Below are 144,179 nucleotides of genomic sequence, written 5' to 3' on the forward strand. Positions count from 1 at the left end.
AGAGAGTGGCTCAGAGCTCTCAGTGCTGCTGCCCGGTGCCTGGGACTGGAGGCCTGATTCTAAGCCCCCCTCCAAGAGGCTCGGCTTCTCCTCGGTGATGCCGACCTGCTCCTGCACAGAGGTGCTGCTGTCGGGGCACTCGGACTGTGCTTGGGCTGGGCTGCACTGCAAAGGCGCTGGGTCACACTCCTGGCTGGTGACTGTGGTGCCTGGCGGGCTCAGGTCAGCATCTTCAGCACAGGCGGGAGAAATGAGGGCTTCAACTTGGATGAGCTCCCTCTCTCCATCACTGTTGTTACGTGGAAGGCTGTCACGTGATCCGCAGTCATTTGTGCTTCCCAGGAGCTCTCCTTTGGTGGAAGCACACAGCCCAGCTTCGCTACTTCCTCCGGCTCTTCTGGGTGGACAAGAGCTCAGTTCATCTAGGAAGGATACACAGGGGTTAGTGCCAAACTTTCACAAGCTGAATTACAAAAGTGGTTCTTGATCAGGGGAGAACTGAAGGTGTTAGGAATGGGTTGGAACGCTGGAAGTAGATACAAGCCCACTGACAGCAAGAATTCTATGTTGCTGAAAAGCAAGGCGTTGAAAGCTGGATTTGCACCCTTACCTGCCAGCACTACGATTTCTATTTCTGAGGGCTCCCTGGGACGGCGCTGTGGCTGGCGTTTGGCCCCAGACGATGGTTTTCCCAGGCTGAAGCAGGAACACCAACAGCCAGCTGGTGATTCCTTCACCCTGCTGGGGGGACTTGGTCTGGAGAGAGGAAACGGGGAATGGTGTGAGCCGTGCGTGGCGCATGGTGAGGGAAGAGCTGCTCTGAGCTCGTGCCAACAGTTGCTTGTTCCTAGCACTGCCTGGTTCCTGCTGAAACACAGCTTAGAAACTCGCTCCGTTTCAAGCAGTTGAGGATGGTTCCATTCCTATAGCTCAGCCCTGAAGTCTTGCTGGTTAAATTCCCCTCCACTGTGTCAAGCAAGATGCAGAGCATGTGAGGTCCACAGGCTCCACAGCTGTACAGGACAGCATCAAAGGATGGCTTTGATTGAGTAGGCAGGCATAACTGCTGGCTGAGGAATTGCACAGCCATAAAGGAACTTCAAAAGCATCTCTGACTCTGACACTGACAGCTCATCGGCCCATCTCACTGCCATGTCTAGTTTCCAGTGCCAGCAGGTCTGACCAACAGCTCTGCGTAGAGGAGAACCAGAACTGGATTCAGGCACGAGGCTCTGAAATCTGGAAAACCCCAACGTTTCCAGGTACAGCCAGCACAGGCCAGGGTAGACGTCAGCGTGGCTTTGTGCATCTCATGACTGCCTGCCCAGCAAGGAAGGAACGGCACCGTTGTGAGGCTAAACTGAGCCCGGTGGGCAACTCAATGTTACTTGAATCTCACAGTGCAAAGGGAGTGGAGATTCACTGCAACACTTCAGGCACCGTCAGTTTAATTTGCTCTCAGCAAGCTTTGGCACTAGAAATAATGGGAAGAAAAAGAAACAAACACAAAAACCCACCCGAATGATGATAGGTGCCAGAAAACTAAGTCCTCTTTACCTTTCAGGTGGAAAGTCGATGACTGTGTGGAATTTCCCCCGTACAGCTGTGGGGCCTTCTTCCACCTCTATGTCCCTGCTCTGTGTCACAACCACAGGAGAGCTGCTGTGGCCTCGCCTCCGCGCCTGCGCCTCCTCCAGGCTGAGCAGCTCTGTGGCAGGAGAAGACGCCTGCACAGACTGGGGCCCTGAGAGAGAACTGTGCCCTGTAAGGGAAAACCACAGGTGAGAGCCAGGATCAGAAAGCGGCAGCACTACGGCCATCACAGGTCCGGGGGAGCTGCTGTGTTTTCCTCAGAATTGCTTAACCGAGCCACTGGAAGAAGAGCAGCTCAAAATAACCATGTGCTCAGAGGTGTGTCTATGGCAAAGGACGCAGTCATAATTAAGAGCAGCTCCCTGTATCAAAACAGGCAAACAAAAACCCTAGAAAGCAGGTATGGTAAACTCAGAAAGCTTCGCTGCCACACGTTAATCAAGCTTCACCTGCTTGCAAAACATCATAATGATGGTGACGGTTTTCTTCTTGTCAAGTTTGGGCTTGGACATTCTCAGCATCCAGCAACTGGACGCCATATTCCAATCTAAGCCCAGAAGTCTGCTGTCCCCTCGACAGGAAAAGTGTATTTCAAAGGACTTGGAGAAGGCCTGCATTTGATCCAGGTGTCTGATCAAGATAAAGCTAATGGAGGAAGACACTCACCTGCTCCATCTGCGATGTCAGGTCCAGATGTGGAGCAGAAGAGGACGTCTGTGTGGTCAATGATGAATTCCACCACAGCCGACTGCGTCTGCAGTTCCACGCAGGCAGCTCTCCCGCTGGCACAGGCAGACTCGCTCTTCTGTGATCTGTAGAAAAGGCAGGTTTTAGAAGTCATTCAGCCAACATCACTTCCCCAGGTCTGAACTGTAGCAGCCCTAAGCTGTCTAACTGAGCTCCGGAGACTTCCGCAGTGGGCAGTCAGTGATGCCACTGAAGAAGTTCTCCTGGCTGATCAAGGACACACCAGCCCCATCTAAACAAGAGAGCAGCAATGCTCATCTAGCAATTGTGCCCACGTGGGGTTGGAGAACAGCCCAGGCTCCTGCTCCGCTGTCAGCCACTCACTGCAGATTTTACAGGAGAAGAGCACATGTGGTGCAGAAGAAGGGAGGACTGCTTTATTCTACTGGAGAACAGATGTAAGCGTTCTGTTGAAACGGAAAAAGAAGTTTACCTTAAGAGGTTTGGAGCCCACACAATCGCTAAGTTCTTAGCGTGCATGTTGGTGACAGAGCTGTTGGCAGACAAACAGGCCAAGTGTCTCATCAGATACGCCAGGGTCCTGGGAAACAAGAGCGGCAAATGTTCAGCACCAGCCAGCATCCCGTGCTGCGACTCACAAAGCAAACCTCAATTCACACTAGTTGTTATTACTGCTACTGTCACTGAAGATGAAGTCGACCCAACTTGACCAAGTGCCACGCTGCAGCACCCAGCACCAGCACAGCACAGCCACAGCCATCAGCTGCACCAAGCGTGCCCCCGTACCCAGGAACTGACCCCATCAATTAACCCCATGCAGGGTTTCAGTACACCCAGGCATCCCGTTGCTCGCGTGAGACAAAGCCTGGAATTGCACTTTGCCCTCTGAAGTGCAGCAGGGCTGAGCTCAGTGGGCTGAGGGCAGCACTGACCTGTAGTGAGGAGCGGGCAGCTGCTGGATGGCGTCCCGCATTCTGACCAGCCGCTCCTCCTCCGTAGTGGCACCAACAGCATCCTGGAAAAGGGCAGAAAGGGATTGAGACACAAATCAGGCGAGATACCTGCCGCAGGGTCGGGAACCATGGGGACAGCACGCTGCTGGTCAGCACAGGGACAGATTTTAGGCCTCCCCAGAGGCATCTGGGGAACATAGTGGCACGCAGCTGGTGCCACCACGGCCAAGGAGTCCAAGCATCGGGCTGGTTTACAGCCTGGTTGGGCAGTTCAGCTCCTCGCAGGGGGCATTCATCTCCAAGTACACTTGGCTATTAATCCCCTTCCCGTTCCAGAAATAGCTGGGGAATAGCACAAGAAAAAAAAAAAAAAAAAAAACCCCGAAGAATTAAAAAAAAAAAAAACAAAACACATGAATTCTCGCAAGCATTGTGAATATGGAAATAACCACCTCCTGGGGCCACCAGAAGTGGCATCAGCACCATGCAGGATGTGGCAAAGACATGCGAGTAAACCCCATGGGGATAACAGAAGAAGGGCCTCGGAGCTGGGGCACTGCTGCAGCCATCTCCCAAGAGGCCCAGGGAAGAGGTAAAGGAACGGCGTTGCCTTGTGCTTACCGAGAACTTGTCGTACAGCTGGTCGGTCAGCAGGGGGTTCGGGAGCTCCCTGAAGTACATTTTGCAGAGGGAGCTCGCGCTGTGAACGTCGCGGACGGTCAGCTCAGGAACCTGCTCAGACTCAAATTCCTGGCTGCAGAGAAGGACACGAAAATGGTTGAGAAAGAGGAAAGCAAGTCAAAAGCCACACCCAATGCAATCAAGAGTTGGAAGGGCTTCCTGATGTACAGCAGAACACAAACACTCGGCCACCAGCACCACGTCAGCCGTGCTGGATGGGATGTTCCCAAAGGAGACCTTTTCTTTGTGCTAAGGCATTGCCCGCAGGCCTCTGAACGCCCGCAACAGGGCACATGCCCCTGCTGGCAGCTGTGTCTGTCAGTCGCAGCACTCTTACCGCAGTCTCTGGACTCTGGACGCGACGCCGGACAGGCGGTATATCCCCTGCACCACGCCGTGCTGCTCGATGAACTCGGCGCAGCTCTGGAGGACCTGGGGGACTAAAGAACACGTGCCGGCGGTTACTGGAGCTCCTTCTTCAAGTCCTGGCTCAGGCTGCGCTCCCGTCACATCCCATCCACTAAGCCCAGCCAGGCTACTGCTTAGTTCTTCCTTGAAGGGGACAGCTGTCAGAGACACCTCTGCAGGAGCTGCTGAGGAAACTGGACAGAGATGCGTTCTTTGCATTCCAGAAATGCCAGGACCTAGGAATCAGCCTGGAGAAAGTAATTCCGGGGAAGCCGCAGACATTGCAAGTCCCATCACTGCTCCCATGGGAATGGAGGTGGAAAATCTCACGCCCGGAAGGAGCTGGGAAACTGATGCAGGACACTCTCTTTGGCCAAAAGGCTTCCTTTTTTTTCAGGCTACCATGGGATTGGCTTACAGGCTTTGCTTTAAGCAAATACAAATGTGCTTGTCCCTTGGGAGCATTTACCTTGCAGCCATCACCTACTCAGTTGAACTTTCAGTCGTCAACTCCCATTCCCCGTTTCTCCACTGGTATCAACCTGCTCCTTGCTAGATACCATCTCCCTTTCATCTTTAGGTTCCCAAACAGGGAAGCTCTCAGGAATGGGCCGTCCCTTACCATCACGACCAGAGTGGAGAAGATGCTCTCCCAGGTCACGGCCAAACACCCTTTCCTTCTCCACCTCCCGCTCTTTCCGTTGCTTTGGGCGGGCCTTCACCACGGAACGAAGGAAGGTGAGCAGCTTGCCGCGCTTCTTTGGCACTGCACAACAAAAGGAAGAAAACAGTTCATTTTAGGCTTGGCTCCGTTGGACGAGGCCGAGCACAACACATTCTACAGAGCACCTCAAAACGGGAAGAACATGATGAGCAAGTGCATACAAAAATGGATTTTCCCCAACCCTGGAGGAGTCCAAGGCCAGACTGGATGGGGCCTTGGGCAGCCTGGTCCAGTCCCACATTAAATGTGGATGCTGGCAGCCCATCCTGAGGCAGGGGGTTGGAGCTTGATGATCCTTGAGCTCCCTTCCATCCCAAGACAAGATTCTACGAGGATACTAGGATTTTCCCAAGTCCAGTCATAAAGGACACAGGAGGATTGGGCCAAATCTCTGCGCGTTCCGATGGAGCATAATGCACTCCTCTTGCTTAGCTTGCCCAACTTGGGGATTAAGGACCCTCTCAAAAAGCCACGTTCTGATCAAGCGTGTCACTAGCACAACCAGACCTCTATCTGTCCACCAGGGACGCTGGCTGTTCTCAGCCTCGTACTGACTTGCAGGAGAACTGCCTTTGCCTTCCCTCATTCTCGCTGCCTACAAAACACCAGCCATACGCCCCGTGCTATGCATGAAGGATCATCAGCACAGAGGATAAGGTGGGATGGATAAGGGAGGTATTAAACACGGAACACACCCAAAAAAGACTCCATTTTGCTTCCCTGCACCATCAAATGTATCATCGTACCTGGCTTTGGCACTGAATTGACAAGAGACTCCGGGATTTTTCCGTTAATGAGCTCCACACACTCACTGGGGAAAAATCCAACCTGTAACAAGAAGAAGAAGAAGAGAGGTGCGATACTGAAGGCAGCGTTTCTCAGGCCTGAACTGTTCAAACATCACATTTTCCTCATAACGTGCCTGCCAGATGCTCCGTAAGACAATCCAACAAAAAAATGGCCTGCTTAAAGTTAATAATTATTCAAAATTTGCAGGCAAATATCCATAAAACTGTGTACGGAGCGGGGAAAGGACAAGTACGCTATGCACCCCTAAATCTCAAGCGTGCCTGGAGGGAAAGACTTCATACAGAAGCTATAGATTATGATAGATTGATGCAGCTAGATCTGAGTTAGCACAGCCTATGAACTTTCTGCTTGCTGACTGAGATGCAGCTGCCATCCCCAGCTCTGAGCTACCCAGCGTTCGGCAGCCAGCAGCAGCAGCAAGCACGCAGAGGCTCTGTTACCCTGCCTCATCTCAGCTGACAGGCAGCGACTTCCTGAAAGACACTGACTTCACCTTCTGCATGGGTGCAAGCACAAGTGCTCAGAGACACTGAAACACGTGTCCTAGCTGCTGCATTTCCAAAGGTGCGGTTCAGTGGCCGTGACCTGATGCATGCTGTGAAGGCTCTTCTTTCTAAGTTAATTGAGGAGACAGTTTGCTACAAAGACCAACTTTCAGCTCTGGCCCAAGCCCATAGCAAAAGGCAAAGTCCTCTGACACCAGCACAAGGAAACCATTTTCCATGTGGAGCCATGCTGTGCAGGCAGGGCAGCTCTAAGCTGAGATTCCTGCCTCGACCGAAGTTGCGCTCTCACGTCTGAAGCTTGTGCCTACCTGAAAGCCGTGCTTGCCTCTCCAGCGGGGGCTCAGCTCCTGAGGTGGCATATCGATGACGCACACGAGGTCTCCCACCTGCAAGAGATTGCAACGTCAATCCCAGCTTCAGCACGGCTGGGAGGAAAGCGCAGCTCAAATGACTGCATTCTTCTGCACTGCCCAATATCGTCAAGCTTGAGAGCAATTGCACCAGTGCAGCTCTTCAGGCATTTGCCGCCATACAACTGAACGTGGAGGTAGAAGAGTCACTACAATACACAACATACAGAATTCAGCTGTTCAGTAGGAAATGGTTCTCAGAAGCAGCAGGCTCTTGGCCAAAGGGAGAGCTCCAATTAAACCGCAGGCATAAGTCAGCGGAACAGATCCTGAACAGATCTGCACGCTCCATACACTGGTCTGCCATTGCTCAGAGACCAGGCTACCACACCGGGCAGTAGCTCTTTGATCAGAAGATTCCAATGACAAATACAGCCATAGCTTAGAGATGGCTGAACTCCTCCCTGCATCCAACCCACTGCAAGTCTAATCTGGAACTGAATCTTCTGGGCTTCACCTCACCAAACACTCTGAAGGTCTCAGAGAATATTCCTGATAGCTTCACATGTTATACTCTTCTGTACATGACAACAAGGAACGCCCTTAACTGCTTACCTCCAAGGAGAGTTCACCCGGTGCCTGGGCAACGTATCTCTTAATAACGTGGGCAGCAGCAATAGCTGGGATATTAAGAGATGACGCCTCACGGACCAGCAGGGGCTTCCCGTTGTTCTCAGCCTGAAACAGAGAGCACAGGCCACGGTGAGGAGCTGAGGGCTGCAAGGAGGATTTCAGGCTGAGGACCATGTCAGCAGAGAAAGCTGCAGGAAATGCACTCGGTCCTTATCATGGGCACACAAGAAGGAACAGCAAGGCTAAGAACATGCCCGCAGCAAGGAAAGAAAGCATTAAGGCAGCTTTTCAGTGACACTGATAGAGCCGCAAGGATTCGCTCTCTCTTGAAAAGCAGGAGAGCACATCTGCAGCTCACTCTGCTGGCTCAAGTCAGGGAACAAAGACCAATCAGAGCTCCATACTCTACCTCCATCCGTGTCATGTCAGGCCCACAGCTGATCTCGCTGCACGCAACGCCCATCACAGCAGGCATGACAAGCTGGAACTGAAGAGAAACACGCTCATATTTTCTCTCTTCACACACCACAGTATCGAGAGACTACTGGAGAACTACCCTTGGCTATCCTCTGGCACAGGCAGGTGCTCTAGAAGCAACCACTCTGTTCACTCCATTCAAATGGGACAGCCCATTAGGCAGCATTTGACCAAGCAGCTGTCCCTCTGCTAGCAGATGGGGACTGGCACAAAGCAGCAGATGCATTCGCCCAGGGCGCTCTGACAGCGCAGCAGCAGGGCAGTGAGAGGAATCATTGCTGCAGGTGCATCTGCTCCCCGGCCACGGCTCCCAGCAGCCTCACCACCGGCACCTGCTGCAGCCCCGCACATCAAGGATTTCCTCTGCTTGCATCTCTGCTGTGCTCCCTACAGCTGCCGGGCACACTCACACAGCCCAAGCGTGCGGGCTTGTGACCTTGGGTCACGCTGTGCAGCTCGGCACAAACTGGGCCTAGGACTCTTTGCCTAAGGGTTAGGTTTCCTTCAGACCAGCTGGCCACAGCACCACACACAGCATCCTTCTGAGGGCGGAGCTGGAGGGGAAGGGAAAAAACCCACACGGGACCAGTGTCCCATCAAAGCTGGGTGAGGCTGTGTTACCAAACTCGATGCGACACAGTGCTGGTCAACCACGTGGGGGGACAAAGTGTGGCACGTACCTGGCAGGAGATCAGAACAAGGTAGACAAGTGTCTTGAACTCGCAGCTGATTCTTGTCACTTTGCTCTGTTCTTCCACGAGCGAAAGCTGCACCAAGGGAGCGGGTAGAGGAGAGAGAAGGAACAGGTCTGTGAGCTTGCACAATGTAGCAAAGATGACAAGGGAAAAACCATGGAAAAAATGCCATCTTTGTAGATCGCTTGGGAATGCAGGAACTGGGTGAAAGTTACGTCTGATGGACAAGAGTAAGCAATACGACACTATGAGCTCCACCAGCCAGCAGTTCTCAACACCTCACTGCCCACCCGTCCATCCCACACCCTGTCTCAGCTTACCTACAAGATGCTGCACAAGACGGGGTGAAAACGAAGGCACTCAGTCGCTGCACAAGGGCAACAAGCGAGCTACTCACGCAGAGCTCAAGCGCTCCAATGAAGGGACGCAGCACGCACTGCTCCTCCCCTCATTCCAGCCGCTTGTGACATCACTAAGGGCCACCAGCCTGCTCCGCCATGACGACAGGGTGGGGAGGCAAGACCATGTCACAGGACCAGAAGATTCCACCCTCACACACCCCAACATTCTAGAATCAGCGGGCAGTTGGAATTCTACCTCAGCCCAATCCTGCAGAAGCTGCCATGCGGTTGCCATGACCACAGCGCAGGACCCAGCGCTTGCTCCTGGGCAGCCTCGGACGACTGGCCTCAGGCCGTCCCTCTGCAGGGCCTTCCTGCCCTCGGGCAGATGGACATTGCTTCCCAACAGCGTACCTTGCAGCGCAGGGCCTATGTAAAATCCACACTGGAGTCCTATATATCTCTATCAAGCTATCTATACCTAGACACACAGTCACCACTACCATCTTTTTTCTTAGTCTTGAGGTACACCATTCAGCTGTTTCATTGCCATCAAACAACCCCACTGACGTCACACTGCTGACACAACGTCCTTGCAAACACAGCAGCAACTCCTGGCACCGATAGCTCCGGCTACAACAAGCACAGGGCTCTGGCTTGCTTTGGATGCAGTTGCAGCACGGATCTGAGGGTTTTGTGGAAGGGGATATATTTCAAATTGCACCGACGTTTTCAGACCATTTCTCTTTCGGCATGGTCCCAGCACCTGCCATGCTGATCATCATCCTGAATATACATTTTTTCAAAGTTCCAGAACTAATGAAATAGTTCCTTACGAGACACAATCTGATCACTCTTCTGGCCATATTTTGTTCCAGCTACCGCTTCCTGCGGGTGGCACGAATAGCGCTGCATCACCTATAGCTCTCTGCTCTTACCGTTCTCATGCTGTCTGGGCAGTCCTCATGGCCTCAAAACTCTCTCATGCCACACGTGCCACACTCTGAGGCACAGAATATATATCACACTACTTCAAAACGCTTTTTTTTTTTTGTTTTGTTTTAATATAATGATACTAGGGATAATCATCTGGAGCTAGAGCAGTATGAAAAAAATTCCCCTTAGTTCAACCATAAGTCTGCCCCACGGACTCCAGAAGAGCTCTAAGAATACGCAGGGTGGACATGGATGGCAGCTACCATAACAGTAAGCAATGAAAAATGAGGTTGTGAGCCATGCTGTGTCATTGCACCTGCAGGCAGGGATTTCTCCTTGGACTGAGCAGAGTGCAGATGTAGCCTGAGAAAAGAACTTAGGATCATTCAGGAAAAGCAAATGAGTTGAGTAATTAATTGAAGAAACTCGCGTTCTAAAGGTACTTAGAAGGAGAGAGTATTTCCCAACAGAATGGGTTGAACTGTCTATTACCTGTTTGGTTAGACAGGTCTACTCTATGTATGCTTAGACTGACCTGAGAGGGCATGCTTCAGCACACCCCAGAATTTCCAGTTTCCAAATCGTCCAGGCAGCGCAAGTGCGGTGTACGTCTCCCTTGGCACAGACATCAAGCTTTTCTTCCTGTGCAATAAACTAATTATGACGGGGGAAGGGGACAGTACAGGCCGCACAAGAGAAGAGCCTAGGGGAACGATTTTAGAGCTGGGAGTGAGGCAAATGACTCGGCTCAAGTGCATCTATACCAATGCACGCAGCATGAGCAACAAGCAGGAGGAACTGGAAGCCATTGTGCACCAGGCTAACTATGATCTAGCTGCTGTTACTGAAACATGGTGGGACTACTCCCATGACTGGAGCGTTCAGGTTGATGGCTATAAGCTCTGCAGAAGGGATAGACAAGGAAGGAAGCCAGAATATTCATCAATATTGAATTGATCCTGCAATTCAGGAACCTCACAAGCAACCTGAAAAAAGCGTCTTAAAAAAAAAAAATAATAAAAAAAAAAAGAAAAAGGAGAAAAAGGTAATCAGCATCCCAGCAGCTGTTCTTCTTTAAACCATGGTTCCCAAGCATACTGCAGCTGGACAAGCTATAGCTTATCACATCAAAAGCCATCTAGAAGATTCAGTTATTGGTACTGGCCATGTCGGCATTAGCTCACTGTAAGCATCTGCAGGACAAGTCTACGGACCAAATGACCTTGTGCACCCATCCTTCTCTCTTAGCTGCAAGAATAATCCTCACTCCCAGCCATTTCCAGTTTTCTTTCTTACAAAAGATGACAGACATCAAGAAGCTCTTCATTCAAGAGTTATCTTCTTATACAAACAACTGAATTCCAGCCTGGTTTAATCCAAAGTGCCATCTAGTTTGCATACAGAGAACTAGGGTGCACATAGGAAAGAACGCATGCACACTCTAGTTTTCAATGGCCAGAATATCATAATAAACACACAGAAAAACAGCCTTTACTCTGGAGGCTTGTATGGCAAAGCCAATTGTTTAGACCAGCTCATTAATATGCTGTATCTAGTTGGTAAATTCCAGCTACGTATTTTATATGTCATTATTATCAATGACTGTGGAAGCCCAAAGGGCAATCTCTCATTTTCAACAGACTTCCTTTTTGACAGAGATGGAATTTATTACATTTCAAATTCATCACTCCTTTTGGTTTGCAACATTGTCCTCTGCCAAACTCCTCAACACAATCAGCTGAAGTCTTCTACCTGAATTTCTGGTATGACTCTGACAAGTATTCCTTCACGATGCTCAGATGTGCACCGTCTCCCATGAGCATCTTACTGGACGCAGCGTGCTGCAGCATCTTTGCAACAGAACCAAGGTTTCTTCGTTGATCTGTAGTCAGCTGCCAGTCCAGCTGAAAGATCCATTATGTCAAATGCATCCGGTGCAACCATGGCTGGATTCACGTAGCGGTGATAGAGTAAGTTGCCAACAATCTAGGACAAGTTGAGGAGAGAAAAAAACACGTGGAAAACCAGTGGCACAGACCTCCACTGAGTCTTACTGAAACTACTCTGAGTGAGTTCTGACAAATTCCTTTCCTATGAACTGTGGGCCCCGTTCAAGATGCACACATGCACCCACATTGGATATTTGCCTGCAGTAATTCCCACAACAAAAAGGCATTGGCCCCGCACGCTGACATGCAGCAAAAGTTCCCACGCCACATACTTCAGTATTTCCTGGTGTTTCACATCAATCTGCGCAGAGCCAAGTCACAGAATCTGGGCTTCTCCTGCTTCACGTGTGATTTGAATGCACAGAAGAGATCAGAGGCGGGAAGAAATGGCAAAAAAAGAAAGAAAAAGCTTCGCCATTGCTAAGCTGCCCCAGAAATTAACTGCTTTCAGAGAGGTCATGGTTTTGACAGCTGTTTCAGCTCTTGCTGTCCTATCCCAGATGACGGCACACGGTCACAACAAACAAAACCGTTCACTACCTGTCACAAGAAACACATTTGTGAGAGAAATCATGTTGATAATAGTAAAACTGGTAGTAGGAAGACAAGAACAGTACACTGTAGGAGTAGTTTCAGGCCCTAATGCATCTACAGGCAATCACCACACACAGCTGCAGTTGTGAGCGCGGCATGGACCGTGACATTGTTTCCACAAGGATTAACAAAAACTGCAGCTTTCCACCTAAATTTACAGATGGAAAAAATGAATTCACCTGCACAGAAAGAATCGATGCCTCAGAACGGGAAAGCACGGAACCAGAAGAGAGAAGAAAACGGCATTCAGATTGGTAATTACTTCGTAATGAAGCAGGGACAGAAAAGCTTAAAGAGACTGTGGCAAGTAATGTAAAATCCACTCTTGGTTTTATTAAGAAGAAGAGCGCTCACAGACACAAAGACCTTTAAAATCACAAAAGCCAGGACAATTCCAATGAAAGCCACAATGCTGTGCTCATTTGGAAGCATTTACTACCAACATCCTTTTCGTACTCCAAAAGTACGGAGATGTACAATACAAAACTGCCCACACATCATGAAAAATGACACCATATACTTTGGTGCAGCTACTGTAATGCCCTAGAATATTGTAAGGGAAGTGAGAATAGTAGAATTTTGCACACGGACCTTTCTAACTTGGCACTGTCTCTTTAAAAAAAGAGCAACTGACTCAGATAACACCAGCAAAACCAAGGTGCACAATTCAAGAGCATCCCAAAGCAGCAACAGCATCCCAAAGTCAAGAAACCTTGGGGGCACAATGCCCAAGATGTTAAAAGCAAAAGGAAAAGCAGCAGGGTGACTTCTTCTGAATGCTGTATTATGTCTCCTTTGACAAACATGTACCCAGCAATCCAAAGCACAGTGCAAAGTACTTTATACCCATCACAACAAATAGCCTGTCTACTTAAACTGCAGCTTTTAAACTTCTCTGCACACGTACACCCAACAAAGAACACTGAGATGCATCTGCTGCAGTCAGCGTGGCAGACAATTATTCACAGAGCTGCTCAGCTCCTTACCTTCAGAAGCTCCTCCTCGCCAGCATCAGGAAACTTGTCATGCCGGGAGTCTTTCAGTACCTTGGCGATGAAACGCATTCCGTAACTTCGAAGGAAATAAAAGGCAAGCGAGAATTCCTCACGGATGAACCCACTATTAACTGCTGCAGGATAATGCGGTGACACACCAGGCTTACGGCACTTTGTCAGCTCAACAACAATGGCAGACAGGAACTTGTCTGTCACTGCCTTCACATTTCGGATTGAGGCATCCAGGTGCGTCCTCACCTCACCATGATGAAGAGCTTGTTCAGGTGTAACATCGTACGGCAACTTGCTATTTGGAAAAGTCAGATGTGAAGGTGAGCACTCCTCAGCCTAATAGACTTTCGTCAGTGCCAGGCAGAATTTTTGGCTTGACACAGAAACAGATCCACGCTCACCTGGCTGCAAAGAGCTGCACGTTCACTTTAATTAGAATGCTAGCACTGAAAGAGTAAAGGACTTCTCACGTCCTCTGCTGTCCCTGCAGCAGTCACTGTGAGAAAAGGCCCAGCTAACTCTAAACTGTATCTTTCTGTACCACATGCAGACACGCTCTCTAGAGTCAAGAAGCTCACCTGCCATATGCAGTAGTACCTCAGGTCGCAAATAAATCAGTGAAAACACAAGCTGCACATTGCAGTGTTAACATAGTAACTCACGCAGCATGCTGCGTTGGGAGAGTTGTCTTTGACTTCATAGCATTGCTTTTCCACCACTTCCCTTGAAGTGTGTTAAAAACAAAACAAAAACAACCAACAACAGAAGCCTCAAAATCTGGTGAACATCAAGCACTGGAAGAAACACAGAACTCTGACTGGGGACGGATGGGAGCCGATCCAGAGTTTATAGACACACATTAAAGGGAGGACAGGGACAGATGACGTAGCGGGGGATCTACAGGCCAGCCAACCAGGATGACCAAGTGGATGAAACCTTCTCATGGGCAGACAGGAACAGCTGCCTGCTACGATTCTATGAACACGGCCTGTGTTGAGAAGAACCACAATGCTCATCTCGTTCCAACCCCCCGCTGCGTGCAGGTTCACCAACCGCCAGCCCAGGCTGCCCAGAGCCACATCCAGCCAGGCCTTGAATGCCTCCAGGGATGGGGCATCCACAGCCTCCTTGGGCAGCCTGCCCGAGTTGTGGGCAGAGATTGGCTTGGAACAGTAATATCTACGGTATCTGTATCTATGAGTTAACACAGAAGAAATGCTTTGGGGTCTTTTTTTTGGCCTATCTCTTAATGAGATTCACTTCCAATAGTCTCAACACCCCTGTCACAAGATGATCTTTATACCTTTCAGAAGAAAGCCATCTTGAGCTGATGGAAAAAAGCTGGTATCAATTGGACAGAGGCATACAATGAATCCAGGGATGGTTTGGAACAATTAACAGAGCAATGCAAAGCAGCTGAGCAGCTTTCAGAAAAAAACAGTAGCAACAGCTTCCATACCTGGCCTCACCATTCTGAGATCCCATCTGGTTAACCCAGGACTTGTAAATATCCACTGGATCCGTTTTGACGTTGAGCGATTCGTCCTCAATTATTTCCTCCACAACTGGGGCCAAGATCTGCCTCAGTGCCTTCTGACCACGGGCACCACGGTTGAAAGAGCGCATCTCAAAAATACACAGGAAACAAAGGGAGTTCTACACAGGCAGAACTATTTTCTTTCAGTTTTTAAGCAAGTAAGCAATCAGCAACAAAAGCCATTCACAGCATGCCGCTATGGCAAATCCAGCAGCAGAGAATAAAGCATATGCATGCACTTTCCTGAACTACTACTCCAAGAAAAGATAATAATAATTAAACAAACCTTTTAGACGTTACCTGTTGGAGGGCACATACCATCCTCATACTTAAAAGCATCAAAAAAGGCATGATTGCCTCCAACATCGTATGTATTTGGTCTTCCTAGCAAGCTGTGAAGCTCCCTATCAGCCAGAAGTCATAAACACCAAACTCCTAAGGGACAATCCACTCAGTTATGCCGACAGACAGCCAGAATCCTTAAGCCTGACAGCCAGTAAAAAACCCAAACCAGACAGCAGCTGATTTTCAGCCTCCTCATCACTTTTGGAAAACAGTGTCCTTCGCGTCAGCTTCACTCTGGCCTGTAAAGCCCAAGCTCGCAGTCTGTTCCAAGTCCTTCTTACTGGACAGCAGAGAACTTAGATTGGACTGAATCTTAGGAAAGCACTGCATTAGATCAAATATAGTGCCTCCCAGACTGTTCCAATACACATGAGAATCTATGACAAGAGGAGTGAATGAAAAGCTGCATACCTCAAGTAGAAAAGATGCTGATAGGCTTCCAGCTTTCCCCTCTCCTCTTTGCTCAAAGCTTTCAAACCTCCCTTTTGCTCATTCAGTGTCATCACATCAGAGAGCTGTTCCTTGTTCTTCTTGCTAAGATTTCTGCTATGAGAAACAACATCCTGCAAAGAACACAGAGGGACAGATTCCACATTTAAATAACACGCAATATGGGAAAAAGCTGCACGATAGCACTTCCTTTTGTGTGGATAAGGCAGTCAAGGTACATCAGGAGATCATGACGTGAAACATTATCTGTTATAGCAGCGATTTCTGTCTTGTCCCCACGTTCCAGAATTGGTTGAGAACCTACAAGGACTAATTGCTTTGAGCAGGGACTACTGTCAGAGCTGGTAGCGTTCTGAAGATGCTTGAAAATGCCTTTCTTTCTCAACTGTGCTTGAAGCCCCAAGCCCTGTTTCCATTTTGCTGACTCACTGCCTCCACATGCTCTGATAACGGTGATACTTTTTGCTGCCAGCATCAGCCCAAGAGCTGGAGCCTCCTTTGGAGCTGAACTTGACTGCTGCCACGGTTCAGATTTTACACAAGGTCAAGCCTAGCACTACGCTATTCAGGACCAAAAGAAAAGGTGACTGTAACTTCAGCTTGAATTAAAAAAAGGCACCGCTGTATCAGCAATGTTGTTCTTGGGTGCAATCAATCGTCAGCAAAGTGACAGAGGGGGCTTCCATCAGCCAACCAACACCAAGCAGCCTGAGCACATTTCCTGTTCCGAAATCACCTCCCCCTTCTGATACAGCACACAAAACGTGAGAAGAAATTAAGGTGTGCAAGTCCATGACTAATGGAACCACAAGTGAACAGACAAACAGTTCTCAGAGCCTTCAAGCATACCATCTATTGCTTTCCCTTGGTCCCGAGTGGGTTCTTTTCTGGTGCTTTGTTTTTACAACACTTCAAGTCTTGATGTTTCTTCTGCAGTTATCTTTCTAGGGATACATAGTAATAAGTGGAACAGTTAGGAACTTACTGGGAGGAAAACCTGTAACTCTGGGGGAAATAGTTCCCACTGAATCTGAGTAAGTGAGATCCAGGCTCAGAAGGTCCTCATGCTAACTGCCATTGGCCTCAATTCACTCTGCTAGTCTCCCAGCACTGCATTTCCTACCTGCAGTGTCATTCTGTTCTTCACTACCAGTCCAATCTTGATGTCCATGAGATTGAGGTCATTTTCAAGCTGTTGATTAGATCGGATCAAGCTCACAACTTCCTCACACAGTTTCATTAGCTCCAGCTCCTCCTGAAAATCTGGGTCCGATCGAGCAAGTGAACAAATTCCCGAACCACAGCCATAGGTGGGTTTTCAGCAGTAACTAAAAACAAGTGACAAAACATCAGAGGACAGGAAACAAATTAATGCATGTGTTACCTCTGTGCAGACAGCATGTCAAGCAGCAGCCAGTCCAGGATCAAATTAACACCAATGGGCTTGAATAACTCCAGACAGCATCCAGAACTTCTTGCATGGAATAAATCACGACAGAAGTCAACGCTGTAGGATGAAGTCAGTATCAGCTTAGGGGAGTCCACCTTGCTGAACTTACCCCAAAGATCAGCGCTCCTATTTCCCAGCAGCAAAAGTACTACCGTGAACCAAGTTTGCACAGAATCACAGAATGTCAGGGATTGGAAGGGACCTCCAAAAATCATCTCGTCCAATCCCCCTGCTGGAGCAGGATCACCTGCATTAGGGCACACAGGAACATGTCCAGGTAGCTGCTGAATGTCTCCAAAGGAGATCCCACAACCTCTTTGGGCAGCCCATCCCAGTGTTCTGTTACCCTTGCCGTGAAGAAGCTTTTCCTCTTATGTATGCGGGACCTCCTACGCTCCAGCTTGCACACATTGCCCCTTGTCCTATCACTGGATGTCACTGAGAAGAGCTTGCCTTCGTCCTCCTCACGCTCACTATTCACACATTTATAAACATCAACGAGGTCACCCCTCAGTCTCCTCCAAGCTAAAGAGACCCAGCTTTCTCAGCCTTTCCCCATAGGGAGATGCCGACCTCCTATCCATACTCTTTCTCATACACCCCAGGATGCCCTCTTGGCCACGAGCGCACAGTGCTGGCTCATGCTCCTCCTACCGCCCACCAGGATCCCCCGATCTCTTTCTCCTATGCTGCTGTCCAACAGCTCAGCCCGCAACCTATACTGGTACTCAGGTTGCTCTTGCCCAGATGCAAGACTCTACACCTGCCCTTGTTCTTTCTCATTCCGTTTCTCCCCACCCAACTCTCCAGGTCTCGCTGGAAGGCAGCACAGCCTTTTGCTGTGTCAGCCACTCTTCCCAGTTTTGTCTCATCAGCAAACTTGCTGACAGCGCATTCCACTCCCTCAGCCAGAGGGAATTTTTCCTTCAGCCACCTTCCTACCTACCTATCTACTCTTTGCACCACTTCATCCCAACTGATTTTCATAGCTGTCTTCGTGTTGCAGATCTCACTAACAGCATTTTTCTGCAAATAGAGATTCAAAGCATATTAGCTTTATTCTTTTGGCCACGCTTCCTGAGGGTTTTGTAGTCTTCTCCTGCTTTGTTTCCTCGGATAAAAGCTTGAGTTTTTATAACGTCATTTATCTAGAATGGAAAAAAAAACCCAGCCACTTAAACTTGTTAAGGGCAGAGTAAAAAAAAAGTGTCAGATACTGAATTCATTTCACAATCTCTTACGTGGTCTCGGAAATATTGCAGATGATCTCTGTAACGCCTTCTGGCTTGATACATCCTGGTCAGTGACTGAATCTATAGGAAAGAATCCCAAAGCAGGTCAGATAAAAGTCTTTTCCACAAATATTGCTACCAAAAATGTTAACAAAAAAAAAAAAAAAAAAAAAAAAAAAAAAAAAAAAAAACATAGCATTTGCTACCTTCACTACTTGGTCCTTGTGTGCTCGTCAGTAATCCAAACGGATTTGATATGCCTTCCTCTCTTTATAGCCACGCCACTGGGACTGAAAACACACACAAGAAAAAAGGCGACTTCTCAAATTGAAGAGCAGTAATTTACTGTTCTATGCTTCTTTCTGCTGCTCAGTTTCCACTTCCCTTTGGCTGAATAAAATGTAACAGAGACATGCTCATCTTACAAGACATGCCGTAAGAGATATGCAGTGAAGCCTTAACTATTTCTTCCACCACCAGCTGTCATGGTGAGGGACTTAGCAGCACCCCCCACCAAGGGCAAAACACAGCTAGAGAACAAATGGTTAGCTAAACAACCAAATGCACCATCCATTGCACAATTCTCAATGCCATCTTCAATTCTCCAAACCCACGCACTAATGGGAAGAGGGAGAGAAGTAATTCATACATAGTGATTCTCAGGGAGAAGGAAACGCCGTCCAGTACTTTGCAAAATGAAGATAATTGTGCGCGGCAACTGCTTGAGTTGAACAAAACCAGTCAGTAAGCGTGCATGTGGAGAGCAACTGACAAGCACAAGTTTCAAACAGAATTAGGGGATTTCATACCTGCATGCAAGTGATGGCTGGAACTTGCTTCTTCAAAAACCTCATTCTGGAGTTGAATTCCTGACAAACAAGACAGCCTCGACAACAAGCCTGAAGCTTCACCATCAGGTTCTCTTGGGCCAGCCACAACTGCTCTCGGTCGTACGCTGCCGTGACTCCAGATACAGTGCTCTAGATTAGTGTTATGGTGGGAAGAAGAGCCAGGAAGAGAAAAGGGAGATGCAAAAATGACATGTTACACAGCAGCTTCTGTATTATGCTCAAGATAAACTTACAAGTTGCTTTTCGGTGAGCGGCAACACCACCGTCTTGTTCTGGGGATAAAGGTGTGCACATTCTCCACAATAGCACAAAGAGGTGCTGACGTGCAAAGTAGACAATGAACAGGGAATCATAGAATCATAGAATCACCAAGGTTGGAAAAGACCTAAGAGATCATCAAAACCTCAATGGCCAGGGCTAGTAAGTCACAAGTTTTCAAGAATCCTTCAGAATAAAGCTCTTCACACCAAGCTATAGCTTTGCACAGAACGCCATTCAAAAATACAGTGCCTTCACTTCTGAAATACCAGGATTGACTGGATGCATGTACTATGAGCTGTATTACAACAGACGAGGGTGCTGCCAGGGACAGCGAGGACTACAGTTCAACTAACTGAAAACAGACATAAATAGACAGCTTACACTTAGCTAAATGTGAACAAAGCCTGAGTCACACATGCCAAACCTACAGCAAATCACAAAGTAATTTGGGTTGGAATGGACACCCGGAGATCGTGTGATGCAACGTATATTGAATATTCAATTCTTGCTTGCTGAAAGAAGCAACAGTTCAAATCGCAATTGGAGAGTTTACAACAAAGATCTTGTGGAAGAAAGCGAGGAGCTCAGAGTGGATACAACTTGGGTTAAAATACCCAAAGACTGCAGCTTTTTCTTCTGCACGCAGTAGGAGAATCACAAAGTGGAACGTTTTATAGCAGGCACTGCATTTGGACAGAGCAAAGATTAAGGAACAGTACACGCCAGGGACACCACAAGAACCAGGATTGCTAAGAAGACGGTACGACTGCTGTAAAAAAGCACCATTTCAAGGACCATTTAACTAACTATGCTTTCTTTAATGACAAGGTCACCTCTGTAGTTCACCTAGAAAAGCCCATTGAGGGCTTTCTGGATTTCTGTAAAGTTTTCAGCACCGTTTCTCACAGAATCCTGGACAAAACATCCAACATACGACTAGACAGCAATACAATGCAGTAGCTGAATGAGTGGCTGATGGCTCAGGCCCAAAAAGCCACAGTAAACGAGGTCACATCGGTCTGGCAGTCAGTCACTCCAGGCGTTCCCCAGGGCTCTATTTTAGGGCCAGCTTTCTTTAATGCTTTCATAAAGACTTGGATGTAGGACTAGAAGGTGTTACGAGCAAGCTGACTGACAACACTAAACTGGGAGGAACTGCTGAATCTGTTGAGGGTGAAGAGGCCTTGCATAGAGATCCTGAGAAATTAGAGAGCTGAGCAATCGCCAACTGCAAGAAATGGAGTACGAGCAAGTGACAGATTCTGCACCTGGGAAAGGGCAACCCTGGCTATACACACAGACTAAGGGGGGAGATGCTGGAGAGCAGCCATGATGAAAGAGATTGGAGGGTCTTGGTTGACAGTAAGTTGAATACGAGTCAACAGCGCTCCCAGGTAGCCAGGAGGGCCAACAGTATTCTGGAGTGCATCAAGCACAGGACTACTAGCAGGTCAAGAGAAGGGGACTGTCCCACCCTACTCTGCATTGTTGTGGCCTCATCCTGAGTACGGTATACAGTTTGGGTCACCCCAGTATGAAAAGGACATAAAACTATGAGAAAGTGTCCAAAGGATGGTGACAGAAACATACAGTAAGATAGCAAACAACAACTAAGCATTGTCCAATTTATGCTTTTTCTCTATTTCTTTCTTGACAGAAAACTTGAAATTCAAAATTTGAAACGTGTCCAAGTAGTAGCAATGAGCTGCAGAGAACACTTAACAAAACCCACTCAAAATGTCAGTCCATTCTTCCTCTTCCTCTTCCCTCATTCGGTAGTGCTAGATTTTTTTGTTCTTACTGTTCTCTATTCTACTTTACTAGTGATTTCACAGCCTAACACACAGAAATACCTAATTGTAGGCCTTCTATTAAAAGATCTAACATTAACTATTACTTGCTTCCATGACTGCTAGCGCGCCAGATCTTTCACCTTAAGTTTCCACATCACCAATAACTAGATGAAATTTGTTTAAGTTGAACTGTTGGGCAGTTCATTTAGAGCATCACAGATCCACAAAAATCATCACAGGGCTTGGAAGGGACCTCTGGAGATCATGTAGACCAAACCCCTCACTAGAAGCAGGCTCACTAACGTAGGTTGCACAGGAAAGCACCCAGGTGTGTTCAGAGTATCTTTTCACAGTGATGTCTAGGCCGTAACAGCATGTTTTGTTTTGGGGGTGTTCAAGGAAAGGCTGGATGTTGTGTTGAGGGACATGGTTTAGTGGGAGCTATTGGGAATAGGTGAGCGGTTGGACTGGATGATCTTTTACGCCTTTTCCAGCCTTGGTGATTCTAGGATTCTATGTATTGTCTCAGCATCACTTGCATTTCCCTCTCAGTATTATCTTAGCCCATAGAATGCCTGCATTTGTTCTGTCCTTCATCTGACAACTCCCCGTCACCTAGGCAGACTATGGTACAGACTGCTTGCTTCCTCCTACAGTGTGTACACACACAGTATGCACACCTTTAGGCATGCTGCTCTCCCCATGAGAGAAAGCGGGGGGAAAGTAGGAAAAGAAAGACCTTTCTTACAAAAACACACACACTACGGTTGACACTACTCCATCTCATGAAGAACGAAGGAAAACAGACACGGCAACTTTTGACTTAGGAAAGGGCACAGAGGACAAGCAGTAATTATCCTTGATTAATTAGCCAACAGCGGCAGAAAAAGACTACCCTGAGAAACAACAATATGTTACAGCTCCTCATTAGAAAGCATTCTTGAATTTGAAACCAAGTTTCAGGACAGCAGAAGGGTACATGTCACTGTGGCTTCAGGACTTCCTCTGACACTAGATAAGAAGTATCCATGCACAGGGGCACACAAGAAACTGAACATATTTGCACTGGAACAGGTTGCCCAAGGAGGCTGGGGATGCCCCATCCCTGGAGGCACTCGAGGCCAGGCTGGATGTGGCTCTGGGCAGCTTGGGCCGGTGGTTGGCGACCTGCACATAGCAGGGGGGTTGAAACTAGACGATCACTATGGTCCTGTTCAACCCAGGCCATTCTATGATTCTATGAAACACTAACAGGTGAAAGAATTAAAAAGTTTCCTACCAAAACTATGCCATAAGATGTCAACTGATGTCATTATAAAATTCTCTGCGTTTTACAGTTGATGGTTTGGGTTCTCTGTTGTCTCTATTGTTCTAGGGGTTATAGGAGTGTTACAAGAAACAAGGAGCTGGACTACATGAACTTCCAGGCTTCTGCTGTGATGCCTCACAAATACAAGGCTGCAAAACTAGTGCTTTGGTGCACGCATGCACGTGGCGTGCACTTGTTCGGGTCACGTGATCAGATGAACTGAAGCCACACAGGAAGCCCGTGTCTATTTGCAGATCCAGGAAGCAAGTTAGTCAAGATTCCAGGCTCTGACATAACATTTAAGCCTCTCTAGATTACAGCCTTATCAGGGCAACTCAGCTACACAAGAAGCAGTGGCAAAAGGCAACTATCTCAGTCTATATGAATCAAGCAACAACATTGTTCACTGGCAGGCACCTAGTTTTAGCACACCTTACGATCTAGGATCAGTCTAGCACTAATCAAGCAAAACTTACTTTCATGTTCTTCATGCACAGCTAAGTGCACACGATCCACACGTGACTGGATATCATTCCACGTGATAAACTCATTTTCTTCTGCACGCATCTGAGCTTTCAGCTTCATCACATCATCCACACATCTGTCAAAGAACAAAAATCAAAAGCAGCAAGTACCATGTCATGAAAAACTGGCCAGGGAACACACAAGACAGCAATGGGAACTAAACACAAAATGGAAGAAGTAACACAAGGGTTAAAACTGACATATACGAAAGAAAGAAGGAATAGGAAAAAGACAAAAGACCGTGAGCAAGGCGGTCAGCTCCAGTGCAAAACCATCCAGAAAAGCACTAAAACACCGCATGACAGTTTCAGACAAAAAACACAGGGCAGGAACAGGCCTAGTGCAATTGAGAACCTTGTAGGGCCAGAACACAGCTTTGTCGTGAAACCTTGATAAAGGTCTGAGAGACGGTACTCAGAGCAGATTAGTAAGAAACGGGGAATGCAAAGACAAGATGCAAGAACCGAGAGAGAATAAATTAATATTGGAGTCAGCAGTGAAAGAACCTGAAGTATAAGGGGAAGAAAAGAAAACCGAACCTCTCGGGAATGTAAGCAATATCAAAGACGGACACGAACCTTCCAAACACTCACCTCTGACAGTTCTCATCCTCAGTGCTTGTCAGCCCTGGGACAGGATTGCTCAATTGTCTCCATACTGCACTCACATCCCCTGAACCCAAAGCCCTGATCATCACAGCCACAGAAGAGAGCATCTCTACAGCAACAGATAATTCTGCATGGGTGAGGTTACCCTGCATACAAAGGGGAATACAGATCAATTACACTTGCTCTTCAAAACTATGGCTAGAGCACCAAGAGATTAAAACAGAATCTCACAGTGCCAAGTAGCTCGAGACTTCAAGATGAAGCATCACGTCAGAACAGACTAAGCATCAAGGCAGTTCTACAAACACTCAAGACAGGCCCATTGAGTGAAACAGACAAGGCAGATTTGGTGATCCATATCAATTCACAGACATCAGAATGCATTACTTACATCATGGCTTTGTTGCTGCAAGGCGGCCAGCTCCTTGGGATAAAGATCGGCAGCAAATGCATAAACCTCTGCTAGCTGGGCCTCTGGCTTCATCATTTCTGCCACAGTCTTCTCTGCATCACCCATTCTAACTGCAGCATTAGTGCTGGTCGCTGCTGCCAGCCCTAGCAGTTTGAAGAGGCAGCACATCAGAGAGGCAGCATGAGAACAACCGCGGCAGACAGTTGGGCTCCCAGTCATGCAACCACTTGTACCGTATTCAATAGTAAGAACCCTAACCTAAAACCTAATTCCCTTAGAGGTTTTCCAATCAGTTGTTTACCCAACTAGTCCTGCATTACTGTAAACAACCAGACCACACAAGGCCCTCTTGAAAGTAAGACTCATTTTTAAACCAGTTTACCTTTTGTCTGATTATCAGAGGACTGTCTCACCAACTTCTGCCAAGATGAAGCCTCAAAACTGTCCATGTTTCCCATCGGTAGTTCATAACAACTTTTCCTTCCAGTATCTATGACTGGTCGTGGCAGCACCAGGCATTCTACAGTGTTCTCTGCACCCTACAGTGCTTGCACTTGAACACAGCACAAATGGGTAAATAAACATCAAGCAGCACGGAGAACCAGGAAGGCACTTTGAAGGTAACCTCCTACTTACTACACCTGCACCATCTCCCTCTTGTAATTTAAACCACCTGGAACCAGATCCCTACCAGCTTGCTTTTCATGTGTTCTAAATTGAACTAATTGCTATTGTGCAGCCAGAATTAAACACTGAAAGCTTCTGGAACTTTCTCCAGAAGAGAGTTTTGCATGGTGTCAGAAGCACCTGATTAAAACAAATCCAGCCACTGTGATCTATGTTTTATTTGCTATCTGATACCTAGAAACAGCCATTAAAAAAAAAAAGCTGAAAGTTCCATAGCTCAAATCAACTAAGCCTTATGTCAGTAGTCAACAGGTAAGCTAGTTTTAACACCTCACGGAGCAATCCAGATTTCTGACACAGTCCATGGAACAAAATTTAACACAAACTGCCTAGGAAAAGAATTATTGAAGGCAGACACAAGCCCCATGCTGCTCAGCATTTCATCTCACCTGCTGTTATCTCAAGCAGTATTTTTAAGAGCTTGACAGAAGACAGAGCCAGCTGTCATGATTATTTTCCATGTTCCAGGAGCCTCAAACTACTTAAAGAACATCCACGATAGTCTGACATAGCCCTGCTATAACCTCATGGGAACACAAACACTGCGCTTTCCCATCCTTCTGATGACACCCCACAGCAACAACAACATCAGCTCATTCAGTGCAAATAGCTCAGCAAAGGAATAAACAAACAGAAGAAAACAGCCTTTCCTTAAGCCACTTCAATTAGTCACAGTAATGCAACCAAGTCACAGCATGTTACACCCATTACGGACATATGCATCCACCACAGTGCCCAAGACCTACTTTGCTGAAACTGGACACATTTTTCTAGGGTCTGAAGGCACACGATCCCTTACATCTCTGCTTGGGTGCACCCTTTCAGAAAATAATGCACTGAAGACACACAGTACAAGTAACGACTTCACAATTTCACTTGCAGTCTCCTTTACTTTAGACTCCTCTTTTCCACAAACCAGCAAATCATCTACATACTGTCACAGCTTTACCAACTCTTCAACCTGAAACTTTCCCAAAACTTTCTCCAGCACTTCATTAGTTAAAACAAAAATAAAATATAAAATATATAACGTATATAAAATAACACATAATAACACAATATATAATATCTATAATAATATAACACATAGAATATAATAAAATAAATTAGGTGACTCTATGAACCCTTGGGGTAAAGCAATCCACCTATCTTGCTATTTTTGTCACATTTTTGGATCCTCTCGTACAACGGCAAAAAGATCTCGGCTCTCTGAGTCTAAAATGCAGGTCCCGAAAGCATCTTTGAGGTCTGTTACACTGAACCATTTGTGTCCGTGTGGGATTGGACTCATTAAATTACAGGGCTTAGGAAGCAGGGGGTGTCACTTGAGAACCATTTCATTCATTTCTCTTGGATCTTGTACCAGTCGATAGGTGCCACCTGCTTTCTGTAAAGGCTGTTTTCAATTATTTTGAAATCATTCTCCCTGTTTCCCTTTTCCAGAAGCACGGATCCGCGGATCCCTCCACCCCGTCAGTCACAGAACAGGGCCGAACCAGCCTGTAAATCACTGATGCCTGGGCAACCTGTTCTTGTGTGGCACCACCCATTGTGCAAAAAACTTCCTCCTAATATCAACCTAAACGTCCCCTGTCTCACTTTAAGACCATTCCCCCTTGTCCTATCACCATCCACCCTCGTGAACAGCCGTTCCCCTTCCTGCTTATACACTCCCCTCAAGTACTGCAAGGCTGCAATGAAGTCTCCCGCAGCCTACTCTTCTCCAGGCTGAACAAGCCCACTGCCCTCAACCTCTCCTCACAGCAGAGCTGCTCCAGCCCTCTGACATCTCAGTGCCTCCTCTGCACCCGCTCCCACAGCTCCACGCCCTTCCTGTGCTGCGGGCCCCAGGCCTGGATGCAGCGCTGCAGATGAGGCCTCAAAGGAGCTCAGTCGATGAGGACAATCACCTCTCTCTCCCTGCTGGTCACCCCTTTTGCAATGCAGCCCAAAACAGGGGCTTCATTTTTTATAGAAATCTACATATCCACACCTACAGTCCCCCCACAATGCACTACAGCTTCATATTCCTTCCTCCCTACAGCTCCCAACAGCCCCCAATAGTCCCATATGACCCTATGGCCCACCACAGCCCCCTACCTCCCTATACACCACCCTCAGAGCCCCGTATCTGCCTCTCCCCCCAGCAGCTCCCCATAACCCCTACATCACCTCACAGCCGCCTACAGCCTCACATCTCGCTATATATCTCCCCCCCCACCCCTTACCTCTCCCCACCCGTCGCCTCCCCGCAGCTTCCTAGAGACCCCACAGCCCCTCTCCCCGTCCCGGCACCGCTCTCCAACACACCTCCCTCCGGCACAGCTGTCCTCAGCACTCGCACCCGACCTGCCGCGGCTTCCCTCTCGGTGCCGCCCGGACAGCTCCGGCTGCCGCCGCGGTCTCCTACGAGGTAGCACAAGCGGCTGCAGCGGCGCTCTGCGAGGAGAGCCGCGCCTCCAACTGCCAGCTCCCAACGTTCGCTCCCGCGCACGGCGCCTCAGCCAATGGCAGCCGGCGGCGCTGCCGCGGACCAACGAACGCCCGGGGGGGAAGCGGCGCTGCAGCGAACCAACGAGAGGCAGGCAGGGGCGGGACAGCGCTGCCGCGGACCAACGAGAGGCAGGCAGGGGCGGGACAGAGCTGCCCCTGACCAATGAGAGGCAGGCAGGGGCGGGACAGCGCTGCCGCGGACCAATGAGAGGCAGGCAGGGGCGGGACAGCGCTGCCCCGGACCAATGAGAGGCCGGGCCAGGATGAGCTCGTCCTTCTGCAGTGTGATGAGGACAAGGCTGCAGGTGATCTGCGCAGGCAGCTCGGAGGTTGGGAGCCAGGAACGGACGCGGCCGGAGGAGAGAGGTGTTAGGGAGCAGCCAAGGCATCACAGTGCATCCAAAAGCCCTGAAAGGCATCACAAAGCCACCGCCAGGAAGCTTGGGGTTATCACGAGCAGCATCCAGGATGCTAGAGATGGTTTGCTACTGTACCAAATGGGAGCTGCAGACATCCCGAAGCCAGACACAACGGGAACAAACCTGGAGCTCTGCTTCATGCACCCCACAGCCTCAGCGTTGCAAGCTGAGGTGCTTTGCTGTGTGTTGCATTCATCCCAGTCCCCGGGAATGAAAACTCCTCAGGCAGTCAAGGCGTTGAGTGAGCACAAGTGTGCTTTTATTATTAAAGGAAAAGACAGGAGGGCGTGAGAGGTCCAGGTAAAGATGGCAATCGTCCTCTCTTGGGTGGAAAGCTCACGGAGAGAGGGGCTCAGAGCTCTCAGTGCTGCTGCCCGGTGCCTGGGACTGGAGGCCCGATTCTAAGCCCCCCTCCAAGAGGCTCTGCTTCTCCTCGCTGGTGCTGACCTGCTCCTGTATGGAGGTGCTGCTGTCGGGGCACTCGGGCTCTGCTTGGGCTGGGCTGCACTGCACAGGCACCGGGTCACAGTCCAGGCTGGTGCCTGTGGTGTCTGGCAGGCTCAGGTCAGCATCTTCAGCAGAGCTGGGAGAAATGAGGGCTTGAACTTGGATGAGCTCCTTGTGTGCGCCACTGTTGTTATGCGGCACGCTGTCAGCTGAACCGCAGCCATTTGTGCTTCCTGCGAGCTCTCCATTCATGGAAGCACACAGCCCAGCATCGCTACTTGCTCCAGCTCTGCTCGGTTGACAAGAGCTCGAATCACCTATAAAAGAATGAACAGGGCTTGGTGTCAAACTCTCACAAGCTGAATTACAAAAGTGGTTCTTGATTGGGGGAGAACTGAAGGTGTCAGGTATGGGCTGGAACGCTAGAAGGAGATACAAGCCCACTGACAGCAAGAATTCTATGCTGCTGAGAAGCAGGGTGTTGAAAGCTGGATTTGCACCCTTACCTGCCAGCACTACAACGTCTGTCTCTGAGGGCTCCCTGGGACGGCGCTGCGGTTGGCATTTGGCCACAGAGGATGGTTTTCCCAGGCTGAAGCAGGAACACCAACAGCCAGCTGGTGATTCCTTCATCCTGCTGGGTGGACTTGGTCTGGAGAGAGAAAACAGGGAATGGTGTGAGTCGTGCGTGGAACTTCAGAAGCATCTCTGACTCTGACACTGACAGCTCATCGGCCCCATCTCACTGCCATGTCTAGTTTCTCGTGCCAGCAGGTCTGACCAACAGCTCTGCTTCGAGGACAACTGGAATTGGATTCAGGCACGTGGCCCTGAAGTCCGGAAAACCCCAGTGTTTCCAGGTACAGCCAGCACAGGCTGGGATAGACGTCAGCATGGCTTTATGCAGCTCGTGACTGCCTGCCCAGCAAGGAGGGAATGCCAGCCTTGTGTGGCTAAACTCAGCCCGGCGGGCAACTGAATGTGAGTTCAGTCTCACAGTGCAAAGGGAGTGCAGATTCACTGCAACACTTCAGGCACCATCAGTTTAACTGACTTTCAGCAAGCTTTGGCACTAGAAACAATGGGGGCAAAAAAAAAAAAAAAACCACCACAAAAAGAAACCACAAAAACCCACCCAAACAATGATGATAAGGTACTGGAAAAGGAAGTCCTCTTTACCTTTCAGGTGGAAAGTCGATGACTGTGTGGAATTTCCCCCGTACAGCTGTGGGGCCTTCTTCCACCTCTATGTCCCTGCTCTGTGTCACAACCACAGGAGAGCTGCTGTGGCCTCGCCTCCGCGCCTGCGCCTCCTCCAGGCTGAGCAGCTCTGTGGCAGGAGAAGACGCCTGCACAGACTGGGGCCCTGAGAGAGAACTGTGCCCTGTAAGGGAAAACCACAGGTGAGAGCCAGGATCAGAAAGCGGCAGCACTACGGCCATCACAGGTCCGGGGGAGCTGCTGTGTTTCTCTCAGATTTGCTTCTCCGAGCCGCTGCAAGAAGAGCAGCTCAAAACAACCATGTGCTCAGAGGTGTGTCTGTGGCAAAGGACGCAGTCATAATTAAGAGCAGCTCCCTGTATCGAAACAGGCAAACAAAAACCCTAGAAAGCAGGTACGGTGAACTCAGAAAGCTTTGCTGCCACACGTTAATCAAGCTTCACCTGCTTGCAAAACATCATAATGACAGTGACGGTTTTCTTCTTGTCACGTTTGGGCTTGCACATTCTCAGCATCCAGCAACAGGGTGCCAGATTCTAACCTAAGCGCAGAAGTCTGCTGTCCCCTCGACAGGAAAAGTGTATTTCAAAGGACTTGGAGAAGGCCTGCATTTGATCCAGGTGTCTGATCAAGATAAAGCTAATGGAGGAAGACACTCACCTGCTCCATCTGCGATGTCAGGTCCAGATGTGGAGCAGAAGAGGACGTCTGTGTGGTCGATGATGAATTCCACCACGGCTGACTGCGTCTGCAGTTCCGTGCAGGCAGCTCTCCCGCTGGCACAGGCAGACTTGCTCTGCTGTGATCTGTAGAAAAGGCAGGTTTTAGAAGTCAGTCAGCCAACATCGCTTCCCCGGGTCTGAACTGTTGCAGCCCTAAGCTGTCTAACTGAGCTCCGGAGACTTCCGCAGTGGGCAGTCAGTGATGCCACTGAAGAAGTTCTCCTGGCTGATCAAGGACACACCAGCCCCATCTAAACAAGAGAGCAGCAATGCTCATCTAGAAATTGTGCCCACGTGGGGTTGGAGAACAGTCCAGGCTCCTGCTCTGCTGTCAGCCACTCACTGCACATTTTACAGGAGAAGAGCACATGTGGTGCAGAAGAAGGGAGGACTGCTTTATCTTACTGGAGAACAGATGTAAGCGTTCTGTTGAAACGGAAAAAGAAGTTTACCTTAGGAGGTTTGGAGCCCACACAATGGCTAAGTTCTTAGCGTGCATGTTGGTGACAGAGCTGTTCGCAGACAAACAGGCCAAGTGTCTCATCAGATACGCCAGGGTCCTGGGAAACAAGAGCGGCAAATGTTCAGCACCAGCCAGCATCCCGTGCTGCGACTCACAAAGCAAACCTCAATTCACACTAGTTGTTATTACTGCTACTGTCACTGAAGATGAAGTAGATCCAACTTGATCAAGTGCCACGCTGCAGCACCCAGCACCAGCACAGCACAGCCACAGCCATCAGCTGCACCAAGCGTGCCCCCGTACCCAGGAACTGACCCCATCAATTAACCCCATGCAGTGTTTCAGCACACCCAGGCATCCCGTTGCTCGTGTGAGACAAAGCCTGGAATTGCACTTTGCCCTCTGAAGTGCAGCAGGGCTGAGCTCAGCGGGCTGAGGGCAGCACTGACCTGTAGTGAGGAGCGGGCAGCTGCTGGATGGCGTCCCGCATTCTGACCAGCCGCTCCTCCTCCGTAGTGGCACCAACAGCATCCTGGAAAAGGGCAGAAAGGGATTGAGACACAAATCAGGCGAGATACCTGCCGCAGGGTTGGGAACCAAGGGGACAGCACGCTGCTGGTCAGCACTGAGAAAGACTTTAGGCCTCCCCAGAGGCATCTGGGGAACATAGCGGCACGCAGCTGGTGCCACCACGGCCAAGGAGTCCAAGCACAGGGCTGGTTTACAGCCTGGTTGGGCAGCTCAGCTCCTCGCAGGGGGCATTCATCTCCAAGTACACTTGGCTATTAATCCCCTTCCCGTTCCAGAAATAGCTGGGGAATAGCAACAAACAAACAAACAAACAAACAAACAACACAGGAATTCTCGCAAGCATTGTGAATATGGAAAGAACCACCTCCTGGGGCCACCAGAAGTGGCATCAGCACCATGCAGGATGTGGCAAAGACATGCGAGTAAACCCCATGGGGATAACAGAAGAAGGGCCTCGGAGCTGGGGCACTGCTGCAGCCATCTCCCAAGAGGCCCAGGGAAGAGGTAAAGGAACGGCGTTGCCTTGTGCTTACCGAGAACTTGTCGTACAGCTGGTCGGTCAGCAGGGGGTTCGGGAGCTCCCTGAAGTACATTTTGCAGAGGGAGCTCGCGCTGTGAACGTCGCGGACGGTCAGCTCAGGAACCTGCTCAGACTCAAATTCCTGGCTGCAGAGAAGGACACGAAAATGGTTGAGAAAGAGGAAAGCAAGTCAAAAGCCACACCCAATGCAATCAAGAGTTGGAAGGGCTTCCTGATGTACAGCAGAACACAAACACTCGGCCACCAGCACCACGTCAGCCGTGCTGGATGGGATGTTCCCAAAGGAGACCTTTTCTTTGTGCTAAGGCATTGCCCGCAGGCCTCTGAACGCCCACAACAGGGCATGTGCCCCTGCTGGCAGCTGTGTCTGTCAGTCGCAGCACTCTTACCGCAGTCTCTGGACTCTGGACGCGACGCCGGACAGGCGGTATATCCCCTGCACCACGCCGTGCTGCTCGATGAACTCGGCGCAGCTCTGGAGGACCTGGGGGACTAAAGAACACGTGCCGGCGGTTACTGGAGCTCCTTCTTCAAGTCCTGGCTCAGGCTGCGCTCCCGTCACATCCCATCCACTAAGCCCAGCCAGGCTACTGCTTAGCTCTTCCTTGAAGGGGACAGCTGTCAGAGACACCTCTGCAGGAGCTGCTGAGGAAACTGGACAGAGATGCGTTCTTTGCATTCCAGAAATGCCAGGACCTAGGAATCAGCCTGGAGAAAGTAATTCCGGGGAAGCCGCAGACATTGCAAGTCCCATCACAGCTCCCATGGGAATGGAGGGGGAAAATCTCACGCCCGGAAGGAGCGGGAAACTGATACAGGACACTCTCTTTGGCCAAAAGGCTTCCTTTCTTTTCAGGCTACCATGGGATTGGCTTACAGGCTTTGCTTTAAGCAAATACAAATGTGCTTGTCCCTTGGGAGCATTTACCTTGCAGCCATCACCTACTCAGTTGATCTTTCAGTTGTCAACTCCCATTCCCCGTTTCTCCACTGGTATCAACCTGCCCCTTGCTACATACCATCTCCCTTTCATCTTTAGGTTCCCAAACAGGGAAGCTCTCAGGAATGGGCTGTCCCTTACCATCACGACCAGAGTGGAGAAGATGCTCTCCCAGGTCACGGCCAAACACCCTTTCCTTCTCCACCTCCCGCTCTTTCGGTTGCTTTGGGCGGGCCTTCACCACGGAACGAAGGAAGGTGAGGAGCTTGCCGCGCTTCTTTGGCACTGCACAACAAAAGGAAGAAACCAGTTCATTTTAGGCTTGGCTCCGTTGGACGAGGCCGAGCACAACACATTCTACAGAGCACCTCAAAACGGGAAGAACATGATGAGCAAGTGCGTACAAAAATGGATTTTCCCCAACCCTGGAGGAGTCCAAGGCCAGACTGGATGGGGCCCTGGGCAGCCTGGTCCAGTCCCACATTAAATGTGGAGCTTGGTTGGCAGCCCAGCTTGAGGCAGGGGGCTTGGAGCTTGATGATCCTTGAGCTCCCTTCCATTCCCAAGCTATTCTACAAGGATTTTAGGATTTCCCCAGGGAACCAGGGACGCTGGCTGTTCTCAGCCTCGTACTGACTTGCAGGAGAACTGCCTTTGCCTTCCCTCATTCTAGCTGCCTACAAAACACCAGCCATACGCCCCGTGCTATGCATGAAGGATCATCAGCACAGAGGATAAGGTGGGAAGGATAAGGGAGGTATTAACCACGGAACACACCCAAAAAAGACTCCATTTTGCTTCCCTGCACCATCAAATGGATCATCGTACCTGGCTTTGGCACTGAATTGATGAGACTCTCCGGGACTTTTCCGTTAATGAGCTCCACACACTCACTGGGGAAAAATCCAACCTGTAACAAGAAGAAGAAGAGAGGTGCGATACTGAAGGCAGCGTTTCTCAGGCCTGAACTGTTCAAACATCACATTTTCCTCATAACGTGCCTGCCGGGTGCTCCGTAAGACAATCAAACAAAAAATGGCCTGCTTAAAATTAATAATTATTCAAAACCGGCAGCCAATTATCCATGTAACTGCATATGGAGCAGGGAAAGGACAAGTATGCTATGCGCCCCTAAATCTCAAGCGTGCCCGAAGGGAAAGACTTCATACAGAAGCTATAGATTATGATAGATTGATGCAGCTAGATCTGAGTTAGCACAGCCTATGAACTTTCTGCTTGCTGACTGAGATGCAGCTGCCATCCCCAGCTCTGAGCTACCCAGCGTTCGGCAGCCAGCAGCAGCAGCAAGCACGCAGAGGCTCTGTTACCCTGCCTCATCTCAGCTGACAGGCAGCGACTTCCTGAAAGACACTGACTTCACCTTCTGCATGGGTGCAAGCACAAGTGCTCAGAGACACTGAAACACGTGTCCTAGCTGCTGCATTTCCAAAGGTGCGGTTCAGTGGCCGTGACCTGATGCATGTTGTGAGGGCTCTTCTTTCTAAGTTAATGGAGGAGACAGTTTGCTACAAAGACCAACTTTCAGCTCTGGCCTAAGCCCACAGCAAAAGGCAAAGTCCCCTGACACCAACACAGGGAAACCATTTTCCATGTGGAGCCATGCTGTGCAGGCAGGGCAGCTCTAAGCTGAGATTCCTGCCTCGACCGAAGTTGCGCTCTCACGTCTGAAGCTTGTGCCTACCTGAAAGCCGTGCTTGCCTCTCCAGCGGGGGCTCAGCTCCTGAGGTGGCATATCGATGACGCACACGAGGTCTCCCACCTGCAAGAGATTGCAACGTCAATCCCAGCTTCAGCACGGCTGGGAGGAAAGCGCAGCTCAAATGACTGCATTCTTCTGCACTGCCCAATATCGTCAAGCTTGAGAGCCATTGCACCAGTGCAGCTCTTCAGGCATTTGCGGTTGTACAACTGAACGTGGAGGTAGAAGAGTCACTACAATACACAACATACAGAATTCAGCTGTTCGGTATGAAATGGTTCTCAAAAGCAGCAGGCTCTTGGCCAAAGGGAGAGCTCCAATTAAACCGCAGGCATAAGTCAGCGGAACAGATCCTGAACAGATCTGCACACTCCATACACTGGTCTGCCATTGCTCAGAGACCAGGCTACAACACTGGGCAGTAGCTCTTTGATCAGAAGATTCCAATGCCAAATAGAGCCATAGTTTGGAGATGGCTGAACTCCTCCCTGCGTCCAACCCACTGCAAGTCTAATCTGGAACTGAATCTTCTGGGCTTCACCTCACCAAACACTCTGAAGGTGTCTGAGAATATTCCTGATGCGTTCACACCTTATACTCTTCTGTACACGACAACTAGGAACGCCCTTAACTGCTTACCTCCAAGGAGAGTTCATCCGGTGCCTGGGCAACGTATCTCTTGAGAACATGGGCAGCACCAATAGCTGGAATATTAAGAGATGACTCCTCACAGACCAGCAGGGGCTTCCCGTTGTTCTCAGTCTGAAACAGAGAGCACAGGCCACGGTGAGGAGCTGAGGGCTGCAAGGAGGATTTCAGGCTGAGGAGCACATCGGCAGAGAAAGCTGCAGGAAATGCACTCGGTCCTTATCACGAGCGCTTAACAAAAAACTGCAAGTCTAATAACAGCTGTTTCTCTTCCCGGCGCGCAGCACTATCGCCAGGCAGTGCAAAGATGCATCTCTCTACCCAGACTAAGAGGACAAACTCCACAACCAAGACGGCTCCGGCAGTTTCATAAACTTGCCACGCTTGCACTACTGCCTTCCCAAAGAGGAGCGTAAGAGTCTGCTCACTTCCTGTCACCTATTGCCTGGAGACCTCAGCCGTGGACTGGACACAGCAGCTGGGCCACTGACCCAATCCTTGGCTCACTACAAGTGCCAGCTTCCTTTCACTTGCTGAATATGAGAACAACACTTTGTCTGTGGGTGACAACATCCAGGCAGGACGGGGAAAATGCTTCCGCACGTTTATAACGCCGCATCTGATTCTGTCGGTACTACGACTTCCACGGCCATCTAGATGCCCGCAGCAAGGACATGAAGCTTTTAAGGCAGCTTTTCAGGACACAGATAGAGCTGGAAGGACTCTGCCTCTCTTGAAAAGCAGGAGAGCACACCTGCGGCTCACTCTGTTGGCTCAAGTCAGGGAACGCTTTGGATGCAGTTGCAGCATGCATCTGAGGGCTTTGTGGAAGGGGATATATTTCAAATTGCACCGACGTTTTCAGACCATTTCTCTTTCGGCATGGTCCCACCACCTGGCATGCTGATCATCATCCTGAATATACATTTTGCCAAAGTTCTAGAACTAATGAAATAGTTCCTTACCAAACGCAATCTGATCACTCTTCTGGCCATATTTTGTTCCAGCTCCCGCTTCCTGCGGGTGGCACGAATAGCGCTGCATCACCTATAGCTCTCTGCTCTTACACTTCTCATGCTGTCTGGGCAGTCTTCGTGGCCTCAAAACTCTCTCATGCCACACGTGCCACATTCTGAGGCACAGAATATATATCACACTACTTCAAAACGCCTTTTTTTTTTTTTTTTTAAATATAATGATACTAGGGATAATCATCTGGAGCTAGAGCAATATGAAAAAATTCCCTTTAGTTCAACCGTAAGTCTGCCCCATGGACTCCAGAAGAGCTCTAAGAATACGCAGGGCGGACATGGATGGCAGCTACCGTAAGAGTAAGCAATGAAAAACGAGGTTGTGAGCCATGCTGTGTCATTGCATCTGCAGGCAGGGATTCTCCTTGGACTGAGCAGAGTGCAGATGTAGCCCGAGAAAAGAACTTAGGATCATTTGCCTGTAACTAGCGGTGTTCCTCAGGGGTCTGTGCTGGGTCCGGTCTTGTTCAACATCTTCATCAGTGACCTTGATGAGGGGATAATGGCCACCCTCAGCAAGTTTGCTGATGATACGAAGTTGGGAGGATTGGCTGACACGCCTGAAGGCTGTGTTGCCATTCAGCCAGACCTGGATAGGCTGGAGAGCTGGGCAGGAAAAAAACGGATGAGGTTTAACAAAAGCAAGTGTAGAGTCTTGCATCTGGGGAGGAATAATTCCATGCACCAGTACAGGCTGGGGGATGACCTGCTGGAGGGGAGCTCTGCGGAAAGGGACCTGGGTGTCCTGGTGGATGACAGGTTGGCCATGAGCCAGCAGTGTGCCCTTGTGGCCAAGAGGGCCAATGGCATCCTGGGGTGCATTGCAAAGAGCGTGGCCAGCAGGTCGAGGGAGGTGATCCTCCCCCTCTGCTCTGCCCTGGTGAGGCCTCATCTGGAGCACTGCGTCCAGTTCTGGGCTCCCCAGTACAAAAAAGACAAGGATCTCTTGGAAAGAGTCCAGCGGAGGGCCACGAAGATGGTGATGGGCCTGGAGCATCTCTCCTATGAGGAAAGGCTGAGTGAACTGGGTCTGTTCAGCCTTGAGAAGACTGAGAGGGGACCTGATCCAGGTCTATAAATATCTAAGGTGTGGGGGGGGCAGAATGGCGAGGCCAGACTGTTTTCAGTGGTGAGTGGAGACAGGACAAGGGGAAACGGCTGGAAACTGCAGCATAGGAAGTTCCGCACAAACATGCGCAAGAACTTCTTTACAGTGAGGGTGACGGAGCACTGGAGCAGGCTGCCCAGGGAGGTGGTGGAGTCTCCTTCTCTGGAGATGTTCAAGACCTGCCTGGATGCCTACCTGTGCGACCTGGTGTAGGGAACCTGCTTTGGCAGGGGGGTTGGACTCGATGATCTATGGAGGTCCCTTCCAACCCCTACAATTCTGTGATTCTGTGATCATTCAGGAAAAGCAAATGAGTTGAGTAATTAATTGAAGAAACTCACGTTCTAAAGGTACTTAGAAGCAGAGAGTATTTCCCAACAGAATGGGTTTAACTGTCTATTACCTGTTTGGTTAGACAGGTCTACTCTATGTATGCTTAGACTGACCTGAGAGGGCATGCTTCAGCACACCCCAGAATTTCCAGTTTCCAAATCGTCCAGGCAGCGCAAGTGCGGTGTACGTCTCCCTTGGCATAGACATCAAGCTTTTCTTCCTATGCAATCAAACACGTAGCGAGTCAGAAAGGACTCGTGAACGTGGAACTCATTTTCCACGCAGCGTTAGAATATAGCTAAGGCACCTCCACTGAGATGAGCAAGCTTCGGTTTGGGTTTAAAGGCTGCCAGCTTCGATAGAAACACTGCCATTCGGAAGGCTAAGAAACCTTGGCGCTTAAAATTCCTGGAGACTTGGAGAGTTCTCAAAGAAACCTTGAAAAGCTGCCTTGAAGTATTCCTGTTGAAAATTGCTGGGATGCCTTGCCACATCATTCACCAGGAGTATTCATATCATACACCATAGATTAAATCAGTTTCAAAACCACGGATTGTAATTATCGGCAATACTTCCTCCCTGTGGATCTCAAGCCCTCGTGAGTGACTGCAATGGGGGGCGGCAAGGGGATTCTGGTGCTAAGCTGAACATCATTCCAGAAATCTGTTCTCCTGAACTAAAAATACGGGCTAAAGGAAACAAGGTGTGTGTTCATCATTACACTGACTGCATCAGAGTGTGCTTTTGTGCACACGTGGATCTAGAGACATCGCTAAGAATTTAATTGGTCCACCCAATCCTTAAGCAACTCAGTAATTCAAGATACCTAACAAGGATGGAGGCTCAGTGGGCCGTGGGCAAAGCAGGGAGGACAGAGGCAGGAAGCAGGAAGGAGTTCAACTCCAGCTCTCCCCCACAAAAGACTGGGAGAGTTGAGTCAGCACCACGGGAGGAGTTACGACACAGCTTGGGAGCTTACAGAGAGACCTGAGATTGCCAAAGGACGGCACCAGGGTAACTCTCACCAGTCCTGTGCAGGGCTTTCATGGATGCTTGGGATGCTGACTTCCACTGCCTGTGTCATTGGTAGGAAGGCCAGGTGACAAAGGCTCCTTCTGTCTGGGTAACGCTTCTGTGGCTCCAGGGTTATGACTGGAGGGAAAAAAAAAAAAAAGAAAAAAAAAAAAAGTAAAGTAAAGCACGCAACCCTGAAAAATTTACTACTCCGTTGTTCTTGTCAGCATGACAACTCAGATGAGCGTTACGTGTCCTGCACCTGACTGAAAAAGCATCCAAGCCTATATTCCACACAGCTTCGTCTCAGGGCCAAAAAGAAACAGTGCAAAGATGTTTAGAACATTCTTGGTGCAGATGAAGGCGCAGGGTGCGCACGTATTCTCTTCAATTCTCTTCAATAATAAATATTGATTCATAGTCCAAAGATAACTTATCAAGAAGTAGCATGAAAGGTCGATGAAAAGGAAATTACACAACAAACTATTTTCATTTAAGAAATCCCTGCTAAACCTCTCCCCATCAAAAAGGGAGCATCCTGGGCACTGTTAGCAGCAGTTCGGAGAACATCCTGCACCACAAGATGCAACACAGTCTTTTTTTCTTCATTAACAAGCCCCTCATTTCTCTACTTAGCATCAGATTCCCTCAAGTTCAAACACGAGGATCAGAACAGCCGCTCAGACCTGCTGAGAGGAACCCACAGCTGGGATGTCCCCCCGTCCCGTTCCACGCTATTTCCAGCATCGCTGGGGAAAGGAGGAGCGACTGCCATCACCTACCCAGGCTTCTGCGAGGCCTTCCATACGGTCACACATCACAGGGAGAAGCATGGCGGAGAGCTCTCGTGCCACAAAGCTCGGGGCTGCAGAAATCAAGGTTGCCCCCAAGATGCTGTGTGTAACAACAGCACTTACTGCACGTGAGACATGAAAGACAAGGCTAAGGTGAAAAAGCCTCCACTCCCCATGGATGTGGCTGTCTGCACAGACAACAGCTGCCTGCTGTCCAGCAGCCTGATGCTCACCCACCAAAGCACACGCCCAGCAGATGCCTTTCACAGAATCATAGAATTAGCAAGCTTGCAAAAGATCTCCAAGATCATCCAGTCCAACCGTCCACCTACCACCAATATTCCCCACTAAGCCACATCCCTCACTGCCACATCTAACGTTTCTGAACACCTGCAGGGACAGTAACTCCATCACCTCCCTGGGCACTCCTGTGGAGAAGGGTTTCTTAACATCCAGCCTCAATCTCCCCCCGTGCAACTTCCGTTCCCCCCAGTCCTATCACTACTTACACGGGAGAAGAGGACGACCCCCACCTCGACATAATCTCTCTTCAGCTCATTGTAGAGAGGGATAAGGTCTGCCCTGAGCCTCCTCTTCTCCAGGCTAAATAACCCCAGTTCTCTCAGCCAGCTGCTCCCCATGAGACTGGTGCTCTACACCCCTCACAGCTTCACTGCTCTTCTCTGGCAATATGTCGGGGATTCAGTGTCCTTCTTGTAGTCAGGGACCCAGAACTGAACACAGCACTCAAGGTGAGGACTCACCAGAGCTGAGTACAGGGGGATGATCACATCCCTGCTCCTGCTGGCTCCAGCCCTTTGCACTGCACTTCCAATCTCAACCATCCCTTCTGCGGTAGCGCTTGCATCCTCACTTAGGGCTGGAGCTCAAGAGCTCAACGCAACAGGAGGAACACAGCGTGCAACTGGAAGACACGTCACACTTGTTCCATGCACTCAAGCTGACCCAGCAGTGCTAACTACCCCACAGTCACTGCAAACACACAGCAGCATCCAAGCCCCCAACATGCACATCCTCTCCTGTGTTACTGGAGCCCACAGCTCACCTTCACACCTCCGTGCATTGCTGGGCTTTTACACTGACGCAGCCTCGCTCCAGCTCCGTGGCTGCCACACAAGGCCTGCAGGACCTCTTTCTCCGCAAACCCCATCTGCAGGCTTTGGCTCGTGAGGTTCACCACCTGCCCTCCTGAGCAAAGACAAACACCGAGACTGAGAGCAAAGCGCCACTGGCCCGGTCCCCCACCCTCAGCCCTGACAGACATGCCCCGGTAACGAGACTCATCCCCAAAGCTTGGCTGGACAACAGCACAGGCATCACTCCTCAAACGCCCCATCCCAGCAGCCAGGGACCAAAGCCTTGGGACAGCTGAAACAAAGGGCTGTGCAAGCTTCCTGCTAGCTCTGAACATGAACAAATCCACCCCCGAGCACAACAGGATGAGAGAAAACAGCAGCAGACAACAACCTGCAGAACCAGCCCATCTGGGGCTGCTCCAGACGTTTGCACGCTCCCTTCCATGGCCCAGGCCAAGCTTGCTGAGCTGCTCCTCCTTTGTGCAGGGCAATGGTGCAGGTGCTGTGTGCTGGCTGTGCACAGTGTGCCTTTCACTTGCTTTTCCTCCCTCCATCTCCTGTTAGCAAAAAGCCTCTCCAACCTTCCCATGCTAAAAAATCACTTAGGTAAAAAAGAACTAGCAAGCTTGCTTTTTAAATTACCTTACTTATACAACTTGATGCTTTAAAGCAGAAGCTCTCCTAGCAGTGACCTACCTTAGACAAGCTCAACTTTTGAGAGAAAAGTCATTCCTCTGCCTCTGCAGACTTTGCACACATTTCCAGGGGCAGCAGTCAGCCCAGTTCTCAGGGGCACAGCTTTACCAGCCACAGAAATCCAGCTGATGCCCGCCGTGCTTTTCTCTCTTCTGAAACACCAAGCACCATACTGCTGCAAGAAGCAAAGAGAAAAATCACAGAATCACAGAACTGGGCTCGGAAGGGACCTCCAGGGATCACTGAGTCCAACCCCCTGCAAAACGGGCTCCTACAGCAGCAGGTGCTGACGTGCAAAGTAGACAATGAACGCGGAAATAAGATACAAAGCTTGCTAACATCACTACTGTGGTGAAACATTACTTCTTAAAGTTGCAATAAGGCCTGAAACAGGGGCAACTTCAACTGCAGAGAAAAAGAGCACGTACTTTACCTGCATCTCCTCCCATGACAGCTGTGTGTCATGCTGCACAAATTCAGTCGGCTCATCCCATCCTCCCTCTCTGGTCCTCAGGTTATGATAATGATGACAGCCTCCTCTCACCCAGTGTTTCACCCGTTCACTGCCACTGCCTCCTAAAAGCAGAAATGGTGCTATGTTGAAAGCAAACACGTCTCTATCTTCCTCACATACAAATACTACAAGAAGGAAACGCATGGAGAGGGTCCTTCCTCCAAGCAATAGAAGGAATGCCTCAGATTCCAATGAACCACCGCAACAACTACCTAAGCACAATATATTCTACAAGTGGGGAATATTTCACTGCTGACTTTTTCATTTCCTTCCTACCTTTTTCTTCTTTCCTTTAACAAAGACTTCAGCTTACAAGGCAGCCTCAATTCCCTGTAACATGAGATTCTAACAAGATACCCAGAACGCAAGACTTCTCCTCACATTTCTCCCCCTCTGCTTTCCATCCTACAGGCAATCATCTTGAATTTACTGCACTAGCAGTTAGCTATTTGGGGTTCACCTGTTGCCATTGTTCTCCTTTCCACTTCTGCCAACTCTCGCTGCTATGTCTCTGCACACTCTGGAGCGACTCCGCACAGCCCCACATCTGGTGAGCGCAAGGCACTCAGGGTAGGGCTGGTATCTCCGTGATCGACTGCTTCATTCACGGCCAGAATTCCTAAGGAAACTTCAACAACAGGAGGAGGCAGGTTACCTGGGCAGTCAGGAGCTCAGTGACTCACAACAAACAAGAGAGCAAGGCACTGTGCGAGCGGACACAAATACCTTCCTGTATTTATGCATAAAAATACGGGTTAAAAAAAGACAACTTGGTGTACAACAAGCTTTTCAGTACAGTGTGCATCTGTGTATGGCACAGTGTCTGACAGCGCTTTTTTGTGTGCTCTTAGTCCTACTACGGTGCTGACTTATCGACAGTATTTCTCTACAACCTTTTATCCATTCACTCAGCTGTACTCTGACAACAGCTGCAGTCAAGGCAGCTTCTTCTTGCAGAGCCCTGGTACAGCAGACAGCTGACTCAAAAAGCACCTTTCCAGTGACTGCACCGTTCCTAGCAAGAATAGCAACCTGAACACAGAACAGGTTATCAACAAGAAAAAGATGAGGAAAGAGCTAACCCAGGGCTACTCCAGAACTCTGTTGCAAACACAGTACAAAATCAACCACAGGTATCTCACCGACGCAGTAAACACGAGATACAGTCATTTTCAGCGCTGAGCAAATCTCTGTTCACACACAGAGAGGTAGAAGGGTATCTGAAGATCTTATTCTGGCTCAAAGAAGCATACTTTAATCCTGCTTTTGACCAAATGTTCTTTGGCACAGTCCACCTGCCAACTGCACTGATTTGTGTTTTTATCTGCACTTAGTGCAAAAAAAAAAAAAAAAGTACTTTGAGAAATACTTCATAGAATTAAGGCAACAGTACAACACAAATGAAAGCTAAGATGCACCAGAACTGCGCACATGAACATCCCCACGCTTGACTACCCAACCACAGACAGACACAGTTATCTGCTAATGTCAAACACTTTGACAGAGATTCAATAGGTATCTCTGCCTAGGATGTAACACAGTCACAAGCACAACTGGAACAACGACATATGCTTCCAAAAAGATGTAAAGAATTGAAATTGAAAGGCTGTGACATTCATTGTTGAAAGAAAAAACTTCTACACCTACCTGAAGCAAACACTTGTATTCTAATTTCCTTTGCATGTGTACATTTCTTGCTCGCATTCTTCCATTTGGTGACGAATATTGGGTTGACAGTGGCATTGAACCGCGGTATTTGCCACAATGCTTACATCTCTGTGACTCTTCAGTGTCCCTGTTAGCCTTCTGAATCCCGTCCTGAGTTTCATCGAGCCAAAGCACAGCTGTTTCATCCTGAGTGTCCTGAAGAGAATATGATGAGGAAAGCATTCGCAGCATGAGGAAGAGTGTCACTGGTTGTGCAAAACAAAACCACCACCTCTGAGCAATTGCAATCTCAAGGGATACAGGAAGCACGCCAGTATCTTTCTAATCAATTTCAACACAAGGCCATAATGGACATTTGTTATCAGCAGAAGCAACTACAGCATTACCAGGCCAAAACTCTTCTCAGGACAAGGAACTCCCACCAACAAGTTCCATCAGTGGTATCACTCCAACAAACATCAGGACATCCCAACGCCAAGCAATCTGCACTGGTCAGTCCTAAAGCTGTATTTGCCAACAGGACGTGCCTTTCCAAGGAGCCCCAAAAAGAAAATCACAGAACAATTTAAGATGGAAAGGGACCTCTGAGCTCATCTGGGACAATCCCCTTGCTCCAGCACGGACACCGAGAGCACGTTATCCAGGACAGACCAGATCCAGATGGCTTCTGAACAACTCCACAGAAAAGACTCCAGTCCCTCTCTGCTCGACCTCCCCTACTGCTCAGTTACCTCCACTGTAAAGTGCTGCCTGACGTTTAGATGGCATCTCTTGAACCCCAGTTTGTACTCCATGCCTCTTGTCCTCAACTGCATCCTCACTTCCAGCTTTCACATACACTGAACAGATTCCCCCCAAGCCCTCTCATCTCTAGACTCAAGAGTCTCCTCACCCTCAGCTTTCCTCTCTGGAGAGGTGTTCCAGTCCCTCAGGCACTTCAGTGGCCCTACGCTGGCCTATCTCCAGAACATTCCTGTCTCCTGTCTGGGGGGGCAGGGCAGAACTGGACACAGTACAGGAGCAGCCTCACCAATGCCAAGTGGAAGGATCACCTCTCTACTGAAGCCTTCCAGGCAGCACGAGCACACTGCCGACTCACAGCCACCTGGGTGTCTGCCTACCAGCACTCCTAGGACTTTTCCTGAAAAGCTTTGTTCCGCTGAGGTGGACACAAACATAGACTAACAAGAGTCCTTTCCCAGTACCAGGCTGCAAGGACTTGTTCAGGGAAACTTTAGGAAGTGGAAATGCACATACAGGAGCAGCAACCAAAAACTGATGGCTAACTAACACAACAGCAGGCTGCTCTTGTCCCGTCCACAAAGGGTTGCAGATTGCTGTACCAGCAAATCAAAAAGCACTGTATGTACTGGGGGTAAATACAAACGTACAACAGCAAAAGCATCTCTCAAGTCTCTCTTTTAACAGACCGTTTGCTGTGGAGTACTGATCACACCGTATCTTATGTTTTGGCTGAAGAAACTCATTAAATAACGTTACACGCAGAAATTTTCCAAGAGACAAGTGTTTAGCAAACCCCAAAATACACGTAATGAACAATAGTCCAGCAGCTGCCAAGCACAGCTCCTCCACCCCCACTGTTACTTCCTACGGGGTTACTATGGAAGGAGATCTTAAGAAGCAATTGCCATCCCTCCAACAACTCCTGATGTGCAAACAGGACACAGGAAACATTGACTTCTGACACGGATTAATAATCACCCTGCACAAAGAGCCACTGTATTCCAGCATGAAGAGTTCTGTGGCAGGACTGAAAACTGACATTTCCTTACATACCCAAAATGGGTTCCTGAGGAACATGAACCCTTTCAGGGCCACTGAGGAAGCTGCTCAGTGATCTTCATCACCAGCGCAGTTTTCGGACACTGCCATCGTGAAGGTTTACACTTAGTCAAAAAAAACAAAGCAAACAAACATACAAAAAAACACCAGTGTTGAACACAGCATCATCCCAGTCTCTATGCTAAAATCCCTGCTGGAATTAGAACAATGAGCTCCACAACTGAAAAGATATTACAAAAAGAAATTAAACACACTTAGGCAACTGAAAGGAAGCACATCTGCTACTTCTGTGTAAGCATAAGGAAATAAAATAGCATCCCACTCATCTGTTAAAAAAAAAAAAAAAAAATCAGTAGCATGTACACCACAGAATCACAGGGTTGGAAGGGACCTCAAGGATCACGAATCTCCAACCCCCTGCCCGAGGCAGGGCAACCAAACACCACCCATACAGCATTTCATCTTCCTTCCTAAAGCAGTAAGGTGAGATCATTCTTCCTCTCTCCATTTTCACCTGTACATACAGACCAGTTACACCAAGAGGCAACTCCATCTAAGTCAGGAGAAGTCCTGGGCTACCACAACAGACAACCACCATGCAAAAAATGCATAGCATCTGCAGTGTCACCTAGTGAGTGACAGGCATTCATACACATCTTGCTAGAAGCATATATTTTGTTTTCCATTTTCCCCTCCTTCTGAACAAATTCATCACCTAACAAGTTTTTTTGCCTACTTCTCAAACTTCATTTGTGCTTTATGTAACTACACCTATGGATACATTTAACAAATAGCACTGAAAAACGGAGACTGAACGAGACTTGCATTTGGAAATTCACAACTATTAGGATAAACACTGCCTTCTTATAAAAACAAATGAAACTGAACACATCTCCTTATATCTCCAAAAAGAAGGTACGTGTGCCACTCTGGACGTACGATTAGCTAGAGCAATCCATCTCAAGCAGTTCATATCTTTAAGCCCATCTCTGTAGTTCACAAAGATTCACGTGTTATGCCTGCATCTCTCTTGCCTTCATACAGACAGATCCAAACTGGCCAGGTGACATCAGCTGATAGCATGCAGCGTTCACCCTTTCATTTCCACATCTGTTTCCCAGCTTTTTTCCCAACATCAGGAATGCCCTCAGTACACAGATGCAAAGGCTTCTGGAGAGGTACTTTCAACTACACCCACCTGTGCTTTCTCTCTCTTAGCCCCAAGCAGTGTGCCCTGATAATGCTGACCTACCTTTGGGGTTACACCCTCCAGTTTTGCTGCAGGAACCTGTAAGGCTTGCAGAGTTTTTCTGGTGTCTCCTTCATCCAGCGCCTCGCTGATAAGCCCAACAGCCAAAACTCCTAGAGAGAAAGGGATAGAAGAACAAATACAAGATCCAATCCTTGTCCAATCCTTTACCATCATCAGGAAACTGTGCTTTGGAAGAAAAGTGCTATTGGTGCTAAACCAAATACCCACGGAGAATAGCAACATTTTAGTAGCAATCATTTTCTACTAGCAAAGAAAGCAAGACCACTTCTCCACCTTAAGGAAGCCACACATTTTTGGACATAGTAATAAATAAAGGAAAAAGCAGAAAAAAAAATCCCTCGGGGAGACCACATGAATGGACAGAACTGAGTTCTTCAACACGTAGCTCAAATCCACTAGAAGAGAATTATCAAAACCTCAATGGCCAGGGCTAGTAAGTCACAAGTTTTCAAGAATCCTTCAGAATAAAGCTCTTCACACCAAGCTATAGCTTTGCACAGAACGCCATTCAAAAATACAGTGCCTTCACTTCTGAAATACCAGGATTGACTGGATGCATGTACTATGAGCTGTATTACAACAGATGAGGGTGCTGCCAGGGACAGCGAGGACTACAGTTCAACTAACTGAAAACAGACATAAATAGATAGCTTACACTTAGCTAAATGTGAACAAAGCCTGAGTCACACATGCCAAACCTACAGCAAATCACAAAGTAATTTGGGTTGGAATGGACACCCGGAGATCGTGTGATGCAACGTATATTGAATATTCAATTCTTGCTTGCTGAAAGAAGCAACAGTTCAAATCGCAGTTGGAGAGTTTACAACAAAGATCTTTTGGAAGAAAGCGAGGAGCTCAGAGTGGATACAACTTGCGTTAAAATACCCAAAGACTGCAGCTTTTTCTTCTGCACGCAGTAGGAGAATCACAAAGTGGAACGTTTTATAGCAGGCATAAATCTGCATTTGGACAGAGCAAAGATTAAGGAACAGTACACGCTCGGGACACCACAAGAACCAGGATTGCTAAGAAGACGGTATGACTGCGGTAAAAAAAGCACCATTTCAAGGACCATTTAACTAACTATGCTTTCTTTAATGACAAGGTCACCTCTGTAGTTCACCTAGAAAAGCCCGTTGAGGGCTTTCTGGATTTCTGTAAAGTTTTCAGCACCGTTTCTCACAGAATCCTGGACAAAACATCCAACATACGACTAGACAGCAATACAATGCAGTAGGTGAATGAGTGGCTGATGGGTCAGGCCCAAAAAGCCACAGTAAACGAGGTCACATCGGTCTGGCAGTCAGTCACTCCAGGCGTTCCCCAGGGCTCTATTTTAGGGCCAGCTTTCTTTAATGCTTTCATAAAGACTTGGATGTAGGACTAGAAGGTGTTACGAGCAAGCTGACTGACAACACTAAACTGGGAGGAACTGCTGAATCTGTTGAGGGTGAAGAGGCCTTGCATAGAGATCCTGAGAAATTAGAGAGCTGAGCAATCGCCAACTGCAAGAAATGGAGTACGAGCAAGTGACAGATTCTGCACCTGGGAAAGGGCAACCCTGGCTATACACACAGACTAACGGGGGAGATGCTGGAGAGCAGCCATGATGAAAGAGATTGGAGGGTCTTGGTTGACAGTAAGTTGAATACGAGTCAACAGCGCTCCCAGGTAGCCAGGAGGGCCAACAGTATTCTGGAGTGCATCAAGCACAGGACTACTAGCAGGTCAAGAGAAGGGGACTGTCCCACCCTACTCTGCATTGTTGTGGCCTCATCCTGAGTACGGCGTACAGTTTGGGTCACCCCAGTATGAAAAGGACATAAAACTATGAGAAAGTGTCCAAAGGATGGCCACAAAGATGGTGTAGAGTCTAGAGGGGAACACATACGAAGAGCAGCTGAAGTCCTCAGTCCAGAGAAGAGACTGAGCGGAAACTTCGTGGTGCTCTACAGCTTCCCGACCAGGGGCAGCAGAGGGGCAGGCACTGATCGCTCCCTGGCAAACAACAACAGAGCCCAAGGGAACAGCCTGGAGATGTGACAGGGGAGATCTGAGTTGGATTTCTGTTTCCAGTGGTCCCGTACTGGAACTGCCTCCCCCAGGGCAGCGGTCACAGCAATGAGCTTGCCAGAGTTCAAGAAGCATTTGGACAATGCTCTCAGGCATACGGTCTGATTTTTAGGCGGTCCAGAGCGGAGCCAGGAGTTGGACTCCATGATCCCCGTGAGTCGCTCCCAACTTGGGATGTCCCGTGATTCCACGAAACTTGTTATCTACAGCAGTGCACAGAGGCATACTTCAAGAACAGTATGAAGATCTACAGAAAGCCTTCCTTTCACACATTATTCAAAGTCACAGCTGGTAGTGGACCAAGACTACCATTAGAATTCTTTCTGTCCTGCACTCTATTTTTTAAACGCACACCATTTCACTTGTTCTGTGAAGCGGGGCCATTGAATTGTTTTCTAACCGTGGCTTTCAAGAACGCGGTGAAACATATTCATGTCATTCTGAATTGTCCTTATTCTTCCACATCAATTGTCATCACCTCTAAATGATGTTTAGCAAAAATCAGCTCTGTGTACATTTTACATATTCACATACCTACTTCTGTTCTCAGACGTATGCCATCAAACTGGCTTCCAATATACACTTCTATTTATCTCTCACGCTAAGAGAGATTGCAGGCAGGACTCCACTGTTTTTACACAGAAACATACAGTAAGATAGCAAACAACAACTAAGCATTGTCCAATTTATGCTTTTTCTCTATTTCTTTCTTGACAGAAAACTTGAAATTCAAAATTTGAAACGTGTCCAAGTAGTAGCAATGAGCTGCAGAGAACACTTAACAAAACCCACTCAAAATGTCAGTCCATTCTTCCTCTTCCTCTTCCCTCATTCGGTAGTGCTAGATTTTTTTGTTCTTACTGTTCTCTATTCTACTTTACTAGTGATTTCACAGCCTAACACACAGAAATACCTAATTGTAGGCCTTCTATTAAAAGATCTAACATTAACTATTACTTGCTTCCATGACTGCTAGCGCGCCAGATCTTTCACCTTAAGTTTCCACATCACCAATAACTAGATGAAATTTGTTTAAGTTGAACTGTTGGGCAGTTCATTTAGAGCATCACAGATCCACAAAAATCATCACAGGGCTTGGAAGGGACCTCTGGAGATCATGTAGACCAAACCCCTCACTAGAAGCAGGCTCACTAACGTAGGTTGCACAGGAAAGCACCCAGGTGTGTTCAGAGTATCTTTTCACAGTGATGTCTAGGCCGTAACAGCATGTTTTGTTTTGGGGGTGTTCAAGGAAAGGCTGGATGTTGTGTTGAGGGACATGGTTTAGTGGGAGCTATTGGGAATAGGTGAGCGGTTGGACTGGATGATCTTTTACGCCTTTTCCAGCCTTGGTGATTCTAGGATTCTATGTTTGGTCTCAGCATCACTTGCATTTCCCTCTCAGTATTATCTTAGCCCATAGAATGCCTGCATTGTTTCTGTCCTTCATCTGACAACTCCCCGTCACCTAGGCAGACTATGGTACAGACTGCTTGCTTCCTCCTACAGTGTGTACACACACAGTATGCACACCTTTAGGCATGCTGCTCTCCCCATGAGAGAAAGCGGGGGGAAAGTAGGAAAAGAAAGACCTTTCTTACAAAAACACACACACTACGGTTGACACTACTCCATCTCAGGAACAACGAAGGAAAACAGACACGGCAACTTTTGACTTAGGAAAGGGCACAGAGGACAAGCAGTAATTATCCTTGATTAATTAGCCAACAGCGGCAGAAAAAGACTACCCTGTGAAACAACAATATGTTACAGCTCCTCATTAGAAAGCATTCTTGAATTTGAAACCAAGTTTCAGGACAGCAGAAGGGTACATGTCGCTATGGCTTCAGGACTTCCTCTGACACTAGATAAGAAGTATCCATGCACAGGGGCACACAAGAAACTGAACATATTTGCACTGGAACAGGTTGCCCAAGGAGGCTGGGGATGCCCCATCCCTGGTGGCACTCGAGGCCAGGCTGGATGTGGCTCTGGGCAGCTTGGGCCGGTGGTTGGCCACCTGCACACAGCAGGGGGGTTGAAACTAGACGATCACTATGGTCCTGTTCAACCCAGGCCATTCTATGATTCTATGAAACACTAACAGGTGAAAGAATTAAAAAGTTTCCTACCAAAACTATGCCATAAGATGTCAACTGATGTCATTATAAAATTCTCTGCGTTTTACGGTTGATGGTTTGGGTTCTCTGTTGTCTCTATTGTTTTAGGGGTTATAGGAGTGTTACAAGAAACAAGGAGCTGGACTACATGAACTTCCAGGCTTCTGCTGTGATGCCTCACAAATACAAGGCTGCAAAACTAGTGCTCTGGTGCACGCATGCACGTGGCGTGCACTTGTTCGGGTCACGTGATCAGATGAACTGAAGCCACACAGGAAGCCCGTGTCTATTTGCAGATCCAGGAAGCAAGTTAGTCAAGATTCCAGGCTCTGACATAACATTTAAGCCTCTCTAGATTACAGCCTTTTCAGGGCAACTCAGCTACACAAGAAGCAGTGGCAAAAGGCAACTATCTCAGTCTATACGAATCAAGCAACAAGATTGTTCGTTGGCATGCACCTAGTTTTAGCACACCTTATGATCTAGGATCAGTCTAGCACTAATCAAGCAAAACTTACTTTCATGTTCTTCGTGCACAGCTAAGTGCACACGATCCACGCGTGACTGGATATCATTCCACGTGATAAACTCATTTTCTTCTGCACGCATCTGAGCTTTCAGCTTCATCACATCGTCCACACATCTGTCAAAGAACAAAAATCAAAACCAGCAAGTATCACGTCATGAAAAACTGGCCAGGGAACACACAAGACAGCAACGAGAACTAAACACAAAATGGAAGAAGTAACACAAGGGTTAAAACTGACATATACGAAAGAAAGAAGGAATAGGAAAAAGACAAAAGACCGTGAGCAAGGTGGTCAGCTCCAGTGCAAAACAATCCAGAAAAGCACTAAAACACCACATGGCAGTTTCAGACAAAAAACACAGGGCAGGAACAGGCCTAGTGCAATTGAGAACCTCGTGGGGCCAGAACATAGCTTTGTCGTGAAACCTTGATAAAGGTCTGAGAGACGGTACTCAGAGCAGATCAGTAAGAAACGGGGAATGCAAAGACAAGATGCAAGAACCGAGAGAGAATAAACTAATATTGGAGTCAGCAGTGAAAGAACCTGAAGTATAAGGGGAAGAAAAGAAAACCGAACCTCTCGGGAATGTAAGCAACATCAAAGACGGACACGAACCTTCCAAACACTCACCTCTGACAGTTCTCATCCTCAGTGCTTGTCAGCCCTGGGACAGGATTGCTCAGTTGTCTCCATACTGCACTCACATCCCCTGAACCCAAAGCCCTGATCATCACAGCCACAGAAGACAGCATCTCTACAGCAACAGATAATTCTGCATGGGTGAGGTTACCCTGCATACAAAGGGGAATACAGATCAATTACACTTGCTCTTCAAAACTATGGCTAGAATCTCACAGTGCCGAGTAGCTCAAGACTTCAAGATGAAGCATCACGTCAGAACAGACTAAGCATCAAGGCAGTTCTACAAACACTCAAGACAGGCCCATTGAGTGAAACAGACAAGGCAGATTGGGTGATCCATATCAATTCACAGACATCAGAATGCATTACTTACATCATGGCTTTGTTGCTGCAAGGCGGCCAGCTCCTTGGGATAAAGATCGGCAGCAAATGCATAAACCTCTGCTAGCTGGGCCTCTGGCTTCATCATTTCTGCCACAGTCTTCTCCGCATCGCCCATTCTAATTGCAGCATTAGTGCTGGTCGCTGCTGCCAGCCCGAGCAGTTTCAAGAGGCAGCACATCAGAGAGGCAGCATGAGAACAACCGCGGCAGACAGTTGGGCTCCCAGTCATGCAAGCACTTGTACTGGATTCAATAGGAAGAACCCTAACCTAAAAAAAACAACCTAATTCCCTTACAGGTTTTCCAATCAGTTATTTACCCAACTAGTCCTGCATTACTGTAAACAACCAGACCACACAAGGCCCTCTTGAAAGTAAGACTCATTTTTAAACCAGTTTACCTTTTGTCTGATTATCAGAGGACTGTCTCACCAACTTCTGCCAAGATGAAGCCTCAAAACTGTCCATGTTTTCCATCGGTAGTTCATAACAACTTTTCCTTCCAGTATCTATGACTGGTCGTGGCAGCACCAGGCATTCTACAGTGTTCTCTACACCCTACAGTGCTTGCACTTGAACACAGCACAAATGCGTAAATAAACATCAAGCAGCACAGAGAACCAGGAAGGCACTTTGAAGGTAACCTCCTACTTACTACACCTGCACCATCTCCCTCTTGTAATTTAAACCACCTGGAACCAGATCCCTATCAGCTTGCTTTTCATGTGTTCTAAATTGAACTAATTGCTATTGTACAGCCAGAATTAAACACTGAAAGCTTCTGGAACTTTCTCCAGAAGAGAGTTTTGCATGGTGTCAGAAGCACCTGATTAAAACAAATCCAGCCACTGTGATCTACGTTTTGTTTGCTATCTGATACCTAGAAACAGCCATTAAAAAAAGAGCTGAAAGTTCCATAGCTCAAATCAACTAAGCCTTATGTCAGTAGTCAACAGGTAAGCTAGTTTTAACACCTCACGGAGCAATCCAGATTTCTGTCACAGTCCATAGCACAAAATTTAACACACACTGCCTAGGAAAAGAATTATTGAAGGCAGACACAAGCCCCATGCTGCTCAGCATTTCATCTCACCTGCTGTTATCTCAAGCAGTATTTTTAAGAGCTCGATAGAAGACAGAGCCAGCTGTCATGATTATTTTCCATGTTCCAGGAGCCTCAAACTACTTAAAGAACATCCACGATAGTCTGACATAGCCCTGCTATAACCTCATGTGAACACAAACACTGCGCTTTCCCATCCTTCTGATGACACCCCACAGCAACAACAACATCAGCTCATTCCGTGCAAATAGCTCAGCAAAGGGAATAAACAAACAGAAGAAAACAGCCTTTCTTTAAGCCACTTCAATTAGTCACAGTAATGCAACCAAGTCACAGTATGTTACACCCATTACAGACATATGCATCCACCACAGTGCCCAAGACCTACTTTGCTGAAACTGGACACATTTTTCTAGGCTCTGAAGGCACACGATCCCTTACATCTCTGCTTGGGTGCACACTTTCAGAAAATAATGCACTGAAGACATACAGTACAAGTAACGACTTCACAATTTCACTTGCAGTCTCCTTTACTTTAGACTCCTCTTTTCCACAAACCAGCAAATCATCTACATACTGTCACAGCTTTACCAACTCTTCAACCTGAAACTTTCCCAAAACTTTCTCCAGCACTTCATTAGTTAAAACAAAAATAAGGGCCGAACCAGCCTATAAATCATTGATGCCTGGGCAACCTGTTCTTGTGTGGCACCACCCATTGTGCAAAAAACTTCCTCCTAATACCAACCTAAACCTCCCCTGTCTCACTTTAAAACCATTCCCCCTTGTCCTATCACCATCCACCCTCGTAAACAGCCGCTCCCTTCCTGCTTATACACTCCCCTCAAGTACTGCAAGGCTACAATGAAGTCTCCCGCAGCCTACTCTTCTCCAGGCTGAACAAGCCCACTGCCCTCAACCTCTCCTCACAGCAGAGCTGCTCCAGCCCTCTGACATCTCAGTGCCTCCTCTGCACCCGCTCCCACAGCTCCACGTCCTTCCTGTGCTGCGGGCCCCAGGCCTGGATGCAGCGCTGCAGATGAGGCCTCAAAGGAGCTCAGTCGATGAGGACAATCACCTCTCTCTCCCTGCTGGTCACCCCTTTTGCAATGCAGCCCAAAACAGGGGCTTCATTTTTTATAGACATCTACATATCCACGCCTACAGTCCCCACACAATGCACTACAGCTTCATATTCCTTCCTCCCTACAGCTCCCAACAGCCCCCAATAGTCCCATATGACCCTATGGCCCACCACAGCCCCCTACCTCCCTATACACCACCCTCAGAGCCCCGTATCTGCCTCTCCTCCCAGCAGCTCCCCATAACCCCTACATCACCTCACAGGCGCCTACAGCCTCACATCTCGCTATTTATCTCCCCCACCCGTCGCCTCCCCGCAGCTTCCTAGAGCCCCCCACAGCCCCTCTCCCTATCCCGGCACCGCTCTCCAACACACCTCCGGCACAGCTGTCCTCAGCACTCGCTCCCGAGCTGCCGCGGCTTCCCTCCCGGTGCCGCCTGGACAGCTCCGGCTGCCGCCGCGGTCACCTACGGGGTAGCACAGGCGGCTGCAGCGGCGCTCTGGGAGGAGAGCCGCGCCTCCAACTGCCAGCTCCCAACGTTCGCTCCCGCGCACGGCGCCTCAGCCAATGGCAGCCGGCGGCGCTGCCGCGGACCAACGAACGCCCGGGGGCGGAGCGGCGCTGCCGCGGACCAACGAGAGGCAGGCGGGGGCGGGACAGCGCTGCCGCTGACCAATGAGAGACGGGCAGGGGCGGGACAGTGCTGCCGCTGACCAATGAGAGACGGGCAGGGGCGGGACAGCGCTGCCGCTGACCAATGAGAGACGGGCAGGGGCGGGACAGCGCTGCCGCTGACCAATGAGAGGCAGGCAGGGGCGGGACAGCGCTGCCCCTGACCAATGAGAGGCCGGGCCAGGATGAGCTCGTCCTTCTGCAGCATGATGAGGACACGGCTGCAGGTGATCTGCGCAGGCAGCTCGGAGGTTGGGAGCCAGGAATGGACGCGGCCGGAGGAGAGAGGTGATAGGGAGCAGCCAAGGCATCACAGTGCATCCAAAAGCCCTGAAAGGCATCACAAAGCCACCGCCAGGAAGCTTGGGGTTATCACGAGCAGCATCCAGGATGCTAGAGATGGTTTGCTACTGTACCAAATGGGAGCTGCAGACATCCCGAAGCCAGACACAACGGGAACAAACCTGGAGCTCTGCTTCATGCACCCCACAGCCTCAGCGTTGCAAGCTGAGGTGCTTTCCTGTGTGTTGCATTCATCCCAGTCCCCGGGAATGAAAACTCCTCAGGCAGTCAAGGCGTTGAGTGAGCACAAGTGTGCTTTTATTATTAAAGGAAAAGACAGGAGGGCGTGAGAGGTCCAGGTAAAGATGGCAATCGTCCTCTCTTGGGTGGAAAGCTCACGGAGAGAGGGGCTCAGAGCTCTCAGTGCTGCTGCCCGGTGCCTGGGACTGGAGGCCCGATTCTAAGCCCCCCTCCAAGAGGCTCTGCTTCTCCTCGCTGGTGCTGACCTGCTCCTGTATGGAGGTGCTGCTGTCGGGGCACTCAGGCTCTGCTTGGGCTGGGCTGCACTGCACAGGCACCGGGTCACAGTCCAGGCTGGTGCCTGTGGTGTCTGGCAGGCTCAGGTCAGCATCTTCAGCAGAGCCGGGAGAAATGAGGGCTTGAACTTGGATGAGCTCCTTGTGTGCGCCACTGTTGTTATGCGGCACGCTGTCAGCTGAACCGCAGCCATTTGTGCTTCCTGCGAGCTCTCCATTCATGGAAGCACACAGCCCAGCATCGCTACTTGCTCCAGCTCTGCTCGGTTGACAAGAGCTCGAATCACCTATAAAAGAATGAACAGGGCTTGGTGTCAAACTCTCCCAAGCTGAATTACAAAAGTGGTTCTTGATCAGGGGAGAACTGAAGGTGTCAGGTATGGGCTGGAACGCTAGAAGGAGATACAAGCCCACTGACAGCAAGAATGCTACGTTGCTGAGAAGCAGGGTGTTGAAAGCTGGATTTGCACCCTTACCTGCCAGCACTACAACGTCTGTCTCTGAGGGCTCCCTGGGACGGCGCTGCGGTTGGCGTTTGGCCACAGAGGATGGTTTTCCCAGGCTGAAGCAGGAACACCAACAGCCAGCTGGTGATTCCTTCATCCTGCTGGGTGGACTTGGTCTGGAGAGAGAAAACAGGGAATGGTGTGAGTCGTGCGTGGAACTTCAGAAGCATCTCTGACTCTGACACTGACAGCTCATCGGCCCCATCTCACTGCCATGTCTAGTTTCTCGTGCCAGCAGGTCTGACCAACAGCTCTGCTTCGAGGACAACTGGAATTGGATTCAGGCACGTGGCCCTCAAGTCCGGAAAACCCCAATGTTTCCAGGTACAGCCAGCACAGGCCGGGATAGACGTCAGCATGGCTTTATGCAGCTCGTGACTGCCTGCCCAGCAAGGAGGGAATGCCAGCCTTGTGTGGCTAAACTCAGCCCGGCGGGCAACTGAATGTGAGTTCAGTCTCACAGTGCAAAGGGAGTGCAGATTCACTGCAACACTTCAGGCACCATCAGTTTAACTGACTTTCAGCAAGCTTTGGCACTAGAAATAATGGGGGAAAAAAAAAAAAAAAACAAAAAAAAAAACAAAAAAAAAAACAAGACAAAAAGAAACCACAAAAACCCACCCAAACAATGATGATAAGGTACTGGAAAAGGAAGTCCTCTTTACCTTTCAGGTGGAAAGTCGATGACTGTGTGGAATTTCCCCCGTACAGCTGTGGGGCCTTCTTCCACCTCTATGTCCCTGCTCTGTGTCACAACCACAGGAGAGCTGCTGTGGCCTCGCCTCCATGCCTGCGCCTCCTCCAGGCTGAGCAGCTCTGTGGCAGGAGAAGACGCCTGCACAGACTGGGGCCCTGAGAGAGAACTGTGCCCTGTAAGGGAAAACCACAGGTGAGAGCCAGGATCAGAAAGCGGCAGCACTACGGCCATCACAGGTCCGGGGGAGCTGCTGTGTTTCTCTCAGATTTGCTTCTCCGAGCCGCTGCAAGAAGAGCAGCTCAAAACAACCATGTGCTCAGAGGTGTGTCTATGGCAAAGGACGCAGTCATAATTAAGAGCAGCTCCCTGTATCGAAACAGGCAAACAAAAACCCTAGAAAGCAGGTACGGTGAACTCAGAAAGCTTTGCTGCCACACGTTAATCAAGCTTCACCTGCTTGCAAAACATCATAATGACAGGGACGGTTTTCTTCTTGTCACGTTTGGGCTTGCACATTCTCAGCATCCAGCAACAGGGTGCCAGATTCTAACCTAAGCCCAGAAGTCTGCTGTCCCCTCGACAGGAAAAGTGTATTTCAAAGGACTTGGAGAAGGCCTGCATTTGATCCAGGTGTCTGATCAAGATAAAGCTAATGGAGGAAGACACTCACCTGCTCCATCTGCGATGTCAGGTCCAGATGTGGAGCAGAAGAGGACGTCTGTGTGGTCGATGATGAATTCCACCACGGCTGACTGCGTCTGCAGTTCCGTGCAGGCAGCTCTCCCGCTGGCACTGGCAGACTCGCTCTGCTGTGATCTGTAGAAAAGGCAGGTTTTAGAAGTCAGTCAGCCAACATCGCTTCCCCGGGTCTGAACTGTTGCAGCCCAAAGCTGTCAAACTGAGCTCCGGAGACTTCCGCAGTGGGCAGTCAGTGATGCCACTGAAGAAGTTCTCCTGGCTGATCAAGGACACACCAGCCCCATCTAAACAAGAGAGCAGCAATGCTCATCTAGCAATTGTGCCCACGTGGGGTTGGAGAACAGTCCAGGCTCCTGCTCTGCTGTCAGCCACTCACTGCACATTTTACAGGAGAAGAGCACATGTGGTGCAGAAGAAGGGAGGACTGCTTTATCTTACTGGAGAACAGATGTAAGCGTTCTGTTGAAACGGAAAAAGAAGTTTACCTTAGGAGGTTTGGAGCCCACACAATGGCTAAGTTCTTAGCGTGCATGCTGGTGACAGAGCTGTTCGCAGACAAACAGGCCAAGTGTCTCATCAGATACGCCAGGGTCCTGGGAAACAAGAGCGGCAAATGTTCAGCACCAGCCAGCATCCCGTGCTGCGACTCACAAAGCAAACCTCAATTCACACTAGTTGTTATTACTGCTACTGTCACTGAAGATGAAGTAGATCCAACTTGACCAAGTGCCACGCTGCAGCACCCAGCACCAGCACAGCACAGCCACAGCCATCAGCTGCACCAAGTGTGCCCCCGTACCCAGGAACTGACCCCATCAATTAACCCCATGCAGTGTTTCAGCACACCCAGGCATCCCGTTGCTCGCGTGAGACAAAGCCTGGAATTGCACTTTGCCCTCTGAAGTGCAGCAGGGCTGAGCTCAGCGGGCTGAGGGCAGCACTGACCTGTAGTGAGGAGCGGGCAGCTGCTGGATGGCGTCCCGCATTCTGACCAGCCGCTCCTCCTCCGTAGTGGCACCAACAGCATCCTGGAAAAGGGCAGAAAGGGATTGAGACACAAATCAGGCGAGATACCTGCCGCAGGGTCGGGAACCAAGGGGACAGCACGCTGCTGGTCAGCACTGAGAAAGACTTTAGGCCTCCCCAGAGGCATCTGGGGAACATAGCGGCACGCAGCTGGTGCCACCACGGCCAAGGAGTCCAAGCACCGGGCCGGTTTACAGCCTGGTTGGGCAGCTCAGCTCCTCGCAGGGGGCATTCATCTCCAAGTACACTTGGCTATTAATCCCCTTCCCGTTCCAGAAATAGTTGGGGAATAGCAACAAACAAACAAACAAACAAACAAACAAACAACACAGGAATTCTCGCAAGCATTGTGAATATGGAAAGAACCACCTCCTGGGGCCACCAGAAGTGGCATCAGCACCATGCAGGATGTGGCAAAGACATGCGAGTAAACCCCATGGGGATAACAGAAGAAGGGCCTCGGAGCTGGGGCACTGCTGCAGCCATCTCCCAAGAGGCCCACGGAAGAGGTAAAGGAACGGCGTTGCCTTGTGCTTACCGAGAACTTGTCGTACAGCTGGTCGGTCAGCAGGGGGTTCGGGAGCTCCCTGAAGTACATTTTGCAGAGGGAGCTCGCGCTGTGAACGTCGCGGACGGTCAGCTCAGGAACCTGCTCAGACTCAAATTCCTGGCTGCAGAGAAGGACACGAAAATGGTTGAGAAAGAGGAAAGCAAGTCAAAAGCCACACCCAAATTTGTGGCTGGTGTGAATTTGCACCCAAAATGCAATCAAGAGTTGGAAGGGCTTCCCGATGTACAGGAGAACACAAACACTCGGCCAGCAGCACCACGTCAGCCGTGCTGGATGGGATGTTCCCAAAGGAGACCTTTTCTTTGTGCTAAGGCATTGCCCGCAGGCCTCTGAACGCCCGCAACAGGGCACGTGCCCCTGCTGGCAGCTGTGTCTGTCAGTCGCAGCACTCTTACCGCAGTCTCTGGACTCTGGACGCGACACCGGACAGGCGGTATATCCCCTGCACCACGCCGTGCTGCTCGATGAACTCGGCGCAGCTCTGGAGGACCTGGGGGACTAAAGAACACGTGCCGGCGGTTACTGGAGCTCCTTCTTCAAGTCCTGGCTCAGGCTGCGCTCCCGTCACATCCCATCCACTAAGCCCAGCCAGGCTACTGCTTAGCTCTTCCTTGAAGGGGACAGCTGTCACAGACACCTCTGCAGGAGCTGCTGAGGAAACTGGACAGAGATGCGTTCTTTGCATTCCAGAAATGCCAGGACCTAGGAATCAGCCTGGAGAAAGTAGTTCCGGGGAAGCCGCAGACATTGCAAGTCCCATCACAGCTCCCATGGGAATGGAGGTGGAAAATCTCACGCCCGGAAGGAGCGGGAAACTGATGCAGGACACTCTCTTTGGCCAAAAGGCTTCCTTTCTTTTCAGGCTACCATGGGATTGGCTTACAGGCTTTGCTTTAAGCAAATACAAATGTGCTTGTCCCTTGGGAGCATTTACCTTGCAGCCATCACCTACTCAGTTGATCTTTCAGTTGTCAACTCCCATTCCCCGTTTCTCCACTGGTATCAACCTGCCCCTTGCTAGATACCATCTCCCTTTCATCTTTAGGTTCCCAAACAGGGAAGCTCTCAGGAATGGGCTGTCCCTTACCATCACGACCAGAGTGGAGAAGATGCTCTCCCAGGTCACGGCCAAACACCCTTTCCTTCTCCACCTCCCGCTCTTTCGGTTGCTTTGGGCGGGCCTTCACCACGGAACAAAGGAAGGTGAGGAGCTTGCCGCGCTTCTTTGGCACTGCACAACAAAAGGAAGAAACCAGTTCATTTTAGGCTTGGCTCCGTTGGACGAGGCCGAGCACAACACATTCTACAGAGCACCTCAAAACGGGAAGAACATGATGAGCAAGTGCGTACAAAAATGGATTTTCCCCAACCCTGGAGGAGTCCAAGGCCAGACCGGATGGGGCCCTGGGCAGCCTGGTCCAGTCCCACATTAAATGTGGAGCTTGGTTGGCAGCCCAGCTTGAGACAGGGGGCTTGGAGCTTGATGATCCTTGAGCTCCCTTCCATTCCCAAGCTATTCTACAAGCATTTTAGGATTTCCCCAGGGAACCAGGGACGCTGGCTGTTCTCAGCCTCGTACTGACTTGCAGGAGAACTGCCTTTGCCTTCCCTCATTCTAGCTGCCTACAAAACACCAGCCATACGCCCCGTGCTATGCATGAAGGATCATCAGCACAGAGGATAAGGTGGGAAGGATAAGGGAGGTATTAACCACGGAACACACCCAAAAAAGACTCCATTTTGCTTCCCTGCACCATCAAATGGATCATCGTACCTGGCTTTGGCACTGAATTGATGAGACTCTCCGGGACTTTTCCGTTAATGAGCTCCACACACTCACTGGGGAAAAATCCAACCTGTAACAAGAAGAAGAAGAGAGGTGCGATACTGAAGGCAGCGTTTCTCAGGCCTGAACTGTTCAAACATCACATTTTCCTCATAACGTGCCTGCCGGGTGCTCCGTAAGACAATCAAACAAAAAATGGCCTGCTTAAAATTAATAATTATTCAAAACCGGCAGCCAATTATCCATGTAACTGCATATGGAGCAGGGAAAGGACAAGTATGCTATGCGCCCCTAAATCTCAAGCGTGCCCGAAGGGAAAGGCTTCATACAGAAGCTATAGATTATGATAGATTGATGCAGCTAGATCTGAGTTAGCACAGCCTATGAACTTTCTGCTTGCTGACTGAGATGCAGCTGCCATCCCCAGCTCTGAGCTACCCAGCATTCGGCAGCCAGCAGCAGCAGCAAGCACGCAGAGGCTCTGTTACCCTGCCTCATCTCAGCTGACAGGCAGCGACTTCCTGAAAGACACTGACTTCACCTTCTGCATGGGTGCAAGCACAAGTGCTCAGAGACACTGAAACACGTGTCCTAGCTGCTGCATTTCCAAAGGTGCGGTTCAGTGGCCGTGACCTGATGCATGTTGTGAGGGCTCTTCTTTCTAAGTTAATGGAGGAGACAGTTTGCTACAAAGACCAACTTTCAGCTCTGGCCTAAGCCCACAGCAAAAGGCAAAGTCCCCTGACACCAACACAGGGAAACCATTTTCCATGTGGAGCCATGCTGTGCAGGCAGGGCAGCTCTAAGCTGAGATTCCTGCCTCGACCGAAGTTGCGCTCTCACGTCTGAAGCTTGTGCCTACCTGAAAGCCGTGCTTGCCTCTCCAGCGGGGGCTCAGCTCCTGAGGTGGCATATCGATGACGCACACGAGGTCTCCCACCTGCAAGAGATTGCAACGTCAATCCCAGCTTCAGCACGGCTGGGAGGAAAGCGCAGCTCAAATGACTGCATTCTTCTGCACTGCCCAATATCGTCAAGCTTGAGAGCCATTGCACCAGTGCAGCTCTTCAGGCATTTGCGGTTGTACAACTGAACGTGGAGGTAGAAGAGTCACTACAATACACAACATACAGAATTCAGCTGTTCGGTATGAAATGGTTCTCAAAAGCAGCAGGCTCTTGGCCAAAGGGAGAGCTCCAATTAAACCGCAGGCATAAGTCAGCGGAACAGATCCTGAACAGATCTGCACACTCCATACACTGGTCTGCCATCGCTCAGAGACCAGGCTACAACACTGGGCAGTAGCTCTTTGATCAGAAGATTCCAATGCCAAATAGAGCCATAGTTTGGAGATGGCTGAACTCCTCCCTGCGTCCAACCCACTGCAAGTCTAATCTGGAACTGAATCTTCTGGGCTTCACCTCACCAAACACTCTGAAGGTGTCTGAGAATATTCCTGAGCGTTCACACCTTATACTCTTCTGTACACGACAACTAGGAACGCCTTTAACTGCTTACCTCCAAGGAGAGTTCATCCGGTGCCTGGGCAACGTATCTCTTGAGAACATGGGCAGCACCAATAGCTGGAATATTAAGAGATGACTCCTCACAGACCAGCAGGGGCTTCCCGTTGTTCTCAGTCTGAAACAGAGAGCACAGGCCACGGTGAGGAGCTGAGGGCTGCAAGGAGGATTTCAGGCTGAGGAGCACATCGGCAGAGAAAGCTGCAGGAAATGCACTCGGTCCTTATCACGAGCGCTTAACAAGAAACTGCAAGTCTAATAACAGCTGTTTCCCTTCCCGGCGCGCAGCACTATCGCCAGGCAGTGCAAAGATGCATCTCTCTACCCAGACTAAGAGGACAAACTCCGCAACCAAGACGGCTCCGGCAGTTTCATAAACTTGCCACGCTTGCACTACTGCCTTCCCAAAGAGGAGCGTAAGAGTCTGCTCACTTCCTGTCACCTATTGCCTGGAGACCTCAGCCGTGGACTGGACACAGCAGCTGGGCCACTGACCCAATCCTTGGCTCACTACAAGTGCCAGCTTCCTTTCACTTGCTGAATATGAGAACAACACTTTGTCTGTGGGTGACAACATCCAGGCAGGACGGGGAAAATGCTTCCGCACGTTTATAACGCCGCATCTGATTCTGTCGGTACTACGACTTCCACGGCCATCTAGATGCCCGCAGCAAGGACATGAAGCTTTTAAGGCAGCTTTTCAGGACACAGATAGAGCTGGAAGGACTCTGCCTCTCTTGAAAAGCAGGAGAGCACACCTGCAGCTCACTCTGTTGGCTCAAGTCAGGGAACAAAGACCAATCAGAGCTTCATACTCTACCTCCATCCGTGCCATGTCAGGCCCACGGCTGATCTCGCTGCACGCAACGCCCATCGCAGCAGGCACGACAAGCTGGAATGAAAAGAAACACCCTCATATTTTCTCTCTTCACACACCACTCTATTGAGAGACTTCTTCAGAACTACCCTCAGTTATCCACTGGCATAGGCAGATGTTCTAGAAACAGCCACTATCTTCAGTCAATTCAAACGAGAGCCTACTAGGCAGCATTTGACCAAGTGGCTATCCCTCTGCCAGCAGATGGGGACTGTGCTGTGCTCCCCACAGCTGTCGGGCAGCACACTCACACAGCCGAAGCACGCGGGCTTGTGGTCATGTTGTGCAGCTCTGCACAAACCGGGGGTCGGACTCTGCCTAAGGGATTGGTCTCCTTAAGACCAGCTGGTCACAGCACTACAGACAACATCTTTCTGAGAGCTGAGCTGGAGGGAAGCGGAAAAGACCTACACATGACCAGTGTCCCATCAAAACTGGATGGGGCTGTGTTACTAAACACGGTGCGACGCGGGCTGCTAAACCACGTGGGAGGACAAAGCGTGGCACGTACCTGGCAGGAGATCAGAACAAGGTAGACAAGTGTCTTGAACTCGCAGCTGATTCTTGTCACTTTGCTCTGTTCTTCCACGAGCAAAAGCTGCACCAAGGGAGCAGGTAGGGGGAGGAGAGAGCAGAGAGAAAGAGCTGGTCAGTGAGCTTGCACCATTTAGCAAAGAAGACAAGGGAAAAGCCACGAGACAAATGTCACCTCTATGCATCGCGTTGGAATGTAGGTACGGAGTAAAAATTACGTCTGATGGTCAAGAGTAAGCAGTATGACACTACGAGCTCCACCAGCCAGCAGTTCTCAACAGCTCACTGCCCACCCCTCTATCCCACGCCCTGTCTCAGCTTACCTACAAGATGCTGCACAAGACGGGGTGAAAACGAAGGCACTCAGTCGCTGCACAAGGGCAACAAGCGAGCTACTCACGCAGAGCTCAAGCGCTCCAATGAAGGGACGCAGCACGCACTGCTCCTCCCCTCATTCCAGCCGCTTGTGACATCACTAAGGGCCACCAGGCTGCTCCGCCATGACGACAGGGTGGGGAGGCAAGACCATGTCACAGGACCAGAAGATTCCACCATCACACACCCCAACATTCTAGAATCAGCGGGCGGTTGGAATTCTACCTCAGCCCAATCCTGCAGAAGCTGCCATGCGGTTGCCATGACCACAGCGCAGGACCCAGCGCTTGCTCCTGGGCAGCCTCGTACGGCTGGCCTCAGGCCGTCCCTCTGCAGGGCCTTCCTGCCCTCGGGCAGATGGACATTGCTTCCCAACAGTGTACCTTGCAGCGCAGGGCCTATGTACAATCCACACTGAAGTCCTATATATCTCTATCAAGCTATCTATACCTAGACACACAGTCACCACTACCATCTTTTTTCTTAGTCTTGAGGGACACCATTCAGCTGTTTCATTGCCATCAAACAACCCCACTGACGTCACACTGCTGACACAACGTCCTTGCAAACACAGCAGCAACTCCTGGCACCGATAGCTCCGGCTACAACAAGCACAGGGCTCTGGCTTGCTTTGGATGCAGTTGCAGCATGCATCTGAGGGCTTTGTGGAAGGGGATATATTTCAAATTGCACCGACGTTTTCAGACCATTTCTCTTTCGGCATGGTCCCACCACCTGGCATGCTGATCATCATCCTGAATATACATTTTGCCAAAGTTCTAGAACTAATGAAATAGTTCCTTACCAAACGCAATCTGATCACTCTTCTGGCCATATTTTGTTCCAGCTCCCGCTTCCTGCGGGTGGCACGAATAGCGCTGCATCACCTATAGCTCTCTGCTCTTACACTTCTCATGCTGTCTGGGCAGTCTTCGTGGCCTCAAAACTCTCTCATGCCACACGTGCCACATTCTGAGGCACAGAAAATATATAACACTACTTCAAAACGCCTTTTTTTTTTTTTTTTTTTTTAAATATAATGATGCTAGGGATAATCATCTGGAGCTAGAGCAATATGAAAAAATTCCCTTTAGTTCAACCGTAAGTCTGCCCCATGGACTCCAGAAGAGCTCTAAGAATACGCAGGGCGGACATGGATGGCAGCTACCGTAAGAGTAAGCAATGAAAAATGAGGTTGTGAGCCATGCTGTGTCATTGCATCTGCAGGCAGGGATTCTCCTTGGACTGAGCAGAGTGCAGATGTAGCCCGAGAAAAGAACTTAGGATCATTTGCCTGTAACTAGCGGTGTTCCTCAGGGGTCTGTGCTGGGTCCGGTCTTGTTCAACATCTTCATCAGTGACCTTGATGAGGGGATAATGGCCACCCTCAGCAAGTTTGCTGATGATACGAAGTTGGGAGGATTGGCTGACACGCCTGAAGGCTGTGTTGCCATTCAGCCAGACCTGGATAGGCTGGAGAGCTGGGCAGAAAAAAAACGGATGAGGTTTAACAAAAGCAAGTGTAGAGTCTTGCATCTGGGGAGGAATAATTCCATGCACCAGTACAGGCTGGGGGATGACCTGCTGGAGGGGAGCTCTGCGGAAAGGGACCTGGGTGTCCTGGTGGATGACAGGTTGGCCATGAGCCAGCAGTGTGCCCTTGTGGCCAAGAGGGCCAATGGCATCCTGGGGTGCATTGCAAAGAGCGTGGCCAGCAGGTCGAGGGAGGTGATCCTCCCCCTCTGCTCTGCCCTGGTGAGGCCTCATCTGGAGCACTGCGTCCAGTTCTGGGCTCCCCAGTACAAAAAAGACAAGGATCTCTTGGAAAGAGTCCAGCGGAGGGCCACGAAGATGGTGATGGGCCTGGAGCATCTCTCCTATGAGGAAAGGCTGAGTGAACTGGGTCTGTTCAGCCTTGAGAAGAGAAGACTGAGAGGGGACCTGATCCAGGTCTATAAATATCTAAGGTGTGGGGGGGGCAGAATGGCGAGGCCAGACTCTTTTCAGTGGTGAGTGGAGACAGGACAAGGGGAAACGGCTGGAAACTGCAGTATAGGAAGTTCCGCACAAACATGCGCAAGAACTTCTTTACAGTGAGGGTGACGGAGCACTGGAGCAGGCTGCCCAGGGAGGTGGTGGAGTCTCCTTCTCTGGAGATGTTCAAGACCTGCCTGGATGCCTACCTGTGCGACCTGGTGTAGGGAACCTGCTTTGGCAGGGGGGTTGGACTCGATGATCTATGGAGGTCCCTTCCAACCCCTACAATTCTGTGATTCTGTGATCATTCAGGAAAAGCAAATGAGTTGAGTAATTAATTGAAGAAACTCGCGTTCTAAAGGTACTTAGAAGGAGAGAGTATTTCCCAACAGAATGGGTTTAACTGTCTATTACCTGTTTGGTTAGACAGGTCTACTCTATGTACGCTTAGACTGACCTGAGAGGGCATGCTTCAGCACACCCCAGAATTTCCAGTTTCCAAATCGTCCAGGCAGCGCAAGTGCGGTGTACGTCTCCCTTGGCATAGACATCAAGCTTTTCTTCCTATGCAATCAAACACGTAGCGAGTCAGAAAGGACTCGTGAACGTGGAACTCATTTTCCACGCAGCGTTAGAATATAGCTAAGGCACCTCCACTGAGATGAGCAAGCTTCGGTTTGGGTTTGGGTTTAAAGGCTGCCAGCTTCGATAGAAACACTGCCATTCGGAAGGCTAAGAAACCTTGGCGCTTAAAATTCCTGGAGACTTGGAGAGTTCTCAAAGAAACCTTGAAAAGCTGCCTTGAAGTATTCCTGTTGAAAATTGCTGGGATGCCTTGCCACATCATTCACCAGGAGTATTCATATCATACACCATAGATTAAATCAGTTTCAAAACCACGGATTGTAATTATCGGCAATACTTCCTCCCTGTGGATCTCAAGCCCTCGTGAGTGACTGCAATGGGGGGCGGCAAGGGGATTCTGGTGCTAAGCTGAACATCATTCCAGAAATCTGTTCTCCTGAACTAAAAATACGGGCTAAAGGAAACAAGGCGTGTGTTCATCATTACACTGACTGCATCAGAGTGTGCTTTTGTGCACACGTGGATCTAGAGACATCGCTAAGAATTTAATTGGTCCACCCAATCCTTAAGCAACTCAGTAATTCAAGACACCTAACAAGGATGGAGGCTCAGTGGGCCGTGGGCAAAGCAGGGAGGACAGAGGCAGGAAGCAGTAAGGAGTTCAACTCCAGCTCTCCCCCACAAAAGACTGGGAGAGCTGAGTCAGCACCACGGGAGCAGTTACGACACAGCTTGGGAGCTTACAGAGAGACCTGAGATTGCCAAAGGACGGCACCAGGGTAACTCTCACCAGTCCTGTGCAGGGGTTTCATGGATGCTTGGGATGCTGACTTCCACTGCCTGTGTCATTGGTAGGAAGGCCAGGTGACAAAGGCTCCTTCTGTCTGGGTAACGCTTCTGTGGCTCCATGGTTATGACTGGAGGGAAAAAAAAAAAAAAAAAAAAAGTAAAGTAAAGCACGCAACCCTGAAAAATTTACTACTCCGTTGTTCTTGTCAGCATGACAACTCAGATGAGCGTTACGTGTCCTGCACCTGACTGAAAAAGCATCCAAGCCTATATTCCACACAGCTTCGTCTCAGGGCCAAAAAGAAACAGTGCAAAGATGTTTAGAAGATTCTTGGTGCAGATGAAGGCGCAGGGTGCGCAAGTATTCTCTTCAATTCTCTTCAATAATAAATACTGATTCATAGTCCAAAGATAACTTATCAAGAAGTAGCATGAAAGGTCGATGAAAAGGAAATTACACAACAAACTATTTTCATTTAAGAAATCCCTGCTAAACCTCTCCCCATCAAAAAGGGAGCATCCTGGGCACTGTTAGCAGCAGTTCGGAGAACATCCTGCACCACAAGATGCGACACAGTCTTTTTTTCTTCATTAACAAGCCCCTCATTTCTCTACTTAGCATCAGATTCCCTCAAGTTCAAACACGAGGATCAGAACAGCCGCTCAGACCTGCTGAGAGGAACCCACGGCTGGGATGTCCCCCCGTCCCGTTCCACGCTATTTCCAGCATCGCTGGGGAAAGGAGGAGCGACTGCCATCACCTACCCAGGCTTCTGCGAGGCCTTCCATACGGTCACACATCACAGGGAGAAGCATGGCGGAGAGCTCTCGTGCCACAAAGCTCGGGGCTGCAGAAATCAAGGTTGCCCCCAAGATGCTGTGTGTAACAACAGCACTTACTGCACGTGAGACATGAAAGACAAGGCTAAGGTGAAAAAGCCTCCACTCCCCATGGATGTGGCTGTCTGCACAGACAACAGCTGCCTGCTGTCCAGCAGCCTGATGCTCACCCACCAAAGCACACGCCCAGCAGATGCCTTTCACAGAATCATAGAATTAGCAAGCTTGCAAAAGATCTCCAAGATCATCCAGTCCAACCGTCCACCTACCACCAATATTCCCCACTAAGCCACATCCCTCACTGCCACATCTAACGTTTCTGAACACCTGCAGGGACAGTAACTCCATCACCTCCCTGGGCACTCCTGTGGAGAAGGGTTTCTTAACATCCAGCCTCAATCTCCCCCCGTGCAACTTGAGGCCGTTCCCCCCAGTCCTATCGCTACTTACACGGGAGAAGAGGACGACCCCCACCTCGACATCATCTCTCTTCAGCTCATTGTAGAGAGGGATGAGGTCTGCCCTGAGCCTCTTCTTCTCCAGGCTAAATAACCCCAGTTCTCTCAGCCAGCTGCTCCCCATGAGACTGGTGCTCTACACCCCTCACAGCTTCACTGCTCTTCTCTGGCAATATCTCGGGGATTCAGTGTCCTTCTTGTAGTCAGGGACCCAGAACTGAACACAGCACTCAAGGTGAGGACTCACCAGAGCTGAGTACAGGGGGATGATCACATCCCTGCTCCTGCTGGCTCCAGCCCTTTGCACTGCACTTCCAATCTCAACCATCCCTTCTGCGGTAGCGCTTGCATCCTCACTTAGGGCTGGAGCTCAAGAGCTCAACGCAACAGGAGGAACACAGCGTGCAACTGGAAGACACGTCACACTTGTTCCATGCACTCAAGCTGACCCAGCAGTGCTAACTACCCCACAGTCACTGCAAACACACAGCAGCATCCAAGCCCCCAACATGCACATCCTCTCCTGTGTTACTGGAGCCCACAGCTCACCTTCACACCTCCGTGCATTGCTGGGCTTTTACACTGATGCAGCCTCGCTCCAGCTCCGTGGCTGCCACACAAGGCCTGCAGGACCTCTTTCTCCGCAAACCCCATCTGCAGGCTTTGGCTCGTGAGGTTCACCACCTGCCCTCCTGAGCAAAGACAAACACCGAGACTGAGAGCAAAGCGCCACTGGCCCGGTCCCCCACCCTCAGCCCTGACAGACATGCCCCAGTAACGAGACTCATCCCCAAAGCTTGGCTGGAAAACAGCACAGGAATCACTCCTCAAACGCCCCATCCCAGCAGCCAGGGACCAAAGCCTTGGGACAGCTGAAACAAAGGGCTGTGCAAGCTTCCTGCTAGCTCTGAACATGAACAAATCCACCCCCGAGCACAACAGGATGAGAGAAAACAGCAGCAGACAACAACCTGCAGAACCAGCCCATCTGGGGCTGCTCCAGACATTTGCACGCTCCCTTCCACGGCCCAGGCCAAGCTTGCTGAGCTGCTCCTCCTTTGTGCAGGGCAATGGTGCAGGTGCTGTGTGCTGGCTGTGCACAGCGTGCCTTTCACTTGCTTTTCCTCCCTCCATCTCCTGTTAGCAAAAAGCCTCTCCAACCTTCCCATGCTAAAAAATCACTTAGGTAAAAAAGAACTGGCAAGCTTGCTTTTTAAATTACCTTACTTATACAACTTGATGCTTTAAAGCAGAAGCTCTCCTAGCAGTGACCTGCCTTAGACAAGCTCAACTTTTGAGAGAAAAGTCATTCCTCTGCCTCTGCAGACTTTGCACACATTTCCAGGGGCAGCAGTCAGCCCAGTTCTCAGGGGCACAGCTTTACCAGCCACAGAAATCCAGCTGATGCCCGCCGTGCTTTTCTCTCTTCTGAAACACCAAGCACCATACTGCTGCAAGAAGCAAAGAGAAAAATCACAGAATCACAGAACTGGGCTCGGAAGGGACCTCCAGGGATCACTGAGTCCAACCCCCTGCAAAACGGGCTCCTACAGCAGCAGGTGCTGACGTGCAAAGTAGACAATGAACGCGGAAATAAGATACAAAGCTTGCTAACATCACTACTGTGGTGAAACATTACTTCTTAAAGTTGCAATAAGGCCTGAAACAGGGGCAACTTCAACTGCAGAGAAAAAGAGCACGTACTTTACCTGCATCTCCTCCCGTGACAGCTGTGTGTCATGCTGCACAAATTCAGTCGGCTCATCCCATCCTCCCTCTCTGGTCCTCAGGTTATGATAATGATGACAGCCTCCTCTCACCCAGTGTTTCACCCGTTCACTGCCACTGCCTCCTAAAAGCAGAAATGGTGCTATGTTGAAAGCAAACACGTCTCTATCTTCCTCACATACAAATACTACAAGAAGGAAACGCATGGAGAGGGTCCTTCCTCCAAGCAATAGAAGGAATGCCTCAGATTCCAATGAACCACCGCAACAACTACCTAAGCACAATATATTCTACAAGTGGGGAATATTTCACTGCTGACTTTTTCATTTCCTTCCTACCTTTTTCTTCTTTCCTTTAACAAAGACTTCAGCTTACAAGGCAGCCTCAATTCCCTGTAACATGAGATTCTAACAAGATACCCAGAACGCAAGACTTCTCCTCACATTTCTCCCCCTCTGCTTTCCATCCTACAGGCAATCATCTTGAATTTACTGCACTAGCAGTTAGCTATTTGGGGTTCACCTGTTGCCATTGTTCTCCTTTCCACTTCTGCCAACTCTCGCTGCTATGTCTCTGCACACTCTGGAGCGACTCCGCACAGCCCCACATCTGGTGAGCGCAAGGCACTCAGGGTAGGGCTGGTATCTCCGTGATCGACTGCTTCATTCACGGCCAGAATTCCTAAGGAAACTTCAACAACAGGAGGAGGCAGGTTACCTGGGCAGTCAGGAGCTCAGTGACTCACAACAAACAAGAGAGCAAGGCACTGTGCGAGCGTACACAAATACCTTCCTGTATTTATGCATAAAAATACGGGTTAAAAAAAGACAACTTGGTGTACAACAAGCTTTTCAGTACAGTGTGCATCTGTGTATGGCACAGTGTCTGACAGCGCTTTTTTGTGTGCTCTTAGTCCTACTACGGTGCTGACTTATCGACAGTATTTCTCTACAACCTTTTATCCATTCACTCAGCTGTACTCTGACAACAGCTGCAGTCAAGGCAGCTTCTTCTTGCAGAGCCCTGGTACAGCAGACAGCTGACTCAAAAAGCACCTTTCCAGTGACTGCACCGTTCCTAGCAAGAATAGCAACCTGAACACAGAACAGGTTATCAACAAGAAAAAGATGAGGAAAGAGCTAACCCAGGGCTACTCCAGAACTGTTGCAAACACAGTACAAAATCAACCACAGGTATCTCACCGATGCAGTAAACACGAGATACAGTCATTTTCAGCACTGAGCAAATCTCTGTTCACACACAGAGAGGTAGAAGGGTATCTGAAGATCTTATTCTGGCTCAAAGAAGCATACTTTAATCCTGCTTTTGACCAAATGTTCTTTGGCACAGTCCACCTGCCAACTGCACTGATTTGTGTTTTTATCTGCACTTAGTGCAAAAAAAAAAAAAAAAAGTACTTTGAGAAATACTTCATAGAATTAAGGCAACAGTACAACACAAATGAAAGCTAAGATGCACCAGAACTGCGCACATGAACATCCCCACGCTTGACTACCCAACCACAGACAGACACAGTTATCTGCTAATGTCAAACACTTTGACAGAGATTCAATAGGTATCTCTGCCTAGGATGTAACACAGTCACAAGCACAACCGGAACAACGACATATGCTTCCAAAAAGATGTAAAGAATTGAAATTGAAAGGCTGTGACATTCATTGTTGAAAGAAAAAACTTCTACACCTACCTGAAGCAAACACTTGTATTCTAATTTCCTTTGCATGTGTACATTTCTTGCTCGCATTCTTCCATTTGGTGATGAATATTGGGTTGACAGTGGCATTGAACCGCGGTATTTGCCACAATGCTTACATCTCTGTGACTCTTCAGTGTCCCTGTTAGCCTTCTGAATCCCGTCCTGAGTTTCATCGAGCCAAAGCACAGCTGTTTCATCCTGAGTGTCCTGAAGAGAATATGATGAGGAAAGCATTCGCAGCATGAGGAAGAGTGTCACTGGTTGTGCAAAACAAAACCACCACCTCTGAGCAATTGCAATCTCAAGGGATACAGGAAGCACGCCAGTATCTTTCTAATCAATTTCAACACAAGGCCATAATGGACATTTGTTATCAGCAGAAGCAACTACAGCATTACCAGGCCAAAACTCTTCTCAGGACAAGGAACTCCCACCAACAAGTTCCATCAGTGGTATCACTCCAACAAACATCAGGACATCCCAACGCCAAGCAATCTGCACTGGTCAGTCCTAAAGCTGTATTTGCCAACAGGACGTGCCTTTCCAAGGAGCCCCAAAAAGAAAATCACAGAACAATTTAAGATGGAAAGGGACCTCTGAGCTCATCTGGGACAATCCCCTTGCTCCAGCACGGACACCGAGAGCACGTTATCCAGGACAGACCAGATCCAGATGGCTTCTGAACAACTCCACAGAAAAGACTCCAGTCCCTCTCTGCTCGACCTCCCCTACTGCTCAGTTACCTCCACTGTAAAGTGCTGCCTGACGTTTAGATGGCATCTCTTGAACCCCAGTTTGTACTCCATGCCTCTTGTCCTCAACTGCATCCTCACTTCCAGCTTTCACATACACTGAACAGATTCCCCCCAAGCCCTCTCATCTCTAGACTCAAGAGTCTCCTCACCCTCAGCTTTCCTCTCTGGAGAGGTGTTCCAGTCCCTCAGGCACTTCAGTGGCCCTACGCTGGCCTATCTCCAGAACATTCCTGTCTCCTGTCTGGGGGGGCAGGGCAGAACTGGACACAGTACAGGAGCAGCCTCACCAATGCCAAGTGGAAGGATCACCTCTCTACTGAAGCCTTCCAGGCAGCACGAGCACACTGCCGACTCACAGCCACCTGGGTGTCTGCCTACCAGCACTCCTAGGACTTTTCCTGAAAAGCTTTGTTCCGCTGAGGTGGACACAAACATAGACTAACAAGAGTCCTTTCCCAGTACCAGGCTGCAAGGACTTGTTCAGGGAAACTTTAGGAAGTGGAAATGCACATACAGGAGCAGCAACCAAAAACTGATGGCTAACTAACACAACAGCAGGCTGCTCTTGTCCCGTCCACAAAGGGTTGCAGATTGCTGTACCAGCAAATCAAAAAGCACTGTATGTACTGGGGGTAAATACAAACGTACAACAGTAAAAGCATCTCTCAAGTCTCTCTTTTAACAGACCGTTTGCTGTGGAGTACTGATCACACCGTATCTTATGTTTTGGCTGAAGAAACTCATTAAATAACGTTACACGCAGAAATTTTCCAAGAGACAAGTGTTTAGCAAACCCCAAAATACACGTAATGAACAATAGTCCAGCAGCTGCCAAGCACAGCTCCTCCACCCCCACTGTTACTTCCTACGGGGTTACTATGGAAGGAGATCTTAAGAAGCAATTGCCATCTCTCCAACAACTCCTGATGTGCAAACAGGACACAGGAAACATTGACTTCTGACACGGATTAATAATCACCCTGCACAAAGAGCCACTGTATTCCAGCATGAAGAGTTCTGTGGCAGGACTGAAAACTGACATTTCCTTACATACCCAAAATGGGTTCCTGAGGAACATGAACCCTTTCAGAGCCACTGAGGAAGCTGCTCAGTGATCTTCATCACCAGCGCAGTTTTCGGACACTGCCATCGTGAAGGTTTACACTTAGTCAAAAAAAAACAAAGCAAACAAACATACAAAAAAACACCAGTGTTGAACACAGCATCATCCCAGTCTCTATGCTAAAATCCCTGCTGGAATTAGAACAATGAGCTCCACAACTGAAAAGATATTACAAAAAGAAATTAAACACACTTAGGCAACTGAAAGGAAGCACATCTGCTACTTCTGTGTAAGCATAAGGAAATAAAATAGCATCCCACTCATCTGTTAAAAAAAAAAAAAAAAATCAGTAGCATGTACACCACAGAATCACAGGGTTGGAAGGGACCTCAAGGATCACGAATCTCCAACCCCCTGCCCGAGGCAGGGCAACCAAACACCACCCATACAGCATTTCATCTTCCTTCCTAAAGCAGTAAGGTGAGATCATTCTTCCTCTCTCCATTTTCACCTGTACATACAGACCAGTTACACCAAGAGGCAACTCCATCTAAGTCAGGAGAAGTCCTGGGCTACCACAACAGACAACCACCATGCAAAAAATGCATAGCATCTGCAGTGTCACCTAGTGAGTGACAGGCATTCATACACATCTTGCTAGAAGCATATATTTTGTTTTCCATTTTCCCCTCCTTCTGAACAAATTCATCACCTAACAAGTTTTTTTGCCTACTTCTCAAACTTCATTTGTGCTTTATGTAACTACACCTATGGATACATTTAACAAATAGCACTGAAAAACGGAGACGGAACGAGACTTGCATTTGGAAATTCACAACTATTAGGATAAACACTGCCTTCTTATAAAAACAAATGAAACTGAACACATCTCCTTATATCTCCAAAAAGAAGGTACGTGTGCCACTCTGGACGTACGATTAGCTAGAGCAATCCATCTCAAGCAGTTCATATCTTTAAGCCCATCTCTGTAGTTCACAAAGATTCACGTGTTATGCCTGCATCTCTCTTGCCTTCATACAGACAGATCCAAACTGGCCAGGTGACATCAGCTGATAGCATGCAGCGTTCACCCTTTCATTTCCACATCTGTTTCCCAGCTTTTTTCCCAACATCAGGAATGCCCTCAGTACACAGATGCAAAGGCTTCTGGAGAGGTACTTTCAACTACACCCACCTGTGCTTTCTCTCTCTTAGCCCCAAGCAGTGTGCCCTGATAATGCTGACCTACCTTTGGGGTTACACCCTCCAGTTTTGCTGCAGGAACCTGTAAGGCTTGCAGAGTTTTTCTGGTGTCTCCTTCATCCAGCGCCTCGCTGATAAGCCCAACAGCCAAAACTCCTAGAGAGAAAGGGATAGAAGAACAAATACAAGATCCAATCCTTGTCCAATCCTTTACCATCATCAGGAAACTGTGCTTTGGAAGAAAAGTGCTATTGGTGCTAAACCAAATACCCACGGAGAATAGCAACATTTTAGTAGCAATCATTTTCTACTAGCAAAGAAAGCAAGACCACTTCTCCACCTTAAGGAAGCCACACATTTTTGGACATAGTAATAAATAAAGGAAAAAGCAGAAAAAAAAATCCCTCGGGGAGACCACATGAATGGACAGAACTGAGTTCTTCAACACGTAGCTCAAATCCACTAGAAGAGAATTATCAAAACCTCAATGGCCAGGGCTAGTAAGTCACAAGTTTTCAAGAATCCTTCAGAATAAAGCTCTTCACACCAAGCTATAGCTTTGCACAGAACGCCATTCAAAAATACAGTGCCTTCACTTCTGAAATACCAGGATTGACTGGATGCATGTACTATGAGCTGTATTACAACAGATGAGGGTGCTGCCAGGGACAGTGAGGACTACAGTTCAACTAACTGAAAACAGACATAAATAGATAGCTTACACTTAGCTAAATGTGAACAAAGCCTGAGTCACACATGCCAAACCTACAGCAAATCACAAAGTAATTTGGGTTGGAATGGACACCCGGAGATCGTGTGATGCAACGTATATTGAATATTCAATTCTTGCTTGCTGAAAGAAGCAACAGTTCAAATCGCAGTTGGAGAGTTTACAACAAAGATCTTTTGGAAGAAAGCGAGGAGCTCAGAGTGGATACAACTTGCGTTAAAATACCCAAAGACTGCAGCTTTTTCTTCTGCACGCAGTAGGAGAATCACAAAGTGGAACGTTTTATAGCAGGCATAAATCTGCATTTGGACAGAGCAAAGATTAAGGAACAGTACACGCTCGGGACACCACAAGAACCAGGATTGCTAAGAAGACGGTACGACTGCGGTAAAAAAAGCACCATTTCAAGGACCATTTAACTAACTATGCTTTCTTTAATGACAAGGTCACCTCTGTAGTTCACCTAGAAAAGCCCGTTGAGGGCTTTCTGGATTTCTGTAAAGTTTTCAGCACCGTTTCTCACAGAATCCTGGACAAAACATCCAACATACGACTAGACAGCAATACAATGCAGTAGGTGAATGAGTGGCTGATGGGTCAGGCCCAAAAAGCCACAGTAAACGAGGTCACATCGGTCTGGCAGTCAGTCACTCCAGGCGTTCCCCAGGGCTCTATTTTAGGGCCAGCTTGCTTTAATGCTTTCATAAAGACTTGGATGTAGGACTAGAAGGTGTTACGAGCAAGCTGACTGACAACACTCAACTGGGAGGAACTGCTGAATCTGTTGAGGGTGAAGAGGCCTTGCACAGAGATCCTGAGAAATTAGAGAGCTGAGCAATCGCCAACTGCAAGAAATGGAGTACGAGCAAGTGACAGATTCTGCACCTGGGAAAGGGCAACCCTGGCTATACACACAGACTAACGGGGGAGATGCTGGAGAGCAGCCATGATGAAAGAGATTGGAGGGTCTTGGTTGACAGTAAGTTGAATACGAGTCAACAGCGCTCCCAGGTAGCCAGGAGGGCCAACAGTATTCTGGAGTGCATCAAGCACAGGACTACTAGCAGGTCAAGAGAAGGGGACTGTCCCACCCTACTCTGCATTGTTGTGGCCTCATCCTGAGTACGGCGTACAGTTTGGGTCACCCCAGTATGAAAAGGACATAAAACTATGAGAAAGTGTCCAAAGGATGGCCACAAAGATGGTGTAGAGTCTAGAGGGGAACACATACGAAGAGCAGCTGAAGTCCTCAGTCCAGAGAAGAGACTGAGCGGAAACTTCGTGGTGCTCTACAGCTTCCCGACCAGGGGCAGCAGAGGGGCAGGCACTGATCGCTCCCTGGCAAACAACAACAGAGCCCAAGGGAACAGCCTGGAGATGTGACAGGGGAGATCTGAGTTGGATTTCTGTTTCCAGTGGTCCCGTACTGGAACTGCCTCCCCCAGGGCAGCCGCACAGCAATGATCAATTGCCAGAGTTCAAGAAGCATTTGGACAATGCTCTCAGGCATACGGTCTGATTTTTAGGCGGTCCAGAGCGGAGCCAGGAGTTGGACTCCATGATCCCCGTGAGTCGCTCCCAACTTGGGATGTCCCGTGATTCCACGAAACTTGTTATCTACAGCAGTGCACAGAGGCATACTTCAAGAACAGTATGAAGATCTACAGAAAGCCTTCCTTTCACACATTATTCAAAGTCACAGCTGGTAGTGGACCAAGACTACCATTAGAATGCTTTCTGTCCTGCACTCTATTTTTTAAACGCACACCATTTCACTTGTTCTGTGAAGCGGGGCCATTGAATTGTTTTCTAACCGTGGCTTTCAAGAACGCGGTGAAACATATTCATGTCATTCTGAATTGTCCTTATTCTTCCACATCAATTGTCATCACCTCTAAATGATGTTTAGCAAAAATCAGCTCTGTGTACATTTTACATATTCACATACCTACTTCTGTTCTCAGACGTATGCCATCAAACTGGCTTCCAATATACACTTCTATTTATCTCTCACGCTAAGAGAGATTGCAGGCAGGACTCCACTGTTTTTACACAGAAACATACAGTAAGATAGCAAACAACAACTAAGCATTGTCCAATTTATGCTTTTTCTCTATTTCTTTCTTGACAGAAAACTTGAAATTCAAAATTTGAAACGTGTCCAAGTAGTAGCAATGAGCTGCAGAGAACACTTAACAAAACCCACTCAAAATGTCAGTCCATTCTTCCTCTTCCTCTTCCCTCATTCGGTAGTGCTAGATTTTTTTGTTCTTACTGTTCTCTATTCTACTTTACTAGTGATTTCACAGCCTAACACACAGAAATACCTAATTGTAGGCCTTCTATTAAAAGATCTAACATTAACTATTACTTGCTTCCATGACTGCTAGCGCGCCAGATCTTTCACCTTAAGTTTCCACATCACCAATAACTAGATGAAATTTGTTTAAGTTGAACTGTTGGGCAGTTCATTTAGAGCATCACAGATCCACAAAAATCATCACAGGGCTTGGAAGGGACCTCTGGAGATCATGTAGACCAAACCCCTCACTAGAAGCAGGCTCACTAACGTAGGTTGCACAGGAAAGCACCCAGGTGTGTTCAGAGTATCTTTTCACAGTGATGTCTAGGCCGTAACAGCATGTTTTGTTTTGGGGGTGTTCAAGGAAAGGCTGGATGTTGTGTTGAGGGACATGGTTTAGTGGGAGCTATTGGGAATAGGTGAGCGGTTGGACTGGATGATCTTTTACGCCTTTTCCAGCCTTGGTGATTCTAGGATTCTATGTTTGGTCTCAGCATCACTTGCATTTCCCTCTCAGTATTATCTTAGCCCATAGAATGCCTGCATTTGTTCTGTCCTTCATCTGACAACTCCCCGTCACCTAGGCAGACTATGGTACAGACTGCTTGCTTCCTCCTACAGTGTGTACACACACAGTATGCACACCTTTAGGCATGCTGCTCTCCCCATGAGAGAAAGCGGGGGGAAAGTAGGGAAAGAAAGACCTTTCTTACAAAAACACACACACTACGGTTGACACTACTCCATCTCAGGAACAACGAAGGAAAACAGACACGGCAACTTTTGACTTAGGAAAGGGCACAGAGGACAAGCAGTAATTATCCTTGATTAATTAGCCAACAGCGGCAGAAAAAGACTACCCTGTGAAACAACAATATGTTACAGCTCCTCATTAGAAAGCATTCTTGAATTTGAAACCAAGTTTCAGGACAGCAGAAGGGTACATGTCGCTATGGCTTCAGGACTTCCTCTGACACTAGATAAGAAGTATCCATGCACAGGGGCACACAAGAAACTGAACATATTTGCACTGGAACAGGTTGCCCAAGGAGGCTGGGGATGCCCCATCCCTGGTGGCACTCGAGGCCAGGCTGGATGTGGCTCTGGGCAGCTTGGGCCGGTGGTTGGCCACCTGCACACAGCAGGGGGGTTGAAACTAGACGATCACTATGGTCCTGTTCAACCCAGGCCATTCTATGATTCTATGAAACACTAACAGGTGAAAGAATTAAAAAGTTTCCTACCAAAACTATGCCATAAGATGTCAACTGATGTCATTATAAAATTCTCTGCGTTTTACGGTTGATGGTTTGGGTTCTCTGTTGTCTCTATTGTTTTAGGGGTTATAGGAGTGTTACAAGAAACAAGGAGCTGGACTACATGAACTTCCAGGCTTCTGCTGTGATGCCTCACAAATACAAGGCTGCAAAACTAGTGCTCTGGTGCACGCATGCACGTGGCGTGCACTTGTTCGGGTCACGTGATCAGATGAACTGAAGCCACACAGGAAGCCCGTGTCTATTTGCAGATCCAGGAAGCAAGTTAGTCAAGATTCCAGGCTCTGACATAACATTTAAGCCTCTCTAGATTACAGCCTTTTCAGGGCAACTCAGCTACACAAGAAGCAGTGGCAAAAGGCAACTATCTCAGTCTATACGAATCAAGCAACACGATTGTTCGTTGGCATGCACCTAGTTTTAGCACACCTTATGATCTAGGATCAGTCTAGCACTAATCAAGCAAAACTGACTTTCATGTTCTTCGTGCACAGCTAAGTGCACACGATCCACACGTGACTGGATATCATTCCACGTGATAAACTCATTTTCTTCTGCACGCATCTGAGCTTTCAGCTTCATCACATCGTCCACACATCTGTCAAAGAACAAAAATCAAAACCAGCAAGTATCACGTCATGAAAAACTGGCCAGGGAACACACAAGACAGCAACGAGAACTAAACACAAAATGGAAGAAGTAACACAAGGGTTAAAACTGACATATACGAAAGAAAGAAGGAATAGGAAAAAGACAAAAGACTGTGAGCAAGGTGGTCAGCTCCAGCGCAAAACAATCCAGAAAAGCACTAAAACACCACATGGCAGTTTCAGACAAAAAACACAGGGCAGGAACAGGCCTAGTGCAATTGAGAACCTCGTGGGGCCAGAACATAGCTTTGTCGTGAAACCTTGATAAAGGTCTGAGAGACGGTACTCAGAGCAGATCAGTAAGAAACGGGGAATGCAAAGACAAGATGCAAGAACCGAGAGAGAATAAACTAATATTGGAGTCAGCAGTGAAAGAACCTGAAGTATAAGGGGAAGAAAAGAAAACCGAACCTCTCGGGAATGTAAGCAACATCAAAGACGGACACGAACCTTCCAAACACTCACCTCTGACAGTTCTCATCCTCAGTGCTTGTCAGCCCTGGGACAGGATTGCTCAGTTGTCTCCATACTGCACTCACATCCCCTGAACCCAAAGCCCTGATCATCACAGCCACAGAAGAGAGCATCTCTACAGCAACAGATAATTCTGCATGGGTGAGGTTACCCTGCATACAAAGGGGAATACAGATCAGTTACACTAGCTCTTCAAAACTATGGCTAGAATCACACAGTGCCGAGTAGCTCAAGACTTCAAGATGAAGCATCACGTCAGAACAGACTAAGCATCAAGGCAGTTCTACAAACACTCAAGACAGGCCCATTGAGTGAAACAGACAAGGCAGATTGGGTGATCCATATCAATTCACAGACATCAGAATGCATTACTTACATCATGGCTTTGTTGCTGCAAGGCGGCCAGCTCCTTGGGATAAAGATCGGCAGCAAATGCATAAACCTCTGCTAGCTGGGCCTCTGGCTTCATCATTTCTGCCACAGTCTTCTCCGCATCGCCCATTCTAATTGCAGCATTAGTGCTGGTCGCTGCTGCCAGCCCGAGCAGTTTGAAGAGGCAGCACATCAGAGAGGCAGCATGAGAACAACCGCGGCAGACAGTTGGGCTCCCAGTCATGCAAGCACTTGTACTGGATTCAATAGGAAGAACCCTAACCTAAAAAAAAACAACCTAATTCCCTTACAGGTTTTCCAATCAGTTATTTACCCAACTAGTCCTGCATTACTGCAAACAACCAGACCACACAAGGCCCTCTTGAAAGTAAGACTCATTTTTAAACCAGTTTACCTTTTGTCTGATTATCAGAGGACTGTCTCACCAACTTCTGCCAAGATGAAGCCTCAAAACTGTCCATGTTTTCCATCGGTAGTTCATAACAACTTTTCCTTCCAGTATCTATGACTGGTCGTGGCAGCACCAGGCATTCTACAGTGTTCTCTACACCCTACAGCTTGCACTTGAACACAGCACAAATGCGTAAATAAACATCAAGCAGCACCGAGAACCAGGAAGGCACTTTGAAGGTAACCTCCTACTTACTACACCTGCACCATCTCCCTCTTGTAATTTAAACCACCTGGAACCAGATCCCTATCAGCTTGCTTTTCATGTGTTCTAAATTGAACTAATTGCTATTGTACAGCCAGAATTAAACACTGAAAGCTTCTGGAACTTTCTCCAGAAGAGAGTTTTGCATGGTGTCAGAAGCACCTGATTAAAACAAATCCAGCCACTGTGATCTACGTTTTGTTTGCTATCTGATACCTAGAAACAGCCATTAAAAAAAGAGCTGAAAGTTCCATAGCTCAAATCAACTAAGCCTTATGTCAGTAGTCAACAGGTAAGCTAGTTTTAACACCTCACGGAGCAATCCAGATTTCTGTCACAGTCCATAGCACAAAATTTAACACACACTGCCTAGGAAAAGAATTATTGAAGGCAGACACAAGCCCCATGCTGCTCAGCATTTCATCTCACCTGCTGTTATCTCAAGCAGTATTTTTAAGAGCTCGATAGAAGACAGAGCCAGCTGTCATGATTATTTTCCATGTTCCAGGAGCCTCAAACTACTTAAAGAACATCCACGATAGTCTGACATAGCCCTGCTATAACCTCATGTGAACACAAACACTGCGCTTTCCCATCCTTCTGATGACACCCCACAGCAACAACAACATCAGCTCATTCCGTGCAAATAGCTCAGCAAAGGGAATAAACAAACAGAAGAAAACAGCCTTTCCTTAAGCCACTTCAATTAGTCACAGTAATGCAACCAAGTCACAGTATGTTACACCCATTACAGACATATGCATCCACCACAGTGCCCAAGACCTACTTTGCTGAAACTGGACACGTTTTTCTAGGCTCTGAAGGCACACGATCCCTTACATCTCTGCTTGGGTGCACACTTTCAGAAAATAATGCACTGAAGACATACAGTACAAGTAACGACTTCACAATTTCACTTGCAGTCTCCTTTACTTTAGACTCCTCTTTTCCACAAACCAGCAAATCATCTACATACTGTCACAGCTTTACCAACTCTTCAACCTGAAACTTTCCCAAAACTTTCTCCAGCACTTCATTAGTTAAAACAAAAATAAGGGCCGAACCAGCCTATAAATCATTGATGCCTGGGCAACCTGTTCTTGTGTGGCACCACCCATTGTGCAAAAAACTTCCTCCTAATACCAACCTAAACCTCCCCTGTCTCACTTTAAAACCATTCCCCCTTGTCCTATCACCATCCACCCTCGTAGACAGCCGCTCCCTTCCTGCTTATACACTCCCCTCAAGTACTGCAAGGCTACAATGAAGTCTCCCGCAGCCTACTCTTCTCCAGGCTGAACAAGCCCACTGCCCTCAACCTCTCCTCACAGCAGAGCTGCTCCAGCCCTCTGACATCTCAGTGCCTCCTCTGCACCCGCTCCCACAGCTCCACGTCCTTCCTGTGCTGCGGGCCCCAGGCCTGGATGCAGCGCTGCAGATGAGGCCTCAAAGGAGCTCAGTCGATGAGGACAATCACCTCTCTCTCCCTGCTGGTCACCCCTTTTGCAATGCAGCCCAAAACAGGGGCTTCATTTTTTATAGACATCTACATATCCACGCCTACAGTCCCCACACAATGCACTACAGCTTCATATTCCTTCCTCCCTACAGCTCCCAACAGCCCCCAATAGTCCCATATGACCCTATGGCCCACCACAGCCCCCTACCTCCCTATACACCACCCTCAGAGCCCCGTATCTGCCTCTCCCCCCAGCAGCTCCCCATAACCCCTACATCACCACACAGGCGCCTACAGCCTCACATCTCGCTATATATCTCCCCCACCCGTCGCCTCCCCGCAGCTTCCTAGAGTCCCCCACAGCCCCTCTCCCCGTCCCGGCACCGCTCTCCAACACACCTCCGGCACAGCTGTCCTCAGCACTCGCTCCCGAGCTGCCGCGGCTTCCCTCCCGGTGCCGCCCGGACAGCTCCGGCTGCCGCCGCGGTCTCCTACGGGGTAGCACAGGCGGCTGCAGCGGCGCTCTGGGAGGAGAGCCGCGCCTCCAACTGCCAGCTCCCAACGTTCGCTCCCGCGCACGGCGCCTCAGCCAATGGCAGCCGGCGGCGCTGCCGCAGACCAACGTGCGCCCGGGGGCGGAGCGGCGCTGCCGCGGACCAACGAGAGGCAGGCAGGGGCGGGACAGCGCTGACGCTGACCAACGAGAGACGGGCAGGGGCGGGACAGTGCTGCCGCTGACCAATGAGAGGCAGGCAGGGGCAGGACAGCGCTGCCGCTGACCAATGAGAGGCAGGCAGGGGCGGGACAGCGCTGCCGCTGACCAACGAGAGACGGGCAGGGGCGGGACAGCGCTGCCGCTGACCAACGAGAGACGGGCAGGGGCGGGACACCGCTGCCGCTGACCAATGAGAGACGGGCAGGGGCGGGACAGCGCTGCCGCTGACCAATGAGAGACGGGCAGGGGCGGGACAGCGCTGCCGCTGACCAATGAGAGACGGGCAGGGGCGGGACAGCGCTGCCGCTGACCAACGAGAGACGGGCAGGGGCGGGACAGCGCTGCCGCTGACCAACGAGAGACGGGCAGGGGCGGGACACCGCTGCCGCTGACCAATGAGAGACAGGCAGGGGCGGGACAGCGCTGCCGCTGACCAATGAGAGACGGGCAGGGGCGGGACAGCGCTGCCGCTGACCAATGAGAGGCAGGCAGGGGCGGGACAGCGCTGCCCCGGACCAATGAGAGGCCGGGCCAGGATGAGCTCGTCCTTCTGCAGCGTGATGAGGACACGGCTGCAGGTGATCTGCGCAGGCAGCTCGGAGGTTGGGAGCCAGGAATGGACGCGGCCGGAGGAGAGAGGTGATAGGGAGCAGCCAAGGCATCACAGTGCATCCAAAAGCCCTGAAAGGCATCACAAAGCCACCGCCAGGAAGCTTGGGGTTATCACGAGCAGCATCCAGGATGCTAGAGATGGTTTGCTACTGTACCAAATGCAAGCTGCAGACATCCCGAAGCCAGACAAAACGGGAACAAACCTGGAGCTCTGCTTCATGCACCCCACAGCCTCAGCGTTGCAAGCTGAGGTGCTTTGCTGTGTGTTGCATTCATCCCAGTCCCCGGGAATGAAAACTCCTCAGGCAGTCAAGGCGTTGAGTGAGCACAAGTGTGCTTTTATTATTAAAGGAAAAGACAGGAGGGCGTGAGAGGTCCAGGTAAAGATGGCAATCGTCCTCTCTTGGGTGGAAAGCTCACGGAGAGAGTGGCTCAGAGCTCTCAGTGCTGCTGCCCGGTGCCTGGGACTGGAGGCCCGATTCTAAGCCCCCCTCCAAGAGGCTCTGCTTCTCCTCGCTGGTGCTGACCTGCTCCTGTATGGAGGTGCTGCTGTCGGGGCACTCGGGCTCTGCTTGGGCTGGGCTGCACTGCACAGGCACCGGGTCACAGTCCAGGCTGGTGCCTGTGGTGTCTGGCAGGCTCAGGTCAGCATCTTCAGCAGAGCCGGGAGAAATGAGGGCTTGAACTTGGATGAGCTCCTTGTGTGCGCCACTGTTGTTATGCGGCACGCTGTCAGCTGAACCGCAGCCATTTGTGCTTCCTGCCAGCTCTCCATTCATGGAAGCACACAGCCCAGCATCGCTACTTGCTCCAGCTCTGCTCGGTTGACAAGAGCTCGAATCACCTATGAAAGAATGAACAGGGCTTGGTGTCAAACTCTCCCAAGCTGAATTACAAAAGTGGTTCTTGATCAGGGGAGAACTGAAGGTGTCAGGTATGGGCTGGAACGCTAGAAGGAGATACAAGCCCACTGACAGCAAGAATTCTACGTTGCTGAGAAGCAGGGTGTTGAAAGCTGGATTTGCACCCTTACCTGCCAGCACTACAACGTCTGTCTCTGAGGGCTCCCTGGGACGGCGCTGCGGTTGGCGTTTGGCCACAGAGGATGGTTTTCCCAGGCTGAAGCAGGAACACCAACAGCCAGCTGGTGATTCCTTCATCCTGCTGGCTGGACTTGGTCTGGAGAGAGAAAACAGGGAATGGTGTGAGTCGTGCGTGGAACTTCAGAAGCATCTCTGACTCTGACACTGACAGCTCATCGGCCCCATCTCACTGCCATGTCTAGTTTCTCGTGCCAGCAGGTCTGACCAACAGCTCTGCTTCGAGGACAACTGGAATTGGATTCAGGCACGTGGCCCTCAAGTCCGGAAAACCCCAATGTTTCCAGGTACAGCCAGCACAGGCCGGGATAGACGTCAGCATGGCTTTATGCAGCTCGTGACTGCCTGCCCAGCAAGGAGGGAATGCCAGCCTTGTGTGCCGGCGGGCAACTGAATGTGAGTTCAGTCTCACAGTGCAAAGGGAGTGCAGATTCACTGCAACACTTCAGGCACCATCAGTTTAACTGACTTTCAGCAAGCTTTGGCACTAGAAATAATGGGGGGAAAAAAAAAAAAAAAAAAAAAAAAAAAAAAACACAACAAAAAACCAAGACAAAAAGAAACCACAAAAACCCACCCAAACAATGATGATAAGGTACTGGAAAAGGAAGTCTTCTTTACCTTTCAGGTGGAAAGTCGATGACTGTGTGGAATTTCCCCCGTACAGCTGTGGGGCCTTCTTCCACCTCTATGTCCCTGCTCTGTGTCACAACCACAGGAGAGCTGCTGTGGCCTCGCCTCCGTGCCTGCGCCTCCTCCAGGCTGAGCAGCTCTGTGGCAGGAGAAGACGCCTGCACAGACTGGGGCCCTGAGAGAGAACTGTGCCCTGTAAGGGAAAACCACAGGTGAGAGCCAGGATCAGAAAGCGGCAGCACTACGGCCATCACAGGTCCGGGGGAGCTGCTGTGTTTCTCTCAGATTTGCTTCTCCGAGCCGCTGCAAGAAGAGCAGCTCAAAACAACCATGTGCTCAGAGGTGTGTCTATGGCAAAGGACGCAGTCATAATTAAGAGCAGCTCCCTGTATCGAAACAGGCAAACAAAAACCCTAGAAAGCAGGTACGGTGAACTCAGAAAGCTTTGCTGCCACACGTTAATCAAGCTTCACCTGCTTGCAAAACATCATAATGACAGGGACGGTTTTCTTCTTGTCACGTTTGGGCTTGCACATTCTCAGCATCCAGCAACAGGGTGCCAGATTCTAACCTAAGCCCAGAAGTCTGCTGTCCCCTCGACAGGAAAAGTGTATTTCAAAGGACTTGGAGAAGGCCTGCATTTGATCCAGGTGTCTGATCAAGATAAAGCTAATGGAGGAAGACACTCACCTGCTCCATCTGCGATGTCAGGTCCAGATGTGGAGCAGAAGAGGACGTCTGTGTGGTCGATGATGAATTCCACCACGGCTGACTGCGTCTGCAGTTCCGTGCAGGCAGCTCTCCCGCTGGCACTGGCAGACTCGCTCTGCTGTGATCTGTAGAAAAGGCAGGTTTTAGAAGTCATTCAGCCAACATCGCTTCCCCGGGTCTGAACTGTTGCAGCCCAAAGCTGTCAAACTGGGCTCCGGAGACTTCCGCAGTGGGCAGTCAGTGATGCCACTGAAGAAGTTCTCCTGGCTGATCAAGGACACACCAGCCCCATCTAAACAAGAGAGCAGCAATGCTCATCTAGCAATTGTGCCCACGTGGGGTTGGAGAACAGTCCAGGCTCCTGCTCTGCTGTCAGCCACTCACTGCACATTTTACAGGAGAAGAGCACATGTGGTGCAGAAGAAGGGAGGACTGCTTTATCTTACTGGAGAACAGATGTAAGCGTTCTGCTGAAACGGAAAAAGAAGTTTACCTCAGGAGGTTTGGAGCCCACACAATGGCTAAGTTCTTAGCGTGCATGTTGGTGACAGAGCTGTTCGCAGACAAACAGGCCAAGTGTCTCATCAGATACGCCAGGGTCCTGGGAAACAAGAGCGGCAAATGTTCAGCACCAGCCAGCATCCCGTGCTGCGACTCACAAAGCAAACCTCAATTCACACTAGTTGTTATTACTGCTACTGTCACTGAAGATGAAGTAGATCCAACTTGACCAAGTGCCACGCTGCAGCACCCAGCACCAGCACAGCACAGCCACAGCCATCAGCTGCACCAAGTGTGCCCCCGTACCCAGGAACTGACCCCATCAATTAACCCCATGCAGTGTTTCAGCACACCCAGGCATCCCGTTGCTCGCGTGAGACAAAGCCTGGAATTGCACTTTGCCCTCTGAAGTGCAGCAGGGCTGAGCTCAGCGGGCTGAGGGCAGCACTGACCTGTAGTGAGGAGCGGGCAGCTGCTGGATGGCGTCCCGCATTCTGACCAGCCGCTCCTCCTCCGTAGTGGCACCAACAGCATCCTGGAAAAGGGCAGAAAGGGATTGAGACACAAATCAGGCGAGATACCTGCCGCAGGGTCGGGAACCAAGGGGACAGCACGCTGCTGGTCAGCACTGAGAAAGCACTTGAGAAAGACACTGAGAAAGGCATCTGGGGAACATAGCGGCACGCAGCTGGTGCCACCACGGCCAAGGAGTCCAAGCACCGGGCTGGTTTACAGCCTGGTTGGGCAGCTCAGCTCCTCGCAGGGGGCATTCATCTCCAAGTACACTTGGCTATTAATCCCCTTCCCGTTCCAGAAATAGTTGGGGAATAGCAACAAACAAACAAACAAACAAACAAACAACACAGGAATTCTCGCAAGCATTGTGAATATGGAAATAACCACCTCCTGGGGCCACCAGAAGTGGCATCAGCACCATGCAGGATGTGGCAAAGACATGCGAGTAAACCCCATGGGGATAACAGAAGAAGGGCCTCGGAGCTGGGGCACTGCTGCAGCCATCTCCCAAGAGGCCCACGGAAGAGGTAAAGGAACGGCGTTGCCTTGTGCTTACCGAGAACTTGTCGTACAGCTGGTCGGTCAGCAGGGGGTTCGGGAGCTCCCTGAAGTACATTTTGCAGAGGGAGCTCGCGCTGTGAACGTCGCGGACGGTCAGCTCAGGAACCTGCTCAGACTCAAATTCCTGGCTGCAGAGAAGGACACGAAAATGGTTGAGAAAGAGGAAAGCAAGTCAAAAGCCACACCCAATGCGATCAAGAGTTGGAAGGGCTTCCTGATGTACAGGAGAACACAAACACTCGGCCAGCAGCACCACGTCAGCCGTGCTGGATGGGATGTTCCCAAAGGAGACCTTTTCTTTGTGCTAAGGCATTGCCCGCAGGCCTCTGAACGCCCGCAACAGGGCACGTGCCCCTGCTGGCAGCTGTGTCTGTCAGTCGCAGCACTCTTACCGCAGTCTCTGGACTCTGGACGCGACGCCGGACAGGCGGTATATCCCCTGCACTACGCCGTGCTGCTCGATGAACTCGGCGCAGCTCTGGAGGACCTGGGGGACTAAAGAACACGTGCCGGCGGTTACTGGAGCTCCTTCTTCAAGTCCTGGCTCAGGCTGCGCTCCCGTCACATCCCATCCACTAAGCCCAGCCAGGCTACTGCTTAGCTCTTCCTTGAAGGGGACAGCTGTCACAGACACCTCTGCAGGAGCTGCTGAGGAAACTGGACAGAGATGCGTTCTTTGCATTCCAGAAATGCCAGGACCTAGGAATCAGCCTGGAGAAAGTAATTCCGGGGAAGCCGCAGACATTGCAAGTCCCATCACAGCTCCCATGGGAATGGAGGGGGAAAATCTCACGCCCGGAAGGAGCTGGGAAACTGATACAGGACACTCTCTTTGGCCAAAAGGCTTCCTTTCTTTTCAGGCTACCATGGGATTGGCTTACAGGCTTTGCTTTAAGCAAATACAAATGTGCTTGTCCCTTGGGAGCATTTACCTTGCAGCCATCACCTACTCAGTTGATCTTTCAGTTGTCAACTCCCATTCCCCGTTTCTCCACTGGTATCAACCTGCCCCTTGCTACATACCATCTCCCTTTCATCTTTAGGTTCCCAAACAGGGAAGCTCTCAGGAATGGGCTGTCCCTTACCATCACGACCAGAGTGGAGAAGATGCTCTCCCAGGTCACGGCCAAACACCCTTTCCTTCTCCACCTCCCGCTCTTTCGGTTGCTTTGGGCGGGCCTTCACCACAGAACGAAGGAAGGTGAGGAGCTTGCCGCGCTTCTTTGGCACTGCACAACAAAAGGAAGAAACCAGTTCATTTTAGGCTTGGCTCCGTTGGACGAGGCCGAGCACAACACATTCTACAGAGCACCTCAAAACGGGAAGAACATGATGAGCAAGTGCGTACAAAAATGGATTTTCCCCAACCCTGGAGGAGTCCAAGGCCAGACCGGATGGGGCCCTGGGCAGCCTGGTCCAGTCCCACATTAAATGTGGAGCTTGGTTGGCAGCCCAGCTTGAGGCAGGGGGCTTGGAGCTTGATGATCCTTGAGCTCCCTTCCATTCCCAAGCTATTCTACAAGCATTTTAGGATTTCCCCAGGGAACCAGGGACGCTGGCTGTTCTCAGCCTCGTACTGACTTGCAGGAGAACTGCCTTTGCCTTCCCTCATTCTAGCTGCCTACAAAACACCAGCCATACGCCCCGTGCTATGCATGAAGGATCATCAGCACAGAGGATAAGGTGGGAAGGATAAGGGAGGTATTAACCACGGAACACACCCAAAAAAGACTCCATTTTGCTTCCCTGCACCATCAAATGGATCATCGTACCTGGCTTTGGCACTGAATTGATGAGACTCTCCGGGACTTTTCCGTTAATGAGCTCCACACACTCACTGGGGAAAAATCCAACCTGTAACAAGAAGAAGAAGAGAGGTGCGATACTGAAGGCAGCGTTTCTCAGGCCTGAACTGTTCAAACATCACATTTTCCTCATAACGTGCCTGCCGGGTGCTCCGTAAGACAATCCAACAAAAAATGGGCCTGCTTAAAATTAATAATTATTCAAAACCGGCAGCCAATTATCCATGTAACTGCATATGGAGCAGGGAAAGGACAAGTATGCTATGCGCCCCTAAATCTCAAGCGTGCCCGAAGGGAAAGACTTCATACAGAAGCTATAGATTATGATAGATTGATGCAGCTAGATCTGAGTTAGCACAGCCTATGAACTTTCTGCTTGCTGACTGAGATGCAGCTGCCATCCCCAGCTCTGAGCTACCCAGCGTTCGGCAGCCAGCAGCAGCAGCAAGCACGCAGAGGCTCTGTTACCCTGCCTCATCTCAGCTGACAGGCAGCGACTTCCTGAAAGACACTGACTTCACCTTCTGCATGGGTGCAAGCACAAGTGCTCAGAGACACTGAAACACGTGTCCTAGCTGCTGCATTTCCAAAGGTGCGGTTCAGTGGCCGTGACCTGATGCATGTTGTGAGGGCTCTTCTTTCTAAGTTAATGGAGGAGACAGTTTGCTACAAAGACCAACTTTCAGCTCTGGCCTAAGCCCACAGCAAAGTCCCCTGACACCAACACAGGGAAACCATTTTCCATGTGGAGCCATGCTGTGCAGGCAGGGCAGCTCTAAGCTGAGATTCCTGCCTCGACCGAAGTTGCGCTCTCACGTCTGAAGCTTGTGCCTACCTGAAAGCCGTGCTTGCCTCTCCAGCGGGGGCTCAGCTCCTGAGGTGGCATATCGATGACGCACACGAGGTCTCCCACCTGCAAGAGATTGCAACGTCAATCCCAGCTTCAGCACGGCTGGGAGGAAAGCGCAGCTCAAATGACTGCATTCTTCTGCACTGCCCAATATCGTCAAGCTTGAGAGCCATTGCACCAGTGCAGCTCTTCAGGCATTTGCAGTCGTACAACTGAATGTGGAGGTAGAAGAGTCACTACAATACACAACATACAGAATTCAGCTGTTCGGTATGAAATGGTTCTCAAAAGCAGCAGGCTCTTGGCCAAAGGGAGAGCTCCAATTAAACCGCAGGCATAAGTCAGCGGAACAGATCCTGAACAGATCTGCACACTCCATACACTGGTCTGCCATTGCTCAGAGACCAGGCTACAACACTGGGCAGTAGCTCTTTGATCAGAAGATTCCAATGCCAAATAGAGCCATAGTTTGGAGATGGCTGAACTCCTCCCTGCGTCCAACCCACTGCAAGTCTAATCTGGAACTGAATCTTCTGGGCTTCACCTCACCAAACACTCTGAAGGTGTCTGAGAATATTCCTGAGCGTTCACACCTTATACTCTTCTGTACACGACAACTAGGAACGCCTTTAACTGCTTACCTCCAAGGAGAGTTCATCCGGTGCCTGGGCAACGTATCTCTTGAGAACATGGGCAGCACCAATAGCTGGAATATTAAGAGATGACTCCTCACAGACCAGCAGGGGCTTCCCGTTGTTCTCAGTCTGAAACAGAGAGCACAGGCCACGGTGAGGAGCTGAGGGCTGCAAGGAGGATTTCAGGCTGAGGAGCACATCGGCAGAGAAAGCTGCAGGAAATGCACTCGGTCCTTATCACGAGCGCTTAACAAGAAACTGCAAGTCTAATAACAGCTGTTTCTCTTCCCGGCGCGCAGCACTATCGCCAGGCAGTGCAAAGATGCATCTCTCTACCCAGACTAAGAGGACAAACTCCACAACCAAGACGGCTCCGGCAGTTTCATAAACTTGCCACGCTTGCACTACTGCCTTCCCAAAGAGGAGCGTAAGAGTCTGCTCACTTCCTGTCACCTATTGCCTGGAGACCTCAGCCGTGGACTGGACACAGCAGCTGGGCCACTGACCCAATCCTTGGCTCACTACAAGTGCCAGCTTCCTTTAACTTGCTGAATATGAGAACAACACTTTGTCTGTGGGTGACAACATCCAGGCAGGACGGGGAAAATGCTTCCGCACGTTTATAACGCCGCATCTGATTCTGTCGGTACTACGACTTCCACGGCCATCTAGATGCCCGCAGCAAGGACATGAAGCTTTTAAGGCAGCTTTTCAGGACACAGATAGAGCTGGAAGGACTCTGCCTCTCTTGAAAAGCAGGAGAGCACACCTGCGGCTCACTCTGTTGGCTCAAGTCAGGGAACAAAGACCAATCAGAGCTTCATACTCTACCTCCATCCGTGCCATGTCAGGCCCACGGCTGATCTCGCTGCACGCAACGCCCATCACAGCAGGCACGACAAGCTGGAATGAAAAGAAACACCCTCATATTTTCTCTCTTCACACACCACTCTATTGAGAGACTTCTTCAGAACTACCCTCAGTTATCCACTGGCATAGGCAGATGTTCTAGAAACAGCCACTATCTTCAGTCAATTCAAATGAGAGCCTACTAGGCAGCATTTGACCAAGTGGCTATCCCTCTGCTAGCAGATGGGGGCTGTGCTGTGCTCCCCACAGTTGTCGGGCAGCACACTCACACAGCCGAAGCACGCGGGCTTGTGGTCACGTTGTGCAGCTCTGCACAAACCGGGGGTCGGACTCTGCCTAAGGGATTGGTCTCCTTAAGACCAGCTGGTCACAGCACTACAGACAACATCCTTCTGAGAGCTGAGCTGGAGGGAAGCGGAAAAGACCTACACATGACCAGTGTCCCATCAAAACTGGATGGGGCTGTGTTACTAAACACGGTGCGACGCAGGCTGCTAAACCACGTGGGAGGACAAAGCGTGGCACGTACCTGGCAGGAGATCAGAACAAGGTAGACAAGTGTCTTGAACTCGCAGCTGATTCTTGTCACTTTGCTCTGTTCTTCCACGAGCAAAAGCTGCACCAAGGGAGCAGGTAGAGGAGAGAGAAGGAACAGGTCTGTGAGCTTGCACAATGTAGCAAACACAAGGGAAAAACCATGGGACAAACGCCACCTTTATGGATCGCTTGGGAATGCAGGTACTGGGTCAAAGTCACGTCTGATGGACAAGAGTAAGCAGTGTGAGCTGCTAGGAGCTCCACCAGCCAGCAGTTCTCAACAGCTCACTGCCCACCCGTCCATCCCACGCCCTGTCTCAGCTTACCTACAAGATGCTGCACAAGACGGCGTGAAAACGAAGGCACTCAGTCGCTGCACAAGGGCAACAAGCGAGCTACTCACGCAGAGCTCAAGCGCTCCAATGAAGGGACGCAGCACGCACTGCTCCTCCCCTCATTCCAGCCGCTTGTGACATCACTAAGGGCCACCAGGCTGCTCCGCCATGACGACAGGGTGGGGAGGCAAGACCATGTCACAGGACCAGAAGATTCCACCATCACACACCCCAACATTCTAGAATCAGCGGGCGGTTGGAATTCTACCTCAGCCCAATCCTGCAGAAGCTGCCATGCGGTTGCCATGACCACAGCGCAGGACCCAGCGCTTGCTCCTGGGCAGCCTCGTACGGCTGGCCTCAGGCCATCCCTCTGCAGGGCCTTCCTGCCCTCGGGCAGATGGACATTGCTTCCCAACAGCATACCTTGCAGCACAGGGCCTATGTAAAATCCACACTGAAGTCCTACATATCTCTATCAAGCTATCTATACCTAGACACACAGTCACCACTACCATCTTTTTTCTTAGTCTTGAGGTACACCATTCAGCTGTTTCATTGCCATCAAACAACCCCACTGACGTCACACTGCTGACACAACGTCCTTGCAAACACAGCAGCAACTCCTGGCACCGATAGCTCCGGCTACAACAAGCACAGGGCTCTGCCTTGCTTTGGATGCAGTTGCAGCATGGATCTGAGGGCTTTGTGGAAGGGGATATATTTCAAATTGCACCGACGTTTTCAGACCATTTCTCTTTCGGCATGGTCCCACCACCTGGCATGCTGATCATCATCCTGAATATACATTTTGCCAAAGTTCTAGAACTAATGAAATAGTTCCTTACCAAACGCAATCTGATCACTCTTCTGGCCATATTTTGTTCCAGCTCCCGCTTCCTGCGGGTGGCACGAATAGCGCTGCATCACCTATAGCTCTCTGCTCTTACACTTCTCATGCTGTCTGGGCAGTCTTCGTGGCCTCAAAACTCTCTCATGCCACACGTGCCACACTCTGAGGCACAGAATATATATCACACTACTTCAAAACGCCTTTTTTTTTTTTTTTTAATATAATGATGCTAGGGATAATCATCTAGAGCTAGAGCAATATGAAAAAATTCCCTTTAGTTCAACCGTAAGTCTGCCCCATGGACTCCAGAAGAGCTCTAAGAATACGCAGGGCGGACATGGATGGCAGCTACCGTAAGAGTAAGCAATGAAAAATGAGGTTGTGAGCCATGCTGTGTCATTGCATCTGCAGGCAGGGATTCTCCTTGGACTGAGCAGAGTGCAGATGTAGCCCGAGAAAAGAACTTAGGATCATTCAGGAAAAGCAAATGAGTTGAGTAATTAATTGAAGAAACTCGCGTTCTAAAGGTACTTAGAAGCAGAGAGTATTTCCCAACAGAATGGGTTTAACTGTCTATTACCTGTTTGGTTAGACAGGTCTACTCTATGTACGCTTAGACTGACCTGAGAGGGCATGCTTCAGCACACCCCAGAATTTCCAGTTTCCAAATCGTCCAGGCAGCGCAAGTGCGGTGTACGTCTCCCTTGGCATAGACATCAAGCTTTTCTTCCTATGCAATCAAACACGTAGCCAGTCAGAAAGGACTCGTGAACGTGAAACTCATTTTCCACGCAGCGTTAGAATATAGCTAAGGCAACTCCACTGAGATGAGCAAGCTTCGGTTTGGGTTTGGGTTTAAAGGCTGCCAGCTTCGATAGAAACACTGCCATTCGGAAGGCTAAGAAACCTTGGCGCTTAAAATTCCTGGAGACTTGGAGAGTTCTCAAAGAAACCTGGAAAAGCTGCCTTGAAGTATTCCTGTTGAAAATTGCTGGGATGCCTTACCACATCATTCACCAGGAGTATTCATATCATACACCATAGATTAAATCAGTTTCAAAACCACGGATTGTAATTATCGGCAATACTTCCTCCCTGTGGATCTCAAGCCCTCGTGAGTGACTGCAATGGGGGGCGGCAAGGGGATTCTGGTGCTAAGCTGAACATCATTCCAGAAATCTGTTCTCCTGAACTAAAAATACGGGCTAAAGGAAACAAGGCGTGTGTTCATCATTACACTGACTGCATCAGAGTGTGCTTTTGTGCACACGTGGATCTAGAGACATCGCTAAGAATTTAATTGGTCCACCCAATCCTTAAGCAACTCAGTAATTCAAGACACCTAACAAGGATGGAGGCTCAGTGGGCCGTGGGCAAAGCAGGGAGGACAGAGGCAGGAAGCAGGAAGGAGTTCAACTCCAGCTCTCCCCCACAGAAGACTGGGAGAGCTGAGTCAGCACCACGGGAGGAGTTACGACACAGCTTGGGAGCTTACAGAGAGACCTGAGATTGCCAAAGGACGGCACCAGGGTAACTCTCACCAGTCCTGTGCAGGGGTTTCATGGATGCTTGGGATGCTGACTTCCACTGCCTGTGTCATTGGTAGGAAGGCCAGGTGACAAAGGCTCCTTCTGTCTGGGTAACGCTTCTGTGGCTCCATGGTTATGACTGGAGGGAAAAAAAAAAAAAAGAAAAAAAAAAAAAAGTAAAGTAAAGCACGCAACCCTGAAAAATTTACTACTCCGTTGTTCTTGTCAGCATGACAACTCAGATGAGCGTTACGTGTCCTGCACCTGACTGAAAAAGCATCCAAGCCCATATTCCACACAGCTTCGTCTCAGGGCCAAGAAGAAACAGTGCAAAGATGTTTAGAAGATTCTTGGTGCAGATGAAGGCGCAGGGTGCGTACGTATTCTCTTCAATTCTCTTCAATAATAAATATTGATTCATAGTCCAAAGATAACTTATCAAGAACTAGCATGAAAGGTCGATGAAAAGGAAATTACACAACAAACTATTTTCATTTAAGAAACCCCTGCTAAACCTCTCCCCATCAAAAAGGGAGCATCCTGGGCACTGTTAGCAGCAGTTCGGAGAACATCCTGCACCACAAGATGCCACACAGTCTTTTTTTCTTCATTAACAAGCCCCTCATTTCTCTACTTAGCATCAGATTCCCTCAAGTTCAAACACGAGGATCAGAACAGCCGCTCAGTCCTGCTGAGAGGAACCCACGGCTGGGATGTCCCCCCATCCCGTTCCACGCTATTTCCAGCATCGCTGGGGAAAGGAGGAGCGACTGCCATCACCTACCCAGGCTTCTGCGAGGCCTTCCATACGGTCACACATCACGGGGAGAAGCATGGCGGAGAGCTCTCGTGCCACAAAGCTCGGGGCTGCAGAAATCAAGGTTGCCCCCAAGATGCTGTGTGTAACAACAGCACTTACTGCACGTGAGACATGAAAGACAAGGCTAAGGTGAAAAAGCCTCCACTCCCCATGGATGTGGCTGTCTGCACAGACAACAGCTGCCTGCTGTCCAGCAGCCTGATGCTCACCCACCAAAGCACTCGCCCAGCAGATAATAGAATTATTATAGAATTAGCAAGCTTGCAAAAGATCTCCAAGATCATCCAGTCCAACCGTCCACCTACCACCAATATTCCCCACTAAGCCACGTCCCTCACTGCCACATCTAACGTTTCTGAACACCTGCAGGGACAGTAACTCCATCACCTCCCTGGGCACTCCTGTGGAGAAGGGTTTTTTAACATCCAGCCTCAATCTCCCCCCGTGCAACTTGAGGCCGTTCCCCCCAGTCCTATCGCTACTTACACGGGAGAAGAGGACGACCCCCACCTCGACATCATCTCTCTTCAGCTCATTGTAGAGAGGGATAAGGTCTGCCCTGAGCCTCCTCTTCTCCAGGCTAAATAACCCCAGTTCTCTCAGCCAGCTGCTCCCCATGAGACTGGTGCTCTACACCCCTCACAGCTTCACTGCTCTTCTCTGGCAATATGTCGGGGATTCAGTGTCCTTCTTGTAGTCAGGGACCCAGAACTGAACACAGCACTCAAGGTGAGGACTCACCAGAGCTGAGTACAGGGGGATGATCACATCCCTGCTCCTGCTGGCTCCAGCCCTTTGCACTGCACTTCCAATCTCAACCATCCCTTCTGCGGTAGCGCTTGCATCCTCACTTAGGGCTGGAGCTCAAGAGCTCAACGCAACAGGAGGAACACAGCGTGCAACTGGAAGACACGTCACACTTGTTCCATGCACTCAAGCTGACCCAGCAGTGCTAACTACCCCACAGTCACTGCAAACACACAGCAGCATCCAAGCCCCCAACATGCACATCCTCTCCTGTGTTACTGGAGCCCACAGCTCACCTTCACACCTCCGTGCATTGCTGGGCTTTTACACTGACGCAGCCTCGCTCCAGCTCCGTGGCTGCCACACAAGGCCTGCAGGACCTCTTTCTCCGCAAACCCCATCTGCAGGCTTTGGCTCATGAGGTTCACCACCTGCCCTCCTGAGCAAAGACAAACACCGAGACTGAGAGCAAAGCGCCACTGGCCCGGTTCCCCACCCTCAGCCCTGTCAGACATGCCCCGGTAACGAGACTCATCCCCAAAGCTTGGCTGGACAACAGCACAGGCATCGCTCCTCAAACGCCCCATCCCAGCAGCCAGGGACCAAAGCCTTGGGACAGCTGAAACAAAGGGCTGTGCGAGCTTCCTGCTAGCTCTGAACATGAACAAATCCACCCCCGAGCACAACAGGATGAGAGAAAACAGCAGCAGACAACAACCTGCAGAACCAGCCCATCTGGGGCTGCTCCAGACATTTGCACGCTCCCTTCCACGGCCCAGGCCAAGCTTGCTGAGCTGCTCCTCCTTTGTGCAGGGCAATGGTGCAGGTGCTGTGTGCTGGCTGTGCACAGCGTGCCTTTCACTTGCTTTTCCTCCCTCCATCTCCTGTTAGCAAAAAGCCTCTCCAACCTTCCCATGCTAAAAAATCACTTAGGTAAAAAAGAACTGGCAAGCTTGCTTTTTAAATTACCTTACTTATACAACTTGATGCTTTAAAGCAGAAGCTCTCCTAGCAGTGACCTGCCTTAGACAAGCTCAACTTTTGAGAGAAAAGTCACTCCTCTGCCTCTGCAGACTTTGCACACATTTCCAGGGGCAGCAGTCAGCCCAGTTCTCAGGGGCACAGCTTTACCAGCCACAGAAATCCAGCTGATGCCCGCCGTGCTTTTCTCTCTTCTGAAACACCAAGCACCATACTGCTGCAAGAAGCAAAGAGAAAAATCACAGAATCACAGAACTGGGCTCGGAAGGGACCTCCAGGGATCACTGAGTCCAACCCCCTGCAAAACGGGCTCCTACAGCAGCAGGTGCTGACGTGCAAAGTAGACAATGAACACGGAAATAAGATACAAAGCTTGCTAACATCACTACTGTGGTGAAACATTACTTCTTAAAGTTGCAATAAGGCCTGAAACAGGGGCAACTTCAACTGCAGAGAAAAAGAGCACGTACTTTACCTGCATCTCCTCCCGTGACAGCTGTGTGTCATGCTGCACAAATTCAGTCGGCTCATCCCATCCTCCCTCTCTGGTCCTCAGGTTATGATAATGATGACAGCCTCCTCTCACCCAGTGTTTCACCCGTTCACTGCCACTGCCTCCTAAAAGCAGAAATGGTGCTATGTTGAAAGCAAACACGTCTCTATCTTCCTCACATACAAATACTACAAGAAGCAAATGCATGGAGAGGGTCCTTCCTCCAAGCAATAGAAGGAATGCCTCAGATTCCAATGAACCACCGCAACAACTACCTAAGCACAATATATTCTACAAGTGGGGAATATTTCACTGCTGACTTTTTCATTTCCTTCCTACCTTTTTCTTCTTTCCTTTAACAAAGACTTCAGCTTACAAGGCAGCCTCAATTCCCCGTAACATGAGATTCTAACAAGATACCCAGAACGCAAGACTTCTCCTCACATTTCTCCCCCTCTGCTTTCCATCCTACAGGCAATCATCTTGAATTTACTGCACTAGCAGTTAGCTATTTGGGGTTCACCTGTTGCCATTGTTCTCCTTTCCACTTCTGCCAACTCTCGCTGCTATGTCTCTGCACACTCTGGAGCGACTCCGCACAGCCCCACATCTGGTGAGCGCAAGGCACTCAGGGTAGGGCTGGTATCTCCGTGATCGACTGCTTCATTCACGGCCAGAATTCCTAAGGAAACTTCAACAACAGGAGGAGGCAGGTTACCTGGGCAGTCAGGAGCTCAGTGACTCACAACAAACAAGAGAGCAAGGCACTGTGCGAGCGTACACAAATACCTTCCTGTATTTATGCATAAAAATACGGGTTAAAAAAAGACAACTTGGTGTACAACAAGCTTTTCAGTACAGTGTGCATCTGTGTATGGCACAGTGTCTGACAGCGCTTTTTTGTGTGCTCTTAGTCCTACTACGGTGCTGACTTATCGACAGTATTTCTCTACAACCTTTTATCCATTCACTCAGCTGTACTCTGACAACAGCTGCAGTCAAGGCAGCTTCTTCTTGCAGAGCCCTGGTACAGCAGACAGCTGACTCAAAAAGCACCTTTCCAGCGACTGCACCGTTCCTAGCAAGAATAGCAACCTGAACACAGAACAGGTTATCAACAAGAAAAAGATGAGGAAAGAGCTAACCCAGGGCTACTCCAGAACTCTGTTGCAAACACAGTACAAAATCAACCACAGGTATCTCACCGACGCAGTAAACACGAGATACAGTCATTTTCAGCGCTGAGCAAATCTCTGTTCACACACAGAGAGGTAGAAGGGTATCTGAAGATCTTATTCTGGCTCAAAGAAGCATACTTTAATCCTGCTTTTGACCAAATGTTCTTTGGCACAGTCCACCTGCCAACTGCACTGATTTGTGTTTTTATCTGCACTTAGTGCAAAAAAAAAAAAAAAAAAAAAAAAAAAAAAAAAAAAAAAAGTACTTTGAGAAATACTTCATAGAATTAAGGCAACAGTACAACACAAATGAAAGCTAAGATGCACCAGAACTGCGCACATGAACATCCCCACGCTTGACTACCCAACCACAGACAGACACAGTTATCTGCTAATGTCAAACACTTTGACAGAGATTCAATAGGTATCTCTGCCTAGGATGTAACACAGTCTCACAAGCACAACTGAAACAATGACATATGCTTCCAAAAAGATGTAAAGAATTGAAATTGAAAGGCTGTGACATTCATTGTTGAAAGAAAAAACTTCTACACCTACCTGAAGCAAACACTTGTATTCTAATTTCCTTTGCATGTGTACATTTCTTGCTCGCATTCTTCCATTTGGTGACGAATATTGGGTTGACAGTGGCATTGAACCACGGTATTTGCCACAATGCTTACATCTCTGTGACTCTTCAGTGTCCCTGTTAGCCTTCTGAATCCCGTCCTGAGTTTCATCGAGCCAAAGCACAGCTGTTTCATCCTGAGTGTCCTGAAGAGAATATGATGAGGAAAGCATTCGCAGCATGAGGAAAAGAGTGTCACTGGTTGTGCAAAACAAAACCACCACCTCTGAGCAATTGCAGTCTCAAGGGATACAGGAAGCACTCCAGTATCTTTCTAATCAATTTCAACACAAGGCCATAATGGACATTTGTTATCAGCAGAAGCAACTACAGCATTACCAGGCCAAAACTCTTCTCAGGACAAGGAACTCCCACCAACAAGTTCCATCAGTGGTATCACTCCAACAAACATCAGGACATCCCAACGCCAAGCAATCTGCACTGGTCAGTCCTAAAGCTGTATTTGCCAACAGGACGTGCCTTTCCAAGGAGCCCCAAAAAGAAAATCACAGAACAATTTAAGATGGAAAGGGACCTCTGAGCTCATCTGGGACAATCCCCTTGCTCCAGCACGGACACCGAGAGCACGTTATCCAGGACAGACCAGATCCAGATGGCTTCTGAACAACTCCACAGAAAAGACTCCAGTCCCTCTCTGCTCGACCTCCCCTACTGCTCAGTTACCTCCACTGTAAAGTGCTGCCTGACGTTTAGATGGCACCTCTTGAACCCCAGTTTGTACTCCATGCCTCTTGTCCTCAACTGCATCCTCACTTCCAGCTTTCACATACACTGAACAGATTCCCCCCAAGCCCTCTCATCTCTAGACTCAAGAGTCTCCTCACCCTCAGCTTTCCTCTCTGGAGAGGTGTTCCAGTCCCTCAGGCACTTCAGTGGCCCTACGCTGGCCTATCTCCAGAACATTCGTGTCTCCTGTCTGGGGGGGCAGGGCAGAACTGGACACAGTACAGGAGCAGCCTCACCAATGCCAAGTGGAAGGATCACCTCTCTACTGAAGCCTTCCAGGCAGCACGAGCACACTGCCGACTCACAGCCACCTGGGTGTCTGCCTACCAGCACTCCTAGGACTTTTCCTGAAAAGCTTTGTTCCGCTGAGGTGGACACAAACATAGACTAACAAGAGTCCTTTCCCAGTACCAGGCTGCAAGGACTTGTTCAGGGAAACTTTAGGAAGTGGAAATGCACATACAGGAGCAGCAACCAAAAACTGATGGCTAACTAACACAACAGCAGGCTGCTCTTGTCCCGTCCACAAAGGGTTGCAGATTGCTGTACCAGCAAATCAAAAAGCACTGTATGTACTGGGGGTAAATACAAACGTACAACAGCAAAAGCATCTCTCAAGTCTCTCTTTTAACAGACCATTTGCTGTGGAGTACTGATCACACCGTATCTTATGTTTTGGCTGAAGAAACTCATTAAATAACGTTACACGCAGAAATTTTCCAAGAGACAAGTGTTTAGCAAACCCCAAAATACACGTAATGAACAATAGTCCAGCAGCTGCCAAGCACAGCTCCTCCACCCCCACTGTTGCTTCCTGGGGGTTACTATGGAAGGAGATCTTAAGAAGCAATTGCCATCCCTCCAACAACTCCTGATGTGCAAACAGGACACAGGAAACATTGACTTCTGACACGGATTAATAATCACCCTGCACAAAGAGCCACTGTATTCCAGCATGAAGAGTTCTGTGGCAGGACTGAAAACTGACATTTCCTTACATACCCTCCACATTACCACTGCTTTGGATTGAAACCTACATCCCTTTAACAAGTTTTATCTGAATGTCCAAGGAGTCCCATGACTGCTTCAGCAATGTAGAAATTCCTGTTGGGGAAGGGTGGGAGACTTACAAGAACAAACTCTTGCACTGTCATCTCTACCAGCAGAGTCATCAATCCCAGGACTATCAAAACCCTCTACCAGCAGAGTCATCAATCCCAGGACTATCAAAACCCTCTGATCTTTCCCGTGCATTTCCTGTCACAGTCCCCCCAGCAGGGACACGCGCTGTCACACATTGCAGGGTTAACACTTCTCTCACTGCTCATCACGTGAGAAATCGCATCATACGCCAGATCCCCTGCCTTGTGCTGAACTACAATCCCTCTCAGTCCCAAGGTACAGAAGTCACCAGCTAGTAAGCACGTTGACTCAGGACAGCAACTGTTCTACCCACAGTGCTAGTCTGTACCACGATCTCACCATCTCTGAAATTGCTGCCATGTTGCAGGGAGGAGCCCTACACTGAACATATGCCTCAGTGAGGTAATTTCACGTCAACTGAAGTCACCAATCCAGCCTGGCAGAAGCTTCCATGCACACTAAGAACAACTCGTTATTTCATTCTCACTCAGCAGGAGGAAATGCTTCAGCACAAAATGGGTTCCTGAGGAACATGAACCCTTTCAGGGCCACTGAGGAAGCTGCTCAGTGATCTTCATCACCAGCGCAGTTTTCGGACACTGCCATCGTGAAGGTTTACACTTAGTCAAAAAAAACAAAGCAAACAAACATACAAAAAAACACCAGTGTTGAACACAGCATCATCCCAGTCTCTATGCTAAAATCCCTGCTGGAATTAGAACAATGAGCTCCACAACTGAAAAGATATTACAAAAAGAAATTAAACACACTTAGGCAACTGAAAGGAAGCACATCTGCTACTTCTGTGTAAGCATAAGGAAATAAAATAGCATCCCACTCATCTGTTAAAAAAAAAAAAAAAAAATCAGTAGCATGTACACCACAGAATCACAGGGTTGGAAGGGACCTCAAGGATCACGAATCTCCAACCCCCTGCCCGAGGCAGGGCAACCAAACACCACCCATACAGCGTTTCATCTTCCTTCCTAAGCCAGTAAGGTGAGATCATTCTTCCTCTCTCCATTTTCACCTGTACATACAGACCAGTTACATCAAGAGGCAACTCCATCTAAGTCAGGAGAAGTCCTGGGCTACCACAACAGACAACCACCATGCAAAAAATGCATAGCATCTGCAGTGTCACCTAGTGAGTGACAGGCATTCATACACATCTTGCTAGAAGCATATATTTTGTTTTCTATTTTCCCCTCCTTCTGAACAAATTCATCACCTAACAAGTTTTTTTGCCTACTTCTCAAACTTCATTTGTGCTTTATGTAACTACACCTATGGATACATTTAACAAATAGCACTGAAAAACGGAGACGGAACGAGACTTGCATTTGGAAATTCACAACTATTAGGATAAACACTGCCTTCTTATAAAAACAAATGAAACTGAACACATCTCCTTATATCTCCAAAAAGAAGGTACGTGTGCCACTCTGGACGTACGATTAGCTAGAGCAATCCATCTCAAGCAGTTCATATCTTTAAGCCCATCTCTGTAGTTCACAAAGATTCACGTGTTATGCCTGCATCTCTCTTGCCTTCATACAGACAGATCCAAACTGGCCAGGTGACATCAGCTGATAGCATGCAGCGTTCACCCTTTCATTTCCACGTCTGTTTCCCAGCTTTTTTCCCAACATCAGGAATGCCCTCAGTACACAGATGCAAAGGCTTCTGGAGAGGTACTTTCAACTACACCCACCTGTGCTTTCTCTCTCTTAGCCCCAAGCAGTGTGCCCTGATAATGCTGACCTACCTTTGGGGTTACACCCTCCAGTTTTGCTGCAGGAACCTGTAAGGCTTGCAGAGTTTTTCTGGTGTCTCCTTCATCCAGCGCCTCGCTGATAAGCCCAACAGCCAAAACTCCTAGAGAGAAAGGGATAGAAGAACAAATACAAGATCCAATCCTTGTCCAATCCTTTACCATCATCAGGAAACTGTGCTTTGGAAGAAAAGTGCTATTGGTGCTAAACCAAATACCCACGGAGAATAGCAACATTTTAGTAGCAATCATTTTCTCCTAGCAAAGAAAGCAAGACCACTTCTCCACCTTAAGGAAGCCACACATTTTTGGACATAGTAATAAATAAAGGAAAAAGCAGAAAAAAAAATCCCTCGGGGAGACCACATGAATGGACAGAACTGAGTTCTTCAACACGTAGCTCAAATCCACTAGAAGAGAATTACCAAAACCTCAATGGCCAGGGCTAGTAAGTCACAAGTTTTCAAGAATCCTTCAGAATAAAGCTCTTCACACCAAGCTATAGCTTTGCACAGAACGCCATTCAAAAATACAGTGCCTTCACTTCTGAAATACCAGGATTGACTGGATGCATATACTATGAGCTGTATTACAACAGATGAGGGTGCTGCCAGGGACAGCGAGGACTACAGTTCAACTAACTGAAAACAGACATAAATAGATAGCTTACACTTAGCTAAATGTGAACAAAGCCTGAGTCACACATGCCAAACCTACAGCAAATCACAAAGTAATTTGGGTTGGAATGGACACCCGGAGATCGTGTGATGCAACGTATATTGAATATTCAATTCTTGCTTGCTGAAAGAAGCAACAGTTCAAATCGCAGTTGGAGAGTTTACAACAAAGATCTTTTGGAAGAAAGCGAGGAGCTCAGAGTGGATACAACTTGGGTTAAAATACCCAAAGACTGCAGCTTTTTCTTCTGCACGCAGTAGGAGAATCACAAAGTGGAACGTTTTATAGCAGCCACTGCATTTGGACAGAGCAAAGATTAAGGAACAGTACACGCTCGGGACACCACAAGAACCAGGATTGCTAAGAAGACGGTACGACTGCGGTAAAAAAAGCACCATTTCAAGGACCATTTAACTAACTATGCTTTCTTTAATGACAAGGTCACCTCTGTAGTTCACCTAGAAAAGCCCGTTGAGGGCTTTCTGGATTTCTGTAAAGTTTTCAGCACCGTTTCTCACAGAATCCTGGACAAAACATCCAACATACGACTAGACAGCAATACAATGCAGTAGGTGAATGAGTGGCTGATGGGTCAGGCCCAAAAAGCCACAGTAAACGAGGTCACATCGGTCTGGCAGTCAGTCACTCCAGGCGTTCCCCAGGGCTCTATTCTAGGGCCAGCTTTCTTTAATGCTTTCATAAAGACTTGGATGTAGGACTAGAAGGTGTTACGAGCAAGCTGACTGACAACACTAAACTGGGAGGAACTGCTGAATCTGTTGAGGGTGAAGAGGCCTTGCACAGAGATCCTGAGAAATTAGAGAGCTGAGCAATCGCCAACTGCAAGAAATGGAGTACGAGCAAGTGACGGATTCTGCACCTGGGAAAGGGCAACCCTGGCTATACACACAGACTAAGGGGGGAGATGCTGGAGAGCAGCCATGATGAAAGAGATTGGAGGGTCTTGGTTGACAGTAAGTTGAATACGAGTCAACAGCGCTCCCAGGTAGCCAGGAGGGCCAACAGTATTCTGGAGTGCATCAAGCACAGGACTACTAGCAGGTCAAGAGAAGGGGACTGTCCCACCCTACTCTGCATTGTTGTGGCCTCATCCTGAGTACGGCGTACAGTTTGGGTCACCCCAGTATGAAAAGGACATAAAACTATGAGAAAGTGTCCAAAGGATGGCCACAAAGATGGTGTAGGGTCTAGAGGGGAACACATACGAAGAGCAGCTGAAGTCCTCAGTCCAGAGAAGAGACTGAGCGGAAACTTCGTGGTGCTCTACAGCTTCCCGACCAGGGGCAGCAGAGGGGCAGGCACTGATCGCTCCCTGGCAAACAACAACAGAGCCCAAGGGAACAGCCTGGAGATGTGACAGGGGAGATCTGAGTTGGATTTCTGTTTCCAGTGGTCCCGTACTGGAACTGCCTCCCCCAGGGCAGCCGCACAGCAATGATCAATTGCCAGAGTTCAAGAAGCATTTGGACAATGCTCTCAGACATACGGTCTGATTTTTAGGCGGTCCAGAGCGGAGCCAGGAGTTGGACTCCATGATCCCCGTGAGTCGCTCCCAACTTGGGATGTCCCGTGATTCCACGAAACTTGTTATCTACAGCAGTGCACAGAGGCATACTTCAAGAACAGTATGAAGATCTACAGAAAGCCTTCCTTTCACACATTATTCAAAGTCACAGCTGGTAGTGGACCAAGACTACCATTAGAATTCTTTCTGTCCTGCACTCTATTTTTTAAACGCACACCATTTCACTTGTTCTGTGAAGCGGGGCCATTGAATTGTTTTCTAACCGTGGCTTTCAAGAACGCGGTGAAACATATTCATGTCATTCTGAATTGTCCTTATTCTTCCACATCAATTGTCATCACCTCTAAATGATGTTTAGCAAAAATCAGCTCTGTGTACATTTTACATATTCACATACCTACTTCTGTTCTCAGACGTATGCCATCAAACTGGCTTCCAATATACACTTCTATTTATCTCTCACGCTAAGAGAGATTGCAGGCAGGACTCCACTGTTTTTACACAGAAACATACAGTAAGATAGCAAACAACAACTAAGCATTGTCCAATTTATGCTTTTTCTCTATTTCTTTCTTGACAGAAAACTTGAAATTCAAAATTTGAAACGTGTCCAAGTAGTAGCAATGAGCTGCAGAGAACACTTAACAAAACCCACTCAAAATGTCAGTCCATTCTTCCTCTTCCTCTTCCCTCATTCGGTAGTGCTAGATTTTTTTGTTCTTACTGTTCTCTATTCTACTTTACTAGTGATTTCACAGCCTAACACACAGAAATACCTAATTGTAGGCCTTCTATTAAAAGATCTAACATTAACTATTACTTGCTTCCATGACTGCTAGCGCGCCAGATCTTTCACCTTAAGTTTCCACATCACCAATAACTAGATGAAATTTGTTTAAGTTGAACTGTTGGGCAGTTCATTTAGAGCATCACAGATCCACAAAAATCATCACAGGGCTTGGAAGGGACCTCTGGAGATCATGTAGACCAAACCCCTCACTAGAAGCAGGCTCACTAACGTAGGTTGCACAGGAAAGCACCCAGGTGTGTTCAGAGTATCTTTTCACAGTGATGTCTAGGCCGTAACAGCATGTTTTGTTTTGGGGGTGTTCAAGGAAAGGCTGGATGTTGTGTTGAGGGACATGGTTTAGTGGGAGCTATTGGGAATAGGTGAGCGGTTGGACTGGATGATCTTTTACGCCTTTTCCAGCCTTGGTGATTCTAGGATTCTATGTTTGGTCTCAGCATCACTTGCATTTCCCTCTCAGTATTATCTTAGCCCATAGAATGCCTGCATTTTTTCTGTCCTTCATCTGACAACTCCCCGTCACCTAGGCAGACTATGGTACAGACTGCTTGCTTCCTCCTACAGTGTGTACACACACAGTATGCACACCTTTAGGCATGCTGCTCTCCCCATGAGAGAAAGCGGGGGGAAAGTAGGGAAAGAAAGACCTTTCTTACAAAAACACACACACTACGGTTGACACTACTCCATCTCAGGAACAACGAAGGAAAACAGACACGGCAACTTTTGACTTAGGAAAGGGCACAGAGGACAAGCAGTAATTATCCTTGATTAATTAGCCAACAGCGGCAGAAAAAGACTACCCTTGTGAAACAACAATATGTTACAGCTCCTCATTAGAAAGCATTCTTGAATTTGAAACCAAGTTTCAGGACAGCAGAAGGGTACATGTCGCTATGGCTTCAGGACTTCCTCTGACACTAGATAAGAAGTATCCATGCACAGGGGCACACAAGAAACTGAACATATTTGCACTGGAACAGGTTGCCCAAGGAGGCTGGGGATGCCCCATCCCTGGTGGCACTCGAGGCCAGGCTGGATGTGGCTCTGGGCAGCTTGGGCCGGTGGTTGGCCACCTGCACACAGCAGGGGGGTTGAAACTAGACGATCACTATGGTCCTGTTCAACCCAGGCCATTCTATGATTCTATGAAACACTAACAGGTGAAAGAATTAAAAAGTTTCCTACCAAAACTATGCCATAAGATGTCAACTGATGTCATTATAAAATTCTCTGCGTTTTACGGTTGATGGTTTGGGTTCTCTGTTGTCTCTATTGTTTTAGGGGTTATAGGAGTGTTACAAGAAACAAGGAGCTGGACTACATGAACTTCCAGGCTTCTGCTGTGATGCCTCACAAATACAAGGCTGCAAAACTAGTGCTCTGGTGCACGCATGCACATGGCGTGCACTTGTTCGGGTCACGTGATCAGATGAACTGAAGCCACACAGGAAGCCCGTGTCTATTTGCAGATCCAGGAAGCAAGTTAGTCAAGATTCCAGGCTCTGACATAACATTTAAGCCTCTCTAGATTACAGCCTTTTCAGGGCAACTCAGCTACACAAGAAGCAGTGGCAAAAGGCAACTATCTCAGTCTATACGAATCAAGCAACACGACTGTTCGTTGGCATGCACCTAGTTTTAGCACACCTTATGATCTAGGATCAGTCTAGCACTAATCAAGCAAAACTGACTTTCATGTTCTTCATGCACAGCTAAGTGCACACGATCCACACGTGACTGGATATCATTCCACGTGATAAACTCATTTTCTTCTGCACGCATCTGAGCTTTCAGCTTCATCACATCGTCCACACATCTGTCAAAGAACAAAAATCAAAACCAGCAAGTATCACGTCATGAAAAACTGGCCAGGGAACACACAAGACAGCAACGAGAACTAAACACAAAATGGAAGAAGTAACACAAGGGTTAAAACTGACATGTACGAAAGAAAGAAGGAATAGGAAAAAGACAAAAGACTGTGAGCAAGGTGGTCAGCTCCAGCGCAAAACAATCCAGAAAAGCACTAAAACACCACATGGCAGTTTCAGACAAAAAACACAGGGCAGGAACAGGCCTAGTGCAATTGAGAACCTCGTAGGGCCAGAACATAGCTTTGTCGTGAAACCTTGATAAAGGTCTGAGAGACGGTACTCAGAGCAGATCAGTAAGAAACGGGGAATGCAAAGACAAGATGCAAGAACCGAGAGAGAATAAACTAATATTGGAGTCAGCAGTGAAAGAACCTGAAGTATAAGGGGAAGAAAAGAAAACCGAACCTCTCGGGAATGTAAGCAACATCAAAGACGGACACGAACCTTCCAAACACTCACCTCTGACAGTTCTCATCCTCAGTGCTTGTCAGCCCTGGGACAGGATTGCTCAGTTGTCTCCATACTGCACTCACATCCCCTGAACCCAAAGCCCTGATCATCACAGCCACAGAAGAGAGCATCTCTACAGCAACAGATAATTCTGCATGGGTGAGGTTACCCTGCATACAAAGGGGAAATACAGATCAGTTACACTTGCTCTTCAAAACTATGGCTAGAATCTCACAGTGCCGAGTAGCTCAAGACTTCAAGATGAAGCATCACGTCAGAACAGACTAAGCATCAAGGCAGTTCTACAAACACTCAAGACAGGCCCATTGAGTGAAACAGACAAGGCAGATTGGGTGATCCATATCAATTCACAGACATCAGAATGCATTACTTACATCATGGCTTTGTTGCTGCAAGGCGGCCAGCTCCTTGGGATAAAGATCGGCAGCAAATGCATAAACCTCTGCTAGCTGGGCCTCTGGCTTCATCATTTCTGCCACAGTCTTCTCCGCATCACCCATTCTAATTGCAGCATTAGTGCTGGTCGCTGCTGCCAGCCCGAGCAGTTTGAAGAGGCAGCACATCAGAGAGGCAGCATGAGAACAACCGCGGCAGACAGTTGGGCTCCCAGTCATGCAAGCACTTGTACTGGATTCAATAGGAAGAACCCTAACCTAAAAAAAAACAACCTAATTCCCTTACAGGTTTTCCAATCAGTTATTTACCCAACTAGTCCTGCATTACTGTAAACAACCAGACCACACAAGGCCCTCTTGAAAGTAAGACTCATTTTTAAACCAGTTTACCTTTTGTCTGATTATCAGAGGACTGTCTCACCAACTTCTGCCAAGATGAAGCCTCAAAACTGTCCATGTTTTCCATCGGTAGTTCATAACAACTTTTCCTTCCAGTATCTATGACTGGTCGTGGCAGCACCAGGCATTCTACAGTGTTCTCTACACCCTACAGTGCTTGCACTTGAACACAGCACAAATGGGTAAATAAACATCAAGCAGCACAGAGAACCAGGAAGGCACTTTGAAGGTAACCTCCTACTTACTACACCTGCACCATCTCCCTCTTGTAATTTAAACCACCTGGAACCAGATCCCTATCAGCTTGCTTTTCATGTGTTCTAAATTGAACTAATTGCTATTGTACAGCCAGAATTAAACACTGAAAGCTTCTGGAACTTTCTCCAGAAGAGAGTTTTGCATGGTGTCAGAAGCACCTGATTAAAACAAATCCAGCCACTGTGATCTACGTTTTATTTGCTATCTGATACCTAGAAACAGCCATTAAAAAAAAAGCTGAAAGTTCCATAGCTCAAATCAACTAAGCCTTATGTCAGTAGTCAACAGGTAAGCTAGTTTTAACACCTCACGGAGCAATCCAGATTTCTGTCACAGTCCATAGCACAAAATTTAACACACACTGCCTAGGAAAAGAATTATTGAAGGCAGACACAAGCCCCATGCTGCTCAGCATTTCATCTCACCTGCTGTTATCTCAAGCAGTATTTTTAAGAGCTCGATAGAAGACAGAGCCAGCTGTCATGATTATTTTCCATGTTCCAGGAGCCTCAAACTACTTAAAGAACATCCACGATAGTCTGACATAGCCCTGCTATAACCTCATGTGAACACAAACACTGCGCTTTCCCATCCTTCTGATGACACCCCACAGCAACAACAACATCAGCTCATTCCGTGCAAATAGCTCAGCAAAGGGAATAAACAAACAGAAGAAAACAGCCTTTCCTTAAGCCACTTCAATTAGTCACAGTAATGCAACCAAGTCACAGTATGTTACACCCATTACAGACATATGCATCCACCACAGTGCCCAAGACCTACTTTGCTGAAACTGGACACGTTTTTCTAGGCTCTGAAGGCACACGATCCCTTACATCTCTGCTTGGGTGCACACTTTCAGAAAATAATGCACTGAAGACATACAGTACAAGTAACGACTTCACAATTTCACTTGCAGTCTCCTTTACTTTAGACTCCTCTTTTCCACAAACCAGCAAATCATCTACATACTGTCACAGCTTTACCAACTCTTCAACCTGAAACTTTCCCAAAACTTTCTCCAGCACTTCATTAGTTAAAACAAAAATAAGGGCCGAACCAGCCTATAAATCATTGATGCCTGGGCAACCTGTTCTTGTGTGGCACCACCCATTGTGCAAAAAACTTCCTCCTAATACCAACCTAAACCTCCCGTCTCACTTTAAAACCATTCCCCCTTGTCCTATCACCATCCACCCTCGTAGACAGCCGCTCCCTTCCTGCTTATACACTCCCCTCAAGTACTGCAAGGCTACAATGAAGTCTCCCGCAGCCTACTCTTCTCCAGGCTGAACAAGCCCACTGCCCTCAACCTCTCCTCACAGCAGAGCTGCTCCAGCCCTCTGACATCTCAGTGCCTCCTCTGCACCCGCTCCCACAGCTCCACGTCCTTCCTGTGCTGCGGGCCCCAGGCCTGGATGCAGCGCTGCAGATGAGGCCTCAAAGGAGCTCAGTCGATGAGGACAATCACCTCTCTCTCCCTGCTGGTCACCCCTTTTGCAATGCAGCCCAAAACAGGGGCTTCATTTTTTATAGACATCTACATATCCACGCCTACAGTCCCCACACAATGCACTACAGCTTCATATTCCTTCCTCCCTACAGCTCCCAACAGCCCCCAATAGTCCCATATGACCCTATGGCCCACCACAGCCCCCTACCTCCCTATACACCACCCTCAGAGCCCCGTATCTGCCTCTCCCCCCAGCAGCTCCCCATAACCCCTACATCACCTCACAGGCGCCTACAGCCTCACATCTCGCTATATATCTCCCCCACCCGTCGCCTCCCCGCAGCTTCCTAGAGTCCCCCACAGCCCCTCTCCCCGTCCCGGCACCGCTCTCCAACACACCTCCGGCACAGCTGTCCTCAGCACTCGCTCCCGAGCTGCCGCGGCTTCCCTCCCGGTGCCGCCCGGACAGCTCCGGCTGCCGCCGCGGTCTCCTACGGGGTAGCACAGGCGGCTGCAGCGGCGCTCTGGGAGGAGAGCCGCGCCTCCAACTGCCAGCTCCCAACGTTCGCTCCCGCGCACGGCGCCTCAGCCAATGGCAGCCGGCGGCGCTGCCGCAGACCAACGTGCGCCCGGGGGCGGAGCGGCGCTGCCGCGGACCAACGAGAGGCAGGCAGGGGCGGGACAGCGCTGACGCTGACCAATGAGAGGCAGGCAGGGGCAGGACAGCGCTGCCGCTGACCAATGAGAGACGGGCAGGGGCGGGACAGCGCTGCCGCTGACCAATGAGAGGCAGGCAGGGGCGGGACAGCGCTGCCCCTGACCAATGAGAGGCCGGGCCAGGATGAGCTCGTCCTTCTGCAGCATGATGAGGACACGGCTGCAGGTGATCTGCGCAGGCAGCTCGGAGGTTGGGAGCCAGGAATGGACGCGGCCGGAGGAGAGAGGTGATAGGGAGCAGCCAAGGCATCACAGTGCATCCAAAAGCCCTGAAAGGCATCACAAAGCCACCGCCAGGAAGCTTGGGGTTATCACGAGCAGCATCCAGGATGCTAGAGATGGTTTGCTACTGTACCAAATGCAAGCTGCAGACATCCCGAAGCCAGACAAAACGGGAACAAACCTGGAGCTCTGCTTCATGCACCCCACAGCCTCAGCGTTGCAAGCTGAGGTGCTTTCCTGTGTGTTGCATTCATCCCAGTCCCCGGGAATGAAAACTCCTCAGGCAGTCAAGGCGTTGAGTGAGCACAAGTGTGCTTTTATTATTAAAGGAAAAGACAGGAGGGCGTGAGAGGTCCAGGTAAAGATGGCAATCGTCCTCTCTTGGGTGGAAAGCTCACGGAGAGAGTGGCTCAGAGCTCTCAGTGCTGCTGCCCGGTGCCTGGGACTGGAGGCCCGATTCTAAGCCCCCCTCCAAGAGGCTCTGCTTCTCCTCGCTGGTGCTGACCTGCTCCTGTATGGAGGTGCTGCTGTCGGGGCACTCGGGCTCTGCTTGGGCTGGGCTGCACTGCACAGGCACCGGGTCACAGTCCAGGCTGGTGCCTGTGGTGTCTGGCAGGCTCAGGTCAGCATCTTCAGCAGAGCCGGGAGAAATGAGGGCTTGAACTTGGATGAGCTCCTTGTGTGCGCCACTGTTGTTATGCGGCACGCTGTCAGCTGAACCGCAGCCATTTGTGCTTCCTGCCAGCTCTCCATTCATGGAAGCACACAGCCCAGCATCGCTACTTGCTCCAGCTCTGCTCGGTTGACAAGAGCTCGAATCACCTATGAAAGAATGAACAGGGCTTGGTGTCAAACTCTCCCAAGCTGAATTACAAAAGTGGTTCTTGATCAGGGGAGAACTGAAGGTGTCAGGTATGGGCTGGAACGCTAGAAGGAGATACAAGCCCACTGACAGCAAGAATGCTACGTTGCTGAGAAGCAGGGTGTTGAAAGCTGGATTTGCACCCTTACCTGCCAGCACTACAACGTCTGTCTCTGAGGGCTCCCTGGGACGGCGCTGCGGTTGGCGTTTGGCCACAGAGGATGGTTTTCCCAGGCTGAAGCAGGAACACCAACAGCCAGCTGGTGATTCCTTCATCCTGCTGGGTGGACTTGGTCTGGAGAGAGAAAACAGGGAATGGTGTGAGTCGTGCGTGGAACTTCAGAAGCATCTCTGACTCTGACACTGACAGCTCATCGGCCCCATCTCACTGCCATGTCTAGTTTCTCGTGCCAGCAGGTCTGACCAACAGCTCTGCTTCGAGGACAACTGGAATTGGATTCAGGCACGTGGCCCTCAAGTCCGGAAAACCCCAATGTTTCCAGGTACAGCCAGCACAGGCCGGGATAGACGTCAGCATGGCTTTATGCAGCTCGTGACTGCCTGCCCAGCAAGGAGGGAATGCCAGCCTTGTGTGCCGGCGGGCAACTGAATGTGAGTTCAGTCTCACAGTGCAAAGGGAGTGCAGATTCACTGCAACACTTCAGGCACCATCAGTTTAACTGACTTTCAGCAAGCTTTGGCACTAGAAATAATGGGGGGAAAAAAAAAAAAACAAAAAAAAAAAACAAGACAAAAAAACCAAGACAAAAAGAAACCACAAAAACCCACCCAAACAATGATGATAAGGTACTGGAAAAGGAAGTCCTCTTTACCTTTCAGGTGGAAAGTCGATGACTGTGTGGAATTTCCCCCGTACAGCTGTGGGGCCTTCTTCCACCTCTATGTCCCTGCTCTGTGTCACAACCACAGGAGAGCTGCTGTGGCCTCGCCTCCGTGCCTGCGCCTCCTCCAGGCTGAGCAGCTCTGTGGCAGGAGAAGACGCCTGCACAGACTGGGGCCCTGAGAGAGAACTGTGCCCTGTAAGGGAAAACCACAGGTGAGAGCCAGGATCAGAAAGCGGCAGCACTACGGCCATCACAGGTCCGGGGGAGCTGCTGTGTTTCTCTCAGATTTGCTTCTCCGAGCCGCTGCAAGAAGAGCAGCTCAAAACAACCATGTGCTCAGAGGTGTGTCTATGGCAAAGGACGCAGTCATAATTAAGAGCAGCTCCCTGTATCGAAACAGGCAAACAAAAACCCTAGAAAGCAGGTACGGTGAACTCAGAAAGCTTTGCTGCCACACGTTAATCAAGCTTCACCTGCTTGCAAAACATCATAATGACAGGGACGGTTTTCTTCTTGTCACGTTTGGGCTTGCACATTCTCAGCATCCAGCAACAGGGTGCCAGATTCTAACCTAAGCCCAGAAGTCTGCTGTCCCCTCGACAGGAAAAGTGTATTTCAAAGGACTTGGAGAAGGCCTGCATTTGATCCAGGTGTCTGATCAAGATAAAGCTAATGGAGGAAGACACTCACCTGCTCCATCTGCGATGTCAGGTCCAGATGTGGAGCAGAAGAGGACGTCTGTGTGGTCGATGATGAATTCCACCACGGCTGACTGCGTCTGCAGTTCCGTGCAGGCAGCTCTCCCGCTGGCACTGGCAGACTCGCTCTGCTGTGATCTGTAGAAAAGGCAGGTTTTAGAAGTCATTCAGCCAACATCGCTTCCCCGGGTCTGAACTGTTGCAGCCCAAAGCTGTCAAACTGGGCTCCGGAGACTTCCGCAGTGGGCAGTCAGTGATGCCACTGAAGAAGTTCTCCTGGCTGATCAAGGACACACCAGCCCCATCTAAACAAGAGAGCAGCAATGCTCATCTAGCAATTGTGCCCACGTGGGGTTGGAGAACAGTCCAGGCTCCTGCTCTGCTGTCAGCCACTCACCGCAGATTTTACAGGAGAAGAGCACATGTGGTGCAGAAGAAGGGAGGACTGCTTTATCTTACTGGAGAACAGATGTAAGCGTTCTGCTGAAACGGAAAAAGAAGTTTACCTCAGGAGGTTTGGAGCCCACACAATGGCTAAGTTCTTAGCGTGCATGTTGGTGACAGAGCTGTTCGCAGACAAACAGGCCAAGTGTCTCATCAGATACGCCAGGGTCCTGGGAAACAAGAGCGGCAAATGTTCAGCACCAGCCAGCATCCCGTGCTGCGACTCACAAAGCAAACCTCAATTCACACTAGTTGTTATTACTGCTACTGTCACTGAAGATGAAGTAGATCCAACTTGACCAAGTGCCACGCTGCAGCACCCAGCACCAGCACAGCACAGCCACAGCCATCAGCTGCACCAAGTGTGCCCCCGTACCCAGGAACTGACCCCATCAATTAACCCCATGCAGTGTTTCAGCACACCCAGGCATCCCGTTGCTCGCGTGAGACAAAGCCTGGAATTGCACTTTGCCCTCTGAAGTGCAGCAGGGCTGAGCTCAGCGGGCTGAGGGCAGCACTGACCTGTAGTGAGGAGCGGGCAGCTGCTGGATGGCGTCCCGCATTCTGACCAGCCGCTCCTCCTCCGTAGTGGCACCAACAGCATCCTGGAAAAGGGCAGAAAGGGATTGAGACACAAATCAGGCGAGATACCTGCCGCAGGGTCGGGAACCAAGGGGACAGCACGCTGCTGGTCAGCACTGAGAAAGCACTTGAGAAAGACACTGAGAAAGGCATCTGGGGAACATAGCGGCACGCAGCTGGTGCCACCACGGCCAAGGAGTCCAAGCACCGGGCTGGTTTACAGCCTGGTTGGGCAGCTCAGCTCCTCGCAGGGGGCATTCATCTCCAAGTACACTTGGCTATTAATCCCCTTCCCGTTCCAGAAATAGTTGGGGAATAGCAACAAACAAACAAACAAACAAACAAACAAACAACACAGGAATTCTCGCAAGCATTGTGAATATGGAAATAACCACCTCCTGGGGCTACCAGAAGTGGCATCAGCACCATGCAGGATGTGGCAAAGACATGCGAGTAAACCCCATGGGGATAACAGAAGAAGGGCCTCGGAGCTGGGGCACTGCTGCAGCCATCTCCCAAGAGGCCCACGGAAGAGGTAAAGGAACGGCGTTGCCTTGTGCTTACCGAGAACTTGTCGTACAGCTGGTCGGTCAGCAGGGGGTTCGGGAGCTCCCTGAAGTACATTTTGCAGAGGGAGCTCGCGCTGTGAACGTCGCGGACGGTCAGCTCAGGAACCTGCTCAGACTCAAATTCCTGGCTGCAGAGAAGGACACGAAAATGGTTGAGAAAGAGGAAAGCAAGTCAAAAGCCACACCCAATGCGATCAAGAGTTGGAAGGGCTTCCTGATGTACAGCAGAACACAAACACTCGGCCAGCAGCACCACGTCAGCCATGCTGGATGGGATGTTCCCAAAGGAGACCTTTTCTTTGTGCTAAGGCATTGCCCGCAGGCCTCTGAACGCCCGCAACAGGGCACGTGCCCCTGCTGGCAGCTGTGTCTGTCAGTCGCAGCACTCTTACCGCAGTCTCTGGACTCTGGACGCGACGCCGGACAGGCGGTATATCCCCTGCACCACGCCGTGCTGCTCGATGAACTCGGCGCAGCTCTGGAGGACCTGGGGGACTAAAGAACACGTGCCGGCGGTTACTGGAGCTCCTTCTTCAAGTCCTGGCTCAGGCTGCGCTCCCGTCACATCCCATCCACTAAGCCCAGCCAGGCTACTGCTTAGCTCTTCCTTGAAGGGGACAGCTGTCACAGACACCTCTGCAGGAGCTGCTGAGGAAACTGGACAGAGATGCGTTCTTTGCATTCCAGAAATGCCAGGACCTAGGAATCAGCCTGGAGAAAGTAATTCCGGGGAAGCCGCAGACATTGCAAGTCCCATCACAGCTCCCATGGGAATGGAGGGGGAAAATCTCACGCCCGGAAGGAGCGGGAAACTGATGCAGGACACTCTCTTTGGCCAAAAGGCTTCCTTTCTTTTCAGGCTACCATGGGATTGGCTTACAGGCTTTGCTTTAAGCAAATACAAATGTGCTTGTCCCTTGGGAGCATTTACCTTGCAGCCATCACCTACTCAGTTGATCTTTCAGTTGTCAACTCCCATTCCCCGTTTCTCCACTGGTATCAACCTGCCCCTTGCTAGATACCATCTCCCTTTCATCTTTAGGTTCCCAAACAGGGAAGCTCTCAGGAATGGGCTGTCCCTTACCATCACGACCAGAGTGGAGAAGATGCTCTCCCAAGTCATGGCCAAACACCCTTTCCTTCTCCACCTCCCGCTCTTTCGGTTGCTTTGGGCGGGCCTTCACCACGGAACGAAGGAAGGTGAGGAGCTTGCCGCGCTTCTTTGGCACTGCACAACAAAAGGAAGAAACCAGTTCATTTTAGGCTTGGCTCCGTTGGACGAGGCCGAGCACAACACATTCTACAGAGCACCTCAAAACAGGAAGAACATGATGAGCAAGTGCGTACAAAAATGGATTTTCCCCAACCCTGGAGGAGTCCAAGGCCAGACCGGATGGGGCCCTGGGCAGCCTGGTCCAGTCCCACATTAAATGTGGAGCTTGGTTGGCAGCCCAGCTTGAGGCAGGGGGCTTGGAGCTTGATGATCCTTGAGCTCCCTTCCATTCCCAAGCTATTCTACAAGCATTTTAGGATTTCCCCAGGGAACCAGGGACGCTGGCTGTTCTCAGCCTCGTACTGACTTGCAGGAGAACTGCCTTTGCCTTCCCTCATTCTAGCTGCCTACAAAACACCAGCCATACGCCCCGTGCTATGCATGAAGGATCATCAGCACAGAGGATAAGGTGGGAAGGATAAGGGAGGTATTAACCACGGAACACACCCAAAAAAGACTCCATTTTGCTTCCCTGCACCATCAAATGGATCATCGTACCTGGCTTTGGCACTGAATTGATGAGACTCTCCGGGACTTTTCCGTTAATGAGCTCCACACACTCACTGGGGAAAAATCCAACCTGTAACAAGAAGAAGAAGAAGAAGAGAGGTGCGATACTGAAGGCAGCGTTTCTCAGGCCTGAACTGTTCAAACATCACATTTTCCTCATAACGTGCCTGCCGGATGCTCCGTAAGACAATCCAACAAAAAATGGCCTGCTTAAAATTAATAATTATTCAAAACTGGCAGCCAATTATCCATGTAACTGCATATGGAGCAGGGAAAGGACAAGTATGCTATGCGCCCCTAAATCTCAAGCGTGCCCGAAGGGAAAGACTTCATACAGAAGCTATAGATTATGATAGATTGATGCAGCTAGATCTGAGTTAGCACAGCCTATGAACTTTCTGCTTGCTGACTGAGATGCAGCTGCCATCCCCAGCTCTGAGCTACCCAGCGTTCGGCAGCCAGCAGCAGCAGCAAGCACGCAGAGGCTCTGTTACCCTGCCTCATCTCAGCTGACAGGCAGCGACTTCCTGAAAGACACTGACTTCACCTTCTGCATGGGTGCAAGCACAAGTGCTCAGAGACACTGAAACACGTGTCCTAGCTGCTGCATTTCCAAAGGTGCGGTTCAGTGGCCGTGACCTGATGCATGTTGTGAGGGCTCTTCTTTCTAAGTTAATGGAGGAGACAGTTTGCTACAAAGACCAACTTTCAGCTCTGGCCTAAGCCCACAGCAAAAGGCAAAGTCCCCTGACACCAACACAGGGAAACCATTTTCCATGTGGAGCCATGCTGTGCAGGCAGGGCAGCTCTAAGCTGAGATTCCTGCCTCGACCGAAGTTGCGCTCTCACGTCTGAAGCTTGTGCCTACCTGAAAGCCGTGCTTGCCTCTCCAGCGGGGGCTCAGCTCCTGAGGTGGCATATCGATGACGCACACGAGGTCTCCCACCTGCAAGAGATTGCAACGTCAATCCCAGCTTCAGCACGGCTGGGAGGAAAGCGCAGCTCAAATGACTGCATTCTTCTGCACTGCCCAATATCGTCAAGCTTGAGAGCCATTGCACCAGTGCAGCTCTTCAGGCATTTGCGGTCGTACAACTGAATGTGGAGGTAGAAGAGTCACTACAATACACAACATACAGAATTCAGCTGTTCGGTATGAAATGGTTCTCAAAAGCAGCAGGCTCTTGGCCAAAGGGAGAGCTCCAATTAAACCGCAGGCATAAGTCAGCGGAACAGATCCTGAACAGATCTGCACACTCCATACACTGGTCTGCCATTGCTCAGGACCAGGCTACAACACTGGGCAGTAGCTCTTTGATCAGAAGATTCCAATGCCAAATAGAGCCATAGTTTGGAGATGGCTGAACTCCTCCCTGCGTCCAACCCACTGCAAGTCTAATCTGGAACTGAATCTTCTGGGCTTCACCTCACCAAACACTCTGAAGGTGTCTGAGAATATTCCTGATGCGTTCACACCTTATACTCTTCTGTACACGACAACTAGGAACGCCTTTAACTGCTTACCTCCAAGGAGAGTTCATCCGGTGCCTGGGCAACGTATCTCTTGAGAACATGGGCAGCACCAATAGCTGGAATATTAAGAGATGACTCCTCACAGACCAGCAGGGGCTTCCCGTTGTTCTCAGTCTGAAACAGAGAGCACAGGCCACGGTGAGGAGCTGAGGGCTGCAAGGAGGATTTCAGGCTGAGGAGCACATCGGCAGAGAAAGCTGCAGGAAATGCACTCGGTCCTTATCACGAGCGCTTAACAAGAAACTGCAAGTCTAATAACAGCTGTTTCTCTTCCCGGCGCGCAGCACTATCACCAGGCAGTGCAAAGATGCATCTCTCTACCCAGACTAAGAGGACAAACTCCACAACCAAGACGGCTCCGGCAGTTTCATAAACTTGCCACGCTTGCACTACTGCCTTTCCAAAGAGGAGCGTAAGAGTCTGCTCACTTCCTGTCACCTATTGCCTGGAGACCTCAGCCGTGGACTGGACACAGCAGCTGGGCCACTGACCCAATCCTTGGCTCACTACAAGTGCCAGCTTCCTTTAACTTGCTGAATATGAGAACAACACTTTGTCTGTGGGTGACAACATCCAGGCAGGACGGGGAAAATGCTTCCGCACGTTTATAACGCCGCATCTGATTCTGTCGGTACTACGACTTCCACGGCCATCTAGATGCCCGCAGCAAGGACATGAAGCTTTTAAGGCAGCTTTTCAGGACACAGATAGAGCTGGAAGGACTCTGCCTCTCTTGAAAAGCAGGAGAGCACACCTGCGGCTCACTCTGTAGGCTCAAGTCAGGGAACAAAGACCAATCAGAGCTTCATACTCTACCTCCATCCGTGCCATGTCAGGCCCACGGCTGATCTCGCTGCACGCAACGCCCATCACAGCAGGCACGACAAGCTGGAATGAAAAGAAACACCCTCATATTTTCTCTCTTCACACACCACTCTATTGAGAGACTTCTTCAGAACTACCCTCAGTTATCCACTGGCATAGGCAGATGTTCTAGAAACAGCCACTATCTTCAGTCAATTCAAACGAGAGCCTACTAGGCAGCATTTGACCAAGTGGCTATCCCTCTGCCAGCAGATGGGGACTGTGCTGTGCTCCCCACAGCTGTCGGGCAGCACACTCACACAGCCGAAGCACGCGGGCTTGTGGTCACGTTGTGCAGCTCTGCACAAACCGGGGGTCGGACTCTGCCTAAGGGATTGGTCTCCTTAAGACCAGCTGGTCACAGCACTACAGACAACATCCTTCTGAGAGCTGAGCTGGAGGGAAGCGGAAAAGACCTACACATGACCAGTGTCCCATCAAAACTGGATGGGGCTGTGTTACTAAACACGGTGCGACGCGGGCTGCTAAACCACGTGGGAGGACAAAGCGTGGCACGTACCTGGCAGGAGATCAGAACAAGGTAGACAAGTGTCTTGAACTCGCAGCTGATTCTTGTCACTTTGCTCTGTTCTTCCACGAGCAAAAGCTGCACCAAGGGAGCAGGTAGGGGGAGGAGAGAGCAGAGAGAAAGAGCTGGTCAGTGAGCTTGCACCATTTAGCAAAGAAGACAAGGGAAAAGCCACGAGACAAATGTCACCTCTATGCATCGCGTTGGAATGTAGGTACGGAGTAAAAATTACGTCTGATGGTCAAGAGTAAGCAGTATGACACTACGAGCTCCACCAGCCAGCAGTTCTCAACAGCTCACTGCCCACCCCTCTATCCCACGCCCTGTCTCAGCTTACCTACAAGATGCTGCACAAGACGGGGTGAAAACGAAGGCACTCAGTCGCTGCACAAGGGCAACAAGCGAGCTACTCACGCAGAGCTCAAGCGCTCCAATGAAGGGACGCAGCACGCACTGCTCCTCCCCTCATTCCAGCCGCTTGTGACATCACTAAGGGCCACCAGGCTGCTCCGCCATGACGACAGGGTGGGGAGGCAAGACCATGTCACAGGACCAGAAGATTCCACCATCACACACCCCAACATTCTAGAATCAGCGGGCGGTTGGAATTCTACCTCAGCCCAATCCTGCAGAAGCTGCCATGCGGTTGCCATGACCACAGCGCAGGACCCAGCGCTTGCTCCTGGGCAGCCTCGTACGGCTGGCCTCAGGCCGTCCCTCTGCAGGGCCTTCCTGCCCTCAGGCAGATGGACATTGCTTCCCAACAGCGTACCTTGCAGCGCAGGGCCTATGTAAAATCCACACTGAAGTCCTATATATCTCTATCAAGTTATCTATACCTAGACACACAGTCACCACTACCATCTTTTTTCTTAGTCTTGAGGGACACCATTCAGCTGTTTCATTGCCATCAAACAACCCCACTGACGTCACACTGCTGACACAACGTCCTTGCAAACACAGCAGCAACTCCTGGCACCGATAGCTCCAGCTACAACAAGCACAGGGCTCTGGCTTGCTTTGGATGCAGTTGCAGCATGCATCTGAGGGCTTTGTGGAAGGGGATATATTTCAAATTGCACCGACGTTTTCAGACCATTTCTCTTTCGGCATGGTCTCAGCACCTGCCATGCTGATCATCATCCTGAATATACATTTTGCCAAAGTTCTAGAACTAATGAAATAGTTCCTTACCAAACGCAATCTGATCACTCTTCTGGCCATATTTTGTTCCAGCTCCCGCTTCCTGCGGGTGGCACGAATAGCGCTGCATCACCTATAGCTCTCTGCTCTTACACTTCTCATGCTGTCTGGGCAGTCTTCGTGGCCTCAAAACTCTCTCATGCCACACGTGCCACATTCTGAGGCACAGAATATATATCACACTACTTCAAAACGCCTTTTTTTTTTTTTTTTTTAATATAATGATGCTAGGGATAATCATCTGGAGCTAGAGCAATATGAAAAAATTCCCTTTAGTTCAACCGTAAGTCTGCCCCATGGACTCCAGAAGAGCTCTAAGAATACGCAGGGCGGACATGGATGGCAGCTACCGTAAGAGTAAGCAATGAAAAATGAGGTTGTGAGCCATGCTGTGTCATTGCATCTGCAGGCAGGGATTCTCCTTGGACTGAGCAGAGTGCAGATGTAGCCCGAGAAAAGAACTTAGGATCATTTGCCTGTAACTAGCGGTGTTCCTCAGGGGTCTGTGCTGGGTCCGGTCTTGTTCAACATCTTCATCAGTGACCTTGATGAGGGGATAATGGCCACCCTCAGCAAGTTTGCTGATGATACGAAGTTGGGAGGATTGGCTGACACGCCTGAAGGCTGTGTTGCCATTCAGCCAGACCTGGATAGGCTGGAGAGCTGGGCAGGAAAAAAACGGATGAGGTTTAACAAAAGCAAGTGTAGAGTCTTGCATCTGGGGAGGAATAATTCCATGCACCAGTACAGGCTGGGGGATGACCTGCTGGAGGGGAGCTCTGCGGAAAGGGACCTGGGTGTCCTGGTGGATGACAGGTTGGCCATGAGCCAGCAGTGTGCCCTTGTGGCCAAGAGGGCCAATGGCATCCTGGGGTGCATTGCAAAGAGCGCGGCCAGCAGGTCGAGGGAGGTGATCCTCCCCCTCTGCTCTGCCCTGGTGAGGCCTCATCTGGAGCACTGCGTCCAGTTCTGGGCTCCCCAGTACAAAAAAGACAAGGATCTCTTGGAAAGAGTCCAGCGGAGGGCCACGAAGATGGTGATGGGCCTGGAGCATCTCTCCTATGAGGAAAGGCTGAGTGAACTGGGTCTGTTCAGCCTTGAGAAGAGAAGACTGAGAGGGGACCTGATCCAGGTCTATAAATATCTAAGGTGTGGGGGGGGCAGAATGGCGAGGCCAGACTCTTTTCAGTGGTGAGTGGAGACAGGACAAGGGGAAACGGCTGGAAACTGCAGCATAGGAAGTTCCGCACAAACATGCGCAAGAACTTCTTTACAGTGAGGGTGACGGAGCACTGGAGCAGGCTGCCCAGGGAGGTGGTGGAGTCTCCTTCTCTGGAGATGTTCAAGACCTGCCTGGATGCCTACCTGTGCGACCTGGTGTAGGGAACCTGCTTTGGCAGGGGGGTTGGACTCGATGATCTATGGAGGTCCCTTCCAACCCCTACAATTCTGTGATTCTGTGATCATTCAGGAAAAGCAAATGAGTTGAGTAATTAATTGAAGAAACTCACGTTCCAAAGGTACTTAGAAGCAGAGAGTATTTCCCAACAGAATGGGTTTAACTGTCTATTACCTGTTTGGTTAGACAGGTCTACTCTATGTACGCTTAGACTGACCTGAGAGGGCATGCTTCAGCACACCCCAGAATTTCCAGTTTCCAAATCGTCCAGGCAGCGCAAGTGCGGTGTACGTCTCCCTTGGCATAGACATCAAGCTTTTCTTCCTATGCAATCAAACACGTAGCCAGTCAGAAAGGACTCGTGAACGTGAAACTCATTTTCCACGCAGCGTTAGAATATAGCTAAGGCAACTCCACTGAGATGAGCAAGCTTCGGTTTGGGTTTGGGTTTAAAGGCTGCCAGCTTCGATAGAAACACTGCCATTCGGAAGGCTAAGAAACCTTGGCGCTTAAAATTCCTGGAGACTTGGAGAGTTCTCAAAGAAACCTGGAAAAGCTGCCTTGAAGTATTCCTGTTGAAAATTGCTGGGATGCCTTACCACATCATTCACCAGGAGTATTCATATCATACACCATAGATTAAATCAGTTTCAAAACCACGGATTGTAATTATCGGCAATACTTCCTCCCTGTGGATCTCAAGCCCTCGTGAGTGACTGCAATGGGGGGCGGCAAGGGGATTCTGGTGCTAAGCTGAACATCATTCCAGAAATCTGTTCTCCTGAACTAAAAATACGGGCTAAAGGAAACAAGGCGTGTGTTCATCATTACACTGACTGCATCAGAGTGTGCTTTTGTGCACACGTGGATCTAGAGACATCGCTAAGAATTTAATTGGTCCACCCAATCCTTAAGCAACTCAGTAATTCAAGACACCTAACAAGGATGGAGGCTCAGTGGGCCGTGGGCAAAGCAGGGAGGACAGAGGCAGGAAGCAGGAAGGAGTTCAACTCCAGCTCTCCCCCACAAAAGACTGGGAGAGCTGAGTCAGCACCACGGGAGGAGTTACGACACAGCTTGGGAGCTTACAGAGAGACCTGGGATTGCCAAAGGACGGCACCAGGGTAACTCTCACCAGTCCTGTGCAGGGGTTTCATGGATGCTTGGGATGCTGACTTCCACTGCCTGTGTCATTGGTAGGAAGGCCAGGTGACAAAGGCTCCTTCTGTCTGGGTAACGCTTCTGTGGCTCCAGGGTTATGACTGGAGGGAAAAAAAAAAAAAAAAGAAAAAAAAAAAGAAAAGTAAAGCACGCAACCCTGAAAAATTTACTACTCCGTTGTTCTTGTCAGCATGACAACTCAGATGAGCGTTACGTGTCCTGCACCTGACTGAAAAAGCATCCAAGCCCATATTCCACACAGCTTCGTCTCAGGGCCAAGAAGAAACAGTGCAAAGATGTTTAGAAGATTCTTGGTGCAGATGAAGGCGCAGGGTGCGTACGTATTCTCTTCAATTCTCTTCAATAATAAATATTGATTCATAGTCCAAAGATAACTTATCAAGAACTAGCATGAAAGGTCGATGAAAAGGAAATTACACAACAAACTATTTTCATTTAAGAAACCCCTGCTAAACCTCTCCCCATCAAAAAGGGAGCATCCTGGGCACTGTTAGCAGCAGTTCGGAGAACATCCTGCACCACAAGATGCCACACAGTCTTTTTTTCTTCATTAACAAGCCCCTCATTTCTCTACTTAGCATCAGATTCCCTCAAGTTCAAACACGAGGATCAGAACAGCCGCTCAGTCCTGCTGAGAGGAACCCACGGCTGGGATGTCCCCCCATCCCGTTCCACGCTATTTCCAGCATCGCTGGGGAAAGGAGGAGCGACTGCCATCACCTACCCAGGCTTCTGCGAGGCCTTCCATACGGTCACACATCACGGGGAGAAGCATGGCGGAGAGCTCTCGTGCCACAAAGCTCGGGGCTGCAGAAATCAAGGTTGCCCCCAAGATGCTGTGTGTAACAACAGCACTTACTGCACGTGAGACATGAAAGACAAGGCTAAGGTGAAAAAGCCTCCACTCCCCATGGATGTGGCTGTCTGCACAGACAACAGCTGCCTGCTGTCCAGCAGCCTGATGCTCACCCACCAAAGCACTCGCCCAGCAGATGCCTTTCACAGAATCATAGAATTAGCAAGCTTGCAAAAGATCTCCAAGATCATCCAGTCCAACCGTCCACCTACCACCAATATTCCCCACTAAGCCACATCCCTCACTGCCACATCTAACGTTTCTGAACACCTGCAGGGACAGTAACTCCATCACCTCCCTGGGCACTCCTGTGGAGAAGGGTTTTTTAACATCCAGCCTCAATCTCCCCCCGTGCAACTTGAGGCCGTTCCCCCCAGTCCTATCGCTACTTACACGGGAGAAGAGGACGACCCCCACCTCGACATCATCTCTCTTCAGCTCATTGTAGAGAGGGATAAGGTCTGCCCTGAGCCTCCTCTTCTCCAGGCTAAATAACCCCAGTTCTCTCAGCCAGCTGCTCCCCATGAGACTGGTGCTCTACACCCCTCACAGCTTCACTGCTCTTCTCTGGCAATATGTCGGGGATTCAGTGTCCTTCTTGTAGTCAGGGACCCAGAACTGAACACAGCACTCAAGGTGAGGACTCACCAGAGCTGAGTACAGGGGGATGATCACATCCCTGCTCCTGCTGGCTCCAGCCCTTTGCACTGCACTTCCAATCTCAACCATCCCTTCTGCGGTAGCGCTTGCATCCTCACTTAGGGCTGGAGCTCAAGAGCTCAACGCAACAGGAGGAACACAGCGTGCAACTGGAAGACACGTCACACTTGTTCCATGCACTCAAGCTGACCCAGCAGTGCTAACTACCCCACAGTCACTGCAAACACACAGCAGCATCCAAGCCCCCAACATGCACATCCTCTCCTGTGTTACTGGAGCCCACAGCTCACCTTCACACCTCCGTGCATTGCTGGGCTTTTACACTGACGCAGCCTCGCTCCAGCTCCGTGGCTGCCACACAAGGCCTGCAGGACCTCTTTCTCCGCAAACCCCATCTGCAGGCTTTGGCTCGTGAGGTTCACCACCTGCCCTCCTGAGCAAAGACAAACACCGAGACTGAGAGCAAAGCGCCACTGGCCCGGTTCCCCACCCTCAGCCCTGTCAGACATGCCCCGGTAACGAGACTCATCCCCAAAGCTTGGCTGGACAACAGCACAGGCATCGCTCCTCAAACGCCCCATCCCAGCAGCCAGGGACCAAAGCCTTGGGACAGCTGAAACAAAGGGCTGTGCGAGCTTCCTGCTAGCTCTGAACATGAACAAATCCACCCCCGAGCACAACAGGATGAGAGAAAACAGCAGCAGACAACAACCTGCAGAACCAGCCCATCTGGGGCTGCTCCAGACATTTGCACGCTCCCTTCCACGGCCCAGGCCAAGCTTGCTGAGCTGCTCCTCCTTTGTGCAGGGCAATGGTGCAGGTGCTGTGTGCTGGCTGTGCACAGCGTGCCTTTCACTTGCTTTTCCTCCCTCCATCTCCTGTTAGCAAAAAGCCTCTCCAACCTTCCCATGCTAAAAAATCACTTAGGTAAAAAAGAACTGGCAAGCTTGCTTTTTAAATTACCTTACTTATACAACTTGATGCTTTAAAGCAGAAGCTCTCCTAGCAGTGACCTGCCTTAGACAAGCTCAACTTTTGAGAGAAAAGTCACTCCTCTGCCTCTGCAGACTTTGCACACATTTCCAGGGGCAGCAGTCAGCCCAGTTCTCAGGGGCACAGCTTTACCAGCCACAGAAATCCAGCTGATGCCCGCCGTGCTTTTCTCTCTTCTGAAACACCAAGCACCATACTGCTGCAAGAAGCAAAGAGAAAAATCACAGAATCACAGAACTGGGCTCGGAAGGGACCTCCAGGGATCACTGAGTCCAACCCCCTGCAAAACGGGCTCCTACAGCAGCAGGTGCTGACGTGCAAAGTAGACAATGAACACGGAAATAAGATACAAAGCTTGCTAACATCACTACTGTGGTGAAACATTACTTCTTAAAGTTGCAATAAGGCCTGAAACAGGGGCAACTTCAACTGCAGAGAAAAAGAGCACGTACTTTACCTGCATCTCCTCCCGTGACAGCTGTGTGTCATGCTGCACAAATTCAGTCGGCTCATCCCATCCTCCCTCTCTGGTCCTCAGGTTATGATAATGATGACAGCCTCCTCTCACCCAGTGTTTCACCCGTTCACTGCCACTGCCTCCTAAAAGCAGAAATGGTGCTATGTTGAAAGCAAACACGTCTCTATCTTCCTCACATACAAATACTACAAGAAGCAAATGCATGGAGAGGGTCCTTCCTCCAAGCAATAGAAGGAATGCCTCAGATTCCAATGAACCACCGCAACAACTACCTAAGCACAATATATTCTACAAGTGGGGAATATTTCACTGCTGACTTTTTCATTTCCTTCCTACCTTTTTCTTCTTTCCTTTAACAAAGACTTCAGCTTACAAGGCAGCCTCAATTCCCCGTAACATGAGATTCTAACAAGATACCCAGAACGCAAGACTTCTCCTCACATTTCTCCCCCTCTGCTTTCCATCCTACAGGCAATCATCTTGAATTTACTGCACTAGCAGTTAGCTATTTGGGGTTCACCTGTTGCCATTGTTCTCCTTTCCACTTCTGCCAACTCTCGCTGCTATGTCTCTGCACACTCTGGAGCGACTCCGCACAGCCCCACATCTGGTGAGCGCAAGGCACTCAGGGTAGGGCTGGTATCTCCGTGATCGACTGCTTCATTCACGGCCAGAATTCCTAAGGAAACTTCAACAACAGGAGGAGGCAGGTTACCTGGGCAGTCAGGAGCTCAGTGACTCACAACAAACAAGAGAGCAAGGCACTGTGCGAGCGTACACAAATACCTTCCTGTATTTATGCATAAAAATACGGGTTAAAAAAAGACAACTTGGTGTACAACAAGCTTTTCAGTACAGTGTGCATCTGTGTATGGCACAGTGTCTGACAGCGCTTTTTTGTGTGCTCTTAGTCCTACTACGGTGCTGACTTATCGACAGTATTTCTCTACAACCTTTTATCCATTCACTCAGCTGTACTCTGACAACAGCTGCAGTCAAGGCAGCTTCTTCTTGCAGAGCCCTGGTACAGCAGACAGCTGACTCAAAAAGCACCTTTCCAGCGACTGCACCGTTCCTAGCAAGAATAGCAACCTGAACACAGAACAGGTTATCAACAAGAAAAAGATGAGGAAAGAGCTAACCCAGGGCTACTCCAGAACTCTGTTGCAAACACAGTACAAAATCAACCACAGGTATCTCACCGACGCAGTAAACACGAGATACACATTTTCAGCGCTGAGCAAATCTCTGTTCACACACAGAGAGGTAGAAGGGTATCTGAAGATCTTATTCTGGCTCAAAGAAGCATACTTTAATCCTGCTTTTGACCAAATGTTCTTTGGCACAGTCCACCTGCCAACTGCACTGATTTGTGTTTTTATCTGCACTTAGTGCAAAAAAAAAAAAAAAAAAAAAAAAAAAAAAAAAAAAAGTACTTTGAGAAATACTTCATAGAATTAAGGCAACAGTACAACACAAATGAAAGCTAAGATGCACCAGAACTGCGCACATGAACATCCCCACGCTTGACTACCCAACCACAGACAGACACAGTTATCTGCTAATGTCAAACACTTTGACAGAGATTCAATAGGTATCTCTGCCTAGGATGTAACACAGTCTCACAAGCACAACTGAAACAACGACATATGCTTCCAAAAAGATGTAAAGAATTGAAATTGAAAGGCTGTGACATTCATTGTTGAAAGAAAAAACTTCTACACCTACCTGAAGCAAACACTTGTATTCTAATTTCCTTTGCATGTGTACATTTCTTGCTCGCATTCTTCCATTTGGTGACGAATATTGGGTTGACAATGGCATTGAACCACGGTATTTGCCACAATGCTTACATCTCTGTGACTCTTCAGTGTCCCTGTTAGCCTTCTGAATCCCGTCCTGAGTTTCATCGAGCCAAAGCACAGCTGTTTCATCCTGAGTGTCCTGAAGAGAATATGATGAGGAAAGCATTCGCAGCATGAGGAAAAGAGTGTCACTGGTTGTGCAAAACAAAACCACCACCTCTGAGCAATTGCAGTCTCAAGGGATACAGGAAGCACTCCAGTATCTTTCTAATCAATTTCAACACAAGGCCATAATGGACATTTGTTATCAGCAGAAGCAACTACAGCATTACCAGGCCAAAACTCTTCTCAGGACAAGGAACTCCCACCAACAAGTTCCATCAGTGGTATCACTCCAACAAACATCAGGACATCCCAACGCCAAGCAATCTGCACTGGTCAGTCCTAAAGCTGTATTTGCCAACAGGACGTGCCTTTCCAAGGAGCCCCAAAAAGAAAATCACAGAACAATTTAAGATGGAAAGGGACCTCTGAGCTCATCTGGGACAATCCCCTTGCTCCAGCACGGACACCGAGAGCACGTTATCCAGGACAGACCAGATCCAGATGGCTTCTGAACAACTCCACAGAAAAGACTCCAGTCCCTCTCTGCTCGACCTCCCCTACTGCTCAGTTACCTCCACTGTAAAGTGCTGCCTGACGTTTAGATGGCACCTCTTGAACCCCAGTTTGTACTCCATGCCTCTTGTCCTCAACTGCATCCTCACTTCCAGCTTTCACATACACTGAACAGATTCCCCCCAAGCCCTCTCATCTCTAGACTCAAGAGTCTCCTCACCCTCAGCTTTCCTCTCTGGAGAGGTGTTCCAGTCCCTCAGGCACTTCAGTGGCCCTACGCTGGCCTATCTCCAGAACATTCGTGTCTCCTGTCTGGGGGGGCAGGGCAGAACTGGACACAGTACAGGAGCAGCCTCACCAATGCCAAGTGGAAGGATCACCTCTCTACTGAAGCCTTCCAGGCAGCACGAGCACACTGCCGACTCACAGCCACCTGGGTGTCTGCCTACCAGCACTCCTAGGACTTTTCCTGAAAAGCTTTGTTCCGCTGAGGTGGACACAAACATAGACTAACAAGAGTCCTTTCCCAGTACCAGGCTGCAAGGACTTGTTCAGGGAAACTTTAGGAAGTGGAAATGCACATACAGGAGCAGCAACCAAAAACTGATGGCTAACTAACACAACAGCAGGCTGCTCTTGTCCCGTCCACAAAGGGTTGCAGATTGCTGTACCAGCAAATCAAAAAGCACTGTATGTACTGGGGGTAAATACAAACGTACAACAGCAAAAGCATCTCTCAAGTCTCTCTTTTAACAGACCATTTGCTGTGGAGTACTGATCACACCGTATCTTATGTTTTGGCTGAAGAAACTCATTAAATAACGTTACACGCAGAAATTTTCCAAGAGACAAGTGTTTAGCAAACCCCAAAATACACGTAATGAACAATAGTCCAGCAGCTGCCAAGCACAGCTCCTCCACCCCCACTGTTGCTTCCTGGGGGTTACTATGGAAGGAGATCTTAAGAAGCAATTGCCATCCCTCCAACAACTCCTGATGTGCAAACAGGACACAGGAAACATTGACTTCTGACACGGATTAATAATCACCCTGCACAAAGAGCCACTGTATTCCAGCATGAAGAGTTCTGTGGCAGGACTGAAAACTGACATTTCCTTACATACCCTCCACATTACCACTGCTTTGGATTGAAACCTACATCCCTTTAACAAGTTTTATCTGAATGTCCAAGGAGTCCCATGACTGCTTCAGCAATGTAGAAATTCCTGTTGGGGAAGGGTGGGAGACTTACAAGAACAAACTCTTGCACTGTCATCTCTACCAGCAGAGTCATCAATCCCAGGACTATCAAAACCCTCTGATCTTTCCCGTGCATTTCCTGTCACAGTCCCCCCAGCAGGGACACGCGCTGTCACACATTGCAGGGTTAACACTTCTCTCACTGCTCATCACGTGAGAAATCGCATCATACGCCAGATCCCCTGCCTTGTGCTGAACTACAATCCCTCTCAGTCCCAAGGTACAGAAGTCACCAGCTAGTAAGCACGTTGACTCAGGACAGCAACTGTTCTACCCACAGTGCTAGTCTGTACCACGATCTCACCATCTCTGAAATTGCTGCCATGTTGCAGGGAGGAGCCCTACACTGAACATATGCCTCAGTGAGGTAATTTCACGTCAACTGAAGTCACCAATCCAGCCTGGCAGAAGCTTCCATGCACACTAAGAACAACTCGTTATTTCATTCTCACTCAGCAGGAGGAAATGCTTCAGCACAAAATGGGTTCCTGAGGAACATGAACCCTTTCAGGGCCACTGAGGAAGCTGCTCAGTGATCTTCATCACCAGTGCAGTTTTCGGACACTGCCATCGTGAAGGTTTACACTTAGTCAAAAAAAACAAAGCAAACAAACATACAAAAAAACACCAATGTTGAACACAGCATCATCCCAGTCTCTATGCTAAAATCCCTGCTGGAATTAGAACAATGAGCTCCACAACTGAAAAGATATTACAAAAAGAAATTAAACACACTTAGGCAACTGAAAGGAAGCACATCTGCTACTTCTGTGTAAGCATAAGGAAATAAAATAGCATCCCACTCATCTGTTAAAAAAAAAAAAAAAAATCAGTAGCATGTACACCACAGAATCACAAGGTTGGAAGGGACCTCAAGGATCACGAATCTCCAACCCCCTGCCCGAGGCAGGGCAACCAAACACCACCCATACAGCGTTTCATCTTCCTTCCTAAGCCAGTAAGGTGAGATCATTCTTCCTCTCTCCATTTTCACCTGTACATACAGACCAGTTACACCAAGAGGCAACTCCATCTAAGTCAGGAGAAGTCCTGGGCTACCACAACAGACAACCACCATGCAAAAAATGCATAGCATCTGCAGTGTCACCTAGTGAGTGACAGGCATTCATACACATCTTGCTAGAAGCATATATTTTGTTTTCTATTTTCCCCTCCTTCTGAACAAATTTATCACCTAACAAGTTTTTTTGCCTACTTCTCAAACTTCATTTGTGCTTTATGTAACTACACCTATGGATACATTTAACAAATAGCACTGAAAAACGGAGACGGAACGAGACTTGCATTTGGAAATTCACAACTATTAGGATAAACACTGCCTTCTTATAAAAACAAATGAAACTGAACACATCTCCTTATATCTCCAAAAAGAAGGTACGTGTGCCACTCTGGACGTACGATTAGCTAGAGCAATCCATCTCAAGCAGTTCATATCTTTAAGCCCATCTCTGTAGTTCACAAAGATTCACATGTTATGCCTGCATCTCTCTTGCCTTCATACAGACAGATCCAAACTGGCCAGGTGACATCAGCTGATAGCATGCAGCGTTCACCCTTTCATTTCCACGTCTGTTTCCCAGCTTTTTTCCCAACATCAGGAATGCCCTCAGTACACAGATGCAAAGGCTTCTGGAGAGGTACTTTCAACTACACCCACCTGTGCTTTCTCTCTCTTAGCCCCAAGCAGTGTGCCCTGATAATGCTGACCTACCTTTGGGGTTACACCCTCCAGTTTTGCTGCAGGAACCTGTAAGGCTTGCAGAGTTTTTCTGGTGTCTCCTTCATCCAGCGCCTCGCTGATAAGCCCAACAGCCAAAACTCCTAGAGAGAAAGGGATAGAAGAACAAATACAAGATCCAATCCTTGTCCAATCCTTTACCATCATCAGGAAACTGTGCTTTGGAAGAAAAGTGCTATTGGTGCTAAACCAAATACCCACGGAGAATAGCAACATTTTAGTAGCAATCATTTTCTACTAGCAAAGAAAGCAAGACCACTTCTCCACCTTAAGGAAGCCACACATTTTTGGACATAGTAATAAATAAAGGAAAAAGCAGAAAAAAAAATCCCTCGGGGAGACCACATGAATGGACAGAACTGAGTTCTTCAACACGTAGCTCAAATCCACTAGAAGAGAATTATCAAAACCTCAATGGCCAGGGCTAGTAAGTCACAAGTTTTCAAGAATCCTTCAGAATAAAGCTCTTCACACCAAGCTATAGCTTTGCACAGAACGCCATTCAAAAATACAGTGCCTTCACTTCTGAAATACCAGGATTGACTGGATGCATGTACTATGAGCTGTATTACAACAGATGAGGGTGCTGCCAGGGACAGCGAGGACTACAGTTCAACTAACTGAAAACAGACATAAATAGATAGCTTACACTTAGCTAAATGTGAACAAAGCCTGAGTCACACATGCCAAACCTACAGCAAATCACAAAGTAATTTGGGTTGGAATGGACACCCGGAGATCGTGTGATGCAACGTATATTGAATATTCAATTCTTGCTTGCTGAAAGAAGCAACAGTTCAAATCGCAGTTGGAGAGTTTACAACAAAGATCTTTTGGAAGAAAGCGAGGAGCTCAGAGTGGATACAACTTGCGTTAAAATACCCAAAGACTGCAGCTTTTTCTTCTGCACGCAGTAGGAGAATCACAAAGTGGAACGTTTTATAGCAGGCATAAATCTGCATTTGGACAGAGCAAAGATTAAGGAACAGTACACGCTCGGGACACCACAAGAACCAGGATTGCTAAGAAGACGGTACGACTGCGGTAAAAAAAGCACCATTTCAAGGACCATTTAACTAACTATGCTTTCTTTAATGACAAGGTCACCTCTGTAGTTCACCTAGAAAAGCCCGTTGAGGGCTTTCTGGATTTCTGTAAAGTTTTCAGCACCGTTTCTCACAGAATCCTGGACAAAACATCCAACATACGACTAGACAGCAATACAATGCAGTAGGTGAATGAGTGGCTGATGGGTCAGGCCCAAAAAGCCACAGTAAACGAGGTCACATCGGTCTGGCAGTCAGTCACTCCAGGCGTTCCCCAGGGCTCTATTCTAGGGCCAGCTTTCTTTAATGCTTTCATAAAGACTTGGATGTAGGACTAGAAGGTGTTACGAGCAAGCTGACTGACAACACTAAACTGGGAGGAACTGCTGAATCTGTTGAGGGTGAAGAGGCCTTGCACAGAGATCCTGAGAAATTAGAGAGCTGAGCAATCGCCAACTGCAAGAAATGGAGTACGAGCAAGTGACAGATTCTGCACCTGGGAAAGGGCAACCCTGGCTATACACACAGACTAAGGGGGGAGATGCTGGAGAGCAGCCATGATGAAAGAGATTGGAGGGTCTTGGTTGACAGTAAGTTGAATACGAGTCAACAGCGCTCCCAGGTAGCCAGGAGGGCCAACAGTATTCTGGAGTGCATCAAGCACAGGACTACTAGCAGGTCAAGAGAAGGGGACTGTCCCACCCTACTCTGCATTGTTGTGGCCTCATCCTGAGTACGGCGTACAGTTTGGGTCACCCCAGTATGAAAAGGACATAAAACTATGAGAAAGTGTCCAAAGGATGGCCACAAAGATGGTGTAGGGTCTAGAGGGGAACACATACGAAGAGCAGCTGAAGTCCTCAGTCCAGAGAAGAGACTGAGCGGAAACTTCGTGGTGCTCTACAGCTTCCCGACCAGGGGCAGCAGAGGGGCAGGCACTGATCGCTCCCTGGCGAACAACAACAGAGCCCAAGGGAACAGCCTGGAGATGTGACAGGGGAGATCTGAGTTGGATTTCTGTTTCCAGTGGTCCCGTACTGGAACTGCCTCCCCCAGGGCAGCCGCACAGCAATGATCAATTGCCAGAGTTCAAGAAGCATTTGGACAATGCTCTCAGACATACGGTCTGATTTTTAGGCGGTCCAGAGCGGAGCCAGGAGTTGGACTCCATGATCCCCGTGAGTCGCTCCCAACTTGGGATGTCCCGTGATTCCATGAAACTTGTTATCTACAGCAGTGCACAGAGGCATACTTCAAGAACAGTATGAAGATCTACAGAAAGCCTTCCTTTCACACATTATTCAAAGTCACAGCTGGTAGTGGACCAAGACTACCATTAGAATTCTTTCTGTCCTGCACTCTATTTTTTAAACGCACACCATTTCACTTGTTCTGTGAAGCGGGGCCATTGAATTGTTTTCTAACCGTGGCTTTCAAGAACGCGGTGAAACATATTCATGTCATTCTGAATTGTCCTTATTCTTCCACATCAATTGTCATCACCTCTAAATGATGTTTAGCAAAAATCAGCTCTGTGTACATTTTACATATTCACATACCTACTTCTGTTCTCAGACGTATGCCATCAAACTGGCTTCCAATATACACTTCTATTTATCTCTCACGCTAAGAGAGATTGCAGGCAGGACTCCACTGTTTTTACACAGAAACATACAGTAAGATAGCAAACAACAACTAAGCATTGTCCAATTTATGCTTTTTCTCTATTTCTTTCTTGACAGAAAACTTGAAATTCAAAATTTGAAACGTGTCCAAGTAGTAGCAATGAGCTGCAGAGAACACTTAACAAAACCCACTCAAAATGTCAGTCCATTCTTCCTCTTCCTCTTCCCTCATTCGGTAGTGCTAGATTTTTTTGTTCTTACTGTTCTCTATTCTACTTTACTAGTGATTTCACAGCCTAACACACAGAAATACCTAATTGTAGGCCTTCTATTAAAAGATCTAACATTAACTATTACTTGCTTCCATGACTGCTAGCGCGCCAGATCTTTCACCTTAAGTTTCCACATCACCAATAACTAGATGAAATTTGTTTAAGTTGAACTGTTGGGCAGTTCATTTAGAGCATCACAGATCCACAAAAATCATCACAGGGCTTGGAAGGGACCTCTGGAGATCATGTAGACCAAACCCCTCACTAGAAGCAGGCTCACTAACGTAGGTTGCACAGGAAAGCACCCAGGTGTGTTCAGAGTATCTTTTCACAGTGATGTCTAGGCCGTAACAGCATGTTTTGTTTTGGGGGTGTTCAAGGAAAGGCTGGATGTTGTGTTGAGGGACATGGTTTAGTGGGAGCTATTGGGAATAGGTGAGCGGTTGGACTGGATGATCTTTTACGCCTTTTCCAGCCTTGGTGATTCTAGGATTCTATGTTTGGTCTCAGCATCACTTGCATTTCCCTCTCAGTATTATCTTAGCCCATAGAATGCCTGCATTTTTTCTGTCCTTCATCTGACAACTCCCCGTCACCTAGGCAGACTATGGTACAGACTGCTTGCTTCCTCCTACAGTGTGTACACACACAGTATGCACACCTTTAGGCATGCTGCTCTCCCCATGAGAGAAAGCGGGGGGAAAGTAGGGAAAGAAAGACCTTTCTTACAAAAACACACACACTACGGTTGACACTACTCCATCTCAGGAACAACGAAGGAAAACAGACACGGCAACTTTTGACTTAGGAAAGGGCACAGAGGACAAGCAGTAATTATCCTTGATTAATTAGCCAACAGCGGCAGAAAAAGACTACCCTTGTGAAACAACAATATGTTACAGCTCCTCATTAGAAAGCATTCTTGAATTTGAAACCAAGTTTCAGGACAGCAGAAGGGTACATGTCGCTATGGCTTCAGGACTTCCTCTGACACTAGATAAGAAGTATCCATGCACAGGGGCACACAAGAAACTGAACATATTTGCACTGGAACAGGTTGCCCAAGGAGGCTGGGGATGCCCCATCCCTGGTGGCACTCGAGGCCAGGCTGGATGTGGCTCTGGGCAGCTTGGGCCAGTGGTTGGCCACCTGCACACAGCAGGGGGGTTGAAACTAGACGATCACTATGGTCCTGTTCAACCCAGGCCATTCTATGATTCTATGAAACACTAACAGGTGAAAGAATTAAAAAGTTTCCTACCAAAACTATGCCATAAGATGTCAACTGATGTCATTATAAAATTCTCTGCGTTTTACGGTTGATGGTTTGGGTTCTCTGTTGTCTCTATTGTTTTAGGGGTTATAGGAGTGTTACAAGAAACAAGGAGCTGGACTACATGAACTTCCAGGCTTCTGCTGTGATGCCTCACAAATACAAGGCTGCAAAACTAGTGCTCTGGTGCACGCATGCACATGGCGTGCACTTGTTCGGGTCACGTGATCAGATGAACTGAAGCCACACAGGAAGCCCGTGTCTATTTGCAGATCCAGGAAGCAAGTTAGTCAAGATTCCAGGCTCTGACATAACATTTAAGCCTCTCTAGATTACAGCCTTTTCAGGGCAACTCAGCTACACAAGAAGCAGTGGCAAAAGGCAACTATCTCAGTCTATATGAATCAAGCAACACGATTGTTCGTTGGCATGCACCTAGTTTTAGCACACCTTATGATCTAGGATCAGTCTAGCACTAATCAAGCAAAACTGACTTTCATGTTCTTCATGCACAGCTAAGTGCACACGATCCACACGTGACTGGATATCATTCCACGTGATAAACTCATTTTCTTCTGCACGCATCTGAGCTTTCAGCTTCATCACATCGTCCACACATCTGTCAAAGAACAAAAATCAAAACCAGCAAGTATCACGTCATGAAAAACTGGCCAGGGAACACACAAGACAGCAATGAGAACTAAACACAAAATGGAAGAAGTAACACAAGGGTTAAAACTGACATGTACGAAAGAAAGAAGGAATAGGAAAAAGACAAAAGACTGTGAGCAAGGTGGTCAGCTCCAGCGCAAAACAATCCAGAAAAGCACTAAAACACCACATGGCAGTTTCAGACAAAAAACACAGGGCAGGAACAGGCCTAGTGCAATTGAGAACCTCGTAGGGCCAGAACATAGCTTTGTCGTGAAACCTTGATAAAGGTCTGAGAGACGGTACTCAGAGCAGATCAGTAAGAAACGGGGAATGCAAAGACAAGATGCAAGAACCGAGAGAGAATAAACTAATATTGGAGTCAGCAGTGAAAGAACCTGAAGTATAAGGGGAAGAAAAGAAAACCGAACCTCTCGGGAATGTAAGCAACATCAAAGACGGACACGAACCTTCCAAACACTCACCTCTGACAGTTCTCATCCTCAGTGCTTGTCAGCCCTGGGACAGGATTGCTCAGTTGTCTCCATACTGCACTCACATCCCCTGAACCCAAAGCCCTGATCATCACAGCCACAGAAGAGAGCATCTCTACAGCAACAGATAATTCTGCATGGGTGAGGTTACCCTGCATACAAAGGGGAAATACAGATCAGTTACACTTGCTCTTCAAAACTATGGCTAGAATCTCACAGTGCCGAGTAGCTCAAGACTTCAAGATGAAGCATCACGTCAGAACAGACTAAGCATCAAGGCAGTTCTACAAACACTCAAGACAGGCCCATTTAGTGAAACAGACAAGGCAGATTGGGTGATCCATATCAATTCACAGACATCAGAATGCATTACTTACATCATGGCTTTGTTGCTGCAAGGCGGCCAGCTCCTTGGGATAAAGATCGGCAGCAAATGCATAAACCTCTGCTAGCTGGGCCTCTGGCTTCATCATTTCTGCCACAGTCTTCTCCGCATCGCCCATTCTAATTGCAGCATTAGTGCTGGTCGCTGCTGCCAGCCCTAGCAGTTTGAAGAGGCAGCACATCAGAGAGGCAGCATGAGAACAACCGCGGCAGACAGTTGGGCTCCCAGTCATGCAAGCACTTGTACTGGATTCAATAGGAAGAACCCTAACCTAAAAAAAAACAACCTAATTCCCTTACAGGTTTTCCAATCAGTTATTTACCCAACTAGTCCTGCATTACTGCAAACAACCAGACCACACAAGGCCCTCTTGAAAGTAAGACTCATTTTTAAACCAGTTTACCTTTTGTCTGATTATCAGAGGACTGTCTCACCAACTTCTGCCAAGATGAAGCCTCAAAACTGTCCATGTTTTCCATCGGTAGTTCATAACAACTTTTCCTTCCAGTATCTATGACTGGTCGTGGCAGCACCAGGCATTCTACAGTGTTCTCTACACCCTACAGTGCTTGCACTTGAACACAGCACAAATGGGTAAATAAACATCAAGCAGCACAGAGAACCAGGAAGGCACTTTGAAGGTAACCTCCTACTTACTACACCTGCACCATCTCCCTCTTGTAATTTAAACCACCTGGAACCAGATCCCTATCAGCTTGCTTTTCATGTGTTCTAAATTGAACTAATTGCTATTGTACAGCCAGAATTAAACACTGAAAGCTTCTGGAACTTTCTCCAGAAGAGAGTTTTGCATGGTGTCAGAAGCACCTGATTAAAACAAATCCAGCCACTGTGATCTACGTTTTATTTGCTATCTGATACCTAGAAACAGCCATTAAAAAAAAAGCTGAAAGTTCCATAGCTCAAATCAACTAAGCCTTATGTCAGTAGTCAACAGGTAAGCTAGTTTTAACACCTCACGGAGCAATCCAGATTTCTGTCACAGTCCATAGCACAAAATTTAACACACACTGCCTAGGAAAAGAATTATTGAAGGCAGACACAAGCCCCATGCTGCTCAGCATTTCATCTCACCTGCTGTTATCTCAAGCAGTATTTTTAAGAGCTCGATAGAAGACAGAGCCAGCTGTCATGATTATTTTCCATGTTCCAGGAGCCTCAAACTACTTAAAGAACATCCACGATAGTCTGACATAGCCCTGCTATAACCTCATGTGAACACAAACACTGCGCTTTCCCATCCTTCTGATGACACCCCACAGCAACAACAACATCAGCTCATTCCGTGCAAATAGCTCAGCAAAGGGAATAAACAAACAGAAGAAAACAGCCTTTCCTTAAGCCACTTCAATTAGTCACAGTAATGCAACCAAGTCACAGTATGTTACACCCATTACAGACATATGCATCCACCACAGTGCCCAAGACCTACTTTGCTGAAACTGGACACGTTTTTCTAGGCTCTGAAGGCACACGATCCCTTACATCTCTGCTTGGGTGCACACTTTCAGAAAATAATGCACTGAAGACATACAGTACAAGTAACGACTTCACAATTTCACTTGCAGTCTCCTTTACTTTAGACTCCTCTTTTCCACAAACCAGCAAATCATCTACATACTGTCACAGCTTTACCAACTCTTCAACCTGAAACTTTCCCAAAACTTTCTCCAGCACTTCATTAGTTAAAACAAAAATAAGGGCCGAACCAGCCTATAAATCATTGATGCCTGGGCAACCTGTTCTTGTGTGGCACCACCCATTGTGCAAAAAACTTCCTCCTAATACCAACCTAAACCTCCCCTGTCTCACTTTAAAACCATTCCCCCTTGTCCTATCACCATCCACCCTCGTAGACAGCCGCTCCCTTCCTGCTTATACACTCCCCTCAAGTACTGCAAGGCTACAATGAAGTCTCCCGCAGCCTACTCTTCTCCAGGCTGAACAAGCCCACTGCCCTCAACCTCTCCTCACAGCAGAGCTGCTCCAGCCCTCTGACATCTCAGTGCCTCCTCTGCACCCGCTCCCACAGCTCCACGTCCTTCCTGTGCTGCGGGCCCCAGGCCTGGATGCAGCGCTGCAGATGAGGCCTCAAAGGAGCTCAGTCGATGAGGACAATCACCTCTCTCTCCCTGCTGGTCACCCCTTTTGCAATGCAGCCCAAAACAGGGGCTTCATTTTTTATAGACATCTACATATCCACGCCTACAGTCCCCACACAATGCACTACAGCTTCATATTCCTTCCTCCCTACAGCTCCCAACAGCCCCCAATAGTCCCATATGACCCTATGGCCCACCACAGCCCCCTACCTCCCTATACACCACCCTCAGAGCCCCGTATCTGCCTCTCCCCCCAGCAGCTCCCCATAACCCCTACATCACCTCACAGGCGCCTACAGCCTCACATCTCGCTATATATCTCCCCCACCCGTCGCCTCCCCGCAGCTTCCTAGAGCCCCCCACAGCCCCTCTCCCCGTCCCGGCACCGCTCTCCAACACACCTCCGGCACAGCTGTCCTCAGCACTCGCTCCCGAGCTGCCGCGGCTTCCCTCCCGGTGCCGCCCGGACAGCTCCGGCTGCCGCCGCGGTCTCCTACGGGGTAGCACAGGCGGCTGCAGCGGCGCTCTGGGAGGAGAGCCGCGCCTCCAACTGCCAGCTCCCAACGTTCGCTCCCGCGCACGGCGCCTCAGCCAATGGCAGCCGGCGGCGCTGCCGCAGACCAACGTGCGCCCGGGGGCGGAGCGGCGCTGCCGCGGACCAACGAGAGGCAGGCAGGGGCGGGACAGCGCTGACGCTGACCAATGAGAGACGGGCAGGGGCGGGACACCGCTGCCGCTGACCAATGAGAGGCAGGCAGGGGCAGGACAGCGCTGCCGCTGACCAATGAGAGGCAGGCAGGGGCGGGACAGCGCTGCCCCGGACCAATGAGAGGCAGGCAGGGGCGGGACAGCGCTGCCCCTGACCAATGAGAGGCCGGGCCAGGATGAGCTCGTCCTTCTGCAGCGTGATGAGGACACGGCTGCAGGTGATCTGCGCAGGCAGCTCGGAGGTTGGGAGCCAGGAATGGACGCGGCCGGAGGAGAGAGGTGATAGGGAGCAGCCAAGGCATCACAGTGCATCCAAAAGCCCTGAAAGGCATCACAAAGCCACCGCCAGGAAGCTTGGGGTTATCACGAGCAGCATCCAGGATGCTAGAGATGGTTTGCTACTGTACCAAATGGGAGCTGCAGACATCCCGAAGCCAGGCACAACGGGAACAAACCTGGAGCTCTGCTTCATGCACCCCACAGCCTCAGCGTTGCAAGCTGAGGTGCTTTGCTGTGTGTTGCATTCATCCCAGTCCCCGGGAATGAAAACTCCTCAGGCAGTCAAGGCGTTGAGTGAGCACAAGTGTGCTTTTATTATTAAAGGAAAAGACAGGAGGGCGTGAGAGGTCCAGGTAAAGATGGCAATCGTCCTCTCTTGGGTGGAAAGCTCACGGAGAGAGGGGCTCAGAGCTCTCAGTGCTGCTGCCCGGTGCCTGGGACTGGAGGCCCGATTCTAAGCCCCCCTCCAAGAGGCTCTGCTTCTCCTCGCTGGTGCTGACCTGCTCCTGTATGGAGGTGCTGCTGTCGGGGCACTCGGGCTCTGCTTGGGCTGGGCTGCACTGCACAGGCACCGGGTCACAGTCCAGGCTGGTGCCTGTGGTGTCTGGCAGGCTCAGGTCAGCATCTTCAGCAGAGCCGGGAGAAATGAGGGCTTGAACTTGGATGAGCTCCTTGTGTGCGCCACTGTTGTTATGCGGCACGCTGTCAGCTGAACCGCAGCCATTTGTGCTTCCTGCCAGCTCTCCATTCATGGAAGCACACAGCCCAGCATCGCTACTTGCTCCAGCTCTGCTCGGTTGACAAGAGCTCGAATCACCTATGAAAGAATGAACAGGGCTTGGTGTCAAACTCTCCCAAGCTGAATTACAAAAGTGGTTCTTGATCAGGGGAGAACTGAAGGTGTCAGGTATGGGCTGGAACGCTAGAAGGAGATACAAGCCCACTGACAGCAAGAATTCTACGTT

The 144,179-nt window shown here is 49.2% G+C and overlaps 1 protein-coding gene and 1 pseudogene across 2 annotated transcripts; both read right to left on the reverse strand.

The window, feature by feature from the left end:
• Nucleotides 1-3,875: 3,875 nt before the first annotated feature.
• LOC306947640 (rho GTPase-activating protein 32-like) lies at nucleotides 3,876-7,790 on the reverse strand (the record flags this gene model as incomplete). The annotated part of the gene is made up of 7 exons (XM_079537016.1): nucleotides 3,876-3,953; nucleotides 4,302-4,375; nucleotides 4,966-5,014; nucleotides 5,827-5,895; nucleotides 6,692-6,745; nucleotides 7,349-7,471; nucleotides 7,776-7,790. Coding segments are annotated over 7 exons (462 nt in total), but the record flags the coding sequence as incomplete, so codon positions are not given.
• Nucleotides 7,791-11,639: 3,849 nt separating this feature from the next.
• LOC306947641 (ras GTPase-activating-like protein IQGAP1) lies at nucleotides 11,640-52,231 on the reverse strand (annotated as a pseudogene). The gene is made up of 17 exons: nucleotides 52,043-52,231; nucleotides 51,658-51,818; nucleotides 51,016-51,140; nucleotides 46,227-46,390; nucleotides 43,330-43,420; nucleotides 42,018-42,185; nucleotides 41,477-41,619; nucleotides 19,189-19,359; nucleotides 18,586-18,669; nucleotides 18,389-18,460; nucleotides 18,220-18,295; nucleotides 16,821-17,025; nucleotides 15,659-15,810; nucleotides 15,221-15,230; nucleotides 14,825-14,991; nucleotides 13,345-13,660; nucleotides 11,640-11,801 (listed from the first exon to the last, which is right to left on the reverse strand). The product of its transcript is annotated as a ras GTPase-activating-like protein IQGAP1 (transcript).
• Nucleotides 52,232-144,179: the final 91,948 nt, after the last annotated feature.

The sequence above is a fragment of the Tetrao urogallus genome (genome assembly GCF_951394365.1).
Source record: "Tetrao urogallus genome assembly, chromosome: 6".
NCBI lineage: Eukaryota > Metazoa > Chordata > Aves > Galliformes > Phasianidae > Tetrao > Tetrao urogallus.